Source organism: Homarus americanus, unplaced genomic scaffold (assembly GCF_018991925.1).
Source record: "Homarus americanus isolate GMGI-L3 unplaced genomic scaffold, GMGI_Hamer_2.0 scaffold367, whole genome shotgun sequence".
NCBI lineage: Eukaryota > Metazoa > Arthropoda > Malacostraca > Decapoda > Nephropidae > Homarus > Homarus americanus.
The window spans coordinates 9,605,931-9,750,109 of NW_024743709.1; the positions used below are offsets into that span (position 1 = coordinate 9,605,931).

Consider the following 144,179-nt stretch of genomic DNA (forward strand, 5'->3'; position numbering starts at 1 on the left):
GAGGGAGAACGGTAATATAACCGACGTCCTCCCTCGAGGGAAGACGGAACCATCCACGATGGCTCTCAGAAACCTCTTCCTCTCCTCAAGCATATCAAACTACTACTGCCCGCATTAGGTGGCCAGAAACCCTGCTACTCAATACCTTATCTCAGCACTAAGTGACGTGACTTCCCGTGGGCACACCTTAACACGTGCTCTGAACATGCTACCTCATAGCTAGTGGAAAGTTACAGAGGGTGATAGAGTATACAAGTCTAATATAATTAACCGATTTATATAAATTGTTCTGCCTATAAGACAGGTGATATTACAGTTACAAAGGTGGAGGGTTGTTACAAAGGTGGTGATTGTCACAAAACTACACAAGTAATAGAAGATAATAATCATGATACGAAGGAGGGACTATGCAGTAATGTGATAATCTTAGAAGGAACAATAGAGAAAAATTATGTTTATTTCAGTACGAAACAACATAGGATAATGACGTCATCATCATCATCGGGGAGGAATGACACAAAAATATCATAATCATAGAGTGGAAGGTGAACTCAGGTATATTAAGTGTGGCCAATGTGTTGTGGCCCCAAAAGGCAAGTGTTCTCACGTAACGAGGAAAGCTTCTCCAGGAGAGTGAATTTTTAATGTTTCTGTTTGTGTTGAGTGAAACATGTTTGTTTTAAGGGATGTACTGTCGTGTGTTCAATAACGTTAAGGGAAAGAAAGAGGATAAATAAATATGCTTTGGAATCTAGTCTCGTTGGCGTGCTAACTAATATTGAAATACTTCTACCTACGTGATTTGGGTGTATAATTATTTTGTTGCAATTTTTTCCCGTGTCAGTTTTATATTACAGGTGTATAAAATACTCGGTTGGTACATAATGCTGCTCCTCTTACTGGTACTGATGAACCATTACCATAAAACTGGTGAGTGGGGAAAAAACGAGAAATATGAACTCAGTTGATGTTGTCAAAGATGAATGTTATTGTTGTTTCCAAATTACAAATAAATCATAAAATTGTGGAAGGTAACAGGTAACTTAAGAGAGTTGAACCAATTTGTGTTTCGGGGAAGTAATATAATTTGTGGCGGTAGACAGTTTATGATAAAAGTCAAAACACGAGACGATCAAACATACACAGCATTTAATAATCCCAGAGAACAGTTGAAATGGGCTCTTTAATTTCATTTTTGGGAAAGGTTCCTAAAATATAATGTATGGTCACTGGTCAGAAACATAACACCCAGTAGACACCGGGAGGAAGTTCACAGATCTTCGAAATGTAATGCTACTGGAGGATGGTAAAGGTAAATTATACTGATAGGAAAATAAGTGAAGAAATATTAATATATACTGGAAAGTGTTGTTATAGTCAGTATTTGGTCTTGACTGATCACGGACACGGCAACTTGAGTATGAAGTCCAGAATGTGTCCTTAATTAAGTCAACGCCAACTAGCTGTGGTGATAAGTATTACAAGTACAGCAGCTGCCACAACCTCCCGACCCCTGTCAACTGTTTCTTTGTTTACCTTGTGTTATATTGTGGAAATAACAAGATTTATAGGAAGATAACCACTCTAAGAAAAAAACAATTATTTATATTAGTAATATGATGATGATTTATTATGTACCATAAGATTTAAATAGTCTGGCACAAATGATGTAATAATTTTTTATATGACACTTAAATGGTAAATCATAATTCCTTTTAATTAAGTAGTTGCCGAATGAGTTACCTTCAACCACATTATATACGCCTGGCTGTGTGTTGTCCCGTGATCACACCGACTCATTCCTACCTCTTAACATTTTTATTCTGCTCTCAACATACCAACAACTTCCCTCTGATCTTTAATTACTTTTTAATGAGAGGAAATTATATGGTCACATAAGCTTAAAATTATATAATGAATTGATAATGATTTTCAAGGCTATAATTCATATGTTAGTGAATAATTTTACTAGATCCTGTTTCTTATACTCACACGGTGTCAAATATACTAGAATGATATATATATCTCTTTGAAGTAGATCTCAGCTCTCAGACAGATAGCGTCAACTATGAGATTTGTTGACTGTTATTCGTGTATATATCGTCACAGGGAAAGTTATTGTACAGTAAAAAATGCTGTAGATGTTAGGTATATGACGAGTCCTAACGGTGAAATGCTCTTAGTTGTCATGTAGGAGGGATTGTGTGAGTACTGCTGAAGAGAAATGTTTTTATTTTAAAGGACTTGGACCAATCTGCTGGGAATATTTTTTTTTTCTAAACTACTATGACAGGAGGAGTATTTAGCGGTAGTGTGATGGAGAAGTATTATTTTGCTCTAGTGTGACGGAGGAGTATTATGTAGCTATGGTGTGACGGGAGGAATATAGAGTGACGGAGCAGTATTATGCAGTATTATGAGGAGGAAGTATTTTGTAGCTGTAATGTGACGGACTTCATTAAGGTTCATGGGTCACACTGCAGGTATAGTACAAAGGTCATGGGTTACATTACAGGTACAAAAGGTCGTTAAGGTTATGGGTTACACTACAGGTACAACGGTGGTTAAGATCATGGGTTACACTACAGGTACAGCAGTGGTTAAGATTATGGGTTACACTACAGGTACAGCGGTGGTTAAGATCATGGGTTACACTACAGGTACAGCGGTGGTTAAGATCATGGGTTACACTACAGGTACAGCGGTGGTTAAGATCATGGGTTACACTACAGGTACAGCGGTGGTTAAGATCATGGGTTACACTACAGGTACAGCGGTGGTTAAGATCATGGGTTACACTACAGGTACAGCGGTGGTTAAGATCATGGGTTACACTACAGGTACAGCGGTGGTTAAGATTATGGGTTACACTACAGGTACAGCGGTGGTTAAGATCATGGGTTACACTACAGGTACAGCGGTGGTTAAGATCATGGGTTACACTATATGTCCAAAGGTCATTCCATTAAGATCTTTGTTTACAATTACTTCCCTCATCATTCTCTTTAATTTATTTCTCTTCTCCATCTTCTATCTGTTCACTTATTTCCCTCATTCTTCTTCTTTCTTTCAACACTCACGTCTCTCCTCCTCCTTTTTTTTCTCCCATTCTTCTTACTTTGCCGTTTTTCAAACGAAGTTTTCCTCCCTAAATAATTTTTTTTAGTTTTCTCAAGTTTTTCAAATTTAAAAAAAAAACTTGAAGCCGTGTAACAAGATATCTTACCATGTTTAGTTGTCTAACGAGGTGATGCCTCACCTAACCTAACCAAACCTCACCTCACCTTTAAAGTTCACGACTAAGGTAGTACTCGACGTTGGGATGTGATTTTCCAGGCAGTTAACTCCCAGACACCGTATTGTACGATACTAGTCCCTTAGTCACCTCCCTAGAACCCAGTTTAATTATTTAACGATAAACCACGATCGACTATCACCTACTTGTTTTATTATACAGGTATTATTTAGTCTTATAAACCAGGGAAGAAACTGAAGGACTTTTTCATGAAACTCGGCTTGATTTTTTTTACAGTACCCTTGTATTTATTTTTTTAGTTGCGTATAAGAGATGGAGTAGGAATGTGATATGTAGAACTTTAGGACATGGTAGTGTGTAGGAGCCCAGGATATGGTAGTGGCTCGGGTTCTACGATATAGTTACTTTTGTCTTGTGGCCACAGTAGGTATTTATTAGCATGTTTAATAGTACCTTCCCATACGTTACGGCATTATTTAAGATAATTAAAATGGTGGTCAGGTGGTCGTGGTAAGAACGTGAGCAAAAGAAGTTTATACAGAAAAAAAAATCTTCCTGCAATGTGTTTCATTTTCATTTAAATCCTTGAAAGTTTAATATTATTGTATAAGTTAAAAGTAAATGCTTAAAGAGGAAAGTTCCTCAGGGTACGTCGTCTCTCGCTGTCCCTAGCATCACCTTATCATCATATTCCGTGCAGGAGGAAATCTCACCACTTTGCATAATACAGCTGGCCATTTTTCCCTTTGTATATGAACACCTCATAAAACTTGGCTCCTGACTCGCTTCTTAATCATTTATTTAGCCCACCTTACTCTCAAGCTGTGGTACTTGGAGTTTGCAGATACTCGTGTGATAATAAGACCGCCAGCGAGATGACAACTGCGTTAATATCATGTTGGTAATCTGAACTACTTAATGATAAGCTGACATTTGATAACGAAGGTGTGTGTGTGTGTGTGTGTGTGTGTGTGTGTGTGTGTGTGTGTGTGTGTGTGTGTGTGTGTGTGTGTGTGTGTGTGTGAATCCTCGGTAGGATACAAGTTACTGTTCTATTGTTTTTGTGTTTTCTGTATACTGAGTCTGTCGTCTCTGAAATTGTGTATATCAATCTGAATGACTATTTTGTTGTTAAGATTTTCTACAGATTCTGTTTGATATAATAAATTAGTGTAGGGATACTTAATTACAGTGTTAATTAGACGTATTTTGGTTACCTGAGAGAGGGAGGTGACAACACTTATTACGACTTATTTTATGATGCGTAAAAAACGATGATTTTTATTCTAGTTATCGTAGTGTGTTCTGAAACGTGTCGACTGTCTGAACGTCACACCTGCAGGACCTTGGCGCTTTACAGCTTATGTATTACTGAGAATAGATCTTCTCTTAATCCCTTGAGTACGATGTCAACAACCTGAATATGAAATATTAGTACAGTGAGGAAGATAACTAAACCCCATGAGTACAGTATAATGGATTACCTTAATGAGTAAGATACATGAGTACAATGACGTAATCTTCGAAGTACAATGAGCTAATCCCTTAAGTAAGAATTCTTAATATTTTCGACACGGTGATCAATTTCTTTGAGAAAAATGAATACACAGGGTGTTATGTTATTGTTCTTAAAGTATTAATATGAACAAGAGACAGTCGACTTACTCTTCATTCACATAAATTTATAGCTAATCTGAGACTTGATATACATGATAATTTGTTAGTTTTTTCCTAGTTGAAACTTGCGGTTAAATGGCTCTCAGTGTTGTCCACGTAAACTGTATACTGTACTGTGTTTTAGGCACGCCCAGTACATGTTCTTTAATGACCTTTCGCTATACATCATGGAAAAAATAACTTATTATCTTAAGCTTCCTATTTGAGGATTTTAACATACACAAGTGGTAGTTATCACCAAGAAATGTTTAGCCCCAGTATCAGTGAGTTCCCAGCTGAGAGTCTAGCAGTAAGAGGAACAAACACCTGACTTTCCGTGCGGTTAATTTTTGGCCGCCACTCAGAACGACCATCAGTCCATGTCGTGGTTCTCAACAATGATATTACCAACTATTACTCAAAGTCGACGAAACAATTACTGTCACAAGTATCAACTTTTTATTTGATTTTTGGGTAAAGTTGGTGGCAGCCAACACATACAGTATAAGATTATAATGTACATAGAGACCAACGTATTCTAGCGTATTTGTGTCAAACTATCAATTAAGACACCTCTTTTGCAATAAAATCCTATAACTATGATATACAGTATTAAGAAACAAAAATGGGTAATCCTCTACAACTAATTTCAATAACACTGAAAACCTTAAGAATGAATTCTCACAAATCTAACATGACTTGCATATTTCAGAGAAGAAATTGAACAATGTTGCATCACCGAGTAACTGTCTGGGAACAAGTTGCACCATCACTAAGAAACACACTCGTGTAAAAGAAACTCTTGACAATACTGTAGTTTTACCTGCTCTGTGGCAACAACCTTAGTAAATACCATAGTATGGAAGAACAATTGTGTTATGAATAATATTAAAATAACTAGAGAAATAATTTATTCTTGTTTCCGTGTGCTGTGTTTATACGAGTGTGTGTGCTTGTGTGTAGAAGTCCTTTATATACATTTCCATATGTGGTAATGTATTTACTTGCGTATTGTGTGTATGTTTGTTTATGTATATGAGTTTACGTGTGCGTGTCTCCGATTGGTTGCATGCACATAAGGTTATTGTGACCTTATGTGAGTGGGTAACTGTGCATGCATTTTGTTCTCCTCTCATTCTGTTAGCATTCTTAGAGCTGCCTTTGAAATGAAGTTGAAAGCTCGGACTTCCTCTTTCCATTTGCCTTGTGGGTATTGTTTATTTGGATGTTCGCTTTTGTATGTAAAATTCTCAGTGTGCTGTGTGTGTGTGTGTGTGTGTGTGTGTGTGTGTGTGTGTGTGTGTGTGTGTGTGTGTGTGTGTGTGTGTGTGTGTGTGTGTGTGTGTGTTAACCTCCACCTCGATAACTTGTAAGTACCTGTATTTGCACATTTACCTTCCCGGTGCCTGTCTCTGTCAACACGACAACGCTCACACACACAGCAGAGGCTGATCGTAAATCCTGGGAATTATTTGCTATAATTTACTGGATCTGATACGTGTTATTGCGTTTATTGTTGCCCTTTAAGTTCTTCACTACAGTCTGTGTGATCCTTACTCAGTGTGTTGGAGGCTGGTCCTTTACGTTGACTCTTCTCCCGAGTTCTCCTCCTCCTGCCTTCTCCTCTTCCTCCTCCTCTTTCTCCTCGTCTTTCTTGGACCACCTCATATTCATCATTGTTATCATTATTGAAGGAATGAGCATGAAAAGCAAACTTTACCACAATTTCTCTGACATTAATTTTTCATGTTTCCGCTCCACCGTATCTCCTGGTGTCGCTGCAGGAGGCACAGACGCTCGTGGCCTTTGTGTTAGAGGGACTTTATGGGCGCTACATATAGTCTGTTTTACTATGGGTTCCTGACAACCTATATTTCGGCATTATCCTGAAAAGGCTTGTTGATCAAACTCTTCGGTTACAATTTCTTTATTTTTGAGAGAGTTATATAATGGATAAAGAAAGAGAGAAGTGTGAGCATTAATTTAACCAGTACGGCTGCATACACAGATGATCATATGTTTCATGCAAATACATTTCAAAGAATATAATATGAACTCCTAAAGCCAGGCATAGTATATAAGTGCTAAATAGATTTACTTCGTTTTGTATAAGACTTATATAATATGCTGTAAGAGAGGAAGGGTAAGGGGAGAGGCAGCACCACCCCGTGAGGTGCGGCCACAAGAGTAGGGGGAGAGGCAGCACCACCCCGTGAGGTGCAGCCACAAGAGTTGTGGGTGAGGCAGCACCACCCCGTGAGGTGCAGCCACAAGGGTAGGGGGTCGGGACTCCTACCTTTATCATAGCAGTGAGCGACGTGCCACTCACCCTCCTTCACTAAAGAAGAAAGTGATGGGCCATTGAGGTTCTCACTGTGGAAGAAATTGTGAGGTCAACGATCCTTCTTTTATAAGGAGGAAAGTGAGGGTTGAGAGGTGATCCGTCATCCTCAGAAGGAGTGAAGAACTCCTTCATCAAGAGGAGGGAAATGAAAGACTTGTGAGGTAGTGAGTTGTCACTAATAATCCCTCGTTAATGGAGAAATTTACACACCACAGCTCCTTTCTAACTGGAAGAAATAGTCTTAAAAAAAGAGAGAAAAATAACGTTTATTGATGAAATAACAAAATAATCTCGGGGCAACACAAATTCTATCACTTCCGACTGACAGACTGTCCTCTGGCCTTCTGGGAGTGACTGTTCAAATGCTGACTCATTCATCAGATGACCCGTGTGTGTGACTGCTCTTTGTGGCTGATCTCTGGAGTAACCCAAACTATGACTGACTACATGACTGTTACCTCGTAAACTGTTGGTCGTATTTTTTTTAAGGGGAGAATAGCCCACCCGGGCACAGGTCATCGACCCACAACGGGGCCTGGGGGTCGAAAAAATAAGAGTACAAATAAATTAAAAATAGAAAAGAAAAATATGCAGGAAAACCAGCTTTTTGAAGTGAGACAGATTGTATGAGTATGGAAACACGGAAGAAGGCAGAGCATTCCACAGTTTGGCTGTGTGGGGAAAGAAGGATGTACATTGTACTATAACGGGTTATTCTAGTGTGACCGACATCCACAGAGAAATGGTGGGCGCCGCGGGCAAGACGAGTGTTACGAGCCCACGGCCTTGCCGGCGGTACACAGGATGCCAAACCCACCGAATATTGCCCGTTAAAGTACCTGTAAAGGAGAGAGACTGAAACAACATTGGGGCGAAGAGAAAGGAAAGAAAGATTATCAACTGAAGGAGGAGATTCGAGAAGACGAAATGCCTTTGATTCCACCCTATCTAACAGTTGGACAGAAGAGAGAACAGTAAACATGACTGTGACAAGAACGACGAAGTTGATGATGACGATGATGATAATGAGGATAAGGTTGATGATGACGATGATAACGATGATAATGAGGATAATAAGGTTGATGATGACGATGATAACGATGATAATGAGGATAATAAGGTTGATGATGACGATGATAACGATAATGAGGATGATAAGGTTGATGATGACGATGATAACGATAATGAGGATGATAAGGTTGATGATGACGATGATAACGATGAGGATGATAAGGTTGATGATGACGATGATAACGATGAGGATGATAAGGTTGATGATGACGATGATAACGATGATAATGAGGATGATGACGATGATGATAATAAGGATGATAAGGTTGATGATGACGATGATAACGATGATAATGAGGATAATAAGGTTGATGATGACGATGATAACGATAATGAGGATGATAAGGTTGATGATGACGATGATAACGATAATGATGAAGATGATAAGATTGATGATGATGACGATGATGAAAATAAGGATGATAAGGTTGATGATGACGATAATATTGATGAGAATGAAGACAGTAATGATGTTGATAATAATCATGATGAAGGCAGTAATGATGAGGATGATGACGATAATGATGATGTCTACTGGTAAGGGTGATGACGACGATGACAATATTATTGAGTATAATGAGGATAATGACGTTGATGACAGTGACTAATGGCAAGGATGATGATGGTGATAATGATGATGATGTACATAATAAAATAATAAATGTGATGAAGAAGAGAATCACCCAAACACATTGTGACGTCATTAAACTTAGGACTGAGGACGAACGTGTAATAAACAAGAATTTTGTCGCCGTGGCTCTCGGGGTCATGACGACTTTGACTGTCAGTGGGTCAGTCTTTATGACCCTGAGTTATGGCACTGCTCGGTAATGACCTCCGTAAACTACTGCAGCCCGAATGAGGAAAGTGTAATAGCCATAATTTTTGTTTAGGAGTGGGGGGTAGGGAGGAATCATTCGTTGTAATTATAACTACCTAACTACTTACTTACTGGGTTAATGTCAGCGTCTGTCAGCCCTTGTTAACTGTCAGGGGGTAAATCGTTCCAGTCAAATTCATCTGGTATTTTTTTTAAGATATACATTTGTTAATTATTACCAAGTTTCTGTTTTCAGCATTAACCTTTTTTTTAAGGAAAAGTCACAAGTCACAAGTTGTCTGTAAAGGTCATGAACGTGCTCTAACCTCACCTTACTTCCCCTCTCCTCCCCATCCTCCCTCTCCTCCCTCTCCCCTCCCTTCACCAAACTCATTGACAGCTAAGTGCATTTGGGAATTTTATCTGACATGGGAAATATTCATCATCTCACTCTCTCTCTTTCAAGTGTTGATTTGAAAAGTTCAGTAACAAGTGAGTGTAATGAGTTAGATTGGTGAATCGGTCATTTTTCCACTAGCCCAACGGGTTAGTGGAAAATTTCCAAATTATGAGAATATCCTTTATCTAACATTAGAAGTCATTGAATGAGCGTTAAGTTTTAAAACATTAATACATGAATAAAGGAATTTATTGGAGTTCTAACTAAAAACTGTAATTATTAAAAGTCACGAAGCAAATGTTGTAACACAAGAAGGATACAAGTAGCTGCTGCAAAGAACGTACACACTCATAATTATTATTAATAACAGTGGCTGTAAAACCGTTTGCTTACGATATAATATTTTTCTATTATTTTAATTGGGTAAACTATATATATATATTTTTTTTTGCATAATAACATGTGGCAAAATTACCACACGCCCAGCGGACTAATAACTATAAAATTTAACTCGTCCTAGGGATTTTCCAATCGCCACGGGCGAGTGAGTTTCCGTAGCCTTGGTGACGTAATATCCTGCAAAGAAATGTGTACATAAAAATGGAAGATAAAGCGAGGGTATTGACTGACCAATAAAAATTAGTAACATGAGTTGAAGACGATTTGACATATTTAAATTTCCTATACGAAAGAAAAAATAAAAGAACCATACGTGATGCATTCTATTGTGTTAAAGAAGTAATATTAATAAATGTAATGAGAGTTGACGTCGGCCTTTTATTTGTGCGGTAAAGTCGTATATTAGTCAATATTAATTACTTAGCAGGATGTTGAAATGGTTACCCAAGTGAGGAGGGTTAGGGCAGTTTAGGTTAGGAGAGAATATTTGCTGATAGATGTGGTTAAGGTTGTGTTGTTTTAGGTTGGGTTGAGTTGGTTTAGCAGAAGATTGATTTCATTAGGTTAGGTGAGTTAGGTTAGGTTAGGATAAGTTGGTTTAGTTTGGGATAGGTTTGTAAGGTTAGATTATAATAGGTTATGTCACTGTTAGCTTAAGATAAATTGAGACTCGACATTTTCTTTTTGTTGGCAAGATTAAAATATATTGCATTATAGGCTGATATGATGCCTCTTAGTGTGTGTTTATATTCACTTAGCTACACACTTGTAGATCATCGTAGGAATACAACAAAGGAAAAATAGACTCGGTAGATCTTACTGTAGGTTATGGTATACCTCGACAGAAGCGCGGGGATCAGCGTATATATATGTGTGTTTGTTTGTATGTGTTTATCACTCGCCTCGCAAGTGAGTGGACCCGAGTTCGATCCCCAGGCAAGGTGAAACTATGGGCCAGTTTCTTTACGCCATTTGCCTCTGTCTACCCAGCAGTAATTGGGAACCTGGATGCTAATCTATTTGCGGATGGTGTTCACGGGTAATAGTTAGCCAGTGCAGTTGGCGAGTTGTCCGGTCTTCTCTGATTATTCCTTGACACTGGGTCATGCAACGCGTTAACTTAGGGTGTGGTTGTTGTGTTGGCGACAGCTTTTACACCTTAAACCAATTCACGCCGGCCATTCTCGTACACCAGGGGCAACTATTATTATTATTATTGTTGTTGTTGTTGTTGTTGTTGTTGTTGTGTGTGTGTGTGTGTGTGTGTGTGTGTGTGTGTGTGTGTGTGTGTGTGTGTGTGTGTGTGTGTGTGTATGTGTGTACTAATGGAGCGCCTCTTACCAGCGGCAACACCACCAACTACATTACACAGTGTATGTCATGGACCGCCTCCACCATTAACCTTTTCTCAACCCGTAAACCCGTCACTCCGCATCATACACTTCCCCACCCAGCTAACTTCTCAAGTGGATGATCCATCTCTGAGACAAAACGAAGAAGAGAGAGAAGAATAATATACTTAACAATTCCTTCTGAGACTAATGAGATATAACACAACAGAGACAGACTGAGAGTGACGAAAGTTTCTGAACGATTGATGCTTGAATTAACATGTATGGAGACATAAGACCAGTAGACCAGTTCAATAATGTATCCGCGGGGTTAACTTCCTTGGGGGCATGAGGAGGAACTGTATACCAAAAGAATAAACGAGTTAGGTCTTCCAAAAAGTGAGTTTATGAGTTACTGATAGAGTAAATGAGAAAGAGGTAACTGAGAGTATTTGTTCAGTATATTATGTGATGCACTGAGGCGCCTCGTTCCCACAAAAAAGTGTAATTAATAAAGACAAAGAAAATTTATATGTCAGTCATCCTTCATGATCAGATGATGAAGACACAACTAACACAGAAGGTAAGGCGTATGATGGCGTTTCTCTGTGTGTTTGTGTATCTCTGTCGTCCACTTTATTTCCTTCTCCACAACATATATCACCTGTTTCCTCTTACCTCGCGATAATTAGAATATCATTGATTGATCTTCCTCCTCCACCATCGCTGTCTACTGTACCTGTCCTCCACCACCAATGTCTACTGTACATATCCTCCATTACCATAACTGTCTACTGCACCTGTCTTCACCACCACTGTCTGCTGTACCTGTCTTCCTCCACCACCACCTGTGTCTGCTGCACTTGTTTGCATCCTGTTGTTTGTGGCACCGTGGAGGTACACCATCCTGTTGTCCTATTGCCTGAGCGTCTTGGTGCCTTGACTGTGCTCCCCCTCTGCTGCATCATTCTCCTGACAGGTGCACCCTCCTCTCTCTCACTACCTCCAGCTGACCCGTGATGGTATTCGTGTTAATTAACCTGTTTCTCCTGGCTTTGTGGCTGCTGGTGCTGGCTGCAGTCCTGGGTACGCCCTCCTTCAACTATTAATGACGTCTTCTGTCCGCGGACATGCATCGACTGGTTGTTGTCGTTTCTTGTCACTGATCATACTGTGTTCATTTCCTCCACTCAGTATGAAATAGATTTCTTGGCCTTGTTCTTATCTTGCTCCTGCTCCTCCTGCTTTAGCTTTTCCTCCCCCTTTTCCTCCTCCTCTTCTTTGTGTTCTCTTCGTCGTCTGGCCTCTTAACACTCTCCGAACGTCCCTTGTGAGGCCTACCCGAGCCGTCTACTGTATGCAACTAATGTATCGATTAACTACGAGCTTTAGATATGGATTTACGTAATTGGAAATAAGTCAATATGTACAGTTGGCAGCAAAAGTCTACACAGGGCTGTGGGAGGACTTTTGCTGCCAACTGTACATTACGTCCAATTCGCCTTATATTATGGATGGGCAAGCCGTATATTTAACAGAATTTCATCTAACACAAAATATTTAATTTATTTGGCAGGGGGAACAAGAAGCCGATACAAGTCTCAACCCACAAAGGATATGTTGACATGCACCATCACATGGGTGATTTATTAACCTTTAGCTGACTGAGAGACCGGTGGTGGATCAGCAGACAGTCAGGTGGACTGGGTGGTAGGGTGGGTTGAGTAGGACAGTGGATGAAGTGGGCTGGGTAAGAGAGTGGATGAAGGAAATTGGGTAGGAGGATAGATGAAGGGAACTGGGTAAGAGGGTGGAGGGAGTGGGCACCATCCACATATATGTCAGATTTGTGTGAGGTGAATCTGTCAGTTAGCACCACATTCCTTCCCACCACCACGCTCACCCCTCGTGTGTACACTTTATACACAAACACATTTAATAAACACACACACTCGTTAAAAAAAAACCCAACATTAAACATACTCTTCTCTATGCCTCTAATAAAAAACGTAACAGAAAACTCTGCTATTTTTTTATTCAAGTTCATAAATTCCTCACTTTGAAGTCTCTTAAGGAATAACAGTTTTTATTTTATTAACGTTACAACGCGGGCTTTTAGTATGTGTTCCCAGAGGAGTCAAGTTACAATTCCTGTTACACTGCCTCGTGACCCCAACTACTGCCAACACTTGTTCACTCACCTCCTACCTCTCTCTTTATTGTCTCACAAATTTATTTTATTTTATATTTTCATCATATCGGCAGTCTCTCTGTGTCCACAACCCGTCCCTGTTATATTCCTCGCAGTGTATTTTGACTAATGTGTGTGTGCGTGGCGTGGTGTGGTGTTGGTTTGTGATGTGGTGTGGGTGTGTGATGTAGGTGTATTTGTGTGTGTGTATGTGTAGTATGGTGTTGTGATGAAATGCGTCTAGTGTGGCAGCATTGTCTTAGTGTTAACGTGCAAGCATTGCTTGCTTCCTCTCACTTTCAGCTAACCCCGCGGGCTAGCCCTCGTGGTGAACAGGGAAACAACTTGTATAAGTCTTCCCCTGCCAGTACACAGCCGTTTCATCATCAAGACACTTGCTGTGCTATCTCGTGGCAACACACGGTAACTGGGTGCCTCGTGGGCCTAGGCGAGGCCAGCAGGGGATCTTGGAGTAGCAGTGGGCTCCAGAGGGACGGCGCATAGGCCCACTGGTATCTGGACACGCCCTGGCGCCTACTAACCATTGCCCTGCTGTCTTGCAGGTTAACCTTGTTAGGTATAAGGGTATGGGAGAAAACACCCGAACGAAATATCTGCGGTGGAGCCCCGCATCAGGCAGACATACTTACAGAGCTCCAACAAAACCCAAACGTCGGTATGAGCGGAAGAAGTGACCACCATGAGAACCCAATGACTACACCGGCGGACGAAGGCAATGCATGATGGACAAGCTACTAAGGCGAAACCCAACAAACTGGGCTATCGGCAGTCCACTGCAACTCTCCCTCTCCCCAGTCGTTGCAACACTTGCATCACTGGATCAGGAAAAGGGAGAGCCAAGATGTGTGGTTGCAGCCTGTACTCCTGCCTCACCACATAAATCAACTCACGCGCAGCCATCATCCAGCTCATAATACCTCCCATCATTATGAAACCCCTATACCCCCAAAAGTCCTATGGCGACGGGGACAGGCAGAGATAACTGCCGGGAGTCTCTTGTCACAACTCTGCACATGGTCGGCACAGTTAAGATGGTCGTGTATGCACTGGGATCTAGGCAGCAGTGCAATCCATCCAGTCTGTGCGACTGAGCAGCCCTTTCGAGGAGCTTACCCCACATGGGGAGGGGGCTAGAAAAGGTGCTCTAAACATAGGTTGCCGAAAGAACCAACCAGGCTGGGCAACCGCACCCAGTCGAAAACACAATCATAATTACAGATCAAAACCAAAACAAACTGTACAACCTCTTATGGTCACTACATGGAATGTTAGAACCATTCTGGATACTAAAAGAAAAACCGCCTTGTGGCAAAAATGCTGACTAGGTATAACATCGACATAGCACCCATTAGTGGGTCCCGACTCCCAGACGAAGGTCAACTCACAGAAAGGGGTCTGGCTATACCGTTTTCTGGAAGGTATAGCCTGTTACAGAGAGAAACCGCATTTGTCGAGTTGTCTTTGCCATCCTCCAACGCATCCTACACAGGTTAACTGAAATGCCTGTTGGAATCAACGAGCGCCTCATGACGCCCCGAGTCCCACTGAATCACTTACGTCATGCCTTTTTCATTAGTGCATACGCCCCAACACTGGATGCATTTTACGCCGACCTCGACAGACTACTAACCTCTATCCCTCGAGAAGATAAGGTTGTGTTCCTTGGCGACTTCAATGCCAGAATTGGCAAAGATGCTGTCATTTGGCAGGGAACCATAGGGAGAAATGGACTAGGCAAGTGTAATCTCAACGGCTTGCTCCTCCTCAGCAAGTGTGCTGCACACAACCTCAATATACCCTGTTTAGGCAGGCCGACAGGTTCAAGGGTTCGTGGCAACACCCACGCTCTAAACACTGGCATCTCATTGACTACATCATTGTCAGAGAAAGAGATCGCCGAGATGTCCTCATCACCCGAGCCATGCGTCGATCAGACCACTGCAACATTGATGATGGGCTTGGCAGAGCAAAGCTCTCACTTCACCTCGCCCCAAAACAGCTAAGGCAGCAAGCTTTCAGAAGAGGTTTTAACACTAAGCATCTGGAGAATCCTGCGGTAGCACTTGTTTTCAGAGAGCAGCTCGAACAGGGGGTGATAAACAACCCGACAACTCAACCCAAATCCTGGTGCTGAATGGGTATTCTCGACCCTGTCATGACAAAAACCTGCAGAGAGACCCTCGGCCAGATCGAAAGAATACACCAGGACTGGTTTGATGAAAATGACCCGGCAATCAATGTACTCGTCGATGATAAACGTGCCGCTTTAACTGATTGGCAGAACACCCCTCAGTCTCAGACCAAAGCTGATATCTTCCTTAAGAAGAAAGCCACAGTCCAGCGCGAACTTCGCAATCATAAAAATAAAGTATGTGAAATACAAAAAAAATGGAGATCAGCATAAGATGCCCGAATTTTTCAATTCCACTAAAACATTTTATGGGCCAATCACTCTTGGCACAGCCCCCCTCCGCTTATTTGATGGTAATTCCCTAATTAAAGTCGATGAAGGCATCCTTCAGTACTAGAAAGAGCACTACCATTCACTGCTCAACCAAAACAACGATGTGGATGTCCTGACTACCCAGCAGGCCGTTCAGCATCCAAAGCTGACCACCCTCAGCTATTCTACATCCCTGGGTGAAGTTGCTACTGCCATCAAACAGATGAAAAATAACAAAGCCTCAGGGCCTGATAGAATCCCAGTTGAGGTGTATAAAGCAAGAGGACCTCTGCTTACCAGCCGTCTCCAATCTCTCCTGGAGAATATATGGGAAAAGGAGGAAATCCCCCAAGCTCTTAAGGATACCTTCATCATCAATATTTATAAGAACAAGGGGAACGGTCAGACTTTGGCAACTACAGCGGGATCTCGCTGCTGTCCGGAGCTGGCAAGATAATCGCCCAAGCCCTCCTAAACAGAGTTCTTCCTGAGGCGGAAAACTTCCTCCCAGAATCTCCGTGTGGCTTTAGACCATCACGTGGCCCCATTGACATGTTCTTTGCTGCCCGTCAGATACAGGAAAAGTGCAGAGAACAGCCTCGCGACCTGTTTTGGTTGCCCACCAAAATTCATCGCCATTGTGGGACAACCACGATGGTATGAATGGCAATGTCCTGCACAATGGCACCGAGTCTGAGTTTTTCCCCATCCAAACTGGGGTTAAACAGGGGTGTACTGGCACCAACTCTTCATTTTCTTGGTTGCCTTCCTTACTTGTGCCAGTGCCAATTTAGCTGGCGGGGTGGACATCGAGTACCGGATGAAGGGTCTTTTTCAACATAAGACGACCCCAGGCAGGAACAAAGGTGTCGGTAGTTTCCATTACTGAAGTTCGGTATGCAGACGACCTCACTCTTGTCGCTCACACTGAACGCGACCTACAGGAGATCCTGAACACCTATGCAGATGCGTATGCACGTTCCGGCCTTGAGGTGAATGTTTATAAGACTCAGATTCTCTTTCAGCTTGCCCCTGGTTCAGACACATCTCCACTATCCATCCAGCTTAACGGTACTACCCTCTCTAATGTTACCCACTTTCGGTGTCTCGGCTCTCACATGTCCACCACCGCAGACATTGATGAAGAGATTCAGCATCGGATCTGATGTGCATCTCAAGCCTTTGGCAGATTCCGAAACCGTGTCTTCGGCTGTAGGGAGCTGAAATTATCTACAAAGTTACATGTATATCGAGCAGTGGTCCTTCCCACCTTGCTATATGGGAGCGAGACATGGGTCACATACAAGAGGCACCTCAAGCCACTTGAAAACTATCACCAACGTAGTCTACGTTCCATCCTCCGAGTTCGCTGGGAACACAAGAGAACAAATGCCAGTATTCTTGCTGACACCAACTGTAGGAGCATTGAGGCTACCATTATCCATGAACAACTACGGTGGACTCCATATTTACCCACATGGACGACAGTAGACTGCCAAAGCAGCTACTTTACAGTCACCTAACGAATAGCAAACTTAAGGCTGGCGGGCAACTGAAAAGGTATAAGGACAGTTTTAAGACAAACCTGATAAAGTGCCAATTGACCTCCTCACCTGGGGAGACAATTACTCCACATCGTAACGCTTTGAGGAGCACCACACGAGAAAGTGTCAATACTTTCGAGTTAGCCTGACTGCAAACCGAGACAGACAAGTGTCAATGATGGAAAGACGCTGCCGCCGCCCCTCCTGCACTAGATGTAGCCCTCCACATGTGCAACATTTGTGAATGACTCGGCCGGTCTCGTATCGGCCTTTTTAGTCACCTCAGAACTCACCAATGAGGGTGACATCCTTAATAACTCATTTCATTGTATATAGCCATTATAATACACAGGTGGCTCATTTTTCGTACTCGTGTTCATCTAAGTTGGGGAGAGAGAACACCCAACACCTTTTCACCTCACAATAAACCTGCCTTGGGTGGCAACGCTGTCTCATGTTTATATTTAGGATTGATAAGATTTCGTGTGATTTTTTCACCCGCGTAATACTGTACATTATCTGTATATTCTATCTGTTTCTTTTTTTTTCGTCTGTGGGTGTCAAGTTAAGGTCAATAGTGACTAGTTAAATGGTTCATTGTTGCGGACAGTTGTGGCGATAGATATAATTACTGTGTCTTAAGTTACTACTTCCGTAAAATTAGCTGACTTTAATCTTGTCACGTTTTCTGCTTTCAGTGTAAAAGACTAATGTAAAAAAACAAAAAACAGATGAATTATGAGTTGCTGTAGCCAGGTGGATGTAACAACTATTTTATAGTTTCCTGACGCACTGATCCATAATATATTAAATTCATATTTAGTGCGGGATAATATCACTTTCTCGGGAACAATTTTATCTCGTAAGGGCCACAAGTGGGTGAGCTGTCACTGACGCGCCACAGGCTGTATCAAAATGGCTACAGTGTCTTGAATTAAGGATTCCTATCCGGGAGACACACCTTTAGTTACCAGTACCATGTGGTCACATGGTTCTGCCTTCTTTACCTGTAACCCCCAGAAGCATGCCGTGTGGAAGAAGCATCACAGGAAGTTTGGGTTTACCCGCAGGACAATTTATATTAGTATTATGAAACAAAGATTACGTTATGGAAGTGATTTATTAAATGTCAATTCTTATTAGAAAATCAATACGAAGGTGAGTTTAATATCAAGGGAATCTAAACTGTGTCCATCACAGTTTTTATAGTAATTTCCTCATGGTGTATTGGGAACCTGAAGAGCTCGATACACAGATAACCAAGACACAGGTCGTATCCTGGAGAAACCGACCGTGAGCTGCACTGATCACGTCTTCAGCCTCATAACATAAGATATACGCGAGATTCAAGACCTAATTGGTCGATTAGCTTAAAGCCTTAATCGTATCAGGGTAATTGGACCAAATTTGGAGTTTCTTCCTCGCATCGGTACGTTGTAATTATGAGCAAGACATTACGGGATTAAGACGAAGAGGATCATTACCTGGTCGAGCTTCTTGTAGTGATAGGGAGAAGGTGTGAGGAAAAGACCGAATTATAGTGTAAAAAAGAGTTCGTGATAAATAAGGGAGTGTGGATCTGTGATTAAAAAAGTTTATTAATTAAAACTTTTCAAATCCTATCCAGGTGAGAACTGGTTCATATACTGATTTGATGTGACTAGAACCGGTGTATATGTGTGTGTGATGTTATTGACAGGTATATTTTCACTCACTACCATCACAGATACTTAAATCAGTATAATAAGGTTACGCCTCGCATTCAAATACAAAACACATTGTCACACTCCTTCGCAACACTCCAGTAACCAAACAACTTTCCTCTCTATCAGTAACATGGTAACGTGAGCCTATTGCTGTATGCTCTACCTAACTCAACCACTCTCATACCTTCCTCCAATACCCACCACCGCCACACGTTCACACAGGCAGCCAATAATCAGGTACGAGGAATATCCACTCCAACGCTCCCAATATAAAGTTCCATTTCTTCACTGACAGTAACAAGTCTCCCCACTTAGTCCTGTTCACATGACCATCATCTGATATGACAACCTCATCCACATTCTTTATGCGGTTCATTACTCATATGATTACCTGCTCCCCCTTCCCCTCCTCCAATAAATAATCAGTATCCTATATAACTAATCACTAACGATAGGTAATTACCGATAAGGTCTTCCTTGGGATACCAAAGAGCAATCATGCACATAAGTATTCCACTGTGTTATTAATTAATCTACCTCCTCCTCCTCCTCCCTAATCTACCGAAAACCAATTTCTCATGTGCTAATCTACCTCTTCCTCCTCTCTGGTCTACCACTCACTCCCTCACTACCAGTTAAGCTACCAGTCAGGTGGCAGACAGTCACTCCCGACGTGCCAGGCTGCGCGGGTCTCTGACTATTGTAGCAACTTGTCTTCACAGCCTCGGTGAGGACGGTATCAGCGGTAACAAATTACCTTCATATGTAGACAGATAGACTTACTTTATCACCAGCTGATGTGTCTGGCTGGTGCCCGCCTCCACAGCGCTACTGTCATGGGGGAGTATGAGTGAGAAACAGACCTCTGACTGTACAACGTAAGCGTGAAATATTCCCCCCATCATACATCAGCATCAGGGCCCCTTTCGCTTGCACCAAGACCGTCACTATTATAACGCTCGCTTTTCAAGGATATCCATGTGGTCGTCGCTGTTCCAGGCTATGTGGTAGTTCGATCCTCACTACTTGATGGTTAACGTGGGTGTGGTTGTCAGGCATGGGTTTGATGTGGGCGGGTGTCATGTGGGAGTCTAGTGGGCGTGGCAGTCCAGGTGGTATATGGATTTCGTGAACATAGGCTTTCAGAGGGCAAGGCTTGGGCGTCCAATATCCTGTCAATATGAGGAGGGTATGGTAGGAACGGAGAGTGGTCGAAGGAGCATTGAAAGGGTAGATAATGAAGTTTGAGGCTTGATATAAGGGAAGTGAGTGCTGAAGAGGGAGGGGGGGCGGTGGAAGAGAGGAGATGGTACACTGAAGAGTGAATGAAAGAAAGACAAAGGATTGAGAGAGAGAGAGAGTCTGAGTTGAGCAGGAGCTGATGGGGAATAAATTGAAATCAGAGAAAAAGAATGGAAAGGGATGGGAGGAGATAACTGGGGAGTGGGGGAAAGAAAGAGGTATAAGAATGGTGTAAGTGAGAGAGAAAGATAAACGAATAAGAGCGGTGAGAGAGAGAGAGAGAGAGAGAGAGAGAGAGAGAGAGAGAGAGAGAGAGAGAGAGAGAGAGAGAGAGAGAGAGCCTAACGAGAAACAAATTTCATTGGAGATTTTGTCTAAGAAAAAAAAACGAAATGAGGAAGATATAAATTTTTGTTTATGTGCCATAAGATTATTAAAAAAAAATCAATGGCTTTTAACTTTACGTCTTCCTTTATGTGATAATCTTGGTTAACGACGCCACATATTTTCTCTCACCACTCCCTATACTCCTCTCTTCCAGCCCACTCCCCATATTCCTCTCTTCCAGCCCATTCCCCATATTCCTCTCTTCCAGCCCATTCCCTCTACTCCACTTTCCCTCCCCTTACCCTATAATCATATATGAACGAGAAGAGAGGTACCCATTTCCCCTCACTCTCTTCTCCTCCCCATCTTCTCCCCTCCCCAAAACTTCCCGTCCCTCTTCTGTACCCCCTCCCTAACCGTGGCCTCCCTCTCAGCTGGGTAACATAGGAGTTATGATAAAATGTGTACTTTTAGTGAACCTTCCGTGAGCTACATAAAAGCGTAAATACAGATTTTATGTCAATGGTTGTTCTTAAGTGATTGGGTCAAGTTGAGACGTGTGGGTGAAAGACGTTTGTATGGAATGTCATTTTTTATGTTTAGATTACAGCTTTAACTGGTAATAAAAGAGAAGAACCATAAACGTTGGTAAAAGTTTTCTTTGTAGAGAGAGAGAAAAAGCAAACGAACACGTAAATGAGGGACTAGGATAAAGTACAAGGATTTTAGTATATGGGGGGAGAGGAGGAGGAATGTGGACTATACAATAGAGAGGGCAGCTGGTAGGGATGAAGACATGTAAATTAGGAGACATTGACTAGGTACACAACCTGATGGTGATGATCTAACTGTCTAATATATCTGAGCTGGATTATGTTAAAAATTATTATTATGGGAAAACGTTTTCTAGTGTCAGGTGGTATGAAGCTTGAGTGTGTTGTCGTGTGGGCAGGTTGTAGCAGGAATGGTGAGGGAGGTTCATAATCTGGTCATTTGCATTGTTAATTTCACTTTGAAGCCTCAGATAGATATGCTGTTCCCGCGTTATAGAACAGATTGTGGGGTTTAAGGTGCATAATTGTTCAGAATAGTGGGTGGCTTGAATATAGATCTAGAGAGAAACATGATGAATGAGATGTTGAAGGTGTAAGAAAGTGGATAGAGAGAGGAATGAGGATGTTCACGAGAGACTAACACTTGAAGGGTAGTGTCGTTGAAGTACGGAAGTTACCCTTTCAACGGCTGCAATGTGATGGGAAGAGTTTGATTACAAAGCCTTTCCAAATGAGATGCTTCAGAGGCTGGGCAATTCATGTCAGTTGATTAACATCCTTATGTGCCTTGAAGCAACAAGGTTCCCAACACCTCACTATCACCATTTCATATTCCATCATTGTCATCTATCGTGATTGTAAGTTTCATAAGGATATAATACTGACGTACTGTAGTCATTATTTAAGTCATATTCCCCACAGCAGCCCATATAAAAATAAATATTATGTCACGGTGTCCTGATACGAAACTAAATATTCATTGTTCATTATGTAAATTGTTCACTTTCATCCTTTTAACCCAGCTCAACCTCATTCACCCAAATGCGCTTCAGGGAACGCTCTGCAAAATTAACTCATTGTGCATTTATTATACATAATATAGTTTTGTCCCTTCTATTACAACTATGGCTTCACAGCACGTGTCACGACAGAGATAATTGTTCAGTGTATTGTGTGTCAGCAGTAATGTTATTAATGTTCTCACATATTATTTGTGACGTTAAAATGATGAATATGTCAGTGGTCACCCGTGTGTGACTAGCAGCTACTTCTACAAGGCAGCAGCCATATATATATATATATATATATATATATATATATATATATATATATATATATATATATATATATATATATATATATATATATATATATATATATATATATATATATATATATATATCATATAAGCAGGATATTAGGGGGCAGTGAAATTTTGCTCAAAGCTGCACTCTTCAGGCATTGTTCCTTATACATATCTAAGACTCCATGCCAAATTTGAAGCTGATATGTCGAGGTTTAGTCTGCCGCATTTTCTACTGAAATTTTTAAATTTACCTACAGTACTAGCCAAACAGCCGCTGTGGCGGTGCAATGTTCTGTTCAGTGTTTATCAACTTTTTTTTCATATCTCTTATTTCATTTAAGTTGTCTTGTTGCAGATGAGTATGGTGCTATGTCTATATTGATTATCAGCCTTTTCTCATTTCATTTCTCAATATTGTGTTACTGTACTGTAATGTAGGGGAGACCTACACTGGCTGCCGCTTGTGACCGATACTTGATTAGTGATTATGCTGGAGCTGCCATTGCTACTGCCACCTTAACTGACTATGGCATTATCACAAAGGATGACAAGAGTCAGGTTATTGGACCACATAAGCTGCGGGATGCGAGACAAAAATACCGATTTAAGAGGCAAGAAATTGAGATGGCTAGTTTAGATAATTTGACGTCACTCTATTTTGATGGTAAGAAGACCGCCACTCGTGTGATGATAAAGAATGAGAAGACCGAGAAATGGAGTTCGAGGATGATGGTGAAAGATCATTATGTCATCATGGTTGAGCCTGGCAATGAATATCTCACACATGTGACTTCCAAGACTGGACACGGAAAGCAGATTGCCAAAACTATTCACGAGTTTCTGGTGGAGAAAAATCTAACCCAGCAGCCCATTGTGTGTGTTGGTTGTGATGGAACCAATGTAAATGTAGGATCAGAAAATGGAGTCATTCATCATCTTGAAATGTTACTTGGTCACCCGCTCCATTATTTCATATGTCAGCTTCACGGAAATGAGCTGCCTTTCCGCGCAGTTTTTTATCACTATGATGGTAAACCAAGTGGTCCTGAGCATTGGCGTGGTCCCATTGGAAAGCAGATCAAGGAGTCTTTGTCTGAGCTTCCAGTTGTCGCCTTCCAGCCAGTCAGTTTCCCTGATTTCCCTGTGTTTAATGATGAAGTGGAGAAAGATCTGTCCTGGGATCAGAAATACCTGTATAGGATTTGTAAAGGAGTTATCACAGGTGTTGTTGAAGATGACTTGGCTGCTATTGAGCCAGGTCCTCCCTGTGTGTCAAGGTGGAACACCTTATGGAGTAGAATCCTCAGGCTGTATGTAGCAACATCAAGACCCAGCCATGAGTTGAAAAGAATTGTCATTACAATAATAAAGTTCAGTGCTCCAATGTGGTTTTACATCAAGATACACCCTTACGTAACACACGGCTCAAGGAACGTATTCCAGTCCCTGCTATATATGAAACACCTGAATAGTGAGGAGGAGACGATAGTGAAGAAGGCTGTCCAGAGAAATGCATACTTCGCCCACACAGATCAACTTCTTCTTGGTATGTGTGCAGATGAGGACATGACTGTTAGAGAAAAAGCTGTCTCAATGATAAGAAAAATTAGAGAGGAGAATCAGCATAAGGAAGAATGCACTGGCAGATCTGAAGAGGAGGAGGAAGAAGATTCTGATGCTGCTGTTGACGAGAATTTGTTAAACTATACTGATGAGGAGGGTAAAGATGGAGATGGGAATGAGGATGTGCCTCCTGTAGTCAACATGAGAAAGATGGTGACTCCGAAACTAAAGTGGCAAGCAAAAAACTATCATTCCATGATTAACTGGAGGAATGAACTCAAGACTGAGCCTCCTTACATTGCTTCTCTGTCAAATCTACAGGTTAATGACATTCTTGAGACACCATTAGTGGTGCCCAAGTGGCCAAACAGCACTCAGGCGGTCGAGAGAGGCATAAAAGTGATGACTGAAGCTTGCACTGAAGTGACGGGATACGAATCGAGAGATGGATATATTAGGCAAAGATTATTGTCTAGGAAAATGATGCCAAGGTTCCGCACAAAAAAGAATTTCAATATGAACTTGTAATGATTTTCTATACGGTGTACCTGTAAAATAACATGTGAATTAAATCGATGTCACCCATGTAAAATTTATCATTATCCTGGAAAACATTAAATGACACCTAATTTTTGGTATACACTAAAAGTTGACAAAAAGTCGTTCGCGATGCGGCAGGGTAAGTATGCATGAAATGGCATGAAATTTTGCACAGGTGTTTGTTACAGCCATACAAACGATGCCTGAAAAGTGCAGCCTGCAACTCAAATAAAAGTGTTTTTTCCCTGCCCCCTAATGAACAAGCCCCCTCTGTTCTCTATCTACGTGTTCATAATAACAGACCTACAATACTGAGGCCACCAGAAGAGTCATTTTCACCAGTCTAATTGTTGAAAAGATCCAACTGGTTGAAGTCCTCACTACGTCGACAGTATCTACACCTCACGTTACCATGGAAGTGCGTGTGTGTGGGTGTGTTTTACCAGCTGATCACCATCGTGTTTGTTAAAAGCTAAGATAAGAGTTTGTGTCTATATAAAGTAAATATTAGTTGCCATTATATTTGATAATGATGAGGAATTAGTTATCAAGCCCATCTGGTGGTGATTCAGGTTCAATAATACAGTAATGGTAATGGTACAGTAATGGTAGCATGGTAGTGATACTGTAATGGTAGCATGGTAGTGGACCATGACGAGAGTACTTCCCCTGGCATGATAATGTGGGTATTGTCCTCAGTACACTGGTCACAACACCCTCGTACACTACTCTCGCTACACTTACTACTACAACACTCCATCACCTCTCCTAGCTGCCCGCACGGACCGTCTATGTAATACTTACTAAAAGAAACACACAATATATTTAAAAGCGTGTTATTAGAGGATGATATAAAAGGAAGAAGAGGAGGATATACTGTAAGAAAAAAAACAGTAATATCAGGGAAGAACGTCCCATCTGCAAGCTCTTCAAAGTGATCGGATCTTGTGCACTGCCTCTCAGACCGCCTCGAGAAAATCTGGTAAATTAATGGCTAGGAGAAACGATGTTGATAAAAGTGGAGCCAATTTCTCCGTCTCATATTAAAAGAAGTGACGAGACAGAGGGAGATGTTTACTGAGAAAAGATAGAGATATGTTAACTTAAAGGAGACAGGAGAATAATTAATATATTGATGATTGGTGTTAACACAGCATAATGGAGATGAGAAAACATGTTGAGAGAAATGAGAAAGAAAGAGACAACAAATTGAAATATTACAACAAGAGACTTACTCCCTCTCAGAAGAAGAAAACAGGGAAGAATAAGAAAGAAAAGAAGAAGAAATCGATTGAGAAGACAGAGAAGGACAAGAAGAAGATGGAGAATAAGACGAAGAAAAAGACACACACGGGGAGGGGGGGGGGTCATGATGCAGACAGTGGGAGGGAACACTAGAATCCCATCGGCAGCTACAACGAGACACACACAATCTCTCCAACCTAGTTAGGTGATGATCTACCTTAACCTGATTCGACGACTTATCCACGCTGGTTCTTCCTTAAACTTGATTTATTTATTTCTTGCTAGAGTTGATTCTTATTGAGAAGGCATGCTATATTTTTAGTTCCTCATCTGCTCCTCCTCCTCTTGTTTCTCCCAAAATTTGCAGCAACCATATTACTGCTACTACTGCTGCTGCTGCTTTATTTATTATGGCCTCCAGCCTCCCGGTATTACTATTACTACTACTACTACTTTTGTTTTTGTTTTTAAGATTAAGATGTAGCCTTCAGCCTCCCCCAATAGCCACACCTTCGCCGCCATTTTATTACCTTAAAATTAAATATCCTAATACATAAGTAGCTATCCTGGCTGTGTTGAGTTAGTTGAGCCGCAGATCTATGCGGCATTCAGTGACTGTTGTTGGCTTTGGGGCCGATGCTCTCGTTCCCTTGAGGCAGAGCAAAGCAGACCTAAGGAGAGAGAAGGACAGTCGACATCTCATTAAGGCTGTAACATAACTTCTGGGCTGCTGCTTCTGTTCAGATAACACCTCCACGAGTCTGGTGTAGAAGCATCTTGCACTTGGTCCCATCCCACAAGAGGTTGTGAACACCGTAGGAGTGAAGCTGACTTGATCAACGTTTTGAATTCTCTCCCCGTATGCCCTTATCTTGTCGTTCTCGTTCCTCCTGTGTGCAGCATCGAGAGTTGAGTTATGGTGACATGCGGCCATGTGATAAAAAAAATCTTGATGTCGAAGAAGGCTTGCTGTCCCCGCGTCCAGAATCCTCGAGCACTGACATCAACATGGACTTCGTTGGATGTGTTTGAAGTCCTATGTTGGAAATTCTCACCATCCAATGGAAGGAGGGTCGGTTTTACCCTGACATCATGACATATTTCCTTCAACACATTTGCAGGGAGATCCCTTACTTCATCATGCCTCATGCATATGAAGCCCCCCCTTTCTTGCACACCATGGCGTGATCGACGTCATAGGAAGAGCCACACACGCATTGGGAGGGCAAACCTGGCCTAACGTACCTTAGAGCAATGGCATCTGTAAATTCTTGTTTATTAAGACTGAAACCATTTGCCCTTATCGGTAACGTAGTTAACCAGTTCGAGGCGCCCACCTCCTGTGCTATAGCTACTTTTTTTCAAATTCTCTGGTACTTCCAGCATCAGTTGCTGCAACTTATCACTTTGGCTGTGCTGTCGTTCTGTCGTCATGGACCGTCGAATCTTGTTTACTTCGCTGGTATCCACCTCCCCTGTTGCGTTCTGAGCTATTATGTGGTTGGTGAGGGCTGCTGTGAGCTTAACTGAATTTTGATGTTCGGTGGCAGCAATCTCCTCTGGATTGGACAATCCCATTCTTCCCAGTCTCGGTGGTAGTGCAAGGAGTGATCTTTCTGCTGGGTTTAAGTAAAGATGTTTCACTAATTTGGGAATGAAATTGGCGCTGATAGCTTCTTCCAGAGGGTGGAGGAGGGGTCCGATATCAGGGATAGTGCGCATCAGGTAGTTCCAGCAGTGCTTGACTCCATGGGTGAATGCCGCAAAAGCTGCATGTGGTTCTGTGTTAGCAATATCAGACAGAGCTTGGATTTCCCTGACCCACTCATTCACCTTTCCCGTTACGTATTCGGTCTTGAAGTCCGTCGTGTCTATTACTGCGCCTAGGTCTCTTTGGCCATCCATTGTTATTTTTACATCACTTCCACCGAACATCTCCATTGCCCGTTCATAATGTTCTGGCTTCACAATGAGGAAGGACTTGCTGGCATTTGGGTGGTACCCTATTTGTGGACCATTTGATGTTATCAGGTCCCACCACTTTTTGATGTCCGCCACTTTTCCTGCTCCTATAAGGTCGTCAGCATACGTCACTTGCTTGACCTCGGTTGTTTCAAATTTTATTGTGTGTTGGAGCACGGATATGCCTATTACGTACATTGCCATTGCAACAGGGTCCTCCTGCGTTGTTCCCTCAGTTGACTGTATGATGGTATCACCTCTTAGAGCCTTGATGTTAACTATATAGAGGTCTGATGGATTCATATAGGTGTTTTCAAAATACATTGCAAAGCTTGGACACTTGATCTTGATGTTGTGCAGTGCGGCCTTGCCGTTAAGTATGTTGAATGCGTTGGAAGCATCAACCAGGAGAACTGCCTCACAATCACGCTGCTCAAATATCGCTTTCATGGCGTGAATGGCAGCTTCCCCTCCAGCCTGGTGGCCAGCACAAACTTGCAGGTTCCTCGCCGCTGCTCTGACATCATCCTTTACCACCACCATTATGCATTTTCCGATGATCCACCTCAGCACTTCCCCCACTCCTATAGGCCTACACCCTGGATTCTTATCCAGGGGGATGAGGCGGCAGGCCGACAGAGCATGGAGGTGTTGGCTGCACGAGGATGCTAATGCTTTCTTGCAAGGGCGACAATAACAGTGCAGAGAACACTTGCTATGGGGCCAAACTTGTTAGTGCTGACGATGACTCTCCAACCGTTTGCATCCAGACCTGAAGGGCCGGCCCCTCCCTGAGTTTTCAGTGCCTTTTTCCACACCATCCCTCTTGTTATTTTCTCGAACAGGACAGCATTTGGTGGGTTATAGTCACCCTGGAACCTGTTGCCTTCCTCTTCATTTGCTGGGGGATGTTTTTCCTTCAGTTGTTTTAATGTCTCTCTGTTTATTGGCAGAACACCACCGGAGGATTCTACTACTGCTACTACTACTACTACTAATACTACTACTACTACTACTACTACTACTACTACTACTACTACTACTACTACTACTACTACTACTACTACTACTACTACTACTTCTACTGCTAGTTGTCTTCCATCATGTACGAATACCAGGGTTAGAGTGGGCAACTACACAGCTTGGTCTTCTACGTACAAACTTACCTGCAGATTTATTGATGGTGTTCCTTTTATGTGAGGGGGTAGGAGGGGGTAATAGTGCAGGCGGCCGGGAGGGCATGTGACCCCCACACCATTTCGAGCGGTCTTCTGTTCATACCTCATGTTGCCCTGTCACCACCCACGTGTCTTCACCTCTCACCACCTCATGTGTCTTCTACCTCACACCACCTCATGCCCCACCTCACACCACCCCGGCGTGCCCTGGCCCCACACCACCTCACATGTGTCTTCTGCCTCACACCACCTCATGCCTCTACCCCACACCACCTCATGTCTCTGCCCCCACACCACCTCATGTGTCTCTGCTCACACCCTCATGTGTCTTCTGCCCTGCACCACCCTCATGTGTCTTCCCACCACACCACCCTCATGTGTCTCTACCCACACCACCATGTGTCTTCCCACCCCACACCACCCTCATGTGTCTTCTACCCTCACACCACCCTCATGTGTCTTCTGCCCCACACCACCTCATGTGTCTTCTGCCCCACACCACCTCATGTGTCTTCTGGGCCTCACACCACCCCACATGTGTGTCTCTGGCCCTCACACACCACCTCATGTGTCTTCCCACCTCACACCACCTCATGTGTTCCTCACCTCACACCACCCCATGTGTCTTCTGGCCTCACACCACCCTCATGTGTCTTCTGCCTCACACCACCCTCATGTGTCTTCTGCCCCACACCAATCTCATGTGTCTTCTACCTCACACCACCATGTATCTTCTACCTCACCACCCTCATGTGTCTTCTGCCTCACACCACCATGTGTCTTCTGCCTCACACACCACCCCATGTCTTCTACCCTCACACCACCCTGCATCTTCTACCCTCACACCACCTCATGTGTCTTCTACCCCACACCACCATGTGTCTCTGCCTCACACCACCTCATGTGTCTTCTGGCCCCACACCACCTCATGTAAACCTTTTCACCACACCACCACAGCTTGCCTCACACCACCCTCATGTGTGTCTTTCTACCTCACACCACCTCATGTGTCTTCTACCTCACACCACCTCATGTGTCTTCTACCTCACACCACCTCATGTGTCTTCTACCTCACACCACCTCATGTGTCTTCTACCTCACACCACCTCATGTGTCTTCTACCTCACACCACCCCATGTGTCTTCTACCTCACACCACCTCATGTGTCTTCTACCTCATAATGACAGTTCCTCGATTATAGTGTTGTGTTAGTTGCATTACGAACTAAGAGTATCAAAGGTTATAAAATTGTGATAAATATATACAGAAAATACTTTCTTCGTGGGAAACTGACAATCTGATCTAGTGTTAAGGAAGAGAGAGTTCAGATACTATTATTTTTATACAGGTACACTAGTGAATGTACAGTACGTAATACGAGGTAACACCAAAACACACTTTGATAGTTACCTTGGTCAACCTCCCCTTCACAACTCATCCTATTCTTTAATTTGTCTGTGTAAGTATGAATGTTCGGTTGTGGGAAGTGTGAATGTTAGGGTGTGAGAAGTGAACGTTGGGTGTGAGAAGTGTGGATGTTGGGGTGTTAAAAGTGAATGTTCGGTTGTGAGAAGTGTGAATGTTGGGGTGTGAGAAGTGAACGTTGGGTGTGAGAAGCGTGAATGTTGGGGTGTTAAAAGTGAATGTTCGGTTGTGAGAAGTGTGAATGTTAGGGTGTGAGAAGTGAACGTTGGGTGTGAGAAGCGTGAATGTTGGGGTGTTAAAAGTGAATGTGTGAAGTGTTGGGGTGTGAGAAGTGAACGTTGGGTGTGAGAAGCGTGAATGTTGGGGTGTTAAAAGTGAATGTTCGGTTGTGAGAAGTGTGAATGTTGGGGTGTGAGAAGTGAACGTTGGGTGTGAGAAGTGTGAATGTTCGGGTGTGAGAAGTATGAATGTTAGGGTGTGGGAAGTGAATATTTGAGTGCGATAAGTGTGAAAGTTTCAGTGTGAGAGAGACTTGTTCTTATGTTATTGTTGATTTATTTGTTTATTGTTATTTTCCATCATGGTAAAAACATATTGGTGGGCGAACTTTTTTTAAATTAATTCGTTGTCATTATTTTTTTTAATAATGTTTGGAAATTTATTTATTCTCTTATTTGTGCCTTTTGTCTGTTGTGTTTGTTTTTGTTTTTATTGTTATTCCTAATAATGAAGTATTTGAAACCTGAACAAAAACAGTATATACAACAGCTATTGTGTTTGCTTGTTTGTTTGTACATATTAATATTTCTATCCTTTTGCAGAGTAAGAGTTATGTGTGATGGTACAGATGATGTGAAATAGTTGATAAATGGTGATGAAGAACACATACACACACAAACACACACACACAGCCCTGTACAGCCCTGTAAATGTATTGAACGCATATTATTATGTCTAAATCACATGTAAGTTTGTATATTTTCAGCCACCGGCTGCAAATCTATTAATAAACCGTTCATTATTATTATTATTACACACACACACACACACACACACACACACATACACACACACACACACACACACACACACACACACACACACACACACACAGAGGCCGCGAGTTTAACCTACCAACAGGTTAAACGGGTTTATCAGTGTTGTGGACGAGCTGTTGAAAGAAATATTTTTATCCATGGTTGTTGTTGTTGCTGAACGTTAGATTTCATCAGTATTGTTGTAGACACGATACACAAAATTGGTATTCACGCCATACCTTACTGGAGGGAGAACTGACACGTTTCCTTTTTTCTGCCACAATACTGTAGTGAGGAGGAGGGAGTTGGACGATGGAGTTTTATTTCTGTTGTTGCTTCACATTTTAACCGTGAATTTAGCAAATGTTAGTAATTTAGCTGAAAACAAAAAATTACTTTTTGTGTCATGGATCTTCTTATTTCCTGTTATTTTTGGTTGCTGCATCACCTTTTAACTGTGAATATTGAAAATGTTTGAAAGTAATTCTTAATATTTCTTCTTGCGTCATGGATATTCTTATATTTGTTGTACATTTTACAGTGGCTAGATATGGAGTGGAAACAGTATGTGTTGTGTCTACAACTCGTAATTTCCAGATGAGGGGAAATATTAGGTCTTACGTACCATGGTCAGTTCCGCTTTAATAACGAACATACTGTATATAATACTTCTCTACTTCTTTTACATTTTATTATTCATGTTACAAAATATCAAACATGGGGGTGAGGTGGGCTCCCACAGGATGGTGTGATGCGTCCAGTGTAGTATGCTGATGTCAGCGTTTAGGTGCTTGCTTGCATACAACTTCCGGCTTTCACCTACCGCCGCTGGCAAGCTCTTGTGGTGAAAAGGGAAGCAGAGTGCGTAAGACTTCCTCTGCCATTACACACCCACTCTACCATCAAGAATCCTGCTGTGCCTCCAGCCTTTTGGCTCGGCAACCCCCGGATATTGGGTGTCAGAGAGAAACAAACAAAATCGAAGAAATAATAACTGAAAGCTGTCATAAACATAATTCTGACTGATTCCCAAGAAATATATGATGTTTGTGGGTTATAACTTTATATATATAATTATATAAGATTTTGAGGTGATCTGGTTTCACAAAAATTACATTGGATCGAAATACAAAAAAGTCACTGATAATTGGTTTATATTTTTCATATTGTGATACAAAATATTACAAAAGTGTGTATATTATATTTTTCACTTTTCGTGGTGAAATATAATATGTAGAGACTTTAGTGAAAACTCGTGGTATTGTTGATGACACAAACCTGTACCTGGGAAGTGTGATTGAACGAAGTCAAATACATATAAAGATATATATATATATATATATATATATATATATATATATATATATATATATATATATATATATATATATATATATATATATATATATATATATATATATCCAGTAGATTGATAGGTATGATAGTGTGTAGTGTAGTGTAGAAAGGATGGATGAGACTTGACACAACATGTATGGCGTGAATATTTGACCTGTTATAAGTAAAGATATGACCGAACTAACAGGAAGAAATTGCACGTTTCGTTGTTATTCATAAGACACGTAATATAAATTTTTTAAGTCCAGGATGGGAAAATTACACAGAAGAAAAAATTTAAAGCACTGTTACAGGTTATTATCAGGTGACAAGAAGATCTATGTTCAATGTTGCATTTTTATAATTATGAATGATGGCGGTAATCACTAGCGAGAGAGTAGCAAGACGCACATTTAGTAAATTTATTACACCTTAAAACCACAGGTGAGCGACGTTGATTACAAAAAAATATATTTAATTTTTATTAATGTGTTTTCTTTCGAGGTTTTATTTAAAGAAATCTAAGTTAACTTATTATTATTATTAATATTATTAATATTATTATTATTATTATTATTATTATTATTATTAATCTTATTATTATTATTATTATTATTAATATTATTATTATTATTATTATTATTATTATTATTATTATTATTAGTATTAGTAGTAGTAGTAGTAGTAGTAGTAAATTGCCGCTTCATTGTGGACATCACTAAGAATGGAACCATTGTCGGGAATATCAAGAGTTAATGTACAACAACTGAGTCACAGATGACTGACAGGTATGTCAGCCCTTCACCTTTGACCTGTTGACCTTCACTATTTAACCAGTCATTTCTAACCTGTGGTCCTTTTAATAGCTGATGGACTAGAGTAATCAATAACCTTATTACGTGCTTAAAGACCTTAGCTGTTAAAGCTCAGTTATAACATTGTGACATCAGTTAACGACCTGTGACTTTCGCCTTTGATGTATTTTCTTATATTTGAAATAGATTCTTGTCGGATAGAAATCACCCAGAATGTTCCTTCTTTCAGTAATGAAAGCTTTTGTTAAACGACCCACCTACCCCATGTCTTGGTGTGTAATAAGTCACTTTTGTCCATTGTATATTTTCAGCTTTCGGACTGCCGACTTTTTCAATAAACCGTTAATTATTATTATTTTATTATTACAAACACACACACACACACACACACACATTTCTACTACTACTACTTTGCTGTCACTCGGAATCGAGTATGACGATCATCCAGCTATGATACAATGATATGAGTTATTAAGGATGTCACCTTCATTGGTGAGTTCTACGGTGACTAAAGAGGCCGATAAGGGACCGGCAGGGTTGTTCACAGTTGTTGCATGTGTGCGGGGCTACATCTAGTGCAGGAGGGGCGGCGGCAGCGTCTTTCCGGCGCTGGCGCTTGTCTGCCTCGGTAATTTAGTGTCTTTTTTTTAACTTATTGTTTTATTGGTCCAGAGTATTTATGGATCATAATGTCTGTGTTATTTTTATTCGTACGTATTTAGTTAATTGTATTTTAATTTATTGTTTTACTGTTCAAGATTTTAATCATGTACCATAATGTATATTGTTTATATTCATAAAGCATCTATTTTTTTGGTCAATAAATCTATCTATCTATCTATCTATCTATCTCTCTATCTATCTATCTATCTATCTATCATACTCGAAAGAATTGACACCTATTTGTGTGGTGCTCCTCCAAGAGTTACGTTGTGCAGTAATCGTCCCCCAGGTGAGGGGGTCGTTATGCGACCTTTCAGGTTTGTCCTAAGACTATCTTCATACCTTTTCTGTTGCCCGCCAGCGTTAAGTTTACTAATCGTTAGGTGACTGCAAAGTAGTTGTTTTGGCAGTCTACTATCGTCCATGCAGGTAACATGGCCAATCCAGCATAGTTGTTTATGGATAATGGTAGCCTTGATGCTCCTACAGTTGGTGTCAGCGAGAATACTGGCATTTGTTTTCTTGTCTTCCCAGCGAACTCGGAGGATGGAACGTAGGTTGGTGAAAGTTTTCAAGTGCCTTAAGGTGCCTCCTGTATGTGACCCATATCTGGCTGCCATATAGCAGTGTGCGGAGGACCACTGGTCGATATACGTGCATCTTTGTAGATAATTTCAGCTCCCTACAGCTGAAGACATGGGGACGGAGTCTGCCAAAGGTTTGAGATGCACATCTGATCCGATGTTGAATCTCTTCATCGATGTCCGCGGCGGTGGACAGGTGGCAGCCGAGATACCGAAAGTGAGTAACATTAGAGAGGGTAGTACCGTTAACATGGATGAATGGTGGAGGTGTGGCTGAATCAGGGGCAGGCTGAAAGACAATCTGACTTTTACGTACATTCATCTCAAGGCTGAAGTGTGCATACGTATCTGTGTAGGTGTTCAGGATCTCCTGTGGCTCGCATTCAGTGTGAGCGACAAGGGTGAGGTCGTTTGCATACTGAATTTCAGGAATGTAAGCTGCCAACACTTGTGTTCTTGCCTGGAGTCGTCTTATATTGAAAAGACCTTTCATCCGGTACTCGATGTCCACCCCACCAGCTAAATTGGCACAAACACGAAAAAGCAAGACAGCCAAGAAAATGGAAAAAGAGAGTTGGTGCTAGTATACATCTTGTTTATCACCCGTTTGGATGAGGAAGAACTCAGACTGGGTGTCATTGTGCAGGATATTGCCATTCATACCATCACTGGAGTTGCCTCACAATGGCGATGAATTTTGGTGGGCAGCCAAAACGGCTGAGGGTCCCCCAGAGGTCTTCCCTGTTCACCGCGTCGAAGTCCTTGGTAGGTCGATGAAGGCCGTGTACAGGTCGCGTTGCTGTTCTCTGCACTTTTCCTGTATATGGCAGGCAGCAAAGATTAGGTCATTGGTGCCACGTGATGGTCTAAAGCCACATTGAAATTCTGGGAGGACGTTTTTCGACTCAGGAAGTCTGTTTAGGAGGAATCGGGCGACAATCTTGCCAGCTATGGACAGCAGCGAGATCCAACGGTAGTTGCCAGAGTCTGACCGGTCTTCTTTGTTCTTATAAATATTAACGATGGAGGAGTTTTTAAGAGCTTTAGGGATTTCCTCCTTTTCCCATATATTCTCCAGAAGAGGGTGGAGACACTTGGTAAGAAGAGGTCCTCCTGCTTTATACACCTCAGCTGGGATTCCATCAGTCCCAGAGGCTTTGTTATTTTTCATCTGTTTGATGGCAGTAGCTACGTCATCCAGGGATGGAGGACAGCTGAGGTGGGTCAGCTCTGGATGCTGCTGAGGTGGGTCAGCTCTGGATGCTGAGGTACCTGCTGGGTAGTCAGAATATCCACCTCGGTGTTACGGTTTAGCAGCGAATGGTATTGCTCTTTCCAGTGCTGAAGGAGGCCTTCATCGTCTTTAATTATGGAGGTACCTTCGGATGAGCGGAGGAGGCTACGCCATGAGTGTCTGGCGAGTCTCTGTGTTTTAATTACTTTATTTTTAAACCAGTCATTCTTTAGATTACGAAGTTTGCACTGGGCTGCCTCTTTCTTCTTGTGGAAGGTATCAGCTTTGGTGAGAGACTGAGGGTTTTTCTGCCAGTCAATTAAAGCAGCACGTTTATCATCGACTAGTACATTGATTTATGGGTCTTTTCATCAAACTAGTCCTGGTGTATTCTTTCGGTTGGCCGATGGTCTCTCTGCAGGTTTTTGTCATGACAGTGTCGAGAATATCCCATTCGGTATTGGGATTTGGGTTGTTTGTTGTCAGGTTGTTTATCAGCCCTTGTTCGAGCTGTTCGCTGAAAGCATGTGCTACCACTGGATCCTCCAGAGGCTTAGTGTTAAAACTTCTTCTGGAGGTTTGCTGCCTACGCCGTTTTGGGGCGACGTGAATTGAGAGCTTGGCTCTGACGAGCCTATGATCAGTGTCGCAGTGGTCTGAGCTATGCATGGCTTAGGTGATTAGGACATCTCGGCGATCTCTTTCGCTGACAATGATGCTTTTATTGAGATGCCAGTGTTTGGATCGTGGGTGTTCCCACGAACCCTTGAACTTGTCGGCCTGTCTAAACAAGGTATTTGTGATAGTGAGGTTGTGTGTAGCACACTTGCTGAGGAGGAGTAGGCCATTGGGATTACACTTGCCTAGTCCATTTCTCCCTGTGATTCTCTGCCAAATGTCAGCATCTGTGCCAACTCTGGCACTGAAGTCTTCTAGGAGTTCGACCTTATCTTCTCTACGGATAGAGGTTAGCACTCTGTCAAGGTCGGCGTAAAATACCTCCTTGATGTCATCCTCTGCATCCAGTGTTGGGGCGTATGCGGCGCTCGTTGATCCCATTAGGCATTTCAGTTAGCCTGTGTAGGATATGTTGGCGGATGGCAAAGCTAACTCCATAAATGCTGTTTTTTCCGCAGAAGGTATAGCCAGACCCCCGTTCTGTGAGTCGACCCTTGTCTAGGAACCGGGACTCACAAATGGCTGCTATGTCGATGTTATACCTAGTCAGCTCTTTTACCACAAGGGCGGTTCTTCTTTCAGGACGCTCATTTGTGCCTGTATGCAGAAGGGTCCTGACATTCCATGCAGCGAACATAAGAGGTTGTATAGTTTGTTTTTGTTTTGATCTGGGATTGTGATTGTGTTTTCGACCGCATAAGGATGGCCTTACTGGTTGCGGTTGCCCAGTCACACACACACACACACACACACACACACACACAAACACACACACACACACACACACACACACACACATAAAGTTATTCTTTCCGTCCCACGGGAAGGATTGATCGATTGATTTTATTGAATGTGAGATGACATAAGCATGGACATATACATTATAGTGTATGATTATACATACCCGTTAGTTAAACAGTAACCTATATATTTGGTAATATATGAAGAAGACCTCGTGTCCTCATCACACTAAAATATATAGAATAATATACTCTACAAATTCATATATATTGAAAACAACAGTAACATCGTAAAGGTCATTGTTATTATAGAACGAAATTAAAAATATGAACAGGCACTAATACTGAAGCCAATATTACTGCTTTGATTTTAATTGGTATTTAATGTACTTGTTGGTATGTAATGAACTTGTCTCTAGTGTTAATTTGTGAATTTCTGTTAATAAATGTAATAATATTTTCTCTGTACACTATGCTGTACTGCTTTACTGCTGAAATATTAGCTGATAGATATATTTTGTGTACATATATGTTGGTGTTGCTATTCCTTCCAGATCACTCATAAGACTTGATATGTAAAAAGTTGTTGTTAGTCACTAACTTAACTTTTAATATTATTAATAACTTCATGGTGTTAAGGTGATAGGAATCGGTGAGGAATATTTGCGTTTCTAAATATATTCATAGTTAATGTTTGTACTCAAAGACCTGCACTTAAGCAACTCACAGGTGATGTTGACACCCATTACCATGATTACCTTCCGTGTATGTGTTGACTTATGTGATTCTTGCATGTGTTTGTCCAACTTTTGTTAAGAGAAAGTTTATACACCATCATCCTGCTGCCCTTCTGGAGAGTTTTAATTACTTTATTCGATGCAACAACGACGCAGTATAGTGTAGTCGTCCGCTGACTCCTTATATCTATAACAACACGACTATCCTGTAGACCTTTAATATACGACGTCATTAGGGATCCGAAGTAGGAGGTTCGCCATTATGAGGAGCTTAAGTCGTTGGAGGCAAAGGAAGTTATAGTGGGAGAATTAATTTAGATTTTATATTGTGATGCACTTCTTTGGTGGTGTAGTAACTTAGGATAATGAATCAACACGAATAAAGATAAATATAAAGAAGAATAATGACAAACAGCTTAGAAACTGAATTATCTGTAGTGGTTGGACCAGCCTGTACAGTAAGGTTGAACCCGCCATCACTGTGTCGGAGTGATGGCGGGTCATCTGGTAAAACCTTCCTGCTGTAGTCAGTGATACAGTACAAGTTAACTTCCTCCTGCCTGTGATAATGTCAGCTTCACGTGACTTTAAGCCGTTTGTGGTACAGTTGCGAGCGCCCTCACCTTACCTGCTAGTCTGAGAGGGAGGAGGGGGTTCGAATTTTGCTTGGGAAAATTGTGTCATTTTGTAAATATAAATATATAGATATCGGTCACGGATATATTAAAAACTAAGTAATTAAATAAAGGAATATATTAATATATTTCCTCTAACAAAGACAAAATTAATTATTAATACATATAGATATATACTGTATTACTGACTGATTGGACAAGTTTTTCAATGAACATAAAAATGAGAATATAAATACATTATACACAATATATCCAAATTATATTTATATATAAACTTGGTTTAAATTTCAGTGTTGGCCTTTTTGTGAATACATTTAGTTACTAAAAATTTGCCTACATAATACTCCTCTTCTTTATCCAAGTTCATTACAATATCCGAGTAAAAGAGAAAAACTTGTGTTGCTGTAAACGTTTACGAGGTCGTAAAAGTGTTGAAATATATTAAGAGAAACATAACTTGACGTCTTTATAATGTAGAATACAAAAGATGTATAATTAGATGATTCATAATGTCTTTCTTGGTAATATATCTTCTTTATGACTCAGTTTACGTGGCAGTAAATAGAAAATATAAATAAACCTTCGTTTAATCTCGGTTTTGTGTCACTTTATCTTTCTGTGTCATGAAGTAGAAGTTCTTAAGCTTGTTACTTTATCATTTGGTCGAAAATTTGTGTTTGACTTCAGTGATAAACAACAGGACATATATACTGTATTTGAGCTGATACAAAATTTGCCAAAATTATTAAATATAGCTGATAAAAAGTTGCTAGAAGTAGTAAATACAGATCAAAACTGCAACAGTTGTATGTAACAAAGTATTAAACATATCCCTGAACTGACACAAACGTACAAGAATCAATAAATACCGCATATCTATGTAATTACCAGAATCAAAAAATATATCACTGAACAATAACAAAGAAATATTATATATATCAATAAACTCCTACAAAGGACATTTAAAAAGAAAGGTAATTTCGTGTGATCATGGAAACCAGGTGGAAATTATGGGAAAAGAAATGTAAGAATAACAACGTGAAAATAAGAAATCTCAGTAATGAAATGTCAACACGATCAACATTAGTCTTTTTTTTTTTATCTTTAGTAACGTGGTGATGCTTTCATCTTCCAGTCTGGTAAATAATGGCAGTTTCTTTATAAGGAAGATATATTATGTTCAGTAATTTTGCTGTACAGTAAGAGTTAGTTGAGGTCTGTGGTGATGATAGGGAATTTTATATGTTCGAATCTTGTTATTTTAGATAATAAAATGTACATGTGAAATACTATATAAAGCGGAAAATATTGTTTATAATTTGAAGTGGAATTATTATATCCTAAAATAAGCGATATTTTGTTGATATTAATGAGGATAGTGTTTAATTTTATTTGTAAGGGATATATTGATAATTAGTGATGGAGATTTTAATGAAGAATATAAGCAGAATATATAGTCTTTGTGATATTATTACGGAAACATGAACAAGAGTGTAAGAATATTTCACTAGTGTGTTGTTTGAGGCACGAAAGCGTGATATCGGTGAGGCAGGAGCATAAAGTTTTCTGAGGTATGTGTCAGTATGTGAACAAGTGTGTTTGGCGGAGGACCTACTACTTCACATTACTCAAGAATAAAATGCACATAAATTATTCTCGTTGACATACAGACTAAATTATTCACAGAAGATGATATACAAGATCACAGTTTATATTTATTACTGCAGATCTCTTTACCTATTATACATGCCGACAGATACAAACTTATAAATGCGATCGACGAAGCAACACGTAATAAGTTGCATACATAATGTACTCTTACTGTAACGTTAGTACAAATATACATTACTGTACCATCTGATTGCCCGATTATCTTACACCAGAAAGTGAACGTTTATCTGTCTTCTCCACCAACATACAGTACAACTCTACGTTCACTTTTATTACTCAGTAGCGACTTTCCGTAATCCTCAGACACGTTTGGCGGACGACTGCCCAGAGGGTAATAAATTCCGGGAACAAATTGTAGTTTCCTGATCGTGACAGTTTTCTGTTCCTGAGAAGACATTTGTGTGATGTAAGAACACGGCATCCCGACACACTCTTCTTACCACACAGTCACCACAATACACAGTCACCGTAACAGTCACCATTACAAAGTCACCGTAAGTCACCATAACACTCCGTAAGTCACCATAATACTCACTGTAAGTCACCATAATACTCACTGTAAGTCACCATAATACTCACCGTAACAGTCATTTTAAGTCACCGTGACAATTACCATAATATACTGTCACCAAGCCGTCACCATAGTACTGTCACCATAACAGTTACCATAGCATTCATCATGTCATCATATCATAGTCACCGTAACAGTCATTATAACACACTTGTCAACATAAGTCATCATAAGTCACCATAACACACTGTTACCATAACACTCACCATAACACTCGTCATAACACTTTCAATATAACACACTCACCATAACACTTTCACTATAACACTTCCTACATAACATACTGTCACCATAACAATCATGATAATGAACGTAAATCACCATAAAAGTCATCATACCAGTCACCATAACAGTCACCATAGCACACTCACCATAACTGTCATAATACACTCACCATAACACTCACCGTCAGTCACCATAAGTTGCTGTAACAGTCACCGTTATACAAGGTCACCATAACAAAAAATTTCACCAAATTTGTCACCATAACCCAGTCACTATAACACATTTATCGAGACAGTCACCCACAACCCACAGTCACCGTTACACACACACACACACGAGGTAATGGTGGGAATTAATATTTTTCGGTATAAAATTAATTTTTCATCCACCATCACTCCATGAACCTCCTCCTCCACCATAAGTCAATACACAACACCACCACCATAAGTCAGTACACAACACCATCACCATAAGTCAGTACACAACACCACCACCATAAGTCAGTACACAGCACCACCACCATAAGTCAGTACACAACACCACCACCATAAGTCAGTACACAACACCATCACCATAAGTCAGTACACAACACCACCACCATAAGTCAGTACACAACACCACCACCATAAGTCAGTACACAACACCACCACCATAAGTCAATACACAACACCATCACCATAAGTCAGTACACAACACCATCACCATAAGTCAGTACACAACACCACCACCATAAGTCAGTACACAACCACCACCATAAGTCAGTACACAACACCACCACCATAAGTCAGCCACCACCATAAGTCAGTACCACAACACCACACCATAAGTCAGTACACAACACCATCACCATAAGTCAGTACACAACACCACCACCATAAGTCAGTACACAACACCACCACCATAAGTCAGTACACAACACCATCACCATAAGTCAGTACACAACACCACCACCATAAGTCAGTTCACAACACCACCACCATAAGTCAGTACACAACACCACCACCATAAGTCAGTACACAACACCACCACCATAACTCAGCCACCCAACAACCACCACCATAAGTCAGTCAGTACACAACACCACCACCATAAGTCAGTACATACACACACACCACCACCAGTACACAACACCACCACCAGTCAGTCAGTACACAACACCCACCATAAGTCAGTACCACCACCCATAAGTCAGTACACAACACCACCACCACACACACAACACCACCACTCGTACACAACACCACCACCATAAGTCTGTCACACAACACCACCATAAGTCAGTACACAACACCACCACCATAAGTCATAAATCTACACAACACCACCACCATAAGTCAGTACACAACACCACCACCATAAGTCACTACACAACACCACCACCATAAATCAATACACAACACCACCACCATAAGTCAGTACACAACACCACCACCATAAGTCACTACACAACACCACCACCATAAGTCAGTACACAACACCACCACCATAAGTCAGTACACAACACCACCACCATAAGTCAATACACAACATCCCTTCCCTCCTTGCATCAAGTGGAGCCATACCATCCCTCGCCCTACTGCCCTACACACAACTTCACTTAAGTATATAATTAGATATGGCATAAAGTAGACAAACAAGGGTAAGACTAACAAATGGTCTTACCTGCTGTTGCCTGGGTTAATGAAACTGTTACATATATTTTGTTGTTTTTTCGCAAATGATTTAACATCGTAATTTGTTGTCAAAGGCAAGAATAATTAACCTGGTTACCTGGCCGTAATGAGTGTTAATTATTTTGTTTTTCTTTTTGTCTGGGTAGAAAATAATGCCCTCGTATAGGATTTGTCAACAGCGTGCCAACAGCTGATATTATATATGTATATAGCAGAATAGTGGTATCACTAGTTTTACCACACAGTGAGGATGATTGTTGTGGTTGTTTCTGGTACTGGTGTAGTGGTGGTTGTTGTGATAGTGGTGGGTGGTAGTGGTGATAATAGTGGTGGTTGTTGTGATAGTGGTGGGTGGTAGTGGTGATAATAGTGGTGGTTGTTGTGATAGTGGTGGGTGGTAGTGGTGATAATAGTGGTGGTGGTTGTGATAGTGGTGGGTGGTAGTGGTGATAATAGTGGTGGTTGTTGTGATAGTGGTGGGTGGTAGTGGTGATAATAGTGGTGGTTGTTGTGATAGTGGTGGGTGGTAGTGGTGATAATAGTGGTGGTTGTTGTGATAGTAGTGGTGATAATAGTGGTGGTTGTTGTGATAGTGGTGGGTGGTAGTGGTGATAATAGTGGTGGTTGTTGTGATAGTGGTGGGTGGTAGTGGTGATAATAGTGGTGGTTGTTGTGATAGTGGTGGGTGGTAGGGGTGATAATAGTGGTGGTTGTTGTGATAGTGGTGGGTGGTAGTGGTGATAATAGTGGTGGTTGTTGTGATAGTGTATAAAAGACTAGCTAATGTTCTCATCCACTCTAGTTATGCAGGCAGGTCGTGTGTGTCTTGATGCACTCTCTGTTGGCTGTTGTCCTGGTGATGATGGTCAGAGTAACGTCACCATTCCTACTCACTATTACTACACACACACACACACACACACACACACACACACACACACACACACACACATACATCTCATCACTAATGCCTGGCTCTCGCTGCATTACATAACATGACAAGGCGGGTTGTGAACTAAATTTGTATTTGATAATGGAATTCTCTGTCTAATGTGTTGGTGCTGTTGTAATGGTGAGTATGTATAGTGAAGGTGATGATAGTGAGTGTGTATAGTGGAGGTGATCATATCGAGTGTGCATAGTGTATTTGATGATGAGTGTGTATAGTGAATGTGATGATGGTGAGTGTATTGAGAATTTGATTATGGTGAGTGTGCATAGTGAATGTTCCATACCTGAGGACATTCGTAAGTCGGATTTGTACGTAAGTCGGAACACATGCTATGTGCATACCGTACATACAAAACAGTGTTTAAAATCCTACTATATCATAGCTTAAGTCCTTATATACATCTAAAATCATTTAATATAAGACAAAAGAAGAAATGGATTGACAAAAATAGTAAATGAAAGTAAAAAATAAGTCATCAGGTAGTAGGCAGCTACCAAACAGGGAGGTACTACTGCCCGGGAAGATATTGGAAGCATAATGTGTTGTCTAACGGTAGACCCTGCTGCCATATGGCATCACAAATATTGTGACTAAGTCCCAGGTTGCTGAGCTGACTGTCTGCCTCATTTACACACAATTGCAGGGTCTCAATTGTTTCTCTTACTTTGACAACACAACATACATACGTACATTGTTTTTAATTTTGTATCTCCTTATGGTTCTTTATTATTAGTATTAATATTATTCGTGTTATTATTATTAATATTTTTTTTCTTATTTTGTATTTTTTCAATATAAATTTTATTTACTATGAATTATTATGAATAATAATAATAATAATAATAATAATAATAATAATAATAATAATAATAATAATAATAATAATAATAATAATAATAATAATAATATTATTATTATTATTATTATTATTATTATTATTATTATTATTATTATTATTATTATTATTATTATTATTATTATTATTATTATTATTATTATTATTATTATTATTATTATTATTATTATTATTATTATTATTCATAATAATAATAATATTATTATTATTATTTAATTATTATTATTATTATTATTATTAATATTATTATTATTATTATTATTATTAATTTTCATCCCCCCAGGCTCCGATATGGGTCGGTGACCTGTACCCGGGTGGGCTATTTTCCCCGTAAAAAAAAAAAAAAAATAAATAATAAATATATTTCAAGTTTAACCCCGTTCGTATCGGCGGGCGTTCGTAAGTGAGTGTGTACAGTGGATGTGATGATAGCAAGTGTGTATATAGTGAATGTGATGATGGTGTGTGTATAGTGAAGGTGATGATGGTGAGTAAATAGTGAATGTGATAATGTTGTGTGTAGTGAAGGTGGTAGTGGTGAGTGTGTATAGTGAAGGTTATGTTGATGAGTGTGTATAGTGAATGTGAGGATGGTGAGTATGTTAATGAAGGTGTCGATAGTGAGTGTATAGGGATGTGATGATGATGAGTGTGTACAGTGAATGTGATGATGGTGTATACAGGGTGATTCAGCAAAGAGTACATTAAATTGGAGGATGAAATCTTTGGATATTTCTAAACCACAATGTCTCTATGATAAAATGTCAGATTCTGCATATGCTCACGTGTTCGTGACAGGTGCGAGCAAATTAAACACAGTCCAGGCATTCTGGAACGCGTCAGACAATCAGTGGTACGACGTGTACAGTCCTGCATTGAGGCAGAAAGGGGCAACTTTGAACATTTCCTTTAGGTTGTAACAAAGAGGGGTCACACTGCAGAGATCTGTGAACAACACTCCGAGACTCACAGTACACGAGCATGGAAGGAAATTTTTACGCATTTTGACATGACATGTACCTGCATAACAAAATTTAATTCATAACATTGTTGGCACACATAACAATAGCAAGTTAGGAGTGAGGCATGAGAAACTTGGGCTGTTCTCGACCCAGTTATGAAATATTAATATTAATAAACATCAAGTGTTGATGGACTAAAAGTATCGTGGCACTACTACAGACAAAGAATAAGTCCCATCACAAAGATGCACATTAACAGTCAATAATCATAGTGGGGACCCACTATCAGAGCTCTGTTGGCTATCACCTCCGGGCGATTGTCTCGAGTGTTAGGTGGACGTAGCCCACGTCCTCCAGCCACAATATCCTTATCTGTTGGAAATTAGCTCCAAGTTACCCAACACCTTGATTAGTACAGTCCTACATATTTATCATTCAGGTGAAAAAAAAATCATTATGCGTAACTAGTTGCAATATTGGTGACCTCTGTGCCATAACTCTCATAATCCGAGACATTATGAAGTGAAATTTAAAAACTAAAAGCATCAGTAGACAGGAAACAAGGCAAGTGACCAAGAAGTAGTCACTAATGATGACCCACGGCCAGGCATCTACGCTGAGGGTCGAGGTCTTCGGGAAAGTCGCTGCTCCGGACCAGACAAAAATTGTTTGGGTGATCCCACGATTAATGTGAATTGCAACATTCCAAGCCAACATACTCTAATGTAGTTACTGATACACCATTAAATATTGTAAACATGACTATATGAATTCCTAGTATGTGTGAAACCATAATATTCCCAGGGTTATGGTAATATCTATACATGTATAGGCCTCACCTTGTCAACTGACCCCTCACTCCCTCTTGACGAAATTCGGCCGCCGGCCACCCTTTATATATGCTGCCCTGATGATTCATGTGTAATACAAGGGCTCGCCTCTAGTGGTTCCAAGCAAGTGTTTTGGGACCGGGCAAAGTTTTTAATGCTCCAATCTTAACATGTTATTGCTATGTGTGGCAACAATGTTATGAATGCATTTGTCATGCAAGTTCATGCCATGTCAAAGTTCGTAATAAGTTCCTTCCTGTGCTCGTGTGCTATGAGTGTTATGGTGGTGGAATGTGAACCTCACCATCATAGTGCCTCGTTACCACATTGCTGAACTAGTCTGCGTCCGATCACCCAGCCTTACCTCAACCCTGGCCTCGGCGAACACCCAGCCAGGTGGGTGTCGAAACTTTGGATTGTGACTGTACTGTACAAATATTAACAAGTTGTGCGACATTGCTTATTGCGTCGAAACATAAAATTTATTCCAAGGAAGAAAGTATCTTTGACTGCGGATGAAGGTAACATTAATCGCGAATATTAAACCCAGTATTATTTTAGATGAGATTAATATTAATGTTTCGAGTTATGATGATTGTAAGAACATTATTATAGACGTGAGCGTCACTATGTGGGAAGTCTGGTTCTTTTAGTATAAACAGAGTAATGATAATAATGTTGAACTTTGACCAAATAGTAGATATACGAGTATTCTTGACTTATTACCTGACATACATCTTGTTCACTTATCATTATGGAAGTTTTCTCGTAATACTGTACATGTACATTATTCATTGTTATTACCGATTTACCTGACATTTTAACGTGTATCTGAGAAAGAAGTCACACGAACTTTATTAAACCCGACCATTACCATTAGCACGAGAGAAAATGCCATGTTCTCCAGTCTCTATTAGTGAACTACCATGTACAGTACACTCTGACATTAGTTCAAATGGCTCCATCCCGTACCTCGCACTGGAGAGATACTCAGTAATTAGTCGGGGAAGATTTACGCCGGGTGATTATTAACACAAGTTTTTGCTATGAAAATATCCAGGTGTGGTTTTGGTGGCCAGGTGTGGTAGTCGTGGCCAGGTAAGGTGGAGGTGGCCAGGTATGGTTGTGGAGGCCAGGTGGGGTGGTGGAGGTATGGTGTGATGGTGGTGGCCAGGTGGGGTGGTGGAGGCCAGGTGGGGTGGTGGAGGTAAGGTGTGGTGGTGGAGGCCAGGTGGGGTGGTGGTGGCCAGGTGATGAGCACAGTCGTCAGGGTCTTAAGTCTGTGTCTGAGTCTTACGTACAGTCTCGTTCAAGATTCTTCGAACACTGCTGGAGACAGCTGGCAACTCAAGGCTGTTTGTTTACTGTAGTACGTAGTATAATATAATTCGAAACAACAAAGCCCAACCATTAATTAAGCAACGGGGAACTAAGTAACCAATCACCGATCACTTTTACATTCATTCATAATTTTCTACATACTATAGTAAACAAGCTTTCTTGAGTTGCCTGCTGTCTCCAGCAGTGTTCAAAGAATCTTGAACGAGACTGTACATTCACCTCAAGGCCGAAGTGTGCATACGTATCTGCGTAGGTGTTCAGGTTCTCCTGTTGGTCGCGTTCAGTGTGAGCGACAAGGGTGAGGTTGTCTGCATAGTAAAGTTCAGTAATGGAAGCTGCCGACACCTTTGTTCCTGCCTGGAGTCGTCTTATGTTGAAAAGACCCTTCATCCTTTACTCGATGTCCACTGCGCCGGCTAAATAGGCACTGGCAAGAGTAAGGAAGGCAGCCAAGAAAATAGAAAAGAGAGTTGGTGCCAGTTCTCATCTTTGTTTTACCTCTACTTGGATGGTAGGACACTGCCGTTCATACCATCGTGAAGTTGCCTCACAATAGCGACGAATTTTGATGAGCCAAAACGGTTGAAGGTCCACCAGAGGGCTTCCCTTGTTGACCGAGTCGAAGGCGTTGGTTAGATCGATGAAGGTCATGTACAGGTCACGACGCTTTTCTTTGCACTTTTCCTGTATCTGGCGGACAGCAAAGATCATGTCAGTGGTACCACGTTATGGTCTAAAGCCACACTGAGATTCTGGGAGGAAGTTTTCTGTCTCAGGAAGGAGTTTGTTTAGAAGGACTCGGGCGATAATCTTGCCAGCTCCGGACAGCAGCGACATCCCGCGGTAGTTGCCACAGTATGACCGGTCTCCCTTGTTCTTATAAATACTGACAATGGCGCTTGGGGAAATTCCTCCTTTTCCCACATATTCTCCAGGAGAGAGTGGAGACGGCTGGTAAGCAGAGGTCCTCCTGCTTTATACACCTCTGCTGGGATTCCATCAGACCCTAAGGTTTTGTTATTTCTCATCTATTGGCACACACACACACACACACACACACACACACACTCACTTGAGAATTAATAATACACCAATTTAAGACACTAATCATAGACTTAAATAATTCAGTCTCTCACAATTACCCCGAAAAGAGTAAAAAATGGAAATCCTTTTAGTTTAAGCTGTAAAATTCATCAGTAGTTGAGAATAACGCAAGAGTTAATATGGATAAATGTTCCCAAAGCAGGTAATTAATCTTAAAACACACCTTTCCTCCACCTCCCCTCCCCCCTTTCCCTTACTCACTTTCTCTCTTCCCCACCTCCCCCATCTCTTCTCCCTTCCCCTCTCTCCCTTCCACGCCTCCCCTACCTCCTCTTCCTTCCCCACCTTCCTTTTCCCCGTTCTCCCTTTTACACCCTTTCCCACCACTCCCTTCCATGCCCGAGGTGAGTAAAGTAGCCGTGTCTGGCAATATTTTCCCTCGCCTTCCACTCATTATTCTCTTATTTACTCGCAAGATTCTCATTCCTCATATTTAACTGAGATAGGAAGTTAATTTAGGTATAACATGATGTGAGTCATGCGATGAAATTACACATATAACGAGTTTCTTCTGCAACATTCTTTTTAATTTCTACGTCTTGGACACACTAGGAGATGTGTAGAGAAGGCCGTACTGACTGTGGAGGATGTGAGAAAGGTGTTATATACTGCGACCGCTACTAACATGGCAGGTTTTCTTCAAGTACTCCAGTTTCCTCCAGTACTGACACTAATGCCTTCACTAATTTCACTCTCTATTATAGGATGATTTTTATTGGACCTTAAAGCATGTAAGGTAGTCAAAGCTGGTAAGAATTATCAAGTGTAAACGTAATCATTAAGTCGGTCAATATATCTTTGATACCAAAACTGGTTCCTGTTGATATTTCTGGGTAAAACAGACAGCGATGTACCGTATACTAGAGAGTTTCTCCCTGTTGTGTAGAAGTAGGTGAGGTTCCCGGAGCAGTTTACTGTATATTTCCCCTCACCCCCTTCCTCCTTAACCTTCACAAACCGTACATTAAGATACTGTAAATAGATTCTGCCTCCCTTCCCAACTTCTCCTCCTTCCGGGGCCATTACATCCACAAATGACATCTTAATTGTAATAAATCTCCGTTTGTTCGAGTTACTCTCGCTAATGGGACATTTGTGTAGACAGGTTTATCCTTAACTCCCTCACTGCCATCGTACGTCCTCCCTCCTTCCCCCCTGCCAGTGTAATCCTTGACACCGCAACATATCCTCATTCTTCCCTGGATGTTTTCTTTCTCATTTTGTGCTCCGTGGATGTAATATGTGTCTATTTTACGATATCAGTATTTCTTACATCAAAATTTTTTTCTTGGCGATTCAAACAAATTAACCTGGGAATCAAGAGACGTACTTTTCATGTTGGATCACGTGATGATTAAGCGCCCCCTGCTCAGTTAATTTTAAGTTTATCCACCCCAAATTTAACCTAACCTAACCTAACCATTCCAGGTAAAGCTTTTTAACTTACTGAGATTCCCTCCAGTATTTCTCCGCCCGCACACCCTTCCTAGCGCTGACGTGTTCACCTCCCCGAGTAAACTGTTCCCTCCTAACAACTGGGTTCGCTATAGCCATTGTGCATCGCGGTGCTTATTATTTTTGTCATAGATTCAGGGTCGATGTGAGGAAAGGTTTAGTACTTGTCATAGTTAGCGGACGTCTTAAGAAAGTGGATATAACGTTATTTGTACACTTACTAATTATAAATGCTGACACAAAATTGGTAAATATCGCTGTCACTGTCACTTGATCCTGTGTCTGACCTTATATCTTAACTTTTACAAAAGGTTATGGGGTAACCTTAATTAAGGTCATATGATTTCCTGAAACTTGATTTACAGTATATGTAAGATAATAGAGTTAGACAAGAGCTTGTATCATTATGAAAACTTTGAAAGTATTAAAGATCAGGTTGAGTTGCTCTAAACACGCAGCCATCCTCGAACACACACACACACATCTCAAAACTTGTTTTTCTGTAAAATTATTTTTATTTTACCTGCAAATCCCAGAAAGTATCTCATTAATGTTGTCAATAGAGACAAAACTACGACTTTTAACTAATTACAGAGGCAAACATTACGTATTTACAGCCGTCGAGGCGTTTAGGGGAAAAAAATCAGCTGAAAAAAATACACGAGAAACTGAATGCACTACAAGTGAAAGAGACGAAAAAACACCTGACATTTTTACCTGTGATAAAAAGTTGAAATTATATTATTCCTGGAACACGTTGTGTGAGATAGATTTTTTTAAAATGGTTATTCATGAAAGTTTTTACATTTGAATTACAGTATACATATGTGTATTTGGTACCTATATGAATACATTTAGTTATATACATATTATTACGTAGTTAAATTTGTAATGTTTTTTGTTGTTGTTTTGTTCATTTGAAAGTCAGGGTTTGATAATCTTGGCTTTCATGGTTTAAGGTGTACTTGTGTCACCTATGCCTTAATGTATTAAATGGTTTAAGTTGTACTTGTGTTACATATGTCTTAATGTATCAGATGGTTTAAGGTATGCTTGTGTAACCTATTTCTTAATGTATCAGATGATTTCAGAGCCAGATGCCTCACGTTAATTAAAAAAAAAGGACAAGCAAAATGAATCGGCGAAGCAACTGTTTACATGTGACATTTATCTCACTGTTTACGTTTTAAATTTCGTATACGCAAATCTCCATTGATTGTCTGATCATAGGAGGGCAAACAGGTCGACCCACGATAACCTGTAGTAATTGGTATCCTGGTTTCTGTCTCTGGTGGACTACAATAACTGTAGTTCACCTTCACTATCCATTGTTACTTGCAGCTTTAGTGTTTCTCCACAAAGTGGACAGCTAAACCTCGACAGATTCCCAACACTGGTAGCTGTTCTCAGTAAAACTAATTAAAAAAAATTATAGCGTAGAGGGAAAACTTAAGGAAAATAATAAGAATAATGTTAGGCATCTCTGAAGACATTATCAGTTGTCATTAACTGTACATTTTATTTTTTCCCAAAAGTTGTAATTATTACATAACTTATGTTTTGCGTTTTTTCTTCATATAAATATCAAAGTTTATTAAGAACAGCAATGATAAGTGACTTTTATTTAACAGCATCAAAACAAGATGTCTCTACATAAACTCAATACAAGAGAAACACATACAGATGGCACCGCGCCCACAACACACACTACATAGTCTAAAGCCAAGTTAATTCCTTCAAAAATTAAGATTATAATCCGTCCATGACGTTAATTCCTTAATATGATTGCCGTCCTCACGAATCTCCTGCCTTCTATTGTCGTTTACACACAGTTAATAGTTGTTAATATGACATTTAAATGTGAATTGTGTTTGGTTAATATCATAGTAATACGTTCCAGACATAAATCAATGACCACGAACAAAGGAACACTTGAACACTGACTTAATCCTTCTGTGAGTCAGCTCTTACAGCCAAGGTGTGAACATTAGGTTTAAGCAAGGGAATATATCCATTTTGATGTACAAGGACAAACACTAGATATACCTAACTCTAGTAACTGTGGTGTTAGTGTCATAGTTTATGGTATTTTAAACTAAGATATGAACTGCTATATAACCAGGTGACTGAGTGTCCAAAGTCAAGGAAACTGGATGAACGTATCAATAGACGGTGTGACGACCCATAACAAGGACATGCAAACACAGTATCTCGCCGTCTATACATGCTGAGGGTTTTAGTTCATCTATGAGAAAGACATTTATGATATATAATTGAAGACTTTGTTCATCATTATTGTGAACACAGTGACCCTGCAGTTACCAAGCATTAGCATGGACTGTCACTAATTTTTTGTGCTGGGAAATAATATTGAGATGTCTCCTGAGGGTGGTGGGGGAGACCAGAGAGATATGACCGTACATACATTACATACATACATACATACATACATACATACATACATACATACATACATACATACATACGCTCTTCTACCTCTAATTTTCCCCCAAAAATATTGAGGGGTTTAACACTATCACTTTGATTTTCACTTTTTATCAGATGATATGATTTATGACAGCAATCGGTAATAATACTGGGAACTCGTAATTATGAGCCGGGACGTGTTCATTAGACCTCGAAGTAATTCTGTACCGGCTCAGTGTTTACCCAAAACACGTTTAAGAGAGATTACACGTATGCGCGCACACACACACACACACACACACACACACACACACACACACAAAATCAGTACTGACACTGTATTTACATACACTCATGAATTATCAAATTAAATAGTGGCATATATATATATTTGTGCGCTCAAAACAAACCACGTATGAGTCATTGATGATGTAGAGTGTGATTACCTGACACCTGTGAGTAAAATGATACTAAATAACAATAGAAAATATATAATGCATTCAGTACCATTATTGTTTTCCCGTGTTGAGGTGAGCCGCAATGTGAGGGTAGAGAGAGAGAGAGAGAGAGAGAGAGAGAGAGAGAGAGAGAGAGGTGTTATCCCGTGTTGAGGTGAGCCGCCGTGTGAGGGTAGAGAGAGAGAGAGAGAAGAGGTGTGTTATCCCGTGTTGAGGTGAGCCGCAGTGTGAGGGTAGAGAGATAGAGAGAGAGAGAAGGACAAGGGGTGTGTTATCCCGTGTTGAGGTGAGCCGCAGTGTGAAGGTAGAGAGGGAGAGATCACAAGTGTGTCATCTCGTTTAATGACTCGCTGACAGATGCGCCAAATTAAAGGTGAGACAGTCTTACAGGTATAGTAATAACTAAGGGCTGGGGACACGCTGTTTTATTGATTACTGTCACGTGAGGTAGTGTTAGAGATACTGTAGACAGACAGACAGACAGACAGACAGGGAGAGAGGTAGATAGGTTGATAAGTAATAGCACTTGTAGAGGAAGAGGCATGGAGACACAATGAGAGTGACGGACAAAGAGAGGGAGGGAGATAGGAAGATACTGTAGGCTGATAGATAACATTTCTTAGAGGGGAAAGACAAAGACAAATTTTTAAGATGGATAAAACTTACTGAATAATAGTGTGTCAGTGTGTGTCCGCAAGTTTGTGTTTTTTCCCTTGACATCTCTAACCTTGGTGAAGTTTCCATACCTGTAGAGGTACTGTCGCTTAACTTCTTGATGGTATCGGAGTGTGTTGCCCGTCGACCACACTGTCACCTGTCCTTGACGAGCACTGGTGGTATTTTTTTAATGAGCTTCTGTGTGGATGTTCGCGTCACCTTGGGTATCACCTTTACACGAAGATTAGACACCCCAGTATATTTCACTTGATAATAATCACCCTAACGCTATCTAATGGGTTGGTTTAGGTTAGGTTAGGGTAGGTTAGGTTAGGTTAGGGTAGGTTAGGTTAGGTTAGGTTAGGTTAGGTTAGGGTAGGTTATGTTAGGTTAGGTTAGCGTTAGGTTAGCTTAGCGTTAGGGTGGTTAATCTTTAGGTGAAATAAGCTTGGGTGTATAAACTTCAGTTGATCCCTAAGAAATATAATGATGAATTAACGAGACATAAGTAAATAACTTAACACAAAATTCGTTATTTAGTTCGCCAGAAACTTACATGTACAGTTTATAGCGAAAATATTTTATAAGTAAATAAATACACTTAAAAATGAAAATGGAAGAGAGAGTTTAAGAACGAAAAGTTATATAATTCTTTTCACTTAAATGATGACGTCGACGAAAAGCGAGAAAATAAACGACGTGACTTAACGTTAAAAGTCGTCCTCATGAGCAACGATAACTATGAGGGACATGGAGGAGGTCGAGGAGTGGTTGCCGCATTACTCAGGGAAACATTTGAGTTTCTGGTGATGATAAATGTGTAAGCGATCACTTTTATGACCTTCCTCTCACGATTATGTGGTTGTGTATCACATCTGACCTGACCTACCTAATCCAACCTAACCTAACCAACACCCCCGATAGGTATAGCGTTAGGATGTTAATAACCAGACACAATAAACTGGGTGGCTAATCTTCATGTGGTCCCATCCTTCAGGTAAAAATTTCACATGACGATTTCCAAATATTTTCATTGCGTACCATCCAATGCCATATTCTTTCATATCTTAATTTTGTCCTTCCAAACAAAAAAAGTTAAAAATAGTTAACCACTTATTCCTTTGTCCCATCCGGTAAAGCAGACATGAGGGAGACAGATTAACAGTCACATAAACCTCAGACTCGGGTATAATTAGCGAAAACTTTACGTGCGACTGTCTATCAGTATTTAGCAAGCGCTATACTTCAGTAGGAGAGGAAAATAATGTGTGGCGCTGTGACGTGTGTGACGAGGAGAGAGAAAAATGGGATATCAGTAGTCACACGACTGAGGTGTTCTGCCTGTGTGTATATCTGGAATAGTTTTAAAATCACCTGAACTATGGTAAATGGAGATAGTGACTTATTTTTCTCACCTGTATCTCTTTACACGTGTGGTAGCAGGTGTACACGTGTGGCAACAGTTGTGTGGTGCTTCACCTTGTATACGTGTGGTAACAGGTGAGTAGTGTTACACCGTTTATCTGTATGACAACAAGTGTTTCATACGTCTTCGTGTACACGCTTGGCAACAGGTGTGTTATGTTTCACTGTATACAGTACACGTGTGACAACAGGTGTATGGTACTTCAACATGTACACGCGTGACAATAGGTGCTTGGTGCTTCACGGTGTACGCGTGTGACAATAGGCGTGTGGTGCTGCACCATGTATTCGTGTGGCTGCACATGAGTAGTGAAGGGTTCCTTTATCCTTTAAATTTTCCAATATGCATCTGTCACTCCGCCTGTCATTAGGCCAATCTGCATATATACGTCGAGGTATTCACTATTTTGTTTTTCTCTTCTTTCTCTATCTCTCTTTCTCTCTCTTTTTTCCTGGTTATCTTTCTCCCGTTTAGCTCTGTCTCTCTGTTGAGTGAGAATACTTTCTAACCTTAAAACCTGCTGGATCTAACACCTGCTGGCCTTAACACCTGCTGGCCTTAACACCTGCTGGCCTTAACACATGCTGGTTTTAACACCTGTTGGCCTTAACACCTGCTGCCCTTAACACATGTTGGTCTTAACACCTGTTGGCCTTAACACCTGACGGCCAATTTAGCTCCCGGGATTAACAGATAGAGCAATGGGTAGTGTTAGTTGTGAACAGATCTGTGCCCTTATGAGGGCCGAGTTAGTGAAGGTCAAGGAAGAAAACTTGAAATTAAAGGAAGTGATTGTGAGGATGAAGGAGGAAGACACGAGACAGGGAGAGAGTGACGAAAACACAGGCCAATGGAGGGTTGTGAGGAGAGGAACGACCAAACTGGTGGTAAAGAAAAACAAAGAAACGAATACAGCTTAGTGTACTGACTTTTTTTAGTCCGTTAGTAGACGAATTGGACGGGAGCATAGTCAAGGACACGGCTGACAAGGAAGGTACGAGACCTTAATTGTTGGTTATTCCCAGATACGGTACCTGGATAGAGCTTTTCGTGTCAAACATAGCGAAGTTATCCTAAAAGTATATCTTGTGCTTGAGAAATTTCACTCGGATTATGCGGTTCAGTTTTGGCCACCTTACTACAGAATGGATACAGAATCCCTAGAAAGGATTCAGAGGAGAATGACAAGACTAATCCCGGGCTTTAGGAACCTTGAGTACAGAAGGAGGTTAAAGCATCTGAATTTGCACTCCTTCGAGAGACGTAGAGTAAGGGCCGATATGATCGAGGTGTATAAATGGAAGTCAGGGTTAAATAAAGGTGATATAACAAAGGTATTCAAACTATCCAACCAGGAGCGAACTCGTAGCAATGGTTTTAAATTAGACAAATTTAGATTTAGGCACGAAATAGGTAAACACTGGTTGGAAATAGAGTAGTGGATGAGTGGAACAAGTTCCCAAACATCATTATTAACTCGAATACGCTGGATAGCTTCAAATGTAGGTTGGCCGAATATATGAGCAATAAGGGTTTATTGTAAACGGGACTGCCCAGTCTGGGCCAATAGGTTCCGCTGCAATTTCCTCCATATTTATTTTATTATGTTCTTAGCACCTCCTGGTCTTAACACCTGTTGGCCTTAATACTTGCTGGCCACAACTCCACCTGGTCTTTACACCTGCTGGCCTTAACATCTGCTGGTCTTAACACCTCCTGGCCTTAACACCTGCTGGCCTTAACACCTGATGACCTTAACACCTGTTGGTTTTAACACCTGGTTACCTTAATACCCGTTGGCCATAACACCTGCTGGTCTTATACCTCCTGGCCTAACACTTCCTGGTCTTAATACTTCCTGGTCTTAACAATTGCTGGCCTTAACACCTGTTGGTCATAATATCTGTTGGCCATAACCCCTGCTGGCTTTAACACCTATTGGCCTAGACACAACAAACTGGTAGTAACCCTAGGTAGGCCTTAAGTACAGTGAAATAGGATTACTTGTTATACAGTAATGATGTCTGGTATGTATATCAGCTTCGTCCTTCTCTACCTTATTCACTACGGTTGTGGTCTGGCTGAGAGACGTTCCTTAGTTGATGACCAAAGGAGATGGAGTTGTTTAGGAGCCTCTTTTCCTGGCGATGGTCTGAATACAGGAGTCTGGGGAGGGGGTTGGCGGTGGTAAGAGGGATTGATTGGGGTTAATAAAGTTCGAGGAGGTTGTTGGGGGTTAAAGGGGTTGGTTGGGGTAAGAGGGATTAATTGTGGCTGGTGGAGGTTAGTGGAGGACTGGAGGGGGTTGTCGTGTTTTTCGGATTTTTCGTCTTGTCGATAAGAAGTTATGTTTTTCTTTTGTCTTTCACTTGGTGTTTTATGGTCTCTGTGTCTCGTCTTCCTGCTGCTGGTTGTTCACTGCCTCTGATTCTCTTTTGTCTCGTGTCGTCTTCCTTTAGTCTCGTGTCTTGTGATTTAACTCTATGAGTACGAGGACTTCATCCCTTCAGTATGGTGACTTAAATCCTTGAGTAAGATGACTTAGCCTCCTTATTCATGAGAAAAGGTCATTTTATTCGATTGGTAAAGACACTGTACTCAAGTCATTGTACTCAAGGGGTTAATGGACACATAATATAGGGTACCTTATGAGGGAAGGCCAAGGTGAGGTATTACTAAATAGCCTTTCAGGGTTAAGGGTGTATTTAGCGAGGCTAGAGGTCTGGTGTGCTGAGTTTGACGTGCCCTAACTTGTATACTTCATAAGGCAATTAAATTTAATACCCCCAGTAAACTGAGGTAGTGTGGCCTCTAACCTCCATCAGTGAACTGGGGGTGTGTGGCCTCTAACCCTTCAAAAGTGAGTTGGGGTAGTGTGACCTCTAACCCTCCATCAGTAAGTTGTGGGAGTGTGGCCTATTAACTCCATCAGTGAGCCGGGGAAGTGTGACCTCTAACCTCCAACGTGATCAATAACGACCTCCTCTTCCACTGGCAGTCTGGGATGATGGAGAGTGAGGTGCTGTAGTCACTCCCTCTTCATAATACATATAGAGAGTCCAGCGCAAGAGAGAGATAGAGAGAGAGAGAGAGCGATAACCCCCCCCCCCACACACACACACGTACTTATGTACGTGTAAATTATCCTCTCCATTTGTTATTCCCACCTTTTGTCATTCCTTCTTTATGCAATAATGTTAATTTTCGTGGAGTGTAAAACATTAAGGCGCAGTTTATGACAATGATAAAAAGATAACCTGAAGATTAAACACTTAAGCTTGGTTCACCTGATCATTAAACACTCCAAAGCTACCTGGGAAGGTTAAGTTAGGTAAAATAAGCCTGGAGGGCTAATCTTATGGTGGTCCCTCATAGATTATAGAGGGTGATTCGGCAAAGAGTACATTAAATTGGAGGATGAAATCCTTGGATAAATCTAAACCACAATGTCTCTTTGGCAAAATGTCATATGCTGCATAGAATCCATGTTACAATACATTTAAAATGTTTTATTAATGTGAGTGAATTTGAAGTGAAACCCCCGTAGGTTTTTGTAATCATATATTCACAGATCTCTGCAGTGTGACCCCTCTTTGTTACAGCCTAAAGGAAATGTTCAAAGTTGCCCCCTTCTGCCTCAATGCAGGCCTGTACACGTCGTACCACTGATTGTCTGAAGCGTTCCAGAATGCCTGGACTATGTTTAATTTGCTCGCACCTGTCACGAACACGTGGGCATATGCAGAATCTGACATTTTACCAGAGAGACATTGTGGTTTAGAAATATCCAAGAATTTCATCCTCCAATTTAATGTACTCTTTGCTGAATCACCCTGTATACAAATTCTTATATCACTTTGCTGTCAATATTTCAAATGATCATCTCTTATCACATACTAAATTACCTTGTGTTTAACATTACAATTTCCTCTGATTTCTTTGATTCATGTTTTGTATGGTCATATAACTCTTTTCTTATCCATTTGAAGAAATGTATTGTACCTGTTACTGTATATCTGACTCGACCACTCTTATTCTCAAACACTATCACTCTCAGATACACTCGCTCTCAGATTTACATTCTCAAACACTCACTTTCACCCATTCTTACTCTCAGACACTCACTTTCAGCACTTTCACTCAGCCACAAGAAGACGCCACAGTCCTGGTGAACTCACAGCCGTAGATCAACAACTCTGGGTGAACCTGGCCAGACGTAATACATCTTTTAGTTTTTCTCAGAAGCTTCGGTCATTTGGTGGCCTTTCACGGCTCTGTCGCCACACTTTCTGAATGTTCTGCTCTATTACTGAGAGACTCGTTTTAAATCACCAATTTTAGTCCATTCACATAAGCCGTCAATCCAATTCTTTTCGTAGACACAGAACAGTTTTTTATTTCTCTTTAGTTCGGTTGCTGCGAGTTCGGTGCCTGCTGACTGTCTCACCGACACGAGGGCAACCCGGTCCGCGCTTCCGCCTTGGGGTTTAATCGCCGGCGCCTTGCGTGAGGCGTGCCCTTAAAAACAAACCTATCACTAGCAAGTCTACGGACTTGGCGCACCCACATTCAACCACAACAAATTGTGCATTGTAGTCAATACATTAAAATCGTTTTTATGTAATTACATAATATTTTTAGTAGTCTTATTATTTAAGAATTTCCTACCACAGTGTTTTTCCTGTGTCATAATATCCATCAGTTTAGATCATCCTGCTTCAAGTATCACGAGTCTTTGGTAAGAGGGTAGACGTCTCGGTGAATGGTTTTAAATAACAACACTTGTCTGATCTCTCCCAACGCTTCTTATTTATTACAAGGGATCTACTGAAGATTAGACACCCCAGCTTATTTCGCCTGACAGTAACCAAACCTAACAATAACTAAACTGTCCTAAACTGGGGTGTGTAGTGTTCATGTGACAATAAAAGAGAGAGAAAGCAAGGCAGGACTTGTCTATAACCTTAGTACCAGTAAGGCCTCGAGGTCATCACAGCCTTATATCCTCCTCAGAATAATTAACTCGGGACTTTCCTCGGCTGCATCAAGGAGGAAAACATATTCTTAAGGGATTAATGATCTCTTCCTCGCAGTCGTTGTGTACTCCCATGTTATCCTCCTCGAGGCCTTGACGTCAGGATACGGTCTCGGTCGCCTCCTTAACTGTGCATTATCGTGTACTATATCTAATCCTCTGTTATTTTATATTATTTGTCAGCTATTTACATCTCCGTGGAAAATGCGTGTTTTTGGTATTTTAATATTCATAGTTGTTTGGGTGTGAGACACTTGTCACCTCACCTGTATTATTACCGATATATAAAAGAAGACAAGTTACGAGGGCTCTATGAAAACAGAAATAAATAGTGGCCATCAACAGCTTTTTTTTTTAATTATATATAAAGTTGCGTAGGTGTTGAGAGCTCGGTATAATACATAGTTAAACTTGTTAGCCTAAAAGAGTACACGGGAGGGAAAGGAGGAAGAATTGTGAAGAACGATTAGTGATAGGAGAGGTAATAAGCGATGAGAAAATATAAGGTGAAATATAGGAGAGGTTGTGAGAGATGAGGAAACGTGTGATAATATGAGTGAGATGAGGTAATTTAGGAGATATGGGAGATGAGGCAATTTAGGAGATATGAGAGATGAAGCAATTTAGGAGTGATTATGAGAGAAATGAGGAAATTTAGGAAATATAATTAGAAATTTAATTATATAAAACTACATAGAAAGGAAGTAAAAAAAGATAAGGTATAATATATAATCGAGGTATAAGTATAAACAGTGATAAACCAGGTGAAGTGAACACAAGATCAAGAGGTTAGTGAACGTGTGGAATATAGACAGAGAGAAGAATAAAGGTAGTGGAGGATGTATTGTTAAAGAGGAAGGACGAGAATAAACGGCCACTGTGTGTGTGTGTGTGTGTGTGTGTGTGTGTGTGTGTGTGTGTGTGTGTGTGTGTGTGAGGTAGGTGATGAAAGAATCTGGAGGTTTAGGTCACGAGGGGGGTGTAGGGGTCATAAGGTAGCATAGAGGTCATGGGGTAGTGTAGAGGTCATGGGTAGTGTAGAGGTCTGGGAAGTGTAGGTCAGTGTAGAGGTCATGGGTAGTGTAGAGGTCATGGGAAGTGTAGAGGTCATAGGGAAGTGTAGAGGTCATGGGGATGTGTAGAGGTCATGGGAAGTGTAGAGGTCATGGCGAAGTGTAGAGGTCATGGGGTAGTGTAGAGAAGTGTAGAGGTCATGGAAGTGTAGAGGTCATGGGGATGTGTAGAGGTCATGGGGAAGTGTAGAGGTCATGGCGAAGTGTAGAGGTCATGGGGTGGTGTAGAGGTCATGGGAAGTGTAGAGGTCATGGGGAAGTGTAGAGGTCATGGGAAGTGTAGAGGTCATAGGGAAGTGTAGAGGTCATGGGGTAGTGCAGAGGTCATGGGGTAGTGTAGAGGTCATGTGGGGTAGTGTAGAGGGGGTAGTGTAGGGTGGGGGGTGTAGAGGTCAGTGTCATAGGGAAGTGTAGAGGTCATGTGGTCATGGGTGCAGAGGTCATGGGGTAGTGTAGAGGTCATGGGTAGTAGAGGTCATGGGCAGGTAGAGGTCATGGGGTAGAGGCTGGGTAGTAGAGGTCATGGGAAGTGTAGAGGTCATGGGGTGTGTAGAGGCTGGGGGGTAGTGTAGAGGTCATGGGGAAGTGTAGAGGTCATAGGGAAGTGTAGAGGTCATAGTAGTGTAGAGGTCATGGGGTAGTGTAGAGGTCATAGGGAAGTGTAGAGGTCATGGGGTAGTGTAGAGGTCATGGGGTAGTGTAGAGGTCATGAAGTAGTGTAGAGGTCATGGGGTAGTGTAGAGGTCATAGGGAAGTGTAGAGGTCATGGGGAAGTGTAGAGGCCATGGGGGAAGTGGAAGAGACAAAGGGAAGAGATAAGGAATAAAACATAAGAACAAAATAAAAAAATTAAGAACAAGGAGGTGATGAATCGCAGTAAATAAACCAGCTGTGTTAATGGGTTCTCGGGTAGTGATGTCATGGTGTCAGCATTGGAGACACCGACTGGCTACTTCTAAAACACACTTGTATTTTTCTATTATCTTTTAAGTGGTAAACGGAGTCAAGCAATAATATTAACAAAAACATATTTATTAAACTGTCACTAATTTTTAACTGTGTAACGTAATAAAGTTTTTAATGATTGGGCGAAATAAAGTTTTCATCTCGTCATGAATAATAAATGTCGTTCTGATTTCTGACCGACACATCCAGAGGACAAACTTAAGAGGAAAACACATCATTCTTTCCTCAGAACAACGCTTTCCTGGTCGAATGCTGATGAATCGCTTCCCTGGCAAAGACATCATCAATATCTCATCTGTCTAAACTATGCAAATTCCAATGGCCCAGTTTCCAGTGCGATTTCCATTTCACTTTGTGGAGAATTTTGATGTAAATGTCTCTCTTGTGTAAGGTTTTCAGTATAAATAAAATATACTTGTAAAAATGTGGGGGGAAATTGCACCTTTACTTCCAAGGGCGAAGAATTTGAATCATGGTGAGGGGGTGTACATGATGTCAAACAGCTGGTGTGTGTGTGTGTGATAAAGAGAGAGAGAGAGAGAGAGATGGTGTACACGGGTCATGGTGAGGGAGTGTGCATGGTGTAAAACAGCTGGTGTGTGCGACAGATGGTGTTCACAAGGAGGCTATATTGGGCGAGAGTTAAGACGTGTGTCTGTGAGCGGCAGTGATTCGTAATAACCCGCGGCCATATCATTTACTCTGTGGGAGGCGGGAGGGAAGGGTAAGTCCGCTGTTATTGTGGAAGTTAAATGAACCTGAGGCATGAAAGGGTACTGGAGGGGGGGGGGTCGTTATGGGGACCTGTACTTGTGTAATGGGGGAGCTACAGTGACCCCGAGTCAGGATGAGGCGCTTAATGAGTAGAGAAGTGAAAGTAGGTCCCTTTGGTATGACAGTCCGTAAAGGATGATATAGATACAGTACCCTGTTCACCAAGCCTTCGGTATGCAGGCAGAATGAGGAAGTTGCAAATTTTATTGGATTGTTGGCATGATAGTAGAGGTCATACTATCTATCACGTTAAAGGGCGAATGCGGTACCAGATTATGTTACCAGTGTAATGATCACCTTACTCTACACCTCCTAGACACTCCACACCTAGTAGCTCACCTGCACATTAGTGTTTGTCAAGGAGTGCACTAGTGTCGACCCACCCACACGTGTCTTGCACATTTACCTCACCAGGACAACTCAGATAAAAGCCAAGATCTCTCCCAGGTGTATTCGACGAAATCATCTTAAAAGACAAAATTTCAAACACTTCTAGATTATCGTTGTTTGGAATTTTACACTCTGCGGCACACGCTGGGGCAGACAAACACTTCAACAGGGATGGAGGTCCGGTTAGATATGACTTCGGTACCCTGCAATAACCCACCAGAATGCGAAGGTATATTACACGGGAGAAAGACCTTCTCTTTCTCCCGTGTAGAGATGAAAGTAAAACGTCCTCAAGATGGAGATGCAGCGGAGGTGGTGGAGATAGTTTATTAAAGAGGAGGAGGAGGGGGAGGAGATGATTTTTAGTGAGTAGAAAAAATACTTTAAGATGGAGGAAGGTAAGGAAATTGGAGGGAGGTTACGGTGGGATGGGGTTTTTGAAGGTGAGTGAAGAATTTACTGAGAGAGGTTTCAGAGGCAGTTTTGTTAAAGACAGGACGAGAGACGTGATGATTCGCATAATCATACAGGTATAGCGGCGGGGTGTAGGAAAAGGAAATTATCATGGAAATGTATGACTAAGCTTATAAATATGGAACGTCTGATGATACACAGTCTGTATACATGTCGTGGGAACTAATAGTTATTTGTGATGTAATTATGTAATACTGACAGAAAATGTGAGAGAGAAATATGGAGATTGGCTTCCTACAGCTTTCTTTAGATTTGTATAGTGACATACTGCAGGTCATGGTGAGGGAAGCCAGCTGCGTCACCTGTACAGCTGGTGAGACACAGTTATGCCACACACCCAGGTAATGAATGAGCGACCTGTTTCAGATAACGTGTAGCGTACATATATTAGCCAAAAAATGGATGTCAGAAATTCACTTTCATTCTCATATAAGTTGACATGAAATGTAGTTGATGGATGGAATGACAGTAACACACTATCGAACAACACAACGCAACACATCCCATCTCCATCACACAACGCAACACATCCCATCTCCATCACACAATACAACACATCCCATTTCTCCGTCACACAATACCAACCTTACCATAGTGATGACTTATAAAACAGGGGATAGATATATGTTTGTTTACTGAAGCAGGCCAGTCGATGATACATATTAGAATTGAATGAAGCGGAAGGTCCATGCATACATGATAAACGTTTCTCTGGCAACGTTGACTCGTAATCTTGGAAACATTTGCATTTTGTTGAGGGGGAAATTCACTATTTTATCCCCCAAGTCTTGGAAAATCACATACCTTCAAATTTATGAGGTTAAATATTTATTAGTGAGTTGATAATTGTGTTTAAAATCAAGATAATGAAAGTTGTTTTTGTTTGTAGGAGGTCTTATACGTTCATGCCAGGAGTGTGGGGGAGTGGAATGAGAGGAGTGAGTGAGAGAGAGGAAATTTGTGGGAAGAGTAGAATGTATGTGGCCAGAGAGAGAGAGAGAGAGAGAGCGGTGATGTGAGAATAGGATTGGTTATTCAAGAATGAGAAGATGAGTATGTGAAAGAAGGCTGTGTATAAGGTAGGGACGAGATGTACAAGACCATAAAGTAACATATGGGTAAAGGAATAAGTGAGTGCATATATAAGTGTGAATAAAGGTGTATGGGAGTAATAATTATAGGCGGGAAGAAGAAGGTGGATAAAGGAGAGGTGTGTAAATTTATATTGAGAGAGAGAGAGTTGCTTGGGGTAGGTGGGTCGTGTTCCCCTGTTTATGTACAGTGTCCGAAAAGTGGTTGAGGAGACAAACTTTTACTGTCTGCTGAATGTAAATGAGAAACACTCGTATTGTCAAATTTGATCAGCTTCTTGTTTCCGACTGACTCAGAAAGTATGTTTTTTGGTTTCAGAGTTGTATCTAATTTTCTTTCTTTGAAAGAAGAGTCAGGTTAGGTAGCTGGCTAGAGCATGAACTCAGCCTACAGTAATATATATATATATATCACACACACACACACACACACACACACACACACACACACTACTACTACTACTACTACTACTTACTTTGCTGTCACTCGGAATCGAGCATGACGATCATCCAGCTATGATATTACGATATGAGTTTTTAAGGATGTCACCTTCGTTGGTGAGCTCTGAGGTGACTAGAAAGGCCGATACGGGACCGGCAGGGTCGTTCACAGATGTTGTGGGGGCGGGGGAGCTACATCTAATGTCGGAGGGGCGGCGGCAGCGTCTTTCCGGTGTAATCGTCTCCCAGATGAGGGGGTCGATTTGACACATTTTCAGGCTTGTCTTAAGACTTTCCTTATACCTTTTCAGTCGTCCGCCTGCGTTATGTTTACTATTCGTTTGGTGACTGCAAAGTAGCTGCTTTGGCAGTCTCCTGTCGTCCATGCGGGTTACACGGCCAATCCAACGTAGTTGCTCATGGATAATGGCAGCCTCGATGCTCCTACAGTTGGTGTCAGCGAGAATACACACGCACACACACAGACACACACACACACACACACACACACACACACACACACACACACACACACACACACACACACACACACACACACACACACACACACACTCACACACGCACACACACAGACACACACACACACACACACACACACACACACACACACACACACACTCACATACTGTATATATACTGTGTTTTGTGGCCAGAAATAAGTGGATTAACTGGAATTTTTTCCTTATAGTTCATAGTCAAAATAAATGAAAATTTTATATAAAAACATTCTGCATTTATAAAGATAAATATGCATAGATTTTCAATTGAAAAATAAGTTTTACTAAACTTTTCAATACTTTTATAACAAGTGGATTTCAGTATACGTGTGCTCGCATGATGACTTCCGGCCGCTCCTCCACGTGCCTTTGAACTAAATTGTCTCTCTTACAACTATTTTTTGCCTTAGTGGATAAATGACCTTAATTTCCCCCCCCCCCCAGGAGGGTCGCCTCTTCGTTTCTACCCCAGGTTAACCTCTCTACACTAGTGCCCCACCTTCAGTAAAACTGATGTTTTACCGAGATAATACCAGCCAGATATCTGTTGTTAGTGGTTTATAATCCCGGCTGCTGTACCTCCCTGTACACCACCCATGTACTGCTGTACCTCCCTGTACTTACACCACCCATGTACTGCTGTACCTCCCTGTACACCACCCATGTACTGCTGTACCTCCCTGTACTTACACCACCCATGTACTGCTGTACCTCCCTGTACTTACACCACCCATGTACTGCTGTACCTCCTTGTACACCACCCATGTACTGTTCTACCTCCCTGTACACCACCCATGTACTCTTGTCATCACTCACGTCTCCCAACGTCGTGTCCTTGCTTACAGTCCTCTTGGTCTGAGTCTCACTTATACAGTGTTTACCCAAAACATTTATCTCGTTCTTGAACATTATTTCCGAAAAACAAACTCTCGTTTTAGTTACATTGAGAAATGCTCCCCAAGATTGGGTTGTTATGTCTATTCCTGCCATCACCTGGTATTTTTGTTACTGCTGTGAATGTATGTTTGTATGTTTGTAGAATATTCGCAATAGTTTAATCTTTTTTCACCTGTCATGTTGTATAAGAAAAGTGCGTGGACTGTAGTTTGTGTTGTGTTGTAGCAAGTTATGGTAAATGTATTGGTAGTCTGTCTGACCACAGTTAAAAGTTGGACCACAAAATAACAATAACATTTTGACAGGTGCAGCAGTTCGTGCACGCACCACCAATTTATGATCACCGTTAGAAAAATTGACTGAAAATTTGGAAATTTTTATACTCGGTTTACGTGGCCGAGGAAATATTGTAATTGTCTGTTTAGCCATGTATTTAAACGTATTGTACGTGCCTAAGCGGACCGGTAGTCTGAATTTGGCTATGAATGGTGAAGTGTTGAAGGCAAACTAAAAACCAAATGTAATGGAATTTCATTTAACTGAAGATACATAATGTCTGTAAATAATAATGATATTTGATAAAAACGACATTTTTCTTCATGACAGTGACACCGATGCTGGTAATTATTTATTATGTTTCTGTATTTTGACTTTAGTATAATAATGAATCATATTTATCAATTGCCTGAGTCTCGGCTATATCACATCATGAGATTATTAATATATATTATTCATATTCTTTTTTTCGTGATCTTGGTAAGTCTTATTTCCTTTCTTCCTCTAATTTAGCATTTCCACACCCACCACACCTCCACAACCTCCACACCTCCACACCCACCATACTTCCACACCCACCACACCTCCATACCCACCACCCTCCAACCATCACACACCCACCCACCCACACCTCCACACCCACCATACCTCCACTCCATACCTCCATACCCACCACATCCACAACCACCACACCTCCACAACCTCCACACCTCCACACCCACCACACCTCCACACCTCCACCTCCACACCCACCATACTTCCCACCCCACCACACACCCACCATTTCCACACCCACCACACCTCCACCTCACCACACCTCCACACCTCCATACCCACCACATCTCCCCACAACCACCACACCCCACACCTCCCACACCTCCACACCCACCATAACCTCCACAACCTCCACACTCCACACCTCCACCCACCACACCTCCACATCCACCAAGCCTCCACACCAACCATATTCCCACCCCACCACAACCCCACACCACCACACCCCACAACCTCCACACCTCCACACACCCACCATACCTCCACACCCACCACACCTCCACACCCACCATACTTCCACACCCACCACACCTCCACACTCCCACCACACCTCCACTACCTCCACACGCACCACATCTCCACACCCACCACACCTCCACACCCTCCATACCCCACACCCACCATAACCTCCCACAACCTCCACACCCTCCACACTCCCACCTCCACACCCACCACACCTCCCACACCACACATCACATCGACCACACCACACTACCACCATACCTCCACACCACCTCCACACCCACACCCACCACACCACCACACCCACCACACTCTACCGACCACAACCACCACCCACACCTACCACACCTCCAACACCCACACCCACACCTCCACACCCTACACCTCTACACCCACCACACCACACACCAACCACCCCTCCACACCCACCACACCACCACCCACCACACACTCCACACCACCCCACACCCACCCACGCCTCGACACCACCACAACCCACACCTCCACACCCACCACACCACAACACACCACACCACCACACCACACCACCACACCTTACCACCACACCACCACTCACCACACCACACAGTCTCTCAGTGATAGTCTCAATAACCAAGTGTTGGCACCGTCTCCCTTCATCATCTCTCAAGATAAACAGCTGTTCCCTTCTCAGCTGTATTCTCTATATATCTCCATACGTCACCATACCTCACCGTTAACATCTCCCCCTCTACCCTCCTACCCCGGCCTCCTGCAGCGTTCCTGTGAGGCCACTTCATCATGTCTCCCGCTTGGTGGGTTTTTGTCCCACTCCCATACACTGATTTAGTTTGAAATGTAGCAGGATTTAGGACACCGTATTGGGACATCTATAGGCAAGAATATAGGCACAGTGAGGGAGTAGTTAGGTGATTATTGTATGTGTTTGTGAGCACCGGAAGAAACAGAGAGATTTCACCCACAACGGATTTTCCTTGAAAGGGATACTGGACGTCATCTACCTTGTTTTAATTATCGCTTTATATTGTCCCTCGAGTTGTGGGGGAAGGAAATTAAACCAATTGAGTGGTAAACCTTCTCCTCTTCTCTCGTCACCACCTTACGGCAAGACCTCATCACATCCTACATTAACTCGATCACATTACCTCTTGTGTCCCCTCTACTCTCCCCTCCTCGACCCCCATTACACACACACACAACCAACACTTTCATTATAATAAATCTACCTCCTGTCCTCACCACTCACTTCCCCCCTTCTCTGGTAAACCTATTTTCCTCCATTTCTACTTTCACCCCTTGTTTTTTTTTTCATTATCTAGTTTTCCTTCCAGCAATTCCTATACTCCCATATAACCCTCACCGAGCGCCATCGAGTCATGTCCCGAAGGTCGCCGTGATGTTGATGGGTTCACCAGCCCGCGTAACCAGTCGTAGCCACGGGGATATTATTCTCCGTTAGATTTAATGGTGAGAGCAAGAAGTGGCAAAACCGCTACCTTCTTGTAGATGAGGGTATGGTGGGTGTTGTGAGGGTATGGTGGGTGTTGTGAGGGTATGGTGGGTGTTGTGAGGGTATGGTGGGTGTTATGAGGGTATGGTGGGTGTTGTGAGGGTATGGTGGGTGTTGTGAGGGGTATGGTGGTGGGTGTGAAGGGTATGGTGGGTGTTGTGAGGGTATGGTGGGTGTTGTGAGGGTATGGTGGGTGTTGTGAGGGTATGGTGGGTGTGAGGGTATGGTGGGTGTTGTGAGGGTATGGTGGGTGTTGTGAGGGTATGGTGGGTGTTGTGAGGGTGTCTCTTGATGAGCTTGGGACCGCAATTTAAAATAAGAAAAGATGCCAGAAGTCTGATCAAACCTGACCAACTAAGTTTATGTTGTGGTGAAGATTGTGTAACTTTGTTCGACTGTTTCTTCAAAGAGGAAAAGCTTTCAAAACTTGGGTTAACTGAAAAAAAATAGAATAAAGTTTAGTGAGTCGAATTTAACGTTACGTGAGTAAGGTGGGTTCAGATAAAATGGATAAGGTGGCGTTAAGGTTTTCTTACCGTTTCCTAGTAGACACAACAACAAAGGTAGACACTCTTTATTCTTCCTATTTTCATGTAAGGAATGTTTTTATTTGTTCTAATTGCGTTAATGCTGTTATATCCTTAGGACAAAGCTACAAAGTATAATGTATCATTTACACGCCGCGAGATTATTGAACCCGGAATGAAATCTAACAGATATTCAGGGCTTCTTCTGTGCTGGTTGTCTACTGATTCCTGTCCTTGTCCACCACCACAGTTAGTGGCTCCCACCAGGGGGGAGGTCTGCTACACGTACTGATGTCAAATACAGATCTTAGTTTTCTGCTGATCTATTTAGTTAGGTACAGTGCGAGTCATTACGTATCCCTGTATTATGGTTGATAATTATGGGGTTTTTTCGACGTATCTGTTGATGGTCTTAATGAATGACGTATTTTAACAAAACATTCAAAATATGTAAATATAATACAGGTATATTCACTGGCCACTGGTGGACCATGAGGGACCACAGGTGTGTAGCTCATAGTGATTCGTAGAACAGTTTCGTCTAATGTTCCTTAATGACAGACTGTGGCCACCAGGTGTTCTAATCTATTTCTTTGCAATATATTGCAGATTGATTAGAATTATAATGCTGTCCGTTAACGTTGCAATGTGACGTAATATTAGAATTAATTGAATTACACCTGGCATGAGTTATCACCTTCAGTCGAAAAACTGTAGTTAAGTGTATGTAAAATTATACAGACTGTTGAAATATGAAGACACTGAAAAGTTATTGTCTTCAGAATCTAAGTTGGATATTAGATAACTTGTCTGAGTGGAAATATGGAACAAATGGCACAGTTGGATCAGACATGAGTCGTGTTATGTCTTGGTCAACTCTGACACAGAATTTGTAAATTCGGAGCTGATCCACTGTACTAAGGCTACTTGTAACAGCCCATTTATAATTGACATGGTCTTTATTTTACGTGCATTTATAAAGGAAGATCTTTCACTTTATGATTGTTATCTGCAGCGAAAAGTGACCACACTTATTGTATCTATATGTAAGTTTTATATAAACTACCTTAGTATTATGTATTAGAAGAAACAGAACAACGGTGTATACATCCACCCTGAGAAGTGAGGGAAAAGAGCATTGTGAAAGACTATCCTGCTATCAACAAAAAGATTATATTACTGCAAAGTGCTGATTCCCAGAGGGCGGTGTGAGGTCGTCCCGGGGATCTGCTCCAAATATCTATGAGGGTTAACACGGAAATATCGATTCGAGAAGTGGCTACGTTCGCTGTAGTCTTGCTATCCAATGATTTTATTTACTATGGAAGTATTCTACAATAGTAGTTCCCGAGGAAAACACTATCATTATCTGTCGAAAAGTTTTTCCTAACTACCAAAAAGTTCATAATACAATGCAAAAATCATAATAATGTAAGTAAACTTTTGTCTCTCCATAGACTGAGAGCCGGACAAGGTTGTCTGTGTATACTACACATTGGAAGAGAATATTTATACATATATCTTTCCATTGAATTTAAATTCACAGGAAACGATGTGATAAAGGTGAAGAAACAGAAAATAAAATGCATTAACTAGAATAAAATCATCATCATGATTCTGACCAATTTCAGTTCAATTTTATTAAATACAGGTAATTGGAGGTCACCAGCGTAACAAAAGATGCAGTCACATGTGTGATGACCATAAGACAAACTGACAAACCTCCGGCTCCTCTAACAGAGGATCGAGATAAACACCATTTAAATTAGGAACAGAGACCTCGCCTTGTTGAATACCAGTACCCGGGGGTGAATGGTGGTGCGGCATGTGATTTTATATCACCATATGCAGGGAATACAGTACTGTATATATAATAAAGTAGTCCCCATGCGGAGCGAATCTGGAAAAAAGATAGAATCAATATAATAAACAGAAAAATAACATACACACACACTACAACTACTACTTTGCTGTCACTCGGAATCGAGTATGACGATCATCCAGCTATGATATAATTATATGAGTTATTAAGGATATCACTTTTATTGGTGAGCTCTGAGGTGATTCGAGAGGCTGATACGGGACCGACAGGGTTGTCCACAGATGTTGAACTTGTGGAGGGGATACATCTAGTGCGAGAGGGGCTGCGGCAGCGTCTTTCCGGTGTTCGCGCTTGTCTGCCTCGGTATGCAGTCGGGCTAACTCGAAAGTAGTGACACCTTTTCGTGTGGTGCTCCTGCAAGCGTTACGGTGTGGAATGATCGTCTTCCAGGGAGTGGGTCGATTTGGCACTTTTCAGATTTGCCTTAAGATTATCCTTTTTCCTTTTCAGTTGCCCGCCAGTGTTGCATTTACAATTCGTCAGGTGACTGTAAAGTAGCTGCTTTGGCAGTCTCCAGTCATCCCTGCATGTACCATATCCAGTCCAACGTAGTTGTTCATGGATAATTTGTAGCCTTGATGCTCCTACAATTGGTGTCAACGAGAATACTGGCATTTGTTCTCTTGTCTTCCCAGCGAACTTGGAGGATAGAACGTAGATTACGTTGGTGAAAGTTTTCAAGTGTTTTAAGGCGCCTCCTGTAGGTGACCCATGTCTCGCTGCCATATATCAGGGTGGGGAGGACCACTGCTCGATATACGTGTAACTTTGTAGATAATTTCAGCTCCCTACACTGAAGACACGGGTACGGAGTCTGCTAAATGCTTGATATGCACATCTGATACGAAGTTGAATCTCTTCATTGATGCCCGCAGTAGTGGACAGGTGAGAGCCGAGATACTGAAACTGAGTAACATTAGAGCGGGTAGTATCGTTAAGCTGGATGGATGTTGGAAGTGTGGGTGAACCAGGAGCAGACTGAAAGAGAATCTGAGTCTTACGTACATTCACCTCAATTCCGAAGTGTAAATATGCATCTACGTAGGTGTTCAGGATCTCCTGTAGGTCGAGTTCAGTATGAGCGACAAGGGTGAGGTCGTCTGTATACTGAAGTTCAGTAATGGAAGCTGCCTGGAGTCGTGGATGGAGAAGAATTCAGACTAGGTGCCGTTGTACAGGACACTGCCGTTCATTCCCTGTTGAAGTTGAAGGCCTTGGTTAGGTTGATGAAAGCCATGTACCTATTATGACGCTTTTCTCTGCACTTTTCCTGGATGTGGCGGGCATTAAAGATAATGTCAGTGGTGCCATGTGACGGTCTGAAGCCACATTGAGATTCTGGGAGGAAGTTTCCGCCACAGGAAGAAGTCTGTTTAGGAGGACTAGGGCGATAATCTTGCTAACTTTGGGCAGCATCAAGATGCTGTGGTAGTTGCCACAGTCTGACCGGTCTCCCATGTTCTTATAAATATTGACGATGGAGGCATCTTTAAGAGCTTGAGGAATTTCCTCCTTTTCCCAAATATTCTCCAGGAGAGAGTGGAGACGGTTGATAAGCAGAGGTCCTCCTGATTTATACACCTCGGCTTGGATTCCATCAGGCCCTGAGGCTTTGTTATTTTTCATCTGTTTGATGGCAGTAGTTACCTCATCTAGGAAAGGGGGATAGCTGAGGTGTGTCAGTTCTTTATGCTGAGGGACCTGCTGGGTAATGAGGACATTCACATTGGTGTTTCAGTTGAGCAGCGAATGGTAGTGCTCTTCCCAGCGTCTTTAATTAGGGAGTTACCGTTGGATGAGCGGAGGGGTCTACAGCATGAGTGAGTGGCCCATAAAATGTTTTAGTGGAATTGAGAAATTCGGGCATGTTGCATTGATCTACAATGTTTTGCATTTCACATGCTTTATTTTTCAACCAGTTGTTCTTTATATTGTGAAGTTCCCGCTGGGCCGTCGCTTTCTTCTTACAGAAGGTATCAGCTTTGATCCGAGACTGAGGGTTGTTCTGCCAATCAGTTAAAGCAGCATGATTATCATCGACGAGTACATTGATTGCCGGGTCATTTTCATCAAACCAGTCCTGGTGTATTCTTTCGATCTGGCCGAGGGTCTCTCTGCAGGTTTTTGTCATGACAGTGTAGAGAATACCCATTCAGCACTGGGATTTGGGTTGTTTGTTGTCGGGTTGTTTATCAACCCCTGTTTGAGCTGCTCTCTGAAGACAAATGCTACCGCTGGATCCTCCAGAAGCTTAGTGATAAAACCTCTTCTGAAGGCTTGCTGCCTTTGCTGTTTTGGGGCAACGTGAAGTGAGAGCTTTGCTCTGCCGAGCCCATCATCAATGTTGCAGTGGTCTGACCCACTCATGGCTTTGGTGTTGAGGACACCTCTGCGGTCTCTTTCTCTGACAATGATGTACTCAATGTGATGCCAGTGTTTGGATCGTGGGTGCTGCCACGAACCCTTGAACTTGTCGGTCTGCCTAAACAAGGTAATGGTGATAGTGAGATTTTGTACAGCACACTTGCTGAGAAGGAGTAGGCCGTTGGGATTACACTTGCCTCGCCCATTTTTCCCTATGATTCCCTGCCATATGTCAGCATCTGTGCCAACTCTGACATTGAAATCACCAAGGAGCACAACCTTATCTTCTCTGGGGATAGAGGTTAGCACTCTGTCAAGGTCGGCTTAAAAGGCCTCCTTGATGTCATCCTCTGCATCCAGTGTTGGGTCGTATGCACTGATGAAAAAGACAAAGTGAGTGATTCAGTGGGACTCTGAGCTTCTTGAGGCGCTCGTTGATCTCAACAAGCATTTCAGATAGCCTGTGTAGGATGCGTGGCGGATGGCAAAGCCAACTCCATAAATGCGGTTTCGCTCCGCAGCAGACTTACCTTTCCAGAAGAAGGTATAGCCAGACCCCCATTCTGTGAGTCGACCCTCGTCTAGGAGCCAGGACTCACTAATGGCTGCTATGTCGATGTTATACCTAGTCAGTTCTATTGCCACAAGGGCGGTTCTTCTTTCAGGTCACACACACACACACACACACACACACACACACACACACACACACATACATACACACATACACACACACACACACACACACACACACACACACACACACACATGGGAGAGAGAGAAAGACTTCTTAAAATAGAGGATCCAGACAGGAATAGACATGGCCGTGTGCGAGGGAGAGAGGAACCTTCTAATCTTATATAACCCAACCCAGTTTGATCTAACCTAACCTAATCCACTGTAACTCATCCTTAACTAACCTTCAGTACAGGACAACAGAAGACTAGGGTGAAAGTCTTAACAACTGCATCGTGAAGACTTGCCTGAGTAGACCATAAGGTAGTCATGAATAATTAATGGCATGGAGGAAATCTTGACACCAACTTTAGCAGTTGGGAGGAAAAAGTTTGTCAGATGTTATCTCCTCGCAGTTCACCTCCAGGAAACTCTTATGGAAATTGTGCACAAACTTCTTTCAACTCATCGTCGCTGAGAGTTTAACAAACATGTTGGCTGATGACGTGAACTGAGGTGATGTGCTGACTGTTACACTCACAACTTGTATTATGATGACGTGAACTGAGGTGATGTGCTGACTGTTACACTCACAACTTGTATTATGATGACGTGAACTGAGGTGATGTGCTGACTGTTACACTCATAACTTGTATCATGATGACGTGAACTGAGGTGATGTGCTGACTGACTGTAACACTCACAACTTGTATCCCACAGTTTGATGGTACCTTTCCCCACTCCCCCTCCCCACCTTCCAGCTAGATAACCTGCATGAACTACTGAATATACTTAGTCCTTATCACCTGTAAAATAAGAACTTCTAAACTCCTGCATAACCTACAAACTATAAATAACATCACGCATACTATGACTCTTTTAACACTGTCTGTGGGGGGGGGGTGGTGAAAGTGCTGTCAGTGACTCCCACCCAATGGTAATACAATAGGGAGAGGAGTTTCATTCCTTAAGTGGGCATTCACTCGATAAACTAAATTATTTGCCATATTCAGAGTCATGAAACTTGTTGCCTTTGACATCCTCAACTCAGATTGTCACTTGCTTGTCTCTAAACACTAATATGTGCGCCTTGCTGAAGGGGGGTGTCAGAATTAAGTTGCTGTGGATCCCCTTTCACATAGGTATCAGTGAACATGTCAGACTTGAAGCCCCAGCTAAACTCGTGTTGAATAATCTAAGTCTGTCACAAAGAAGCCTTAGAACTGTAATCAGGAAAGAACAATATCAGTCGAAAGAAGATCTTGTAGCTGCTCCACTAAAATACCTCTGGCAGTATGCCCCTCAAGCAGATATGAACAAAACTAAATGTAAAGTGTGTGGCCAGACATATGGACACACACTCGAACATTACTGTACGTCGTATACTGTGAGAAAATAGAACGTTTTAGTGACACTGTGTGTGAATTGGCACAGCACTTTAACTCTGATAGCAAGATAGCTGATCTATAAAGATTTTTTTTTATTTATATATTTTTTTTATTTTTTTTTACGGGGATTAGCCCACTCGGGCACGGGTCAATGACCCACACCAGAGCCTGGGGGGCGGCGAAAAAAAAATAATAATGATAATAATAATAATAATAATAATAATAATAAAATCTAATAAAAAATAAAAATAATAAAAGTAAATTACAATAATAAAATATAAAAATACCTCTCCCCCCTAAGAAAAAAGATCACTAGTAACAAACGATGTACAGTACTGTATGTATGTTGTGGCTAAGTCAATTCCAATGTACAGAAGTTAACCAACAATGTACTGGAAATACTCTGTAACATTCACCGCTACAATATCCTGACCTCTGGGGTCTGTAAAACACCCTTTGTGACATCTGCTATGTATTCCTTTTGTGCTACCACTCACAGGATGAGGATGGATGCACAATAAACTAGTAGCTGTTTGGGGAAATTCAAAATGTAATCCCTCCCTCCTACCCACAGTGTGGTGGTAACTCTGCCTCCTTCCCTCCCTCCCAATGTGGTAGTAATTCTTCCTCCCTCCCACAAGTGTGGTAGTAACTCTTCCTCCCTCCCACAGTGTGGTGGTAACTCATCTTCCCTTCCACAGTGTGGTGGTAACTCTCTCCCTCCCTCCCAACCACACTCTTGTGGTGTTGGGGCATTGGCAGCTCCAGGCTATACAAAAGTATGTTATATGAAGATCTGATTGGATGTGATAAAGTATACACATGTTCAATGTATATTAAGTGAACTTACAAACGTATTCTTACCGTGTTTAGGCTATTTTAATTTGTGTTAGACATATTCTTATCGTCCATTTAAAGCTCCCATATAGAGAGACAATACAGGTGTGGATCACAACCTACAACAGTACTAGTGTGGACCACAACCTACAGCAGTACTAGTGTGGATCACAACCTACAACAGTACTAGTGTGGATCACAACCTACAACAGTACTAGTGTGGATCACAACCTTCAACAGTACTAGTGTGGATCACAACCTACAACAGTACTAGTGTGGATCACAACCTACAACAGTACTAGTGTGGGTCACAACCTACAACAGTACTAGTGTGGGTCACAACCTACAACAGTACTAGTGTGGATCACAGCCTACAACAGTACTAGTGTGGTTCACAACCTACAACAGTACTAGTGTGGGTCACAACCTACAACAGTACTAGTGTGGATCACAACCTACAACAGTACTAGTGTGGATCACAACCTACAACAGTACTAGTGTGGATCACAACCTACAACAGTACTAGTGTGGATCACAACCTACAACAATACTAGTGTGGGTCACAACCTACAACAGTACTAGTGTGGGTCACAACCTACAACAGTACTAGTGTGGATCACAACCTACAACAGTACTAGTGTGGATCACAATCTACAACAGTACTAGTGTGGGTCACAACCTACAACAGTACTAGTGTGGGTCACAATCTACAACAGTTCTAGTGTGGATCACAGCCTACAACAGTACTAGTGTGGGTCACAACCTACAACAGTACTAGTGTGGGCCACAACCTACAGCAGTACTAGTGTGGATCACAACCACAACAGCACTAGTAAAAATACAACCTACAACAGTACTAGTGTGGGATCACAACCCACAGCAGTACTAGTGTGGATCACAACCTACAGCAGTACTAGTGTGGGTCACAACCAACAACAGTGTTAGTTTGGGTCACAACCCCACAACAGTACTCGTGTGGGTCACAACTCACAACAGTACTATTAGTGTGATCACAAACCTACAACAGTACTAGTGTGGGTCACAATCTACAACAGTGTTAGTGTGGGTCACAACTCACAGCAGTACCACAGTGTGGGTCACAACCCACAGCAGCATTAGTGTGGACTGGCCAACCTGGCTACAACAGGCACGGTGTGTGGACTGGCAACTCACAAACAGTACTACAGTGGCCCCAACCCCACAGCAGTACTAGTGTGGTTCATAAACCCACAACAGTACTATAGTGTGGATCATAACCCACAGCAGTACTAGTGTGGATCACAACCCACAACAGTACTAGTGGATCACAACCCACAACAGTACTAGTGTGGGTCACAATCTACACACACAACAGTACAAGTGTGGGTCACAACCTACAACACATAGTGTGGGTCACAACCACAACACAACCTACAACAGTACTAGTGTGGTCACACACCACAATATACTTGTGTGTGATCACAACCTACAACAGTACTAGTGTGGGTCACAATCTACAACAACAGTACTAGTGTGGGTCACAACTCACAACAATACTAGTGTAACAAAACTGCCAAACACAACCTTCCACAACAGTACTAGTGTGTCAAGCAATCTACAACAGTACTTGTGTGGACTACAACTTCAAAACAGCATTTGCTAGTGTGGGTCACAATCTACAACAGCACTAGTGTGGGTCACAACCTACAACAGTACTAGTGTGTGGGTCACAATTCACAACAACAGTACTAGTGGGTCACAACCTACAGCAGTACTAGTGTGGATCACAACCTACAACAGTACTTGAAGTGGATCACAACCTACAGCAGTACTAGTGTGGATCACAACTCACAACAGTGTACTAGTGTGGGTCACATTCCACAACAGTACTAGTGTGGGTCACAACCTACAACAGTACTAGTGTGGGTCACAACCACAGCATTACTAGTGTGGGTCACAAACTCCACAACAGTACTAGTCTGGGTCATAACCTACAACAGTACTAGTGTGGGTCACAACCCACAACAGTACTAGTGTGGGTCAATCTACAACAGTACATTTGTGTGGATCACAACCTACAACAGTACTAGTGTGGGTCACAATCTACAACAGTACTAGTGTGGGTCACAACCTACAACAGTACTAGTGTGGGTCACAATCTACAACAGTACTAGTGTGGGTCACAACCTACAACAGTACTAGTGTGGGTCATAACCTACAACAGTACTAGTGTGTATCACAATCTACAACAGTACTAGTGTGGGTCACAACCTACAACAGTACTAGTGTGGGTCACAATGTACAACAGTACTACTGTGGGTCACAATGTACAACAGTACTAGTGTGGGTCACAACCTACAACAGTACTAGTGTGGGTCATAACCTAAAACAGTACTAGTGTGGGTCACAACCCACAACAGTACTAGTGTGGGTCACAACCTACAACTGTATCAGCGACAACTTCGATACTACAACACCTCCCTCTGCCGGAAAGTTTACCAACACGCCAAGATTTGGACCAACTTTACTCACTACTTACGGGTTAATTGGCTCAGATATTCTCATGTCTAGAGATAATTGCTAATTGTACACACTTTTGTCTGGTGAAGGTCAGCATAACGAGCGTTTAGTAATAGTTTGATCACCCACACGGGCTGTTGAACTGACACACACACACACACACACACACACACACACACACACACACACGAATGAACACGCACGCACATATAGTAGATATCTATCATCATCTCACCTGTCTTCTCACCCATCCCTCACTTCACCTACCAGTTGTCATATTTCTTCCTCTCACCTTCAAGTCTCGTTATCCCTCTTAGCACCCACACCACGCGTATTATTATATTCTCTTCACCAATCATCATTTACGTCCTCACAATCTCTCTACATTCTTAAGTTACATGTTTCTCCCCCTTTTACCCTCAGTATTACTATGACTTGAAATAACCATTAACTCGCATTATCCACTTCTTCCTCATTAGGTAAAGTAATTATCCATATTACAGGAATAGAACCGGCACCCTCCTGTGTGTGTGTGTGTTCACGTAAAGTATTTTCTTGCCACAAATAGGTATAATGTCCACTATACCGGAGCGTTATTATGTAATGAAGGCCACAATGCAACACTACTGCTGTGCTTGATGAGGTTAATGTTCCCTTATTATTATTATTATTTCAGTTGTATATGACTGATCACGTATAGGTTATGTGGGTTAAATGTTGAAGTACAGTCTTGCTCTATGTTGTTGAGTCATGTTTGTACACCACCAATTGTCAGCACATTTCTTAGCGATTAATTCAACCGTTGAGTTATATTTATATTCAAGTGGACAACAAAAACTTGATCACGTGAACATTAGCACCCCAACTTATTTCACCCCATGAGTAAACACCCTAACGCTAACCTAACCCCTCCAGGTAGCATTAGGGAGTTTAGTCATCAGGTTAAATAATTAGGGATGTTAATGTTCACGAGATCCTTATAGCTGTACAACACCTCAGTGATTATTTGTACAGGTGGGCAATGTGCAGCATCTCTCGGTTATTGTTGTGGTGTTGTGATGGAGATGTAGAGTTTGGCAGGTATTTACTATATTATGTGACCCATAGTGAATTGATATTTGGCTCTGATTATATTAACACTAAATATACACGTGGTAAAGATGTTGCATTAAGGCCGGTTATTGCTGTAATCTGTGAGCCGTACAGTATTAATATAATGGTTTAACTATTACGAACAAAAAGGAGAATTTTAATGTTTATATAATTGCTGAGAGATTTACGGGTACAATGATAGAAAATTAATTAAGGACGAGAAAATGATAGCATTGATGTTCCAAATTCTCTATCAAACCTTATAGTAAGAGTTGTTCCCATACACACTACACTGTCTGTTAAGCCTAATTTCAAGACACAGTGTGGTCGCCATTACACTCGACTCCTTCTCTTACTCAACTCAGCTCACTTGAATACCTCACCACTAAAAGCTATTATTACAGAATGTACAAAGTGTCTCAGGTCACGTGCCATAGAAATATTAATGTTCTCTCTTTTTTTTCAGGAAGGGTGATGATGACAAATGAACGTAGACTGGATGACAAGAAGGGGACAAGGAGTTACAACTGAACAAAGGAACAAGGTAAGACTGGGTGTTTATAGTTATACTTTTGTTAGGTATAATTGATAGGTTCTTTGTTTCTGAGGAAAGTTAACTGTCACATGTAATGACCAATCAAGCTGCACCTCTAACTGGGAATTTTATCTCGTTCGATAAATGGCGCTAGCAGGAAATAATAAAAAAAAATTACTTGGCAATTAATCTTAATACGGAGTTATCAGTTGGCATTTGACTGTTGTGTAACTGTTACAAATGATGGTTGTTAGCACTTGACTCTTGTGTTAACTGTTGTAACATTAAACATTATATAAAGTGTCTGGAGAAAACATAACGCCTAATATTAGAATTGCTTACGTAGACTCCTGAAGTTGTTAGCGTCTGGTCCTACCATTAAGACATATGAGGCGTAGGAAGATAATATTAGTAAGATAGATACAGAAAATGCAGAGACGAATAACAAGAAAAAATCAAGCAAGGTAATTCTGGATTAATATGAAGGAGTGAAGACTTTAATCTCTGCTGGCACGACCCATTTGTTGCAACTCTAAAGAATCAATTATAATTTGATAGACTGTGGCCAGGATTACGTCCATTGTTGTGAGGATGAATAGATGGCTTCTCTCCTTAAAACTCTCTTGGTGATGTAGGGACTTTCGGAGGTAAACCTGACTTGTTCTGTTTTACTGGTTTATAGAACTGTCTTATGTAAACCTAAGTTCTCCTATCATCAGTGGCTTGATGAGGTTAACCTTTGTTTTATATTGTCTTGGCGATGAGGGAATTGTTTTTGCAAACCCAGGTGGGTCTGTTACAGTCCAGGTCCAAGTTCCGTCTGTTACAGTCTCAGGTAAACCCAAGTTCCGTCTGTTACAGTCTCAGGTAAACCCAAGTTCCGTCTGTTACAGTCTCAGGTAAAACCCAGGTTCCGTCTGTTACAGTCTCAGGTAAACCCAGGTTCCGTCTGTTACAGTCTCAGGTAAACCTAGATTCCGTTTCTCACCTGTGGGACAAATACAATATCAATATAAATACCTATTCAGTAATCCCCGGCTCAGCTCTACAATTTAGAGGAGCAAATTTAAATGCGCTTGCAGCTCCAGGTGTAATTGGAAGTAATATTGGGTGTGAGGATTTAAGGCCAATTTTCCTATCAGATCTGAATAATGGGGGCGTATATAGGCTCGGGGGTGGTTGTGTTGAGGAAAGTTGCAACAAGCGTCATAGTGTACAGTATAAGTTTGGCCATCAGAGACCTAAGAGACTAGCGATACTCCCAGGGTAGGACACACAAGGTTGGCATTATCTCAATTTATTTCTTTGACACTTGACTGGTCACATGTGTTTGTGACTTTATCAGGTGCACATGACTGGTGATGGACGCCACCTGGTGTGTCTGGCCACTGGGTGGTATTAATGGATCATTTACACTAAGTTATATAACAAACAACATGGATGATTGATTGTGAAGTTGATAATGTGTTGACAGTATATGATTTGACCAGCGTTGTGACACTGTGTGTTGTGAACAGTTTGTGGTAGTGTCGTAACACCTCTGGAAACATTCCTTACTCCCACATAGTGTTTTATGAAGGGTAGTGAGATTAATGTAGTGTGTATTTCTGTGTTTTACCTTTCATTTTTTAATGTGAATTAATTCCACCAATATGTTAGGTCGTTATTGCCTCCATACTCCCAATAGGTTGTATATGCAGCATGCTAAGTTATAATTGCTGAAAAGCAAAATAAGTCTGTTCTTACAAGTATGTGAGTAAACGGATATATCAACGACCATCATGAGCAGTGTTACTATAAAGTCGTCACTATGTAGGTTTAATCAACTAAAAGCTTCAAGCAAGTTAGGTTTTCGTGGACATAAACAATATAGTGTGTGGTGGAGGTTGTGTATGGTGTGCCAAGCAGCAGGTGAGGGAGTCAGGCATCACACGACTGTCATCCTTAATGTGGTGTGACACAAGGACTGTTTTACTGTACCTGTAAGGTGACCTGGGTTAAATGTGAGTCAACATTAGTTCCAGTATCTCTTGAGTTCCCACACGTCTTAACTCGACACTGTAATGAGGAGGTGTGTGGTTACAGAGCAAGAGAACCAGCTACTGGGCTTGAACATTGTGCAGAAGATGCTCAGTTTATATCACATTATCCTTGACTATCAGTAAATAGAAATAAAAACCGTTAATTAATATCTGCAGAGCATCATGTATAATTATCGTGTATTAAAGAACATGACACCATTTTACATTAGCATTTCATATTATTAAGTTAGGCAATTATTGAAATCCAAAATGTCTTCACGCAAGTATAGATGAGGGCAGCATCGTGCATGACCTTTCGATCTGGAGGAACCACCTCACCGTCACTTGAGATACATTATTCATCTGAGATATAATGGTGTGTACTGATAATAATCTTAAGTCATTATTGTTCACACCAGCGACGAATGACTGAATTATCGGTAAGTGGCAACACACCATCGAAAATTATGGACCACATTACCTGTGTTCGTATCCCCGCCAGACTTCACTGCTCACAATGGCTTCCTCTGATGGATATTAGTTTTTACCTTCTATAATTAAAAAATCCTTTTGCAATTTCGAGGTAAGATTTAAAATCCAAACTGTCATAAACATGAAAAGAACACAACATAATTTAAAGTCACAAAACATTAAGGATAAACTTTTCAGTGGGTTTAAGCCCCCTACAAGCACATCGGGACACAGGACGCCATATTCCCCAGTAAACATCTCGTATTTCAGAACACAACACCTGCAAATACTCAGGTGTAAATTCTTCACTTTGTTTATCGCCATTAAGATGAGTTACAACTTATGTTAATCATTATTTATGTGGCGGTGTTATGCTACTTGTATCATTGGTGGTGTGGGTTTAGCAGTAAGATTGTTAAAGAGAAACTAATAACACGGGCAAGGTGTGTGTGTGGGGTGTAAGGTTGATATTGTTCGCTGACGTTGTACCACCATACTAATGCACTGCAGTCATGGTTCACTACCACCCTACCACCATACCACATAATTAATTCTCACCTCATACACATACAATTTACCTGTTCACAGCGTTCAGGTGAATATGTCTCCTTGCTACACACACACACACACACACACACGACAGTACCTCAATCCCCCAAACATGAATATTCTCCAACGAATTTTTTTTCAACTTATTTTTAAAGCTCATATTTTTTGTACTGTTCAACGCTATGATATTTCTACCTCCCTCACGGCGCCACAATAATCCTGCACCTCCGAAAATCCAATATATCTGGTCGAGAGAACAGGCTGTCGAAACGCTTATTTTTTTATGCAAATTTAAATGGCAGTGCAGGTTTTGTGTGATGGTTTTGCCCGAGGAATCCTTTATTACGTGTGTCTTTGATATATGTTCTCTCGAAAGCGGGTATAAAGGTAACATTTCGTAAAATTTAAATTTACATAGATTCGTGCAATTTATGATTCAGGGAACTCGTTAGTGGGGCAGAGTTTATGCCTTTAGGTTAGGGTAGGTATATTTACGAAGGATTTGTTAGGTTAGGATAGCTCGTGTTAAGTGAGCTTGGGTTAGGTTAGTTTAGTTTAAGATTAGATTTGATATGGTTAGAGTAAGTTTTTTTAGGATATGTTATATTTCATTATGTTATGTTAGGTAGGGTTAGGTAATGTTATTTTAGGATAGGTTTAGTTGGGTTAGGTCGGGTTAGATTAGGTTAGATTGGGTTAGGTCGGGTTAGGTTAGATTGGCTTTAGGTTAGGTTAAATTAGGTTAGGTCGGGTTAGTTTTCCACTTTATATATTTTCTCATCTCTTCTTTTCTTTGTCTTTCTTCTCTTACCTTCTTTACTATCACCTCTGTCTTGATCCCTCCAAACGTCCACCTCCCATTACTCGCGTCTCTCATTTACCATTATCTAGTTTCATACTTATTCTTGTTTTATGACTCTCTCTCTCTCTCACACACATCGTTTGGGGTACCTACGGGTCCGTCAGAATTACATAAAAAGCTATGGATGTGGAGCAGCAATAGCAACAGCACAATTCAAAAACAAAAACAATGTAACAACATCAACAAAAGCGCAATACTATATAACAACAAAATCACTATATGACAACAGCAACAAAAACACACTATAACAACAAAAACACAATATAGTAAAAACAAAAGTACACTTTAACAACAACAACAACAAAAACAGCGATACAAAACGACAAAAGACCCCCCCCCCCCTTTCCCTATTGGACTCTGAGGCAAGTCTGCCACTCCCCGACGTAAACGACAAGATTTTTACGTAAATGTTTTCGGAACTTCTTTGAATGTTTGCTCGTTAACTTTATTGCAAATAGAAAGTGTTAGTGTTGTTTTTTCTCGAGTGTGTTGCCATCTCGCAGTTGGAAAATATTGTGTACACGGGTAACGGAGAGAAAGTCTATTAAAATTCTATGTTTGCAATAGTTTGTTGCTCTGTTTATAGGGATGATAGGGAGAGAATATATTACTTGGTGTTGCTTCTGTAGAAAGAAAATAAATTATATATATATATTTTTCCAGTGTATGTGTGACTAATTTATTTGCATACATGCGTCATTGGGCACAACAGGAAGCTGTGATTTTTTCTCTTTTCATTTCATATAGCCATAATATAGTGACGTCATTAGCCGGGCAGCAGCACTGTTTGCTTCATTATATAATGTTATTTCATCAAGTGCATCAATTAGTTGACCTGTCATGAGGCATCAGTGTGGAGCTCACATACGGTATTTTATCATCGAAAGTCGCAAACAAATATTTATTGTTCACTGACACGTCGCTGGAGAGCAAAAAAAGAAGTTTTAATTGGAACAAAAACAACAGCCTCGACTGTCTAAAGTTAAAGCTCCTAACCTTGATGGGATATCGATCATAGAGAAACAATAAGTAAACCTGTAGGCTGATATCTAACAAGTGAATGAGTTAAACATAGAGTATACTCGTATAACACGTGACTAAATTATGTTAGAGGGGTCAATGTTCCGGTGAAATAAGCTGGAGTATCTAACCTTTATGTGATCTCAGAAAATATACAATATTTTAAAGCTACTGTGATCTCTAAAGACGTTGATAACACACACCAGGGTCACTCGTCTCTTTACAATACAGAGTTGGTCGTACTCCCGGCAGCGTCGCGCGAGTGAGGGAAGGAAATTGAGTCCTTGGTGGCAACTAACCAGGAGTGTAGTGATGAAGTTGTTGTGTAAACAGCCCGGTGGTGTGGGAGACTTTTAATTCCTGTCAAACAGGAGAGACTTACATAGAGCTGCCTAACGCAGCTTGTAAAGAAGAATGTATAGATGGGAAAAAATAAATATGTTAAGTATTAATAGAGGCATTTAGTCATTTGTTGTTTGTTCGTCTTCCTTATCTGTTGTATTTTTCAGTAAGTGTGTAAGATGACCACAAAGTCATTCCGTAACACGAGATAACTGAGTGAGGTATGAATGGCGGCCCAACAAAGGCCCTTTCTGCACTCTGATAGATATGTGGTGAACTATTGACAGCTAAAGCCAACAGTCCCCGACGTCGATGACTGACTTAGTTCTGACTGATTTTAAACGTGTAAGAAACAGAAGTAACAGCAATATGTATGTGTGTGTACATATGTATTTATTTATTTATTTATTATTTTGACTAATGAAAAAAAAGACGGATTGACTTCTAATAAACCTTCACGTATCTTTCCTTGATAGAATCAACACAATGTGGTGACGTCAGCTAAATATAGTCACGTCAACACAAAATGAAGACACCTGCTTGGTAACGACAGACACACTATAACCTCATAATGACGACATCATCACACAAAGAAGGCGTAACAATAACACAGTGACGTCACAGTTAAAATTAAGTGACATTGTAGGAGCGTTAATATTCACCAGGGGATGAGTTACCTTCACTCACCTGAAGGGGGAAGACTCAGTGACCCAATGTCAGTCTCATCTTTGGGAATCATTTGCATTTATCTGAAGTAACTCCTTTCGCCTTTCTATAGCGAATTCACACACACACACACACACACACACACACACACACACACACACACACACACACACACACACACACTTTTTGCCCCCCCAGAGGAAGTAAAGGTCCGATAAATGTGCCTATCAATCAGGTCACTCATCTTTCCCTTGCTATCTATCCTCCCTCCTTCTCTCATCTCTTTCATTTGCCCTCCCACACACCCTATCTCCCTCATTTTACCCCAACTTCCTCGTTCTCCCTCTCCCTTCCCCTTCCCCACTCCCCTTTCCCTTCCCCACTCACCTTTCCCACCCATCCCACCGACTCATCCACACCTGTCCTCCCAAACGTAAACAAACAGAAAAAATGACAAAGTTCAACGAAAAATAATATATAAAAGTTTATTAATAACTCTGTTAATATGAAACATTCCGCTCACAAGAGACCAGATGAAAAATTAATAACTCTCAGTTGTTAAGTCTTCTCATTATTTACTTACAATTGTTAAGTGTACTTATGATTCGCCCAACTCTCCGGGTCTTGTGATCACACACACTTACGCCCGTATTATTAAACAACATCTTCCCTTGAAGAGGGTCGTCGCGTTTCAACCCGAGTTTTAAACTAAATTAGTCCTGAGGGACACCGCAGTACTGTACTTCACAGGGTGGTGTGGCGGTAAAATTAACTTATTCCAATATTATAAATTTATTTTATTGGAATTAGTTAATTTTGCCGCTACACCACCCTGTTAAGTACTGTACTGCGGTGTCCCTCGGGACTAATTTAGTTTAAAACTCGGGTTGAAACGCGACGACCCTCTTCAAGGGAAGATGCTGTTTAATAATACGGGCGATAAACTCAACACTGGATAAGACCCAAACTCTCCGTCTTACAAATTCTCGTTTATTGGATCAGGACGTCCAGGAAAAGTCTCCCGGGGACGGTGTGTGTACTGGGCCGGGGAGACGAAAAAACGGTTAATTGCCGTCCACACCTGGGAGCCCAGACTCGTATATTATGCTATTGACCTGTGCGTGTATGTATGTATGTATGTATGTATGTATGTATGTATGTATGTATGTATGTATGTATTTATGTATGTATGTATGAATGTATGTAGTGTTGAGGTGTGTAATTGTTCGTATGTATGTTGTGTATGTAATTTTCTTTGTAACGGAGGTAATGCTATTTTCTCTCACTGTCTCTATAATAAAAGTGACGAGAAATAGGATCATCATTTCACCATCCACTACCAATCTACGTGTTCAGGCCACCGTAAGGCGTTGGGTCAACACCACCGCTTTGCCCTAAGTCACAGTCTATCACTCGTGGTGTCTCTGTCTCAACTCGTTAACCCAGTTAGTGGTGCGTGTGTGTGTGTGTGTGTTCCTCGCTGCTCCACCGCCACTACCAGGGATGGGTTGTGGGGGAAAGGTGTGGGAATAGTAAAAAATTAAGTGAATAGAGACAAAGGGCAAACAGATAGGTAAACAAAAGCAAGAAGAAAGGCGTGATAAATAGAGGTAGACAACTAAACGCGGCAGTGGGAAGTTATTTCGTTCTACCATTAAGAAAACCCAGATCTCGTTGACACCCACTCCTCAGCAGACCATTCCTCGCCACTCACTCAGCCAACCACTCCTCGTCACCCATTCCTCGCCACCCACTCCCCAGCCACCCACTCTTCGTCACCCACTCCTCAGCTACCCACTCCCCAGCCACCCACTCTTCGTCACCCACTCCTCAGTCACCCACTCCTCAGCCGCCCACTCCTCAGCCGCCCATTCATCAGCCACCCACTCCTCAGCCACCCACTCCTCGCTACCCACCATCAATCACACATTCCTCAGCCACCCACTCCTCAGCCGCCCACTCCTCAGCCGCCCATTCATCAGCCACCCACTCCTCAGCCACCCACTCCTCGCTACCCACCATCAACCACCCATTCCTTGCCACACACCATCAACCACCCACTCCTCGACACCCACCATCAACCACCCACTCCTCGTCACCGACCATCAACCACCAACTCCTCGCCACCCATCATTAACCACCCACTCCTCGCCACCCACCATCAGCCAACCTACAGAGCTCGGAGGGAACACATTTAATGCTACGTCCACTTATATTCTTAAACATCACTGGATAAGTCTTTTGACACAGAAGCACCAACGGGTTTGATCAGGTTAGCCCAAGATTGCTACAGAGGGAACTCGGTCCGATTGGTACTGCCTCTTACTTCACTTAACACCGACAGTCTTACACAAGATAAATGTCCTAGTTGGCGGGGAAAGTTGGAAGTTGGTCTTGTTCACACAAAAATGAAACCAGGTAGATGTGAACAGGTGGCTCGATATAGCTACTGTAAAACATTTATGAAATTTGGAAGGCAATACTTCCCCAGCAGGTGACAGGATGGAAATATAAAAATAAAAAATACGAAAAGTAGATTTTTTTTTTTAGCAAACTCCTATTACCAATTTAGAATCAGAAAAGTCATCTCCTGACGCGTACACACACACACACACACACACACCCACACTAACTAATTCCAATATTATAAATTAATTTTATTGGAATTAGTTAATTTTACCGCCACACCACCCCGTTAAGTACTGTACTGCGGTGTCCCTCAGGACTCATTTAGTTTAAAACTCGGGTTGAAACACGACGACCCTCTTCAAGGGAAGATGCTGTTTAATAATACGGGCGATAGTCAGATGTTTCACCAGAAACACTGTAAGTGATGAAGAAGACGATTAAGAATCTTAAGAGTAAGTTAGTGCTTAATTAAGTAGCAGGTATCATTAGCAGCCGTGTTGCAGTAACAAACAGGTGTTGTGTAGCAGATAGTGGTGTAACTTATAATAATGTTGGTTCTATTGAACTTGCAATAAGTAGCTTATGGTAATGAGGTGCAGGTGTGTGTGTGTGTGTGTGTGTGTGTGTGTGTTTGTGTGTGTTAGTGTTACCGTAAGTTTGGACACAGCTGCTGTTAACAGCAGCAGCACGCCTTGCTGCATAACTATCTGGCTACACCACTCACACAGCGTGTTAATACACACAGTCGACAACAACCTTATGAATATTTATAACAAGAAAACTGTCCACTAAAGCTGACTTACCTGCATTAGTAAGAATATACCTGTATAGTGGTTATACCAGCTTACTGGTTATACCACGGTAATGAATATACCACAATAATTATTATACCAGTTTAATACTGGTTATTCCAGGATAGTGGTTATACCTACAGTATTATTATTAAGAATATACCGGTTGAGTGGTTATACCGGGATAGTAATTATATCAGGATTGGTTATTCCTCCAGTGTTGATTATACAGAATATACCAATACATTGGTTATACTAGTATAATGGCTATACTACCAGCGTGGCTATACAGTTCGAGTATAGTGGTTACACCAGGGTAGTGTTTTTACCACTATTGTGATTATACCAGTGTATTGGTTGTATTAGTATATTGGTTATACCAGGGTAATGCTTATACCCGTATAATGACTATACTACTATAATGGTTATACTAGTATAGTGTTTATGCGTATAGTGATCATACTCGTCGGTGGTTATAGCCTGATAGTGGTTATACTTACAGTATTAATAATATACCAGGATAGTGATTACAACTACTGTACACCGTTTTGATTATTTAAATCGTGGCTTGCACAGTACTTACATTTGCCTTATCGAAATACCAGTATACTTGTTGTGTTGTACTGTACCAAGGTAACATGTACAGTCCCACCAAAAAATTAGCACTAGCCATGTGGTCGATGTGATTCGTCCTCATTATAGCTTAATGGATTTATTGTTATATTGAAGTCAATATATATAGGTCTCTAACTGTTGCTGATATGGCGAGCAGGCGTTCCAGATTATGATTATGCACTGGGTATCATATCAACGCATTTCGTTTGGCGTTTCAAATTGTAGCGACTGAAAATCGAACGATACTTTTTGGGGGGACTGTACTGTACAGTCAGCTAAATATGCATCGACCCCACCCTGGCTCTCGTTCTCTGAATTTTACTTGGAGGTGTACTGTACAGGTAATGTGTAACAGTGGAGGTGTACTGTACAGGTAATGTGTAACAGTGGAGGTGTACTGTACAGGTAATATGTGCCAGTGTAGGTGTACTGTACAGGTAATATGTGCCAGTGTAGGTGTACTGTACAGGTAATGTGTAACAGTGGAGGTGTACTGTACAGGTAATGTGCGCCAGTGGGGGTGTACTGTACAGGTAATGTGTGCCAGTGGGGGTGTACTGTACAGGTAATATGTGCCAGTGGAGGTGTACTGTACAGGTAATGTGTGCCAGTGGAGGTGTACTGTACAGGTAATGTGTGCCAGTGGGGGTGTACTGTACAGGTAATGTGTGACAGTGGAGGTGTACTGTACAGGTAATATGTGACAGTGGGGGTGTAGTGTACAGGTTAAGTGTAGCAGCGCATCTTGAGTGTCCACCTTGGTTTTAACACATAGTGAGAGAGGCTTCACGTGTTGTTGTGATGATGACTTCAACCTTATGTGTACGTTAATGACAACATACAACATACAGGGCTGTAACACAAAACAGATTAATACAGCGAAGATGGTACAGTATTTCTCTATGACGTACTGTAAGAGTTATTGTATTACAGTGTGTATTTATCAGTGATCACATGTCTGCTGTAGACGTGTGGTTACCTTTCCTCACACACACACACACACACACACACACACACACACACACACACACACACACACACACACACACACCACACACACACACCACACACACACACACACACCACACACACACACACACACACACACACACACACACACACACACACACACACACACACACACACACACACACACACACACACACACACACACACACACACACACACACACACACACACACACACACACACACACACACACACACACACACACACACACACACACACACACACACACACACACACACACACACACACACACACACCACACACACACACACACCACACACACACACACACACACACCACACACACACACACACACACACACACACACACACACACACACACACACACACACACACACACACACACCACACACACACACACACACACACACACACACACACACACACACACACACACACACACACACACACACACACACACCACACACACACACACACACACACACACACACACACACACCACACACACACACACACACACACACCACACACACACCACACACACCACACACACACCACACACACACACACACCACACACACACACACACACACACACACACACACACACACACACACACACACACACACACACACACACACACACACACACACACACACACACACACACACACACACACACACACACACCACACACACACACACACACACACACACACCACACACACACACACACACACACCACACACACACACACACACACACCACACACACACACACACACACACACACACACACACACACACACACACACACACCACACACACACACACACACACACACACACACACACACACACACACACACACACACACACACACACACACACACACACCACACACACCACACACACACACACACACACCACACACACACACACACACACACACCACACACACACACACACACACACCACACACACACACACACACACACACACACACACACACACACACACACACACACACACACACACACACACACCACACACACACACACACCACACACACACACACACACACACACACACACACACACACACACACACACACACACCACACACACACACACACCACACACACACACACACACACACACCACACACACACACACACACACACACACACACACACACACACACACACACACACACACCACACACACCACACACACACACACACACACACACACACACACACACACACACACACACACACACACACACACACACACACACACACACACACACACCACACACACACACACACACACACACACACACACACACACACACACACACACACACACACACACACACACACACACACACACACACACACACACACACACACACACACACACACACACACTTCTCTTGTCCCTCTAGGTGGGTGTTACCAGCTGTCTGACGAAATGTTTCCTTCTTCCCTCCCTCCCAGTTACATCTACCATTAATTTCAGTGACATTCATCAACTTTTTCCTCATAGTAACATTCGCCAAAATTTTCCTCCCAGTAACATTCACATATATTTTTCGTCCACGAATCATTCATTATAATTTTCGTCTCGGTAAATTCACCATCATTTTTAACTTTACTTATTTATTTTGGTTTTAATATTTCACTTCATTCTGTTTATTTACTTAAGGTTTTCTGATAATCTGTAGATAATTTACTTACTGTCTTTTTAAAGTCCTTTGTCAAGCTGATTCTATTTCTTCTTCTTTGCACTTTAACTTCTCTTCTGTTATTCCCGTAAACTCTCTCTTATTTAATTTTCTCACTTATTTCCACCTCTCGCTGCCTTATCCGGTTTATTTTTTTCTTTTCCTTTGCTTTCCAAAATCTTCCTCCCATTACACTGTTCACCTCACTTGTTTTCTCACTTTTCTTGTACCTACACACTTCTTCTCTCACCTTTGCCTCTCCTTAAACGCCTCCTACATATCCTTCACTACCGTGTAACTCTCACAAGCACTGACTCAGTAGTAAACTCTCTTCCCTCCCTCCTGTGTCTTGTACGTTCCTCGGTGTTTATCATTTTCTCACTTCTATCAAATTTTAGCAACTTTTGTTTTGAACTTCTAGAATTTTTACCAGGCTGGGGTGTCAGTGTCCACCCGGTGTACACGAACATAAGAACATAAGAACATAAGAACATAAGAACATAAGAAAGTGGGATACTGCAGGAGGCCGACTGGCCCATACAGGCAGATCCTTTCACACCCATCCCAGCACTTCCATGTGCCTATCCAACTTCGTCTTGAAGCTCCCTAGCGTCCCCGATCCTACTATAGCACTCGGTAGCCTATTCCACATATCCACAACTCTATTTCCAAACCAGTGCTTGCCTATATCCTTTCTGAATCGGAATTTATCTAATTTAAAGCCATTTGTTCTAGTTATTTCGTTATTACTGAGCTTCAGAACATCTTCCATTTTACCCTTGTTAATCCCACTTACCCACTTGTACACTCCCATCATATCTCCCTCTAACTCTACGCCTCTAATGAATGCAAGCCTAAGCTTTTCAGTCTTTCCTCATATGGAAGGTTTCTAATATTATGGATAATTTTTGTCATTCTTCTTTGTACTCTCTCCAAAGCTGACAGACTCTACACACTGTACCATACACTGTCATCATCGTTTAAGTAGTTTCTGTTCCCCACAAATCTGAGATCCATCTTAGTGACATGTCAACCAACACCCGCCATTACACCCTTCTCTCTTCCTCGGGTGCTATATGTACCTGGCAACCTCACCGTTGTCTTCCTCAGGTGCCATATGTACCCGGCAACCTCACTATTGTCTTCCTCAGGTGCCATATGTACCCGGCAACCTCACTGTTGTCTCCTCAGGTGCCATATGTACCCGGCAACCCTCACTGTTGTCTTCCTCAGGTGCCATATGTACCGGCAACCCTCACTGTTGTCTTCCCCAGGTGCCATATGTACCCGGCAACCCTCACTGTTGTCTTCCTCAGGGTGCCACATGTACCCGGCAACCTCACCGTTGTCTTCCCAGGTGCCATATGTACCGGCAACCCTCACTGTCTTCCTCAGGTGCCACATGTACCCGGCAACCTCACCGTTGTCTTCCCTTGCCACATGTACCCGCAACCTCACTGTTGTCTTCCCCAGGTGCCATATGTATGTACCCGGCAACCCTCACCGTTGTCTTCCTCAGGTGCCATATGTACCCGGCAACCCTCACTGTTGTCTCATGCCATATGTATGTACCTGGCGACCTCACCTCCGCCCTGACACCTATCTCAGTCTGTAGCTTCGCCCTCACCAACACCCCAGATACTTGTCCTCAACACCCCCAGATACTTGTCCTCAACACCCCAGATACTTGTCCTCAACACCCCAGATACTTGTCCCTCAACACCCCATACTTGTCCCTCAACACCCCCAGATACCTGTCCTCAACACCCCCAGATACTTGTCCTCAACACCCCAGATACTTGTCCTCAACACCAGATACTTGTCCTCAACACCCCAGATACTTGTCCTCAACACTTCTGATACTTGTCCTCAACACCCCAGATATTGTCCCTCAACACCCCCAGATACTTGTCCTCAACACCCCCAGATACTTGTCCTCAACACCCCAGATACTTGTCCCTCAACACCCCAGATACTTGTCCCTCAACACCCCAGATACTTGTCCCTCAACACCCCAGATACTTGTCCCTCAACACCCCAGATACTTGTCCCTCAACACCGCCAAATAATTGTCCCTCAACACCCGCAGAGAGAGAGAGAGAGAGAGAGAGAGAGAGAGAGAGAGAGAGAGAGGCAAATTTATTATCAATGAACAAGGAAAATGACATCATTCTTCACCTTGCTCTTTCCGGCTACTCTACTGCAGAAAAAAATAAATACAATAAACTAGTATTGAAAGCCCCCTCGCAGCATTCTTGACCCTTATTTCACAAGTAAATAATAATTGAAATGAACTCGGGTTTTACACATAGCATACAACACTTGTGTTCCCTTTCCTAGGTAGCTCACTTGGCGTATATAAAACCAACACCACAGACTTCATTGAATTGTAATACCAGTACCAGAGTCAAACCCAAACAAACACATTCTTATAAAGAGTTTACCTTAATGTTGATTACACGTTGAAAGTATTACTATTATATATTGGACAAATCCCAGAAAGCAACAACTTTCTTACATTGGCCTTTGTTTAAACTAAAAGTGGTCCCTTGTTTAGAGAAAATTATTAGCATTGAAAAAAACGGGATAAATAAACCACAATACATTGGTATGTTTATGTCGTGTAAAAGTTTTCTCGTTGGTGGAGCGGCCTTTGAGACAGCCGGTGGCAAGTTTTATGTTATTGCTTCCGTAAGGTACTGTTGACTACGAGTTAAAGGGGCAAGAAATCTGACTTAGTGTGTGTGTGTGTGTGTGTGTGTGTGTGTGTGTGTGTGTGTGTGTTCGACTTCTGAGAGTTATAGTTCAAAAAGTTATGTTCCAGGGAATAATAATGCCTTAGTTTGTTTCACGTTAGAATTAGTTTTAGTGGAATATTTTTGTTGTTGTTTAATACGTTTTGATTTTATTCAGGATATTTTTTAAGTAGATTATCAATATTATGGTCAGGTTGATGTATAGTATATTAAATAATGTATGGGCTTAGGTCAAAGACACAATCAAATGAAATGGTCGAGAATGATATAAGAGTTTCATAGAATTATAGTTTGTAACGACCAAATTTACTCATGATATTAATTTAGTCAATACCATTATCAAAAGTTTCGAGACATACAGGTAGAATTACAGAAAAGATTAACATGTATGAAAGCTGGGAATGCTGTACAGATGCCGTAGCTACTTCACTTCTGAGCAGTTGCTTCGAGTATATAAGGGATTCATTCGTCCTATCTTGGAGTACTGCTCTTCTTCTGTCCAACTGTTAGAAAGGGTGGAATCAAAGGCATTTCGTCTTATTAACTCTCCTCCTTTAGTTGATAATCTTTCTTTCCTTTCTCTTCGCCGTAATGTTGCTTCACTCTCTCTCTTTTGCAGGTACTTTAACGGGCAATGTTCGGTGGATCTAGCATCCTGTGTACCGCCGGCAAGGCCGTGGGCTCGTAACACTCGTCTTGCCCGCGGTGCCCACCGTTTCTCTGTGGATGTCGGCCACACTAGAATAACATCCTTCTTTCCTCACACAGCCAAACTGTGGAATGCTCTGCCTTCTTCTGTGTTTCCATGCTCTTACAATCTGTCTCACATAATTTAAAAAAGCTGGTTTTCAGGCATCTTCGTGGTGTAAATTAATATAATCTTTTTCTTTTCTATTTTTAATTTATTTTTACTCCTACTTTTTCGCCCCCCAGGCCCCACTGTGGGTCGATGACCTGTGCCCGGGTGGGCTTTTCCCCATAAAAAAAAAACTTGTAAAAGTCTTATAGGAGTCACTGTGAGTCGTTGTGAGTCACTGTTAGTCCTTGTGAGTTATTATGAGTCACCGTCAGGAAGAATATAGACCTTCTACAGCGTCTGAATGATGTCTTCTTGCACGTCCTGTTAAATATATGCTGTATTACTCCTACCATGACTTATATTGTTAGTGATATTCCTCCTTTGTCACCTTCACCCTCCTTCCTTCCCTTTTTCATACTTTTCTTCCTCCATGAGACTGTTCTTCATTCTCGCCCTCCTCCCTTACACTGTTCTTCCCTGCTTCTCAAATAATTTCCTTCCATTCATCCCTCTTCTCTCACACTCTTCTAACCTCCCTCTTTCTCTCGCACTTCCCTCCCTACCCCCCTCCATCAAATCTCCCCCCCCCACACTCTCCTCCATCGAATCTTTCTTCCCTCCTTCCGTCACACTTTTCTTCCTTCCTTCCTCTATTTCCTTCCTTCCTTCCTTCCTTCCTTCTTCCTTCCTTCCTTCCTTCCTTCCTTCCTCCCTCCTCTTTCCCTCCGTCTCTCCCTCACTTACACTCTCTTTCATCAACTCCTCCTTCCTCCCTCACCCTTTTGGTCTCCCTACCATCGATCTATCTTGCTCGTTACCTGCGGTATTTCTCATTAAATAGCATTTCTTTTTTTTTTTACATCCTGGAAATTACTTTATTTTGTTACAGTTATTACAGGTAAAGGTGTCGTATCCCCCAACAGCCAGGTAGCCAGAGTGTAAGTTGTCGTCTCCAGGAAGTTATAAATAACGTGTGTACTTGGTCGCTGCTAAGTGAGTTTTTCCATTCCAAGTTTTTCACAGAGAAAGTTGAGTGTAAGATATTATCTCCCTCAGTAGAGAGTTAAGAGATAAGTATGATGATAAAAGAAGTAAAATGGTATTGTTTATCATGTCGTTAAGAATCTGCTAAATAGATCAACCATTACCAAGATCGATAATTAAAAATAAACCAGGTGTAGTATTAAATAATCGTATATGTCTTTAAGTACCAGCTATAAACACTAACATCAACAACCTCCATCATCACAATGAATATTTCCTCACAGATACAGTTTGCTTGTAGCTGCTGATGCTATTGTTTACGTCAGCAGGTTTTGGGAGCATCATGTTTGTTAAGACGTTCAAGGCTTCAATATTTACCCCCGTGTCTTGACCTTTAGTTACAGTTCCTCCCCTTCGTCTTAAGCCTCCTACTTCACCTGCTTACCTGTGTGTTTACTAAGACTCACTGACCTAATTACTTTCATGAAATTTTAAAATCTTATTTTCGTGGATTTATTCTTGAGAAAGAGGAAGTAAATCTTTCTTTCTTTCTTTCTTTCTTTCATTCTCTTTTTTGTCTCTCTTTTCTTTGTCTCTATCTGTCTCTATCGTTCTTTGCTTATGTCTCTCTGTCTTTCTTTCTCTCTATTTCTATTATTTTGTCTTTCGTTCTTTCTTTCTCTTAGTCTTTTTTTCCTTTCTTTTTTGTGTATGTTTGTTAATTTGTTTTTTCTTTTTTATTTCTATTTGTATTTCCTTCTGTCGCTCTCTCTCTCTGTATCTCTATGCCTGTCTGTCTGTCTGCCTGTCTGTCTGTCTGTCTGCCTGTCTGTCTGTCTGTCTGTCTGTCTGTCTGTCTGTCTGTCTGTCTGTCTCACTCCAAACTCATTTTTACATCACATTACCAACTCTTGTGTTGCTCCTTCAGTTCATTTACCCAAACACACCCTGGTCTCTCACTCCCTCCCTACCACATCTCCCCTGTGTACTTTAACATTACCATACTCAGGCATACAGTATAGTGTGCCCTCTGTGTATGTTAACATCACCATACACTGTTGGGTATATGGTGTACTTTATACAGAAAGATGAATGCACTATACCCTGCGGGTTTTTTCTGTATGTTTTTCTCTTGACAGAATACCGTCTTGTATACTACATTATTCCAGGCCGCTGTTATCCGTGTGTCTCTACGATCATCTTCCTCCTTCTCTTCCTCCTTTGTCTCCTCACCTTCCTCCTCCTCTTCCTTTTTTGTCTCCTCACCTTCTTCCTTCTCTTCCTTCTTTGTCTCCTCACCTTCCTCTTTCTCCAATTTCTCTTCCTCTTCCTCTATCTCCTCCTCCTCCTCATCCTCCGAAGCGTTTAGTTAATACTGGCTAGGAAGAGGCGTCTCCCCTCCTTTGTGAAAATTGATCTTAAGGGTGAGGGTGTAGGAGGTGAGGGTGTAGGAGGTGAGGGTGTGGGGAGGTGAGGGGTGGGGAGGAGGGGTGAGGGAGTGGGTGTGGGGGGTGAGGGGTGTAGGGGGTGAGGGTGTAGGGAGGTGAGGTGTAGGGAGAGGGGTGTAGGGGAGGTGAGGGGAGGTGTAGGAGGTGAGGGTGGGTAGGAGGTGAGGGTGTAGGGAGAGGGGTGTAGGGGAGGGGAGGGGGTAGGGAAGTGAGGGGTGTAGGGAGGTGAGGGTGGGGAGGTGAGGTGTAGGGAGGTGAGTGAGGGTAGGGAGGTGAGGGGTGGGGAGGAGGAGGGGTGTAGGGAGTGAGGGTGTAGGAGGTGAGGGTGTAGGAGTGAGGTGTAGGAGTGTGAGGGAGGTGAGGGTGTAGGGCAGATGGTGACAGTGTATGAGGTGAGGGTGTAGTGATGATGAGGGTGTGGATGGTGTAGATGTAGGGGTTGAGTGTGTGTGTGTGTGTGTGGGTGTATTGATGGCGAGGGTATAGAACATGTGGCTGTAGGAGGTGAGGGTATAGGTGGTGTAGGTGAAGGTGTATGAGGTTGTGGGTATAGGAGGTGTGGGTGTAAAGGGTGTGGGTGTAAGTGGTGTGGGTATAGGAGGTGTGGGTACAGGTGATGTGGGTGTAGGTGTGGATACAGTGGGTGTGGGTGTAGGCGGTGTGGGTACAGGGGATGTGGGTGTAGGGGTGTGGATACAGGGGGTGTGGGTGTAGGGGTGTGGGTATAGATGTGGGTACAGGGAGTAAGAAGTGAGGGTGGAGTCATTGTTTATGGTGCTCCTAACCCAACCTAACCCAACCTAACCTAACCTAACCTAACCTAACCTAACCTAACCTAACCTAACCTAACCCAACCTAACCTTCTTACACGAGATAATCCTTTGCGCTTATGGTCGTACGCTTTCCATATATTAGTGGAACTTGCTAGGTGATTATTTTAACCATTCCCGTGAGTTTATTCAGATGGAGAAGTTAGTGAGTTATTGGTGGCATAATATACGGGAGAATTATCACTACGAGACTTAGGTTGAAGCACTGACTTGCTTCACGTGAGTTGCATTTTACTCATCTTGGTTCAGTTTCTTCTCAGACTGTAGCCTAAAATGTGTGAGCTGTTCAGGTGGTTATTCATTAGCTTGGGAACTTGGACTTGTGTCGTTATTGTTCAAAGTTTTTTAATGACTGAAACGTGTCGTAATTTTACTTTTCATCTTTCTTGATAACATGTATATTTTGCAATTGATAATTCTCATTTATATTACAGACATACAGGGTATGTTAAAAGCCTGTGTTAGGTCAGTACAGGTGTTTCAATTTAAAATTAAAAAAGAAAGTTTTTTTTTATTTATTGGTTTTCATTATATATTTAATTTTTTCCAATTTTTATCAGATATTGCTATTAAATTATTTGCATCACCTGAATATTAGCCATCCCAGCCTATTTCACCTGATGATTAAAAAATCCTAAAGCTAAGGTATAGTAGGTTAGGTTAGGTTAGGTTAGGTTAGGTTAGCATTAGGATGTGTCCGTCATCACGATAAATCAGTTGGGGTGCCTATCTTTCAGGTGATCCGATTACTTTGTACAATGCTTCTGTACATTGTTATTACTTGATGATGAGTGATCAGGCAGCATCTCGATGCTTGTAAGACACAGTCAGGTATACGAGTGTGTGAGAGATGAGTTCGGTGACAAAACAATATACTCAAGATGCTCTTCCTCATACCCAACCGGTCATGTGCTTATCCGTAACAGTTAGTGGTATTGCTACACACTGTTTGGTAATTATCATTACTTGATCATCGTGTACTCAGACTCCTGCAGTAGTTACGAACGCACAAGCCTTGGATTACAGAGTAAGCTGATGAGTTACTGCGGCACCGGACCTTCCATTAATGGTCACTGCGGCGTTGGTGTCCACGTCACTCAACCAGGGATTAGCTGTGTTGACGGCGGCCACGGAGGCTTGTGAGTTGTTAACTTAGTTCACCCAGGCGCCTTACTGGTTCAACATGCTCCCTGGTGTGCGGGGGAAGGAGCATCTCAAGATAACTAGGGGGAGGGGGCATCTCAAGATAACTAGGGGGGGGCATCTCAAGATAACTAAGGGAGGGGCATCTCAAGATAACTAGGGGGGTCTCAAGATAACTAGGGGAGGGGCATCTCAAGATAACTAGGGTATAAGATAACTAGGGGGAGGGGGCATCAAGTCATCAAGATAACTGGGGGTATCTCAAGTAGGGCATCTCAAGGGGCATCTAACTAGGCTGGGGGTAGAGGGCATCTCAAGTTAACTAGGGGGAGGGGGCATCTCAAGATAATTGGGGGTAAAGGGCATCTCAAGTTAACTAGGGGGAGGGGGAATCTCAAGATAACTGGGGGTAGAGGGCATCTCAAGTTAACTAGGGGGAGGAGGCATCTCAAGATAACTTGGGGTAGAGGGCATCTCAAGTTAACTGGGGGGAGGGGCATCTCAAGATAACTATGGGGAGGGGGGCATCTCAAGTTAACTCGGGGGAGGGGGCATCTCTAGTTAACTGGGGTGAGCTTCTTGAAAAATTAATTGTGTTTTATGAAGTTTGTTTTCTCGAATTCTGTTCTGGAGTTTCTTGTTTCTCAGGGATCATAGTCAGTGACTAAGAGAACTCTACTGTATTCTAATTTATGAGCACACCTTATTATTTTTAAAGTGCCGTACATGTTCAAAAGCGCTTTGTGCTTTTGAAATTATATTTACTCTCACCAAGTGATGTGAATCTCTTGAAGACCTTTTGTTTTGGAACGCATCATCTTCGAGCGAGCAGTGTGTACCTTCAACAACTTGACGTTTCTCAGAGAGAGAATGTCTTCCTCTAGAGGGCACTTTACTTTCAGCAACAAACTACTTATTCCCTAGAGTGAAATGCATTCTTGAGAAAGAATTGTCCTCAAAAAGCGCAATGAAACGCTGCAATGTGAGGTGTTTCATCATGGGTAAGTTGTCCCTTGGTATTAAGGTGTCATTTCCTTAATATTAACCACATAAGACACATGGGCAGCAACTTCTGTATGTCAGGAATATGATATCCCTGACAAGTTGCTCTAGTATAGCTAACGAGACTGGTGCTGTAAACAAAGAAAGTATCCCTACGTAATAGTGCCTTAGCCTCTGCAGCACGATCACTCTTAGTTGCTAAACTTACAGGCGAAAGTTGTTCATGCCAATACCACCACGGGAGGAACACGGGTTAATTGGTAGATTTTAGGAACTTTAACCCTCCTGGTGTTGTGTTTACTGTCTTGATTCACGCCAAGCCTTGCCAAGTACCGCCCCCCCTCCCCTCACACACACTACAATCATTATTTCTTCCATTTTTCTTATTTCACTCTCCTCTTCACCTCATCTTTACTCCTTGTTTATTTTTTGTTTATCTGCAAGACTGACAAAAGAAGCTCACATAAAACCTTCTAGCACATACATGGTTAAATGATACTCTGTCTTAATCATAAACTCAAGGTGGTTGTGTGTGTTTGTGTCTGTGTGCCAAATCGACCCCCTTACCTGGGAGACGATTACTCCACACCGTAACTCTTGGAACAGCACCACACGAGAAGGTGTCAATACTATCGAGTTAGCCTGACTGTGTACCGAGGCAAACAAGCTCCAATGCCGGAAAGATGCTGCCGCCGCCCCTCCCGCACTAGATGTAGCCCTCCACACGTGCAACACCTGTGGACGACCCTGCCGGTTCCGTATCGGCCTCTCGAGTCACCTCAGAGCTCACCACCGAAGGTGACATCCGTAATAACTCGTACCATTGTATTATAGCTGGATGATCGTTATACTCGATTCCGAGTGACAGCAAAGTAGTAGTAGTGTGTGTGTTTACTTGTTACTCTTGGCGTTGTAAAATAAACAAGCAAAATATAATTTCCTTTACTAACAAGTGTTCATGGAGGAACGTCATTATTTCCTCAGCAATACGAGGCCTTAAAACTATCATCTTGTGTCTTTATGAACGTCAAGTCTATTTCAAGGATGACCTATATACAGTGAACCCGGTGGTGATCCCTCAATAGCCTGGTAACTCCTGACGTACTGGAGGTGTAGGTGCTCTTTGTAATACATTCTGTCAAGTGAATAAGTACACCACTGCCTTAACGTTAACATGCATAACTAAAAAGCAAGATAAGGTAATTAGGTAACTACTGAATGTGAAATTTACAACAATAAAAATAATAAAATAATTAATAAAACTTTCATTCTGAGTCATTAAACCTCAGTGTCGTGGTGGTTGGCGGCAGCGTCGATTGATTGGTATGTGTATAGTACATCTGGTGTCGTAACAGTTTAATGGAGGCAGGATTATGAAGGGCTGGTCTCCGACGGTCAGGACTTTACTGTACCTGTAATAACACGAGGTAACTAGCAGTGTTGTTAACTCTTGGAGAATGCGTAGGACCACGTGTTTAGTGTCCACACTAACATGCAATAAAATAATAATGATAATAATTATAAAGATATTATTCATAATTGTAATATAATAATACCCCTAAACACTGAACTATTTGTACCTAAAGTTTCCTGTACACAAGTAACCCCTCACGCCATCCTGCTTCATGGACTTGATATGTAAAAACTCTCCAGGTCACGAAATATTGTAATGGTAGAATGAAGACATGGAGACGAGGACTTGTGCTTGTGTCGCCTTTTGTGGGATTAACGGCGACAGTACGGCGAAGGTAGGATGAGCCCAGGTAGAATGTAATTAGTGGCAGGTAGAGGAAAGATAACTAAGATAGAGAAATGTTTTGTATTGGATATAATAACTATTTTTATTGTAAGTAGGACTAATGAAGTTGGATTAAATTACATTCTATTGTTGTTGTTTTTTCTCTGGCTAATGGTTAGCATTTCTTCTATAGCCATTGAGAACAAAAGTGAATGTGCTTTGATTGCGTCTGTGTTTATGTGTTATTTTCTGCCTTTGTGATAGTTGGTGTGTGTGTGTGTGTGTGTGTGTGTGTGTGTGTGTGTGTGTGTGTGTGTGTGTGTGTGTGTGTGTGTGTGTGTGTGTGTGTGTGTGTGTGTCATTTGACCCTGTTTATAAAGTGATTGTGTCTTTTGGTATATGTGGCAGCAGCAGGTCGGCGCTTCAGAGTATAACTCAACACCTTATTATTATAGTATATGTGGGAAACTTAAATAGAATCTGATATCTCTCTCTCTCTTTCTTTTAGTCCGGGAGACAAATGAGGTATAATCAATATGTCGGGTACAAATGGTTTGAGGTGGTACCCTTCCTGGGCCTCAGAGCCAATTGTAATATTTTGTCAGTGGAACATATGATGGTGGGGGGAGGAGGGGGGGGGTACACCCAAAGTGGTTTTCATCAACGTACACAATTGGGCAGGAACACCATTCGCCAATCAATAGAGGCATTTACAGTATAAAAATTAACCAATTGAGAACGGAATTTCCAGTGCTAAATCCAATTAAAAACTACTCTAATTAATGTTAATTGGCTGTTTAATCATCATTTTGAGTACAGGTGTGAGACCAAAATACAATATAACCAATGGTCACCAGAGTCCCAGCTTAACATTGAAAATTCTAGTGGCAAAGGAACTTAACGTTTTGAAAACCAGGTAATTTAATGGTAATTGTCATCATACTTTTATTTTGTCAAAACTATTAATATTGCCACCAAAGTTCTTGTTTCCTGTTCGTATTTCGTGTCCATGAGTCTAACTAATCATAATCGTGATTCAGTTATTTTAGGTCTAGGTGTCTTTTGAGAACCACAGAACATAGAGTGCTGCCCTCGGCCTTCAGTGGCTGTTCTATGTACTAAACTCCATCTCTTATTGACTGTTGTGTGATGACTCGACCGTTTCTCAAAGGGTTTCAACACCCAGCTATATTGCATTGCTAAGCGAATACTTTAAAAATATATAATTTTAATCGTTTGCGTACTTAAGGATTTAAAACGATTCTCATCTTTCCCACACAAGTCATCAAGTTCATGATTACCAACTCGAGAATAAAGTCTGGTGTAAAAGTTGCCAAAATATCATAAAAGACCAACAGTTAGTTTACAGCCCACATAACCATCTGGAGCACCCCAGTAACCTCTTACCACTTTCTGGCTTCCTACCCATAACCTCTCGAAGCACCCCGTGATAACCTCCCTGAACATCTCGCGATAACCTCCCTAAGTACCTCGCGATAACCTCCCTAGACACCTCACGATAACCTCTGTGTTGGTGTGGTCTCTGTATCGGTGTATTTTACTATGTTATGTTGTCATCTGCTGACCAAGTTGCAGGTTGAGGAGTGCTCACTATAATCTCTCGGTGTTTGAATAGAGGAGAGCGTAGTGTAAGATCCTTGTTGCCAAGTTGAGGGAACAGGGAGATGACAAGTGGGGGTGTTACAGATGTGATTGGTGATGTGCTCCCTGGTGTGTGGTGACCCTGATCTCCCTCACACACCACTCTGGCATGATGATGGAAGTAAGAGGAGCAGGATGGTTGGCGGTCACTCCTCGAATGCTAGATTTACGTCCCTGTTGGCACCTTGTAATGAGTTTGGGAATGACCACCGATCACACTCGAATGTTGATGGGTGTTTTAGTCCGGCCAACACCACCAGGGGGAATGTTAAGGGCCTACAGTGTTTAACTATCATTCTTCGTATGTCCTTTGTAATTATAAGGTCTTAAGAAAACTGTCACCACCGCCGAGTGCTCGTGTGAGGGAGGAGGTAATGTCCTGCACATCACGCCCACCCTCCATGCTGACCTGTACGTCAATATTTTTAGTTGGCAGTTAATTTAAGGTGCGTGTGTGTGTGTGTGTGTGTGTGTGTGTGTGTGTGTGTGTGTGTTTTGTTTGTTTGTTTGTTTTGTTTGTTTGTTTGTTTGTTTGTTAATTTTTACACTCGCTTCAAAAAGTATCTTAAACGATTGTGTGTGAAACAATAAAACATTACGGACGAAGGATTTTGATAACCCTACCGACACAACTGGAGTCGCGGTGTTCATTTTGAAATTCATCGACCCTCGCCTTGAAGATACTTTTTTGGAGCAAGTGGACAACCATCCTTGCCTCCGAGTGATATTACTTCAAAAAATGAACAAAAACATTTTAAAAAAAGTCCAATATCATATGTATATTATCGAGATTCTTAATACTGAATAAATCCATTGCTTAAATAAAAAAATATTCTACAAGGAAGATGTTTTTCAGTCATTCGTAAATAAAAACACTATACAGGGTATATAAATAACTCTTCTAACCTGTTGTAATAATTTCCTAGCTGTTTAACAATAACCAAACGTACAGTTCACCATCTTGTTCCAAACACACTGATTATAATGGTCGGTCATCTAGGTGTTTGTATTGCGTACATGGACATACACAGTGATGGAAGATAGACACAAAGTAATATACTGTACAGGGAAGAATGGTGGGAGAGTGAGGCAGGAAGTTGGTGAAAGGGAGAGTGGTGCAGGGAGAGGGTTAGTGAGCCAGGAGAGAAGGAAAAAGGGAGAGTGAGGCAGGTAGAGAGAGGGAAAGTGAGGCAGGGAGAGGGAGAGTGAATGGAGTAGGGAGGAGAGAGTAAGATAAGGTGAGTAATAAGGAGGGAGAGACAGGGAGAGGGAAAGTGCGTGAATTAGGGAGGAGAGAGTAAGACAGGGAGATAGGAAGATTGAAACAGGGAGAGGGAGAGAGAAGAGTGACAGAAACACCTCACATAATAGTACAAGTTGATCATATTCACCTTGTGCGCTTTTATCACATAGACCGAAGCGAGGTCAAATGAAGGAGACATACGTGGAATATTAGACTATTGTATTGTAATTGATTATTGAAGATCACTTAACTTATTCGTGAAAACTTTACTTCAAGGGACTGTACAATAGGTTATATTACACGTTGATGTTACTTTCACCGTGAAGACATTTTATATATGTATCAGAGACAGAGTTATAGATGTGATGCAAGAAGTATTGTAAATAAATAGATTTGAAATTATTATGTATTGTAGCCTGGGTATTGTTTTTGATGACCCTGTACAATAGCTCTCAGCCTCAGGGAAGAGAATACAAAAGATCTTTCATGAGAAAATTGGGATAATTTTCAGTGAGTGCTGGTGGATATTGCCTCCCAGTATAGCCGGGGACGTTGGAGTGTTTGGCCTGCTCGTCCACCACTTGAGTTGGTTCGCTTTCTGACAGCAACCCTTACAGTTTTTCCCGTGAAAGATTCTGAAACGGGATACAAACATTTTGAATTATTTTCTTTACCTTTTCTTCGTATTTCTCGGAGATTGGATCGCTTTGCCAGTTAACCCATGTATATATAAGTGGTTCCCTTTAACAGTTAACCCATGGTTATATAAGTGGTTCCCTTTAACAGTTAACCCATGGTTATATAAGTGGTTCCCTTTAACAGTTAACCCATGTATATATAAGTGGTTCCCTTTAACAGTTAACCCTTGTATACATAAGTGGTTCCCTTTAACAGTTAACCCTTGAATATATAAGTGGTTCTCTTTAACAGTTAACCCTTGTATTTATAAGTGGTTCCCTTTAACAGTTAACCAATTCATATATAAGTGGTTTGTTTCGGGTATAAAGTGAGATATTCACCGCCCCTGTATGGTTCATTGTGCCTGAGAGGTCCTCATTCATCTCACCCTAACCACATTTTTCTCTCCACACTTCCAGTTAGGAAAAGCTGCCGTGAAACATTTATATTGTGAGAGAGAGAGAGAGAGAGAGAGAGAGAGAGAGAGAGAGAGAGAGAGAGAGAGAGAGAGAGAGAGATTTCAACTACACGAAACTCAACACGACAAAATATAAACCAGACAAGTAATTTATCACCAATTACAATATTAATTAATTACCAATATTTATGCTACTTACAAAATTTGTTCTATAATACTGTATTGTGATGAAATGAAAATAGTCTGGCTGTGATAATAATGGTTTTAGTATTCCTGACAGCCGAGTAATCTAGATAAAATATTATATGCACAAAAAAGTCGTATTGGCAATATTAAATCTGTCTGTTTACTCTCTGCTGTGATTTATATTGGCATTTATTAGTTGTTAAATGAAAGAATCATTTAATAGAAAATTTGTAGCCAATATGGAATTAGGATGTTATTTGCATTACTAAGTTGTATTGAACAAAGGGATTTTTTTTATTTATAAGCTACATTGAAAACAAGTTCTCATTGCCGGTTAATTCATTGTTCATTTGAGCAAAGTTTTCATATGTGTTAGTGCGTCGTACCAGGCCAATATTTTCAGACGCATGACATGGCAGACGTAGAGGCAGACTGATACTGTCAGACTCTGTACCTGGCTGAAACCTGAGCGCTTATACTCAGCTGTGACTGACACTAGGATGGCAGGTAGTTCACCCGGGTCTTCACCGCCTGCCTCCTTCCCTCACCCTTGTGAATTCTCTTCCATCCTCCCTTTATCCTTCCCCTGAACCTTCTTTCCCCCCCTATCACTAGCCTTTATTCATTAATTCACCCTTGTGCCGCTCTACCTCCTTCCATCACCTTCTTTACTCATCCTTCTCCCTACCCCCCCCTCACCCCCCCCTGTCGCTCTTCCTGCCTCCCTCACCTACCTCTTTACCTCCCTCACTTTCCTCACCGTCCTGCCTGCCTCCCTCCCTCCCTCACTACTGCCTCCCTCCCTCACTACTGCCTCCCTCCCTCACCTCCCTCCCTCACTACTACCTCCCTCCCTCAACCTTCCTCCTCCTCACTACTGCCTCCCTCCCTCACTACTGCCTCCCTCCCTCACCTCCCTCCCTCACTACTACCTCCCTCCCTCAACCTTTAAAGTCACGGATAAATGGCAACGATTTACCCATAAATCTCTTCCATATTTATTTAGATAAAGACAAACGGCCGACTCAGTGTGGCCCTATAAGTCTTAACTTGTAGCCATGTTAATATTGATTTGTGGCTGTGTTATAATTCTAACTTGTGGCCATGTTAGTGTTAATTTTTGGCCATATTTTTAACGTGTGGTATTGTTATAAATCTAACTTGTGGCCATGTTAGTGTTAAATTTTGGCCATATTTTTAACGTGTGACATTGTTATAATTCTAACTTGTGGCCATGGTGGATATTGTTTGTATGATACTGGTGGATAGTTATAGGGGAGGTGATGATATTGATAGTGGTTGTAGTGCTGAGTGGTAGTGGTAATTGATGGTGGTATTGGTAGTGGTGTAGGTGTTGGTGTTGAAGATGGTGATAGTGGTAGTGGTAGTAATGGCAGTGGTGGTGATTGTTGTGGTGGTATTGGTGGTAGTGTTTTAGATGATGGTGGTGGTGTTGATGCTGACGGTGTTGGTGGTGGATGCGGTGATGATGATGATGATGATGATGATGATGATGATGATGATGGTAGTGGTAATGGTAGTTGGTGGTAGTGTAACACTTAAGGAACGCAACACTGCAGGCAGGCAACACTGCAGGCGAACAACACTGCAAGCGATCAACACTACAGACGTGTAACACTACAGACGTGCAACACTGCAGGCGTGCAACACTGCAGGCGAGCAATACTATAGGCGAGCAACAGTGCAGGCGAGCAACACTGCAGGCGATCAACACTACAGACGTGTAACACTACAGACGTGCAACACTGCAGGCGAGCAACACTGCAGGCGAGCAATACTATAGGCGAGCAACACTGCAGGCGATCAACACTACAGACGTGTAACACTACAGACGTGCAACACTGCAGACGTGCAACACTACAGGCGAGCAACACTGCAGGCGTGCAACACTGCAGGCGAGCAACACTGCAGGCACGCAATACAACAAGAAACAAATGGGAAATTGGTGGTGGATTGAGGAAACATTTTTGGTGGGTTGAGTCCTTGTGGCAGGAATGTGTGTTACGCGTTTGAACTGAGTCATCAAAGTGCTACACCACAACCTGCCACCCGTTTTCTTCTTCTTTTTCCTCTTTCGCTAAAGTTTTGACTGGGTACGAAAAACTATCATCATTTCCTTCTAAACCTTCTCAGGTGTGTGATGGCCAGCAGGTATGTGTGTGGTGACCAGCAGGTATGTGTGTGGCGACCATCAGGTGTGTGTGTGTGGTGGCCAGCAGGTATGTGTGTCGTGGCCAGCAGATGTGTGAGTGTTGGTGTCCAGCAGGTATGTGTGTGATGGCCAGAAGGTATGTATGTGGTGGCCAGCAGATGTGTGTGTGTGTGTGTTTGTATGTGGAGGCCAGAACATGTGTGTGTGTGTGGTGGCCAGCAGGTATGTGTGTGGTGGCCAGCAGGTATGTGTGTGGTGGCCAGCAGGTATGTGTGTGGTGGCTAGCAGGTCTGTGTGTGGTGGCCAACAGGTATATGTGTGGTGGCCAGCAGGTATGTGTGGTGGCCAAGAGGTATGTGTGTGGTGGCCAGCAAATGTGTGTGTGTGTGTGTGGTGGCCAGTAGGTATGTGTGTGTGTTCCCAACATCCAATATTGGCCATCATCACATAACTTATTGAAAACATCTCAACGACCACGAAGGACCAACCACTGCAGTAACAACACAGGCCACTTACCTTTGTCACCCATCTTTCATCTCGCGCACTACTACAACACTCATCTGTCACCACAAATAATCCTCATTCACAAAGCAGCAATATCCTTTCTTGATGTCCTCGTCTTCTGTCATACTCTTTCACTCTGTATATTTATGGCGACTCGTGTGCTGATGGAAGAGATGAAAGATAGGTTTAGTGTTCGGTATTGCGGTAATTTATGGTACCTGGTTGTTTGTGTTGGCGCTGATCACCTTTGGGATTGTGGTAGGAATGTGTTTCTTTATTCTTAGTAAATTTTTTATCATTTGTGCCCAGTGTGATATCAGATATTGTGTATAGTCTCCCCCCCCCCACACACACACACCACAGGTATAGTGCCCTCCTCCACACACACACACACACACACACACACACACTACAGGTATAGTGTCTCACACCACAGGTAATATCCCACAAACACTCCATAGGTATAGTGCCACATACACACCACAGGTATAGTGCCACACACAAAGGTATAGTGCCATAAACACCAAGGTATAGTGCCATAAACACCAAGTTATAGTGCCACACACATCACAGGTATAGTTTCTAGTACCACATACACATGCTAGGAAAGAAGTAATCAACAGGAGTGACAACAACACCTGAATCTGCTTCTATCATGTTGTCCTTATACAAAGACTAAGATTCCCAGATAGGAGTTCCATTGATTTTTGTATTAGCCATAACATTTCTTCATATTACAGGGTTTTTATAATGCCAAATTCTTGAATATGAAGAAGAGTTGAAGAGTTTAAAAGGCAATACATACGCCAAGTGATGATAAAGACAATATACAGTATATTAAAAAAGTATGCTGAAGGAAGGGTTATAGTGTTGAGTTCTAAGTTAGGTTTTTAATACACATTTTAATGGCGTATTGGTGTGTGTGTGTGTGTGTGTGTGTGTGTGCGCGCTGTTTATAAGGGATCTTGTCACTACTCTCCTTGGGTTATGGCCTGACGGTACTATACCAGCAGTAGAACATTTAAAGTGTTATGTTGAAATTTAATACCATGCATTAACTATAAGGTTATATAATGTGTAGGTTAGGTTAGGTTAGTACATACACTCCCCTAATGCTGTGTCGTTATTCTTGAAGTTGTGGCGTTTTTCTTGATGCTGTGGTGTTATTCTTGATGTTGTGGGGTTATTCTTCATGCTGTGGCGTGGAGTTATTCTTGATGCTGTGGTGTGGCGTTATTCTTGATTCTGTGGCGTTATTCTTGATGATGTGGCGTTATTCTTGATGCTGTGGTGTTATTCTTGATGCTGTGGCGTTATTCTTGATGCTGTGGCGTTATTCTTGATGCTGTGTTCAAGTTTTTATTTATATATTCCAATGTGATCCTGGTCATGGCGTTTTAATATGACAGACACAATACAGCTGCTGCCCCAAGGTGTTGTTGTTAGTGTAGTTGTAGGTGGGGTTGTGGGTGTGGTTATAGTTGAAGGTGTAGGTGTGTACAGAAGCCGAGTTTTAGTGATACAAAGTGACGTGGACGCCTGACGTGTTGACATGAGGAACACACATCTCACCTATGGGTTGTTTACCTGTATACACCTGTCCTCTTATCCTTGTTTAATTTCTTCGTTTCACTCGTTACTGAAATACGGTAATGACAGTCAGAAAATCCAACACACAAAAATAAGTCCAGTTGTCACGGTCAGATAATTACGACTTGGTGACTGGGAGATCGTCTTCCATCTTGAGGCTTTTAGAAATATGAAGGAAACATTTCCTTCATTTAGTCTCTTGCTTTTGGATTCTTTATAAAACTCACTGAAAAGTTTGTTCGTTCAAGCAGAATAAAATGTTTTTCCCAAATAAATACTTTCATGGGAAGGAATTATTATCAGGAAAGTAATATTTTATCACTATTTTGTTGATGTAAGTTGATGCAGTTTCCTCGTAAAACAATTATATATTTTTAAAAGTATAAGCCTTGTGGTGTTTATAAATCAGTTGAACACTTGGGGTGAGACCTGAGGGTACAAGGTGAACCAAGCTTATGACCACAGCGCTTCACAAATATTTTTATGATAAAATGCCTTCGGAAAAAAGAAGATTTCCACATTTTCTTTCTTTTGTCTCACGTTCTGTTCGAGTCCCACATGTACTGTAGAGTGTTTTGCACAGTTCACTTTCTGTTTGTTTGTTTTATGGTTCATGGTGTAGTAACACTACAGATTATCTTGATAAACATTGCTTTATTTAGTGTTAGTATCAACAGTTATATTATCAGTTCTTGACACGCAACACTTGATATTCACAAGAGCAGGTCATGGTTATTGACTCTAGGACCAACAGGGACACTACTATTATTGTGTTCTTCAAGGTTATATGTGATATCTTACAAGACAAATACAACCATCCACCATGTTAATTCAAAATCACGGGTGTAGGAAACAGTGAGTGATTATCTGATGTGATTTATTAGTTATTTCAAAAATTTGGTTTAAATTGTTAGTAATGTTTGTGTGACCTTCAGTAAACCTCTTAAAAACAGAATTATACACAGGGTCATCGAAAAAGATTACCAATTAAAATCTGGGGATTCTTTTTGGATGACCCTGTAATTTTATATATATATATATATAATACATATATATATATATATATATATATATATATATATAATATATATATATATATATATATATTATATATATATATATATATATATATAAAGTACATTAATTACCACAGGTATAATGTATATTTTTTCCTTATATCTGTACCTCACTCGGGTAAATAGGCATTGAGGTCATGTATAACAGAGTCTGGTTTCCATTGTTTTCCTCCACACTTAAATTACATAAAATATTCACTCAGATGTGTTAATTATGTTCTCAGCTTGGGGTCCCGCAGTCAGGTAATTGCCAGGAAAATTAAAAATGAATGACCAAAGATAACACAAGCATTTATTTTTGTGTGTGTGGGAAAAATTCCTTAGATTTTAGTTTTCACTGATAAATATATAGATAGATTGAGCGATAGATTGATAGATAGATACCTTTCCTCTGGAGATCATGTCTTATATATATTTAAAACATTCATAATAAACGCCGCACTCACACACACACACACACACAGAGAGTGACAGGTTTCACCGAGTCATCGAGGGGAAAAATGAGCACAATATTTATAACGGGAGTGATATACCTGGTAAGGCAATTTAAAATATTAAAACAATAAATTGACAAACGTCAAGAGGTATTGGTGTGTGATGAGTAAATTCTCAATATTGATATAAATTCTTACATTGCATTTCTGACAGAGGTAAGGTGTGAGGTGAGTAATATTAAGGTAACTAAGAACAAAATTACCATACTATTCTATATTAACTCCTTAAAAACGACGGATTAACCATTTAAGAACGATGGCTTAACCTTTAAGTACAGTGGTTTAAACCCTTTGATGAAAATACTTAAACTGTTAGCAATTTTAAATGCCAGGAAAAACATATACAAACTTTGGTATCGTCTTTCTTAAAATAAAGATTCTCCTAAACAGTGGATGACTCATTGTAATCATTGTTCTTTCACTTTCCCTTTAAAAAAATTCAGCCTTGAGTCGTTTCCTTGTCGCGGGAGATGGTGTTGTGGTCGAGAACACCCAGGGTACTGCATTCGTGCCCCCTCAGGCAGCAGACAACCCATCTTGCTGTGTCTTCGCTTACCTCTATACTGTAACCTGAAAACTCCAATCCGTAATCACCTGGAGAATAAACCCCCCAGATTATTTCACCTGATGATTAACCATGCTAACGCAAATCGAATCATACCGAACCTAATTGCAACACAGCTTGACATCACTAAGATGATAACCGGATCATTGTAATAACGTGTTAGGTTACGTTAAGTCATTGGTCGATCCGTTGGTAGACGCGAAGAGAGACACTGAAAGCCGAACAAGTACAACTCAAATCTTTTTGTTTTCCTTAAATATTTTATCGAACAATAACGCAGAGTTTTTTCCTCAATAGTGATGTACAGTAGTTACACCTGTGTGTGTGTGTGTGTGTGTGTGTGTGTGTCGCTGCCTTTGTCTCTTTCTCTGTAATAATTTGAGATTGAGTAAGAGTCTTGTTCATGTATCGAGTCCTCCCTCCCTTGTGTCCCCCCCCACACATACTTTACAATGACGTATTTCTTCAGTGTATGTGACTCAAGTTGACGTCCTGGTGTTCATCTTCGTGATAATAAAGTAAATATCATCCACATCATTCACATCCTCTGCATCATCCACACCATCTACATCACCAATATCATCATCATCCACACCGTTTGCATCATTCACATCAAAGAGTTATACTGGAAGCCAACACCAACAGCTTATTTTTAAGATTTCTTTTATTTATCTCATGTGTTTAATTTCCAATCTTCATTCTCCATCTCTCTTCTCTCTAGTCCTGCAGTATTTACCACGCCTCCCCTAGTGTGAGAGCTTGCAATGCCTCCCCTAGTGTGAGTACTTGCCACGCCTTCCCGAGTGTGAGTACTTGCCACGCCTTCCCCTAGTGTGAGAGCTTGCCACGCCTTCCCCTAGTGTGAGAGCTTGCCACGCCTCCCTTGGTGTGAGAGCTTGCCACGCCTTCCCCTAGTGTGAGTACTTGCCACGCCTTCCCCTAGTGTGAGAGCTTGCCTTCCCCTAGTGTGAGAGCTTGCCACGCCTCCCTTGGTGTGAGAGCTTGCCACGCCTCCCCTAGTGTGAGTGCTTGCGCCTTCCCTAGTGTGAGTACTTGCCGCCTCCCCTAGTGTGAGAGCTTGCCTCCCTAGTGTGAGAGCTTGCCACGCCTCCCTTGGTGTGAGCTTGCCACGCCTCCCCTAGTGTGAGTACTTGCCACGCCTTCCCCTAGTGTGAGAGCTTGCCACGCCTCCCCTAGTGTGAGAGCTTGCCACGCCTTCCCCTAGTGTGAGAGCTTGCCACGCCTCCCCTAGTGTGAGAGCTTGCCACGCCTCCCTTGGTGTGAGAGCTTGCAATGCCTCCCCTAGTGTGAGTACTTGCCATGCCTTCCCTAGTGTGAGTACTTGCCACGCCTTCCCCTCGTGTGAGAGCTTGCCACGCCTCCCTTGGTGTGAGAGCTTGCCACGTCTTCCCTAGTGTGAGTACTTGCCACGCCTCCTCTAGTGTGAGTACTTGCCACGCCTTCCCTAGTGCGAGTACTTACCACGCCTCCCCTAGTGCGAGTGCTTGCCACGCCATCCCCTAGTGTGAGAGCTTGCCACGCTTCCCCAGATGTGAGTGCTTGCCACGCCTTCCCTCTCCCAAGGTCTACAGTGTCCAGGAAAATCAATTTTACCTTGTTTCTCCTACCTCTGTGTGCAGGTGTGGTGTGTTAGTGTAGGTGTGGCTGTGTTAGTGTAGGTGTGGCTGTGTTAGTGTAGGTGTGGAAGTGTGTTAGTGCAGATGCGGCTGTGTGTTGGTACAGGTGTGTGTATGTATATATGTATGTATGTATTTCTGGGCATTACGAGTTGTTCATAACAGTGCCAAGGTTAACAGCCATTAAGAATGACACTGACCCACATAATTTTTCGGCGCGGACGATTATTGTATATTTATGTTATTATCCTTTATCTTTTCTTCCCTTTTCACTCTCGTTTTCTCTCTATATTTCTCTTCCATCCCAGATTTACTCTCGGCCCATTAATCTCTTTCCTGTCTTTGTAGTTCTGGTTTATTTCCAGATTATTTTATTTCTTCTCTTTCTCTCCTCTCTGTACTGTTAGTTCTCTTTTATTCTCTCTCCTTTATTTTACTCCTCTTCTTATTTTTTCTTCTCCTTCCGTAAATTTCTACCATTAATATTTTTCCTCTTCTCTTCCATCTTTCTCTTTCTCTTTTTTTTTTTGGTAGTCTCCGTCCATTAATTCTCTTCCTCTCATTCCTTTCTCTTTCTCCGTTATTTTTTTTAAACCTTCTAACATTAATCTATTTCTTCTCGTATTTCTCTTGTTTCTGTGCATTAGTCTCTTTCGTCTCTTATGTCCTTGTTTCTTCTGTTTTTACTCTACGTTCGTTAGTACGTTTTATTTTTGTGTTTTGTTTGTATTCTATTTGTTTTTCTTTTATTGGTAATTTCTTTTTATTGTTGGTCTTTTCTCTGCGCATTATTTTCGTTTCCTTTATATTTACTTTCTTTCTCTCTCAGTCTCCTATTTCTTCATTTCTCTCATTCTCCACTCTCCTCTCTGTTCTCTCCTACCTCTGTTTTCCTTTCATTCGTTCACTGTGTGTCTTAGTCTTTTTTTCTTCTTTATCTCTGTTTGTATTTAGGTTTCTCACTTTTCTGTCATTTGCCGTCGCTTCTTCCTTTTACCTGGTGTACACAAGGCCCCCACTTCAGCCTCCGGCCAGTCAGGAACAAACAGGTGTAAGGCGAGATGGAACTAGTTATACCATTCAATCATCTGCTTTGTGTTATTCTTTGTTATCTTGTGTTAACTTGTACGTTATCCTGTTTCGTCTTACCTGCTTTCATCTTCAATTGCTGCTCTTATTGTATAAAACTGTCGTGCTTGTTATCTTATTCTTGCTTTCATCATAATTTACGCTGTTTAGTACAATGAAATAATAGTGATATCTTGTTGTTGTTTTTTGTTATCATGCCTGTGACCTCTCGTGATCGTTCGTGCTTGTGAGCTGAACTCTGTGCAACAACTGAGTTATGTGAGTTATTTTTTATCAACATTAATTTACCCGTTATCTTCAGGTGCTCTCAGTATGACTTTAATTTATTGTTAATATTATTACGAAATATCTTGTGTGGGATCCCAGAGTGTCATGTGGAACCAGCTGTGTCAGGATGATAATGTGAGGGTCAGCTGTGTCAGGTTGATAATGTGAGGGCCAGCTGTGTCAGGTTGATAATGTGAGGGCCAGCTGTGTCAGGTTGATAATGTGAGGGCCAGCTGTGTCAGGTTGATAATGTGAGGGGCCAGCTGTGTCAGGATGATAATGTGAGGGCCAGCTGTGTCAGGTTGATAATGTGTGGGTCAGCTGTGTCAGGTTGATAATGTGGGGGGCCAGCTGTGTCAGGTCACTGAGAATTGGCTGCGTGGGTTGATAATGTGAAAGTCCAACACTGTCCAGGTTGATAATCCTGAGGGCCAGCTGTGTCAGGTTGATAATGTGAGGGTCAGCTGTGTCCAGGTTGATGGTGTGAGATCCATGTGTCAGGTTGATAATGTGAGGTCAGCTGTGTCAGGTTGATAATGTGAGGGGTCAGCTGTGTCAGGTTGATAATGTGAGGGGTCAGCTGTGTCAGGATGATGTCATAGAGGCTGACTGTGTCAGGTTGATAATGTGAGGGCGCTGTGTCAGATTGATATGTGAGGTCAGCTTCCTGTGAGTTAAAACCATGTAAAGGGTCAGCTGTCCGGATTGATAATGTGAGGGTCAGCTGTGTCCAGGTTGATAATGTGAGGGGTCAGCTGTGTCAGGTTGATAATGAGGAGATCAGCTGTGTCAGGATGATGTCATGAGGGGGCCAAAGAAAAACTGTGGGGTTGATAGCCGAGGCCCAGCTGTGTCAGATTGATAATGTGAGGGCCAGCTGTGTCAGGTTGATGATGTGAGGGCCAGCTGTCAGGTTGATGATGAGGGGTCAACTGTAATGGAGTTGATGATGTGAAGACCAGCTGTGTCAGGTTGATAATGTGGTCAGCTCGTCAGTTTGATGATGTGAGGGGTCCAGCTGTGTCAGGTTGATAATGTGGGGACTGTGGCTGTGTCAGGTTGATAATGTAGGGGCCAGCTGTGTCAGGTTGATGATGTGGTCAACATCAGGTTGATAATGTGGTCAGCTGTGTCAGGTTGATAATGTGGGGACCAGCTGTGTCAGGTTGATATATTGTGAGAGTGCTTCATGTCAGGTTGATAATGTAGTCCAGTAATGGGGTTGATAATGTGGGGATGGCGTGGGGTTGATGTCTTGAGGGCCAGCTATGTGTCCAGGTGATCGTGAGGTCTCAGCTGTGTCCAGGTTGATATTAAGGAATGGCTGTCAGGTTCGATATCTGAGGGATGATGTGAGGCCAGCTGTCCAGGTTGATAATGTGAGAGTCAGCCTGTGTCCAGGTTGATAATGTGAGGGTCAGCTGTGTGGTTGATAATGTATGAGACACATGTATCAGTTTGATAATGTATGAGGGCCAGCTGTGTCAGGATGATGTGAGGGGCCAGCTGTACATTGGGGTTGATAATGTGTGGTCAGCTGTAATGAACTGATAATGTGAGACCAGCTGTGTCAGGTTGATAATGTGAGGTCAGCTGTATCAGTTTGATAATGTGAGGGGTCAGGCTGTGTCGGAGTTGATAATGTGAGGGTCCAGCTGTGTCAGGATGATGATAATGTAGAGGGCCGCTGTGTCAGGATGATGATAATGTGAGGGGCCAGCTGTGTCAGGTTGATAATCTGAGAGATGGCTCACCAGGGTTTGATAAATGAGGGTCAGCTGTGTCAGGTTGATAATGTGAGGGGGTCAGCTGTGTCCAAGGTTTGACCGTACCAGAGGGTTAATGTGTCAGGATGATGTCTGAGGAGCTGTGTCAGGATGATAAATGTGAGGCCATGTGTGGAGTTGATAATGTGAGGGGAGTCCAGCCTGTGTCAGGTTGATAAATGTGAGGGCCAGCTGTGTCCAGGTTGATAATGTGAGGGTCAATATGTCAGGTTGATGATGTGGTCAGCTGTGTCAGGTTGATAATGTAGTCAACTGTGTCAGGTTGTGTGTGAGGATTAAACAAGCGTGAGTTGATAATGTGAAGGGGTCAGCTGTGTCAGGATGATAATGTGAGGGCAGCTTCTTTGTAGTTTGATGTCTTGAGGGCCAGCTGTGTCAGATTGATAATGTGAGGGGTCAGCTGTGTCAGGTTGATAATGTGAGGGGTCCAATGTAATCAAAGGTTTGATAATGTGAGGTCATGTCAGGTTGATAATGTGAGGGTCAATGTGTCAGGTTGATAATGTGAGGGTGGCTGTGTCCAGGATGATAATGTGAGGGCCAGCTGTGTCAGGTTGATAATGGGGAACCTGGCTGTGTCCAGATTGATAATGAGGCCAGCTGTGTCAGGTTGATGATGTGAGGGGCCAACATGATGTGAAGTCCAACTGTGTCAGGTTGATGTTGAGATATTATGTCAGGGTTGATAATGTGAGGGTCAGCTGTGGGTTGATGGTCTTTGAGAATTTCATGAGTTGATGTCAGGGGGACAGCGCTGGCCATTCAGTTGATAATGGCAGGCCCAGCTGTATCCGATTTGAGTAGTCAAGATTCAGCTGTATTGAGTTGATAATGTGAGGTCTAGCTGTGTCAGTTGATGACAGGACCAGCTGTGTCAAGGTTTGATGTGGTCAACTGTGTCAGGTTGATAATGTGAGGGTCAGGCTATTCAGGTTGATAATGTGGGGATAGCTGTGTCAGGTTGATAATGTGAGGCCAGCTGTGTCGGAGTTGATGATGTGAGGTCCAGCTGTGTCAGTTTGATAATGTGGGGGAGCCAGCTGTGTCAGTTGATAATGTGAGACCAGCTGTCCAGGATGATAATGTGAGGGCCAGCTGTGTCAGGTTGATAAATGTGAGGGGCCAGCTGTGTCAGGTTGATAATGTGAGGGTCAGCTGTGTCAGGTTGATAATGTGAGGGGCCAGCTGTGTCAGGATGATAATGTGAGGGCCAGCTGTGTCAGGTTGATAATGTGTGGGTCAGCTGTGTCAGGTTGATAATGTGGGGGGCCAGCTGTGTCAGGTCACTGATGTGAGGGACCAGCTGGGTCAGGTCACTGATGTGAGGTACCAGATAAGTCAGGCCACGACCTGTCGTGTGACAACTGAGTCTCACGATTCAGCGTCCCCCAGAGGAAAAGGCAGAGAAGAATATGAAGAAGGGCAGATAGGAGAAAAGGAAATGAGAAAAAGAGAGACAGGAAGGGGGAGAAGGTAAAAGAGAATGGGTGGCCGAGGGAGGGAGGAGAGGGCAGTCGTAAACACTGATGAAGGTAAAAGAAAGAGTGTACGGTATATACACACGTACAGACAGACACAATTGCATTAATATTAAGGTATCAATCATAACCAGAACAGACTAATCAAGATATTTATTTCCATCAAATTATTTCGAAAGGTTATTTTCGTTAAAGGGAAGATCCAGGTGAACGGGACGAGGCTTGTAGCACCTTGTTTGTTACCATTGCACAAGGTCACTAAGATGACTGAACTCTACTGCGTAATATATGAAATAATACATAGCATGTACTCTCTCCCACATGATATAGAGCATAATACAGATTTCATACATTACTTGAGTACAGTAGCTGTTGGTAGCAACACTTATTGTAGGTACAGCAGCTGGTGGTAGCAACATGATATGGCTCAACTCTGTCGTTGAAAGGAATATGAAATTATCATTATAAAAAAATTTGCCATATGGGGAAACCGAGTAATGATTGTGTGTCTCGTTTGCGTGTGTGTGTGTGTGTTTGCGTTTGTGTGTGTGTGTGTGTGTGTGTGTGTGTGTGTGTGTGTGTGTGTGTGTGTGTGTGTGTGTGTGTGTGTGGGTGGTTTGCGTGTGCATGTGTTTTTTGTGTTCTTGTGTGTGTGTGTATTTGCGTATGTATGTGTTTCCGTGTGAACACGTGTGTGTGTGTGTGTGTGCTAGCGCGCGCGTGTGTGTGTTTGTGTGTGTGTGCGTGTGCTAGCGCGCGCGTGTGCGTGTGGGTGTGTGTGTGGGTCTGTGTGTGTGTGTGTGTGTGGTGGTATTCATGGGATGTAAAAGTCTCTCACAGCCTTGTCGAATAATATTGAATAAATTCATGCACTGTCAAAAATTTAATCAGGCAATTGAATTTCTTCAAATTTATGACTTAATGCCTGCAGATTTTTCGATGACGTTTTAGGGAGGAAATTGGATTTGCACAGTAAATCGTCTACAGTTTTGTGCTGTGGCTTTTTATCGCCTTGTTCTCCTGTTTTATGTCATATTGGTACAAAAAATGTAAATAGAGGATTTACTTGATATCTGATAAAAGAAGTAATATGTATTAGTGATTGTTCTTTATGTTATGTTTGTTGCATTTTTTATTATCTCTTGTTTTATTGTATTTCCTGTTGTAGCACAGGTTTACTGTATTTTTAAATGAGGTTGTCATATCCCTCGAGTTGTGTTAGGTCTTTATGTATCATCTATTGTTCTTTTCTGGTCATATTGTTATTCGTCCCTCTGACAGTGCCTCTGGGTCCGACAGATAGTGTGCATATAGCACACTGAATACTGGGCCTCGGTACACTTCTCATAGCTTTGTCGACTCGGGATGCCTTATGTGGGAACCGTCGTATCGTGGGCAGGAAGCGAGCGTATATCACCTATGCCACGGCACCCGTCTACTGAATTTAGTGTTTTATTATATTCTTCTAGTTTTTCTGAATAATTTTCTTAATAATAATCACTATTGTTTATTGTGAGTTTGAAGGGTATCATCACCTCTCATAGTATTTCTCACAACATAACAACTCACTAAACTGCACTTAAGTTTCATTAATAATGAACAAAATTCAAAGCAGATATTTTAGTTATTATCTGGTTGCCACTTGTGTCTTTCTCTCTGGTATATGACATATTAAACCCGCTAACATTGTGACAGAAAATATAATGACAGATTTACTTCGTGCACCTCGACCAGCAGGAGTGTATGACGACCAGCCAATTCTTGTATGAACATATTCGCTGAAGTAAATTTTCCAAAAGCTAAAAACACAAAACATCGTCAATAACTGGAAAATTGACCACGGTAAAAGACAGGACTTAGCACTATTTTTATAAACATCACTGACTGTCTTTCCTGTAGAAGTACATGCGTCTAACTTTCAATTTGTAAAGTAAATATTTCTTTTAGCCACAAACTCCAGAGAGATTAGAGTGTTCCAACATTGCTCACGGCCTCTCAAGTTCCCCTGACGCGGGAGGTGGAGGTTGTGGTGAGTGTGTGTGTGTGACAGGTGAAACCCCGCGGCTGTGTGGTACGACCACCATGCAGCCTCACACATTGTTGACTGGTACGACCAGCATGCAGTCTCACACACTGTTGACTGGTAGGAACAGTATTCAGCCTCACCACTGTTGACTGGTAGGAATATTATGCAGTTTCACACACTGTTGACTGGCTAGCACAAATTTGAAGCAAATGCATGTTGATACGGTGTGTTGACTGGATGGTTGGGTAGGACATTTTCTAGATTCATAAACTACTGCGAAACATATCCATCCTGATCTGTGTGTGTATGTGTGTGTGTGTGTGTGTGTGTGTGTGTGTGTGTGCACTGCATATATATCTACCAGCGTCAGCAAAGCTTTATCTCGTCAGCCTCGCACGTAGCGGCACCCCTGAAAAACTGCACCACCGCTTAATAATGCCGTGGTAAAAAAAAGCTTGATTAATGGTGCAGCCAAGTGAACCGACATTATATTATCGGGAAAACTGCGGTCTATATGTATGTTTCTCTCATTTTTCATAATACTCCTGTAATAACTGTACGATTTACATATTCACTCGAAAACGTTTCATTATTTATCCGTCATTTGTGCAGGTTTCCAGTTTAATGGAGAAGATTATGTAACATTAGGAGTGAGTGTAATGTTTTATTTTCACGTTGGTGGCAAATATTTCGTGTGTTTAATTTAGATGTTAAAGAGCCAGTGATAAAACGGATGTGTAAGTATTCTCAGTGAAATTGATGTCAGGTGTGTGTGTGTGTGTGTGTGTGTGTGTGTGTGTGTGTGTGTGTGTGTGTGTGTGTGTGTGCTCAAACAGTACTTGTGTTTTAAGAGTAGTCATGATCTTCCTCGGTTTGTTTATTGTGGTGTGAGTTTTCATTATGGCTCGTATAGCTTAGGCCTGTGTTATGGTGTAGCGCGAGTGTATATTATGGCGCTGTTTGGGAAGACGAATGCAAGAAGTGGTAGACTGAGCTTATGGTTGATAAATGTGGATATAAATATGTTACAGGTCTTAATGGTGGTGTCGCTTGTGTTTGTGAAGGTGTTACGTGTGTTATGAAGGTGTTACGTGTGTTATGGAGGTGTTACGTGTGTTATGGAGGTGTTACGTGTGTTATGGAGGTGTTACGTGTGTTATGGTGATGTTATAATAATCGTGTTAAGTGCATGTTATATGGTGTTATTTTTGCTCGTGTTGCCACAAGTACCCACGATAAGGTTTATGTGTTAACAGTGACATTAGTAGTGTATTTAAGGTGATATGTTTCTTCATGGTCGTGTAACAAGTACAACGTGTATATCCTTGATGGTGATACATATCTTACACATGTTGATGATTATTACTCTGTTGACTCTGTTGATGATATTGAACAAAGTGCAGCTGTGTCAGTTTTCTCACTCCACACAGAGGATCATTTTAATCAAAACTGCAGGTAGAAAAATATATACATGCATCTTGCTTGTAATTAAATTCATTAAGGTCAATTAAAAATACATATATATTTCGATATTAAATAACTCTTGAGGTTGTATAGTTTAATATTACAACCAAAAGTTTGTCAGGTGTTGTATCTACTGTCGCAGTTCAGTATTTTTTGACGTTGACTTGTACACAGTGTGCTGGCTGGCCATGAAAGGCGTCCAGTCAGCTGTGTCGTAGCTGCAGACACAATATCACCCCTGGAATAACTGCACAGTTATGTCATCGTTAGTTTTTCTTTTACGGGATATATTTAGATTGTCACTATATACGACAGAATCTGTGTGTTTACTCTTACGGAAAGCTTGGTGATTGGCTGATATCAGTTGATTTGTGTGTCTGCCTGCCTGTCAGTCTGTCTCTCTCTATCGAGTATGATGATCATACAGCGATGGTAAAATGATGGGATTATTTTTAATGATGTCATCTTCGATCGTGAGGCCTAAGGTGGTTTGAAAGACCACTAAGGGACCGACAGGGTCGTCTGTACAGTGAATGAGAGAAGCGGTGGCAGCATCTTTTCGACAATAGAGTTTACCAGACTCGGTGTAGTCGAACATTCTGTAAGGTTTTAATATCATTCCGTGTGATGCTTCTCCAAACATCTCAGTGTGGGGTGATCGTCTCTTTGGTGTGGAGTGTCGATTTGTCTCCTTTTCAGGATTGTATTCATATTTTTATATCACTTCCGTTGTCCGCCAGCGTTACGTTTACCATTCTAAAGTTTAGATGACCTGCTTTGGCAGTCTACTGTCGTTCATGCGCGTAACATGGCCAGTCCAACGTGGTCGTTCATGGATAATATCAGCCTCGAATCTCCTACAGTTGGTGTCAGCAAAAATACTAGCATTTGTTCTCTTGTCTTCCCAGCGAGACCCATGTCTCGCTGTGTCTCCTGTATGTGACCCATGTCACGCTGTGCCTCCTGTATGTGACCCATGTCTCACTGTGTCTCCTGTATGTGACCCATGTCACGCTGTGCCTCCTGTATGTGACCCATGTCTCGCTGTGCCTCCTGTATGTGACCCATGTCACGCTGTGCCTCCTGTATGTGACCCATGTCTCGCCGTGTCTCCTGTATGTGACCCATGTCTCGCTGTGCCGCCTGTATGTGACCCATGTCTCGCTGTGTCTCCTGTATGTGACCCATGTCACGCTGTGCCTCCTGCATGTGACCCATTTCTAGCTGTGCCTCCTGTATGTGACTCATGCCTCGCTGTGTCTCCTGTATGTGACCCATGTCTCGCTGTATCTCCTGTATGTGACTCATGCCTCGCTGTGCCTCCTGTATGTGACCCATGTCTCTACCAAACAGCAGGGCAGGGAGGACTACTGCTTGATAGACTAGCATCTCTGTTGGTAGTGTCTACCCACGAAGATAACAACAGAAACAACCTTATTTTGTATTTGTCAATATTCACACAAAATGAAAATATTATAACATTTTACAGTGGTGAGCTAAGCCAGACGTGTGTAAAGTTAATTTTAACTCGCAGACTGGTAATCAAACACATTAACTCTAGAAACAAGTTAATTGCTCAGCTTCTCTAAATCATTGGTCTGGTTCATGACTATTTATTTACTGCAATTCTGTTCGAAATATTAGTTGATGAAAGCTAGACTTTTAAATGTTATTTTTTCAATTAGGCTAAGAAAGAAAAAAAAATATGAGAAGTATATATAAGTGGAGGAACACGTCAAAATATCACGTTCAAGGGGACACAGAAGGTCACAGTAAAAAATAAGACATACATAAGTCTTCCTTTATTTCAGATAAATAACAGATTGTATGACATCAACGTTCGCACATCAAAGTCTCTTCTATACGTTTGATCTGACATAGCAACACTTACATGACTAGTGAACGATTCTTCTTCTCGTGAACGGTATTCTTGTTGGAGGAACTGAGAAGTGAGTTTAGTAACTGTATTAAGGGAATGTAAACAGCTAACTCACCATCTCTACTTATATGCAGTTAACTCACTCACTATCTTTACTTAAATACAGTTAACTCAGTCATTTTATCTACTTCCATACAGCTAATCATTTTCTATACCCTTTGTTTTTAAGCTGACAGTATTATGCTAAGAAGTCCCATCCTTCCTTTACCAAAAGCGAAACCTTGTTTATGACTTAGACGGTAAATTTTCTTTATTTCAAACTTTTTCTTCTCATATCTTAAGAGTTAATGTTTTCAATCACTTATATCTTTGCATACGTTAAATTCGGTATTAAAATGAATCGGAACTGGGCATCCTTACCGGTTAGATATGAATTTATATGAGATATATGAATATTAATCGAACATTATGAATGAGTCAATGAACTGCAATGGGGGCGTGAACAAAAAAATAAGGGACTCACTGTCTCTACTTACTAATGTTTACTGAAGCTCTGGCACTAAGAATGAGTTTGGTTTCCTGTTTTGACTGAAATATAGAGGTTAGAGAAATCATATGGTAATGAGTGACGATGAGTTTAACCCTTTCAGTATGATGGCTTAACCCCTTAAGTATGATGGTTTATCTCTTGAACACCATTGCTTAACCCCTTGAGTATGGTGGGTTAGGTTAGGTTAGGTTAGGTATGATGACTTAACCCCATGAGTACGAAGCCTTATTCCCTTGAGTATGATGATTTATTCCCTTAAATACAATTGAATAATCCTTTGAGTAAAATGGCTTATCCTCTTGAGTCCGATGACAACCACTGAGTAGAAAATCATTGTACGCAAGGTAAGTGGTCATTGTACTCAAACTATTAAACCATCGTATTCAAATGTAAAATAACAGAATCCTCCATAAATTAATTCAACTCTTCAGTAAATTCATGTTTGCTGCTCTGGGAAATCACTTTACTGTAAACTTAACATTTACTCAGTGAAATTATATCCAGTGAGCGGATGTACCTGGAGTAATAAACATATGTACGAGTTGGTTCGTGTTTGTGATCTTACTGTGTAAATAGTTAACGTGTGTTGTGATTACCTGTTAATGAGGATAATTACTAAATATATGAACACTTCTCATAGCGCACTAATGACTCGCCTCTCGTTTTAATACTGTCTTAACTACCTTTTGGGTATTAATATTATAATTTAGTATGATTTGCTAATATTTTTTGTGTGCATTGAAGTTAATTGGATAATTTCAATTGTGATGTTATTCTGATTTGTATTCTAGATTAGTTTATATGCCTGAGTTATGTTTATTTGGGAATCGTCCAAGTGGGATATTGGAACCCCTTTTTGTGAATAGTGAATTTAATTTTTTTTTCAGAAAGAAAGTGTAAAAACTATCAGACATGGGAGAGAGATAGAGAGAGTTGTGAAAGTGATAAGAAGATGCGTATAATGCTACTTTCATCCTGTTTTGTTCATCCCTCACCTCCAGCACCCTCTACCTCCGCTCCACCACAGTTAGATAGACAGAACTGAAATCCTGAAATCCTCCCCAGTAGCCTTGAGAGCCATAGTAGTTGTTATCCAGGTGTTACTTTGATGTGTGTGTGTGTGTGTGTGTGTGTGTGTGTGTGTGTATCGAGCAGTTGGCCTTCCCACACAGCTATATGGCAGCGAGACATGGGTCACACACTGGAGGCACACCAAGGCACTTGAAAACTTTCACCAGCGTAGTCTACGTTTCATCCTCCGAGTTCGCTAGGAATGCAAGAAATCAAATGCTGACATCAAGTGTAGAAGCATCTAGGCTACCATTATCCATGAACAACTACGCTGGACTGGCCATGTTACCCGCATGGACGACAGTAGACTGCCAAAGCAGCTACTTTACAGTCACCTAACGAATAGTAAACGTAACGCTGACGGGTAACTGAAAAGGTATAAGGATAGTCTTAAGATAAACCTGAAAAAGTGCAAATCGACCCCCTCACCTGGGAGACGATTACTCCACACCGTAACGCTTGGAGGAGCACCACACAAGAAGGTGTCAATACTTCGAGTTAGCCCGACTGCATAACGAGACAGACAAGCGCCAACGCCGGAAACACGCTGTCGCCGCCCCTCCCGCACTAGATGTAGCCCCCCACATATGCAACGTCTGTGATCGACCCTGCCGGTCCCGTATCGGCCTCTTTAGTAACCTCAGAACTCACCAACGAAGGTGACATCCTTAATAACTCATACCATTGTATCATAGCTGGATGATCGTCATACTCGATTCCGAGTGACAGCAAAGTAGCAGTAGTAGTAGTAGTAGTAGTAGTAGTAGTAGTAGTAGTAGTGTGTGTGTGTGTGATAAAATGTTTAAATATATTCTAGAAATATTCATATTATATAAATATTATAAAAGTTTCAAGCTCTACAAATCAGTAACATTCGCATTTTCTAGATGAGGATGGGGAAATTTTGAGGAACCTCCGCGGATGCGACATCCATCTCTAGTGCAAATTATTATTCATTTAAAAAATAAATTATACTAAATTGTTGATTTTTATATGATTTGAAAGTGAAAAAGTCGCCAATCTTTCAATATATTTTTTGTAAAATCAAAAGTCAGTCCTTGCTTGTCAATAGTTGTTGTATTATTGTTGATGTAAGAGTCGTGTATATCGTCTCTAGGTTGTGTATAAAGTAACACTAGAGAGACCTGTCGTCCCACACGTCCTCCAGGTGTTGTTAATGACCGACTACCCGCAGAAACTACGTGAAATGTGGTGAAACTTATCCCTTTACTCTACCAAAGCCACACCTGAATTATTAACGATAGCACAAGGCCAAAAACATTTTATTTTTGGTGATATCTCCACCTGGCAACTAGTCCCCTCAGTCAACTACAAATAATACAACATAACCCAGCGGGAACCTCCGGCCATGTCACTACTTTAGTAAATTTGTTGTGATGTTGTCTAGTACATTTGTGTTATTATTATTATTATTTTTTTTTTACCTTTACAAATGATTCATTGGGCAATTTAGCCTGAGAGTTATGTATTCATATCACAATACACATGGTTTATGACCCAGCTGTTAGGAGATTTAGTTTATTGTACATCTCTCTCTCCTCTCTCTCCATCCACGCACCCACGCCACGCACCACACCACTACACACCACCTACCACCACACACCTGCCACCACACAACCACCACCACACAACCACCACCACACCACCACCACTACCACACCACCACCACTATCACACCACCACCACTACCGCCACCACCATCAAAATACACACACCTACCACCACACGCTAAACACCCACCACAACACACTACACACCTACCACCACACACCTGCCACCACACACCCACCACTAGATACCCCACACCTACCACCTCACACCTGCCACCACACACCCACCACTATATACCCCACACCTACCACCTCACACCTGCCACCACACAACTGCCACCACACACTACACATTCACCACCACAAACTATACATTCACCACCACACACTACACATCCACCACCATACACCACGCACCCATCACTACACACGTACCACCATACATCACATACGACACATTCACCACCACACCAGAAAAATAAAAAGAGCTAAGATTATCTTTATTCGCGATTTACAAAACGCTGCCCACCTTCACCACCTTCATAGTTAATGCAGGTTTTCTCTGAAGTAAAGACGGGCAGGTGAGTGTGTGTGTCATCATCTAATCGGATCAAGGAAAATTTGCTAGTATTATAATAACTTGAATTACCCAGATGTTTTCCCTAATCTGCCGGTAACACTAATACATACCGGTAATAATTGACCTTTTCTCACACCTTAACGTACCAACAATTATTCACCCATACTTTAACATATGTGTCCAAGGGCTTTGTTTATCTCATATATTGACAATGGGCACTTAGGTTAACAACACGGTGGCTGGCAGTGTCATGACTAACGAGCAGCTGTAACCTGGGTGGCTCAGTTTACCTACGAGTGTTTACATCTTGTTACCTCGCCCTTGTGGCCACCAGTAACCTCTTATGTCTTGTTGTACACATCATTACTTATATGTGGGACACACACACACACACACACATACACATCAGGTAGAAAACAAATCCCTTAAGCCTTCTGTGAAATACAACATAAGCATTATTGTAGGTTAGTATTATGTAATACACTAATGGTTGTGTCGTACCCCAAGTGTATTAACTCGGAAATACTCCAACCATGATAAATAAACTGTAAACATATGCTTCTGGGGAAACGATTACATGAGAAAGTAATTTTGCATCCAATAAAAACCAAGAAGTAATTGAAGAAAGAACGTTTTCAGTATTTTTTTTCCACATAAATTTATTGGTGGACAGTTTTGTATTATAGATAAAATTATGGTCAAGTCATGTCGATAATGTGAAATGATATGAAGTGATGAGATAAGTTTGTGAAGATTCCCCCACACATTATTAGATTAAAAATAACAAGGCGGAAGGAGAAAGAATAAGAGGAAGAGGAAGACAAGGAGGAGATGGAGGAAGAGGAAATGAAGGAGGAAGAGAAGGAGGTGAAGCGGAAGCAGTAGCAGTAGGGAGAGAATAAAAATGAAATGGAACTGAAGGAAACTTTTTTAATTTCCTTTTTCCACTGCGACTTCTCCAAAAAAAAACGCCGTCTTTAGCCAATATAATTTAGAATTATGGTTAAAGTTAACTCATGAGTATTGTAGTTATCACTTCCACTGAACATATCATGCAAGATCTCATCACATAATATAACAAGAATACTGAGAGGAAAAAGAAATATAATTGGGTATATGATAGTGAGGAAAAAAGCCCTATTATTCTTTATCTTTACCGGAATTCAACGTCACTTAAGATAATACAAGTACAAACGGTGACGCTCTGGCATGTTGATAGACGTATGTTGATTTGATGTTGATGATTAATTCCAGGTATAATTATTTATGTTTGTAATTTGCCTGATTCTTGGGTTAGGTTGGGCTAGTCGAGGCTTGGTTAGGTTAGGTTAGATGGCTTAGGCTATGTTAGGATAGGTCAGGTCAGGTTAACCTGGGTTTGAGAAATTACAACTGATTTTTCACATATAAAATTCACACTTGTTCTGTCATATGTGAATTTCACCTGCTGTGTAAATCGTGACTCGGTCGACGTAAAATTCATCAAGCCTTTACACAACTTTAAACACAGAGTTGCTTCAGGCAGTTGCTCGGCCTTACACCACCTGTCGTCTGTACTGTCTGACGAAGGTGTAGTTGTGGGTATGGCGAGAATTGACGTATTTATGTATTATTATAGATCACCTGAAGATTTGCCCCCAGCCCAGTTTATTTCACCTTAGAATTAAAAATTAACCTAACCTAACCAATCCAAAACTAATCTTACTTTATCCTACTTACCTTACCCAATCTAACATTACCTTACCTTGCCTCGCCTTACTGAACTCAATCTAATCTAACCCAGCCCCCAGGTAATGATAGGGTGTTTAATCTTCAAGTGAAAAAATCTGGGGCATTTACTGTAATTTTGAAGCAATCCGTTATCCCTATATGTTAAGTAAAGTGTGAGTGTGTGTGTGTGTGTGTGTGTGTGTGTGTGTGTGTGTGTGTGTGTGTGTGTGTGTGTGTGTGTGTGTGTGTTGATGGTCTATTCAAGATGTTAAATCAGATTGAGATATTTAGTGATCGTGTGAGTCATCCTCCACCCATTTACACACGAGGAAGGAGGAGAAGGAGAGGGAGTGTGTTTAACTGAAGACAGGGAGAAGGAAGACCCACTAAGCTAGAGAAGGAGGAGGACGACACAATAAGCTGGAGGAAGAAGAGGGGAGGTGGAGGAGAAGGATTAGGACGACACAGTAAACTGTAAGACAAGAAGGGGAGGGGGATGCATTAAGCTGAAGTAGAAGGGGGGAATAAGACTGGAGAAGGAAGAAGGGGGGAGGAAGACGATGCACTAAATTGGAGGAAGAGCAGGAGGACGATACACTAAGCTGGAGGAGGAAGTGAACGATGCACTAAGATGGAGGAAGAGGAGGATTCCGATGCACTAAACTGGAGCAGGATAAGGAACGAAGGATACACTCAGATGGGGGAAAATGAGGAGCGAATCAGGAGGAGGTTCCTAGCTGAATGAGGGGGAGAAGATTACACTAAGCTGGTGAAGGTGGTGATGACTACTTCAAGGCGTCAAGCATGGTACATATATATATATATATATATATATGCAAGTAAATCACTGTAGGTGCGCGTGATCTAGGTATATGCTGATAACCACAAGGAAAGAAGAAAACCTTAAATACCCTAGATCTTTCATAGACAAATGCTTAAACATTACTAAGAAAACTTTTTATAGAACTGACCCCAAGCCCACCCATGACCATAAGAATATCTTAATATTACCATTTCACAAAAATTTCTCACACATTCCTGCACAGCTAAAAACCTGGAACGTCAATGTGGCATTTAAAAACTCATGCACTGTTAAACAAATGTTAATCAAGAACTCCCCCAACAACACAATTGGTTGCATTTATAAAGTTCCTTGCAAGGAATGTAATATGTTTTACTTAGGCCAGACAGGTAAAGATCTTGCAACTAGAATTAAACAACACAAATACAGTGTTAGGACAGGCCAGGAATCCAATGCTCTGTTTGTTCATTTGAGGGATAACAAGCATTGCATTGACTGGGATAATGCCTCCTCAATATTACCATGTAAGTCAATTGACAGTAGGAACATCATAGAATCTAGTCTTATTAAACATACCGAAGCATTCAACATGAATTTGAGTAACGGCATGTACAAGCTGGACAATTTTGTAATTAAGAAGATTTGTGATCAGGTGAGAAGGCCGGGTCACTTGACCATCTGACCTGACCACCAACCGTTGTGTGCTATTTAAAGATTAGTAGGGTCATTACCTAATACCTGACCATTGTGGACCTGGTCTCACCCTCCTCTGTATATATACACCTTGATTTGTATTACTCTCTCTAGTCTGTACTCACCCCTGAAGATGTGAATTACACGAAAGCGCTTGGGAACTTCGTGTTTTCTTCTTTCCTTGTGGTTATCAGCATATACCTAGATCACGCGCACCTACAGTGATTTACTTGCATATATATATATATATATATATATATATATATATATATATATATATATATATATATATATATATATTCTCTCTCTCTCTCTCTCGTTTTCTTCTCTGTGTGGCTTTTATTGTATTCATTGGCGGCGGGCGGGTGGGTAGTAAAAGGTAGTATAGAGAGAAATAGGGAGAGAGAGGGTACAAGGGAAAGAAGGTATAGGGAAGAATGAAGTATGATGGAGAAGCTGGTATAGGGGGGGGGGGTTGAAAGAGGTACAGGGAATAGGGGTTTCTCAGATGTATGATGAAAGGTAGGATTAGATTTCTTCATTCTGGGGAAGATTTGGTTTCTTAATCGTGGTGACGTTGTTTACAGACAGATGTGGTCTGGAGGATTGTGATGTGTGTACCTTGAGAACGTGATGCGAATTAGTTAGGTGGTCATCGTTTATATGTTAGACGAAAGAAAACGGCGTCCCCACATCACTTCTTTCTCCTCTCCTCCTCCCCTCTTCCTCCACTTATCTCCTCTTCCTTTCTACCCTCCTCCTCCTCGCCTTACATCTCCTTCTCGTTTTACTCTTGTTCTTCTCCTCCCCACATCACCACCACTTCCACCACTCAATGATCTTCCACTGAATAGGGGACGACACAGTGGTCAGTGCTGTGGAGGACACACTCGTTCCAAGTGTTGGCTCTCCAGTACCGCCTCGAGGGTGTATCAGCTTGGAGGCTCACTCAGGTGAACTCAGCGGTCGGATTGAATATCATGAGAGATATTTCATGACGGTCACTCTCCTATCATATATATATTTTGTTATCCTTTTCCATATAACTGTAGGAGCTGCTGTGATATGTTGGGAGAACCATTATGAACAGTTGAGAGTTTGGTGTATATCTTGTCAGGATAAGTTCTCAGAGATCGTCAATAAAGGAGGTTGGAGAGTGGAGCTTCTTCCACAGGGTAATTCTTACACGATGACTTGACGACACGAGACTCACCTGACCCCGTGTCTGCTGGCCTCTACCACCTACAATATGTTCCTGCCCTTACAGCCATTACTGCTGCTCTACCACCTGTGTTCCTGCCCCTACAGCCATTACTGCTGCTCTACCACTTGTGTTCCTGCCCCTACAGCCATTACTGCTGCTCTACCACCTGTGTTCCTGCCCTTACAGCCATTATTGCTACTGTACCATCTGGGTTTCCCTGCTTCTGCTGTTTTTAATGTTGTTATTGATAATTTCTCAACTAATTAGAAAGTTATCGTTTCTCAAGATGAAAATAACATCTTATCAATATGCTTGTAAAGGTTGAATATTTCGTTGTAAATTACGTTGGTATTTTGTGTAAGAGTTTGTGTGATATCTCTTCTGTCTTTATGGTGGAGGTATTATTGTTTGAATTATTTTCTTGTAATTGATTTGATCATATTCTTATGGTTGATTGGATGCTTTGTTAGGATTGTGTTCGTTATCACATTATTATTATTCTGCCTCTCTTTTACATATTACTTTTGTTATTATTGTTTTTATTATTTTCTTATTATTGTTTTGAATATTTTATTATAATTGTTTTGGTTATTTTTTTTAATTTTGAATATTTTCTTATGTTTTGGGCTATTTTCTTATTGTTGTTTTGGGCTATTTTCTTATTGTTGTTTTGGCTGTTTTCTTATTATTTCCACTATTTTCTTATTATATTTTTTGTGGCTATTTTCTTATTATTTCCTCAATTTTTTTTATTATTGTTTTGACAATTTACGTATTTCTCTCTTCATCCTTCATTCTTTCCAACATCTACCATCATACAGTATTCCCTGACTCTAAGCCTTTATTTCCTTCCGAATAAACTCCACGACAAAGAAGGAAAAGAAACAGAAAAATAAATATATATATATACAGGGTGAGCATAAAGTCTTTCCCTGATTACAAACATTTATTACACACAACATATGCTAGGTACAAACATACATTTTTTGCAGCTTAAAATATGCATGAAAAAAAAATCTATGAATTCGTCTACACAATGCTACAACATTCATGTTTCTATCTAGAATGGTTTTCGAGATATGATTTTTCATAATCAAGGAAAGACTTTATGCTCACCCTGTATTATTTGAAGGTAGTGTACAGTATATTCTCTCTCTCTCTCTCTCTCTCTCTCTCTCTCTCTCTCTCTCTCTCTGTTTATTTACCTTCTTTTTGACAGCTTCTGCTAACATTTGTAAACAGAATTTGGTCTTGTTCTTCTGTGTTGGTATTGTAAAGGTCAAAGGAGACAATAAAAGATAAAAAAAAATTATATTTTAAAGGTCATAGTAAGAGAAGTGAGGCCTATTATTTTCACTGGTCAATGTCTGTGTTGTGGATATACTGTGTTTCAGGGTCAGTGAAAATTACTAAATAGAAAACTTGGAAATTTAAGCTTAAGTCTAGTGAGAGCTGAGACTGGAGAGACTGGATCTTAGAAGGTAGAGAGAGATTGTAGACTGGAAACTGGAGAGACTTGAGACACTGGAAAATAGACGGTAGACTTGAGACACAACTGGTGGTGGTGGTCTCAGGTGTCCTCAGCTTCACGCTCACTGGACACTCTCCTCCCCAAGATTACCAAGATGCAGCTGTTCATGCCTCGTAAATGTTAGAGGCAGTTAACCTTTGTGTGGAACGAGAGACCACGAGGCCCTGGAGACCCTGGTGTGTTGTCTCTGGTGCAGGTGGCGGAAGAACACGTTCAGTTGAGAAAAACTTGGTCTTTTTGTTTTTTTGTATATGTTGTGAAAAGTAACGATTCTTGTCGTGTTTTCGTCTGAAGGATTGTCAAGGTTTGTCCAGAACCTGATGTTTTCCTCCATCACCAGAGGAGGTAAACTCTCCTGATATTAACTTGGGTCAAAAAAATTTACTGGAGGAAAAACTACCTCATTACGCAATGGTGACGTATAGATGGATTTTGTTAAGGAATAGATAAATGAGTATTCAATCAGCCAACAACTAAATCATGTACAATAAGTCACAAATACAATGGCATTTCTTAAGCCACACACACACACACACACACACACACACACACACACACATATATATATATATTTCATGTAGATCCACAATGGAAACGTTGATAAGATAAATCTTGATAAAATCACACAGGCAAAAGGGAAACAACGGAGCACCTTAGCTTTCGTCTTTATTCAAGACATCTTCAGAGGCCTCTGAAGATGTCTTGAATAAAGACGAAAGCTAAGGTGCTCCATTGTTTCCCATTTTCCTGTGTGATTTTATTAATATACTGTATATATAAGTCATCACCATTAACACTCGCTCTCAGTCACCAGTGATCACCTCGCCCTCCTCTCCTCTCAACATCACCGGGTTGTGGCTTGTCGGTGGTGCTTGGAGTTGAGTAGCCAGGACGTGAGCTGTGTATGTGATGAGCTTGTCTAAATGAGTGCGTGGGTACTGGCAGGGCTTCTGTATAACTGCCTCTGTGTATGCTGCCTCGTTTTATACCGTCTCAGTGGACGCTGCCTCAGTGTACGATGCCTCGTTGTTACTGCCTCGTTGTATACTGCCTCAGTGTATGATGCCTCTTTGGTTACTGTCTTGGTGTATGATGCCTCTTTGGTTACTGTCTCGGTGTATGATGCCTCTTTGGTTACTGTCTCAGTGTACGCTGCCTCGTTGTAAACTGCCCTGTTGTATACTGCCTCAGTGTACGCTGCCTCAGTGTAAGATGCCTCGTTGGTTACTGTCGCAGTGTATGTTGCTTCGTTGTATACTGCCTCAGTGTACCCTCCCTCAGTGGGATGCCTCGTTGGTTACTGTTGCAGTGTATGCTGCTTCTTTGTATACTGCCTCAGTGTACGCTGCCTCAGTGTAAGATGCCTCGTTGGTTACTGTCGCAGTGTATGTTGCTTCGTTGTATACTGCCTCAGTGTACCCTCCCTCAGTGGGATGCCTCGTTGGTTACTGTCGCAGTGTATGCTGCTTCGTTGTATACTGCCTCAGTGTACCCTCCCTCAGTGGGATGCCTCGTTGTATACTGCCTGAATGTACTCTGCTTCGTTGTATATTGCCTCAGTGTACACTGCCTCATTGCATACTGTCTCAGTGAATGCTGCCTCAATGTACGCTGCCTCGTAGTATACTGCATCAGTGTATGCTGCCTCGTTGGTTACTGCTTCAGTATACGCTGCCTCGTAAACTGCCTCAGTGTACACTGCCTCTTGGTATACTGCCTCAGTGTTCGCTGCCTCAATGCCTCAGTGTACGCTGCCTCGTTTTACGCTGCTTTGTTGTATACTGCCTCAGTGTACACTGCCTCGTTGTATGCTGTTTTGTTGTATACTGCCTCAGTGTACGCTGCCTCAGTGTATGATGCCTCTGACACCAGAGTATACTCAAACAAAACAAAAATAAGCAAATGACAACATATAGAACAAGAAACTATTTGCCCATGGAAAACAGACGTTTCAGGAACAAGAAGCAATAGAAATTCTCCCCTTGGGTGCTCGAACAACATGAACACACTAATAACAGTCACTATTTTTCTGAGAAGAGGAAGACGTAGTAAAGCGAACTGACCAAGAATTATATTTATTAGAAGAAACACACCTCGGTCACACACCCAAAAAGCTAAGCATAGACTGGTGCCGCACCATGCAGGACGACTCAGCAAGGACCAGAAATATCTCAGAAACTCGTGAAATAATTTTGTTTGAAAGGTCGTGATTGTTAAAATTATGCACCACTTACGAAGGATGCAGAGTCATCATCACAACGACAGTGATGAAATATTTGATAAAAGATAAGAGTGTGTGATGGTGTGAGGACAGGAATCATCTGCATATATTCAACAGTTGAATTCTTCACTGAACATTTACAATCAAAATAACTCACTTTCAGAGTAAATTATGCTGTAAAAATAATTTAGTATGATAATAATCAAACCATATCATTTTGTACGTGCATTTTCTGCAACTTATTCACATAACGTTCAGTCATTTTTATGATAGTAATAAAGAACCTTTTCCCAAGAGTATCTTGAGGATGGTCTTTATATTTACTGGAACGTTGAAACTTAATTAAGGTTGAATTAATTTACCCTTCTATACTATCAAACACAACAATATTCTTTTACAGAATGTGTGTGTGTGTGTGTGTGTGTGTGTGCGTGTGCGTGTGTGCGTGTGCGTGTGTGTGTGTTAATTAGGTACCGGGGCGAGAGTCAACAGGTGAGACAACAGGTGGGAGACGTAATTCTCTCGCCAGTGACTGACGGGTCTATGTACTATGGCTCTGCACATGTTTGTTTTATATATTTTTTCAACAGCTTGAAATGTATGAGGATAACGTGAACACATACTGCACTTACACAAATATACATACACGTTTTTATAAAATATGCACACACACACACAAACATATATATATATATATAAAAACATGGTAAAGTTTTTTGACAGGTTACGCTATCATATAAGTGTACACTCGCTCCAAAAGGTATCCTGAAGGAGGGTCCGATGAAAAAAAAACAAACACCGCTAGTACTCCTGTTGTCTCCGAAGGGTTGTCAGACTCCTTTGTTCTGGTGTTATAATTATTGTCTCTCAAAATCGTAAAAATACTCTTTGGAGCGAAACGTACTACCGCACATTATATTAATACACCCTTAACAGACAAGTATACGTACCACAGACCCTTAACAGACAAATGTACGTACCACAGACCCATAACAGACAAGTGTACGTACCACAGACCCTTAACAGACAAGTATACGTACCACAGACCCTTAACAGACAAATGTACGTACCACAGACCCTTAACAGACAAGTTACGTACCACAGACCCTTAACAGACAAGTATACGCACCAGACCCTTGGCAGACAAGTTGCACAGACCCTTAACAGACAAGTATGCATGTACCACAGACCCTTGGCAGACAAGTGTACATACCACAGACCCTAAACAGATAATACATACCACAGCTGCTCAAGGAGGACGCATGGGGGGCAAGTAGTGTGTGTGTGTGTGTGTGTGTGTGTGTGTGTGTGTGTGCACACAAGGTGGTGAAATGCGTCTAGAGTGGCGGCATTATGCTAGTGTTAAGGTGCAAGCACTGCTTGCTCCCTCTCGCTTTCAGCTGCCGCCGCTGGCTAACCCTCGTGGCGAAATGGGAAGCATTTTGAAAAAATCTTCCCCTGCCAGTACACAGCCTCCTTACCATCAAGACTCCTACTGTGCATCCTCGTGGCAACACACGGTAACTGGGTGCCTCGTGGGCCCAGGCTAGATCAGCAGGGGATCTCGGAGTAGCAGTGGGCCCCAGAGGGACGGCGCAAAGGCCCACTGGCATGTGGACACGTCCTAGCGCCTACCAACCACCGCCTTGCTGCCTTGCGGATTAACCTTGGTAGGTATAAGGCTACGGGAGAAAACCCCGAACAAAAAATCTACAGTGGAGCCCCGCATCGGGCAGACATGCGTACAGTGCTCCAATAAGACCCCAACGGCGGTGTAGGCGGAAGAGGTGACCACCATGGAAACCCAACAACTACACTAGCGGACGAAGACAATGCCTGATGGACAGGCTACTAAGGCAAAACCCAACAAACTGGCCTATCGGCAGTCCATTGCAACTCTCCCTCTCCCCAGTCGTTGCAATACTTGTACCACTCGATCAGGAAAAGGGAGAGCCAAGATGTGTGGTTGGAGCCTCACCACATAAACCAACTCACGTGCAGCCATCATCCAGTTCATCATACCTCTCATCATCATCAAAACCCCTATACCCCCAAAAGTCCTATGGCGACGGACTAGTGGCGACGGGGACAGGCAGAGATGACTGCCGGGAGTCTCTAGTCACAACTCTGCACATGGGCAGCACAGATGAGATGGTCGTTTATGCACTGGGATCTAGGCAGCATTGCAATCCAGTCCTGTCTGTGCGACTGAGCAGCCCTTACGAGAGGCCACTCTGCTCGACCCACACGGGAAGGAGCTAAAAAAAAGGTGCCCTAAACATATCCTGCCCAAAAACCCAACTTGACTGGGCACCCGCACCCAGTAAGGTTATTCTTATGAGGTCGAAAACACAACCAAAATCATAGATCCAAACAAAAACAAACCATACAACCTCTTATGGTCACTGCATGGAATATCAAGACCCTTCTGGATACTGACACAAATGTGTGTCCTGAACGAAGAACTGCCCTTGTGGCAAAAAAGCTGGTTAGGTTTAACATCGACATAGCAGCCATCAGTGAGTCCCGACTCCCAGATGAGGGCCAACTCACAGAACGGGGGTCTGGCTACACTTTCTCCGGGAAGGGTAATCCTGCTGTGGAGAAAAACCGCATTTATGGAGTTGGCTTTGCCATCCCCCAACGCATCCTACACAGGCTAACTGAAATTCCTACTGGGATCAAGAGCGCCTCATGACGCTTCAAGTCCTACTGAATCACTCACGTCATGCCTTCTTCATCAGTGCATACGCCCCAACACTGGATGCAGAGGATGACATCAAGGAGGCCTTTTACTCCAACCTCGACAGAGTGCTAACCCCTATCCCCAGAGAAGAAAAGGTTGTGCTCCTTGGAGACTTCAGTGCCAGAGTTGGCAGTGATGTTAACATTTGGCAGGGAACCATAGGGAGAAATGGACTCGGCAAGTGTAATCACAACCTCCTACTCCTCCTCAGCAAGTGTGCTGCACACAACCTCACTATCGCCAATACCCTGTTTAGGCAGGCCGACAGGTTCAAGGGATCGTGGCAACATCCACGATCCAAACACTGACATCTCATTGACAACATCATTGTCAGAGAAAGAGATCGCCGAGATGTCTTCATCATCCGTGCCATGCGTGGCTCAGACCACTGTGACACTGATCATCGCCTTGTCAGATCCAAGCTCTCACTTCACTTCGCCGCAAACGGCGAAGGCATCAAACCTCCAGAAGAGGTTTTAATATGAAGCGTCCAGAGGATCCAGCGGTAGCACATGCTTTCAGAGAGCAGCTCAATCATGGGCTTATAAACAACTCGACAACAAACAACATGAATCCCAGTGCCGAATGGGATACTCTTCATACTGTTTGACAAAAACCTGCAGAGACACCCTCGGCCAGCTCAAAAAAATACACCAGGACTAGTTTGATGAAAATGACCCGGCAATCAAAGTACTCATCGATGATAAACGTGCCGCTTATACTGACTGGCAGAACAACCCTCAGTCTCGGACCAAAGCTGATACCTTCCGCAAGAAGAAAGTGGCAGCCCAGCGGCAATTTTGCAATCTAAAGAACGATTGGCTTAAAAATAAAGCATGTGAAGCACAAAAACTTGCAGATCAGCACAAGATGCGCAAATTTTTCATTTCCACTAAAACATTTTATGGGCCAGTCAATCGTGGCGCAGGCCCCCCTCTGCTCATCTGACGGTTACCTCATAATTAAAGACGATGACGGCCTCCTTCAGCGCTGGAAAGAGCACTGCCATTCATTGTTCAGCTGAAACACCAATGTGGATATCCTGACTACCCAGCAGGTCCCTCTGCATCCAGAGCTGACCCACCTCAGCTATCCTCCATCCCTGGATGAGGTACCTACTGCCATCAAACAGATGAAAAATAACAAAGCCTCAGGGCCTGATGGAATCTCAACCGAGGTGTATAAAGCAGGAAGACCTCTGCTTACCAGCCGTCTCTACTCTCTTCTGGAGAATATATGGGAAAAGGAGGAAATCCCCCAAGCTCTTAAAGACGCATCCATTGTCAATATTTATAAGAACATGGGAGACAGGTCAGACTGTGGCAACTGCCGTGGGATCTCGCTGCTCTCCATAGCTGGCAAGATCATCGCTTGAGTCCTTCTAAACAGACTTCTTCCTAAGGCGGAAAACTTCCTCCCAGAAAATGTGGTTTTAGACCAACACGTGGCATCACTGACATAATCTTTGCTGCCCGCCAGATACAGGAAAGGTGTAGAGAACAGCTTCGTGACCTGTACATGGCTTGCGTCGACCTAACCAAGGCCTTTGACTCGGTCAACAGGGAAGCCCTCTGGTGGACCCTCAGCCCACCAAAATTCATCGCCATTGTGAGGCAACTCGTCGATGGCCTGAACGGCAGTGTCCTGCACAACGGCACCTAGTCAGTGTTCTTCTCCATCCAAACAGGGGTTAAACTAGGGTGTGTGTTGGCACCAACTCTCGTTTCCATCTTTTTCGCTGCATTCCTTACTCGTGCCAGTGCTAATTTAGCCAGACGACTCTAGGCAAGAATAAAGGCGTCGTCAGCTTCCATTACTGAACTTCAGATATGCAGACGACCTCACTCTTGTTGCTCACACTAAACACGACCTGCAGGAGATCCTGAACACCCACACAGACTCGTATGTACACTTCGGCCTTGAGGTGAATGTACATAAGACTCAGAATCTCTTTCAACCTGCCCCTAGTTCAGACACACCACCACCATCCATCCAGCTTAATGGTACTGCCCTCTCTAATGTTGCCCACTTTCGGTATCTCGGCTCCCACATGTCCACCACCGCAGACATCGATGAAGAGAATCAGCACCGGATCAGATGCGTATCTCAAGCCTTTGGCAGACTCCGAAATCATGTCTTCAGCTGTAGGGAGCTAAAATTATCCCCGACGCTGCACGTATATCGATTAGTGGTCCTCCCCGCCCTGCTATATGGAATTGAGACATTGGTCACATACAGGAGGCACCTCAAGG

At 41.8% G+C, this 144,179-nt stretch overlaps 1 pseudogene; it reads right to left on the bottom strand.

Annotated features, from left to right (window-relative positions):
* Positions 1-8,204: 8,204 nt before the first annotated feature.
* On the bottom strand, positions 8,205-95,736 carry LOC121877467 (annotated as a pseudogene).
* Positions 95,737-144,179: the final 48,443 nt, after the last annotated feature.